Consider the following 144,179-nt stretch of genomic DNA (forward strand, 5'->3'; position numbering starts at 1 on the left):
CCCAAAGGAGCTGGTATTTTGGGTGCTCCTTATTGTTAAATTTCATAAACTGTTGGATTTCTGTTCTGATCTCTTCGATGACCCATTGGTGATTCAACAATGTGTTGTTCAATCTCCGTGAGTTACAGGGTTTTCGTTGTCTTCAAGAGACACATCTTACCTCAAAAAAACAAATATTTTTTTTGAAAGTGAGAGGTTGGAATAAACTCTATCAAGCTAACGGCCCTCATAAACAGGCTGGAGTTGCCATCCTCATATCAGATAAAATAGACTTCAAACTAAAATTAGTGAGAAAAGACAAAGAAAGTTACTACATACTACTAAAGGGATCTTTCCTCCAGGAGGACATAACCATCCTAAATATCTACACACCCAATCCCGGAGCTCCGAACTTCATCAAGCAAACTTTACTTACACTGAAACCATACATAGATCGAAATACAGTGATTGTCGGTGACTTTAACACACCACTCTCACCTATGGACAGATCAACAAGGCAAAAACTCAACAGAGAAACCTTAGAATTGAACAACTATATAGACCAACTAGATCTAACAGACATCTGCAGATTATTCCACCTAGCAACAACACAATATACGTTTTTTTCAGCAGCATATGGAACATTTTCCAAAATAGACCACATCTTAGGCCGTAAAATAAACCTGGACAGATTCAGAAACACTGAAATTATTCCCTGCATGCTCTCAGACCACAAAGGCATCAAATTGGAACTGAACACACATCTCCACCAATGAAAACCCCGTAACTTATATTGAGCAGTATTACAGATAAACTTTTAACAGGTATTTATTGGAATTGATATAGTGTACTTGGATCATGAGCCACAAAATCTCACCAAAGCTTTGATCCCGCTCTCTGTGTTGTGCCTTTTATGGGAGAATTTTTATTCTTTTTTAAAACATTTTACTGGTGGGTAATGTATGAGGGGTTACAGTTACATAACCCAGGTATTAAATGTTTTACTTCTCACCCAGTGATACCTTTTCTCCTGTTTGTGTCCCCATCTTCCTCTCCCACCCCTCCCAAGGAAGGCTTTTTTCCCTCTCCATATATAATTGTAGACTGATTCTACTATGTACCATTCATTGATAAACACTAAGGAGAGGTGAAGAATGTCTCCAAGACTTCCACTCTCACCTGTCCTGTTAGAAATCTCTTTCTCAGGACAAGGGATACAATCAAAGCAACAAGCAGGTCTTCCCTCTTGAGGCGATTTTCTGAATCCAGGACCACAACTCTCACTGCAGATGGACTGAGGAGTCTAAAATGTAGATTAGTGTTGATGACACACAGATTATAAATGATACAGTTACATTCCAGTAATATAATAATATAAAAATATGTTTTTTGTCATTTCTGATCCATGTTGATCATTTAGAATGAAATATTCTACATATATGCATGTATACATATCGACAAATATAAGTTGAGATATTGTAGACTTTTTGTAATATGAATAGGAAAGGTTTTAATAATCCATTCTCCCCACTGTATGTCTTTGTTGCTTTTTCATTTTTTCAATTTTTTTTTGTTGGTGATGGGGCTGGAACTCTGGGTCTGGATGCTGTCCCTGAGCAGTTGGGCTTAAAAGTGCTCTACCACCGTGAGCCTCAGCAACACTTTCCTTTTCTGGTGGTTAATTGAAGACTAGAGTCTCTTGGACTCTTTGGTGTCAGGCCTGGCTTTGACCCCCGATCCTCCGATCTCATCCTCTTGAGTAGCTAGGATTACAGTCATGAGCCACCCTGCTCCCAGCTCACACTTTATGTCTTAATGGAAAAAGTAGGTACTGTGAAGTAGGCATTCCTCTTAAAATTGGAAATTACCTAACAAGACTGATCATCTCGCCAGCCAACCACATATGGAAACAAACCTATGAGTTAAACTGAACATTCAACATTCTATACTGACTTTCAAAGGCAGTGCATAACAGTGATGTAAGTTGTATCGTTTTGATGATATTAATATTTGCAATACAAAATAGGTAAATTTTGGAAGTTTGTTGTCAGATAAACATGCTCTTTATCCACTGATTAGTCAAGTAACTTAAAAAAATGTTCCAAATTGGAAGTGGGTAACACACATAACTATACTAGAAATGAAGACAGGAGGAATACATTCCAGCAAGTCACTTGATTCATACTTCACAGCATTATTGTTTGATTCCACCAACCTCTGTAAATGCTATGGGCCATTCTATCATGTCTGTGGATAGTGATAATTGATGTCCATGGCATTCAGATGGAGAAAACGTCCCCGTCACTCAGGACAGGATCAAAACACCCAAATTTCAGCTAGAAGGAAAAGACAATCAGAAACAGAGGAATTGGACTGGCAAAAACCCCATCCTCAGTCATAAATTCTAACTATCACACACCAAGAATTTTAAAAAAGTATTGTTATCACAGTTTTAATGCATCTGTGTCTCCTGAAGGCCATCAAGACTGTGAAGCAAATCCTTCTGTGGTCTACTAATCTCTCCCTCTTCTTTATACTAAAATAAGCTCGTATGTACGTATTCTCAGAGGCAGCTTTTCTACTTTGAGATAATTCATGTGGATTTTTTCTTCAAATCATCATTATTTTAAAATCATTTAAACTTGAAAATAGTAAGAAATACAATGGAATTCCTACACAATATTACTCTAGCACTCACCTGTGGAAATCTGTAGAGGTCTATTAATGTTGCACATTCAGAAGAGATTGTGCCTGATGTCCAGTCAGTGCTACTGTAGTCTTACCATCTCTCTTACAATTATAATTAATGAGAATGTTCTCTCCAGAAAGGCTAAGGACAAGGTTCTTCAAAAGCGAATTGTTTCTTTTTCCCACTGCATAGTTAGAAAATCCCAGAGTGGTGCTGGGTAAAAGTTGAGGATTTTTGTTGATCTCTTCAACCCCAAAAGCCAAGGCTAAAACAAGCTGATAGTTGTTAAAGGTTGTAGCTGCATAGAAGATACAGGACACATGCTGAAACACATGCATTCACTTAAAGGAATAAATGTTTGTTTAGCAAAAGCATTAATACATTGAAGCCATAGCCCTAATAATTTTGGAGCAGTAGATGAATTTTATGTAGATAATTGACATTTAGTGTGATCAAGTCAGTGTTTCTCATGAATGCAAATCATATTCTTTTATGGGAACAACGAGGTCTTGCATTTTCTCTGCTAAATATGAACTAAACTATTGGTAGGGTTTCTGGAAACATGCAACTTTCCTTATGAACAGCAAACTCTTTCATATCTGTAATTGTGCTCTTGGAAACCCTACACGTAGGATGCAAATTCTATGATAATAATGAAGTTCTTTTTCTTTGGTTCTTTTTCAGGATAACATTATACAGTGAATGTCTTACTTAGTGGCAGAGAGAATAAAATAGAGATAGGTGACATATGATAATGATCCTCTTCTCAGACCAGGAAAATTAAGAAACAACATCAAATCACCAGAGAAAAAGTTTCAAGCAGCAGTATAAAATTCTCATTTACTAAAACAAAGGAAAATCAGCACAGTGACTCAGGCCTGTATTTGCAGCTACTCAGGAGACTGAGATCTGAGGATGAAAGTTCAAAGCCAGCCCCGATACAAAAGGATCTGACACTCTTATATCCATTTATCTCTAGAAAATGGTAGATGTGGCTTGGGTCAAGGATAGGTTGGTAGCCCTGAGCTGAAGAGCTCAGGCCAAGTTCAAGCCCCATGATGCATAAAAATATTGAATAAATAAAAATAAACCAAAGGAAAAGAAGATGAAATGACAAGTAGGAAAGAAACTAATTTTCCTCATTTTCTACTCCATATTTATGGGTCCCTCTATGACAGAGAAAGAAAATTAAAGTCTAGCTAAACTCAGTTTATAAATCTATCATTGAGTTTCCCATTGCTAGAAAATGCCCTATCATTCTGTCAGGCAAGTGCCAGTAGCCTTAATTTTGAAATTTCTGCTAGTCCAGTGGATTAGAAAGTGCCTCACTAAACAGCATTGTTTTATTCACTCATCTACCATTATTCTTTATTTTACAAACTACCCCTCATTTTTCAAGAAAGTTAATGAGTTGTAACACAATGTATAGCCTCTATGTCTTCTCATTGCCTGAGAATCCACTTCTTTTATTGCTTAATACAATTTCTGTATGAATATGTTATTTTTTATTATCCACAATCTGTCAAAAACTCCATGAAAACGTCTAGGATTTGGCTTTAATACAAGGCTTCTCTTAATATGTGTCATCTCTGTTTGCTCTTTCTTTTGTCAACATAAATTTACAATTACTTCAGGTAAATATTGAATGCAATTTCTGGTTGTGTGGAAAGAGGCAATTGAAGTTTGTATTAAACTGCAACTTGTGTAGTGAATTGCCTGTGCTTTTTCATTAACATCAGCAACATATGTCATTTCTTGATTGGTATAAGAGCTCAAGGAAAGCATGTTCAGGTATTAATTACTCTTGACATGTGCGGTAATGTCTTGCTGTTTTAAGTGAATATCCTGTGAAATCTGTATCGGCTTCTTCAATTTTTTTTCAGAGTTTCCTATTCTCAATTTATATTATTTCATTAATTTTGATTTTCAAATCCTTGTTTGATAAGCAGATGAGACATAGTCTAGAGAAAGTGACCAAGCAAATATGCACAAAATGATTCACGAAGCACTAGGAAAAATATGTCGACATATTTTATTGTCCTTAATTCATTATACAAAGGACTTGCAATTTGATGAACACAATACGTCCTGATCAATGTCACCCTTTTCCTAACAGATTAAATATTCTTCATAAGCAGAAGGAATCCCATCAGACAATCATTTTACATATTGGTAAAAATCAAAATTGGTTCACATATTGTCCTTATAATCAAAAAAGAATCCATATTTTCAAAACAGAATTTGAACAAACATGTGGTTATCAAGAACATGTGTGTGGTAACATACTCATTATATGTAGAACAATAAAGTATAAGTAAAATGTTCTTCCTGTACTGTTCAGGTCACTGTATTTGGTACAAGTGGAAATTCATAGGGAAAATTGATACCAATAGATTTGGTGTGAGGCGGTGGTGTTGTCAGCTGCAGCAGGAGCAGCACTGAAACATTTGGCTCTTAGTTAAATGTTAGATAAAGACTTAGTGAAAAGTAAATAAATGTTCTTTAGTTATAAAAAAATTAAAAGAGATTTAGCATCCTATTCACATGGGCATGCATCCAAAGGACATTCAGTCATCACAACATTCAGTCATCACACTGGAAAGATACCCACTCACCTGTTTCTTAGAGAATATCCCAAGAGCAAATACTTGTATTGTTTATGTTGTTGTACAAAGACAGGGTAATGGATAAAGCAAAGCATGGATGTAGATACAATATGAGTCATTCCAAAGTTCACAAATATCAACAATCAAAGCTACTGGAACCATCAAAATGTTGGACTTCAAATACAGAAGGTTAACTTTAATGATCCATTAAGTCAAAGAGAAATAAAAGGAGTTATATTGACTACGAATTCTGTAAAGACATGAGTGTAAAACATAACCTTATGCTTGTTACGTTCAGAAACTCATTTGAGACTTTACGAGGACAAGGGACAATAATCTACCCACATTTCATAGCTTTCTTTTTTTTCACATTTCTTATTTTGATTTTTTCCATATGTTTTTTATTGTAATTAATAGAAGGGTTACATTACATTCAGCAGATGGAAGGTGTATTACTTCACATACATTGATACCCTTTCTCATGTCTTGGTCCCCATTTCCCACCCCCCCACCCTCACCCTCATCTTGTTTTCCCCCCTTTCCTATCCAATTTCAAATAACCAAATACGCATATATCCAATATATCAGATAACAAAGTGAAATACTGTAACAATATGCGATAACCAAGGGACAGCAAAAGAGATGAGTACATTAGTACATTAAGGACAACAATCACTCATTATATAGCTTTTGTTTCTATATCCTGGAGGTCTTTCATTTAGCGTCATACTATATGGCCATATGTATCTGTGAATCCATCTGGCCCTGGGCTTTTCTTATGTGGAAGTTCTCTTATTGCCATTTCTATTTCAGTGCTTGAAATAGGCCTGTTTAGTTGGTTTATGTCTTCTTGGTTCAGTGTGGGTATGTTAATATTGGCTAAAAATTCATCCATTTCTGCTAGATTCTCAAATTTGTTGGCATAAAGGTTTGAAAAGTATTCCCTCATGATCCTCTGGATTTTGCTAATTTCTGTCATGATATTACCATTCTCATCTGTGATTTTGTTTATTTCGGTATGTTCCCTTCTTTTTTTGGTAAGATTTGCTAAGAACCTGTCAATTTTGTTAATTATGTCAAAGAACCAACTCCTTGTTTTGTTGATTCTTTCTATATTTTTTGGACTCCAATTCATTTAATTCTGCTTTGATTTTAATAATTTGCTTCCTTTACTGTGATTAGGGTTGGTTTGTTGCTCTTCTTCCAGGTGCTTAAGGTGACACGTGAAATTGTTGGTTTGTGATTTTTCCAATTTGTTATTGTAGGCACTCAGAGGTATAAATTTTCCTCTGAATACTGCTTTTGCCGTGTCCCAAAGGAGCTGGTATTTTGTGTGCTCCTTATTGTTGAATTTCATAAACTGTTGGATTTCTGTTCTGATCTCCTCGATGACCCATTGGTGATTCAACAGTGTGTTGTTCCATCTCCATGAGTTACAAGGTTTTCGTTGGTGGAGACTGGTGTTCAGTTCCAATTTGATGCCCTTGTGGTCTGAGAAAGTGCAGGGAATGATTTCAGTGTTTCTGAATCTGCCCAGGTTCGCTTTATGCCCCAAAATGTGTTCTATTTTGGAAAATGTTCCATGTGCTGCTGAAAAAAACGTATATTGTGTTGTTGCTGGGTGAAATAATCTGCAGATATCTGTTAGATCTAGTTGGTCTATACAGTTATTCAATTCTAGGGTTTCTCTGTTGAGTTTTTGCCTTGTTGATCTGTCCATAGGTGAGAGAGGTGTATTAAAGTCACACTTTTCATTAATGATGTTTATCAGTTGCATTTGTATAGCACTTGGAAGACTCTCCTCTAGGTTTGACAGTGACTGTTACATTGTCTGTTTATATTGGGGGGGGAATGTTATTCCTTGATTTGACATTTTTCTTGAGTTTCTTGTTCTGCCCATTTGAAAATGAGAGCAAGATTAATACTAAACAGGATTATAATTTTTCAGATATAACCAACCTAGACCTCTTTAGCTGGCAGACACTAGATGTTCACAATTTTTGATTGGTATTATCACTCTCTTTCTTTTTGTGCACTTACAGACCAGTCTAATACAACCACTGATAACCGATTTATGACCAAAACTATAAGCCTCTCAATCCAATCTGTATTGTATTAAAGTCCCTCTGAAAATCCAGAGACCAATCTGGCCAGAAAATGAATGCGTATAATATATTTAAAACTAAAAAGGCGTCATTAATGAATTATGTGTAGAAAACTGTCTGAGCAGGGTGAGAATTTACAGAACTTTCCCATTCTGATAGAGTTATAATGTTTAGTATCACCTTTAACGAAAATAGTAATGGTCCTATCAAATATTTTTGTCTCATCTTAAGTTTAACATTTATTTCCAGCTTGTGATGCTTGCGTTAGAAGATTCTCAAAGTACAAAAGATGACTAACCCTAAATACATTGCTTAACATTTATTATTGTCTCTATTAGCATTCATTTAAAGCTATTAGTCACATTTAATATTTTTCCTAGTTTGCTCTACATGCTAAAGCCTCCTTTCCTTTGCAGAAAGTATTGTTTAGAATGGCACAGAGCACCCCAGCATGCTTTAGTCTCCTTCAAATTAGAAAACAAAATGAAAATTTAGTTAAGAAGGAAAAGATCTCCTATGTCATTCTCATATACCATCAACTATATCTAGTGTTATGAAATAAAATACCTTGCTCCCCTCCATCTCCACCTCTTGCAACTCTGAGGATTGCAGCTCCTCAGTCTTCCTCCCCCACCAGGTTCCTCCTCCTGTATCTTTGGCTGCACCTGCCCCAGCCAGAGCATCCACAGCCATTCTCACTTGGAGCCCAGGCTCAGCTCAGTGCAGCCAGCTGTGGGCCCTCTTGGGGTTGCCAGCAAAATTGAAGCGCTCCTGCTCTAGCGGTGCCCAGGCCTATATCCTGCCCTCCGGGGTTCCTGGGCAACAGACTGTCTGCCGCGGGCAGGGACGCGGGCAGAGCCCCTGACAGGACCACGTTGGAGGTGCTGCCCTATGGCGACAAGAAGCTGAGCCCCATGGAGACAGCAGGGACATGGGCCACATCTCCTGCTGCTTGCAGAACACCAACGACTACTTGGGCCCCGGGCAGAGCCAGCGGCCACCCAAGCTGAGCATGATCAGCCAGAGCAAATGGGCTGTTATTGAAGATCATAGGATTAGGACATGCTGAAAAATAGGACCCACAAGGCACCTCCTGGAGTCCAACTCCTCCAGAGACACCGGGCTAGTGGGAAGAATTAACAGCAGCAGGCCATAAGGCAGGCAATAATGCTTATTGAGAGAAAGAAAGAAAAAAGAAATGAAAAGGAGAAAGCACTTTGAAATTTATTATTAGCTTGGTTCCACCATGAAATCAACAACCTGTATCTTGTGTGGCGGACCAGGAGACAGATGAGGCAGGAGGAGGAAGTGGAGGAGGACAAGAAGGAGGAGAAATTCTAGGATCCTCTGCAAAAATTTAAAAAATTAAAATTAAAAGTAGTGACTACATACACACACACAAAAGAAAAATTTAAAAGTCTCAGTTGTAGCTACTTGTCAAAATTGGTATTTACGTCTTTTTTATATATGGTGAATATGGCTCAACTCTAGATCTGGATTTTTGAACTACTCTCTGAAGTAGTAACACCAAGCTTGGAGATGTTTGCATTTCTTCCCTGACTCAGCTGTTCCTAAGGTTTACATTACTTAATCTTGCAAAAATGATTCTGTGCACTTGGATGTGAAATGCCTTCCTGTTTTACTTTAATTTTTTATGTTGTTATCCTTGGATGTACAAAAAAAATGGAAAATGAACTCTGTAGATACTGTTTTATTTTTGTCATCTTTTGAAGTTATCAGGAATGTGCTTAGAACAAGAAGATACTTTTGTTGTTGTTGTTGTTTTTAGGAAATGGCACTTGGAAAGGATCCTTGTTTTAGTTTAAGATGAATTGAAAAGCTTGTATTTCTTTGTTGCTACAAGCTATTTGCCCATGTGAATACAAATAGACACATTTTCTATGTCAGGAATAACAACAACAAAACACATAAAAAAGTGCATGAGCTTTTTCTAAACTCTCTCTATAGTCTCTTGTATGAGCTGCCCGGATTCCCCCCTTACCATTATTGTCAGTATATTCTCTTTAATGGATTTAAAAAAAATGTAATCACAAGAGTCTCAAATACCTTGAACTGCAGAAAGGCATTTTGGTTTCCTTTTTCCTCTGTGCTCTGAGTCCATGTACTGGAATGCTTAGAGTCCTTTGTTATTTATAGGGATTCTCTGAAGGCACAACAGCTGCCTGTGATGTATGATATTTGCAAACTGCCTCTTGTGTGAGGAATCTTTCACCAATCCTATTTTTTTTGCAACTTTAGACCTAAGAGGTTTCCCTTCCGTCTTGCATATTTTCTTAATTCAATATTCTGTACATTGCACCTTAAAGCTGCACACAGGGCTATTTTTCTGATGTACAATAAAGAATTATTCCTGTGTACAAAAAAGTACAAACTATTTATTCAGAATAAAAATGTATCTATAAAAGAAGGAACAAATACATAATGATTATACAATTAAGGGTTGTTGATAGAAACTTTCTAGTAATAATTGGAAAAAATTAAGGAGAAACAAAAGTGTGAACAATACAATCAGAAGTGTGAACAATACAATCACCCTGCACTAGAATTAACTCCAAATGAATCAAAGACCTCGAGGTAAAAGCCGACACAATGAAAATTTAACAAGAAGGAATAAGAGACACACTAGGCCTCCTTGGCACAGGTTGAAGCTTTCTCAATAAGGACTAAGAAATACAACAAATCAGAGAAAGGCTGGATAAGTGGGACTGCATTAAACTGCAGAGCTTCTGTATGGCAAAGGACATAGCTAGTAAATTAATTAGGAAGCCTACAGAATGGGAGATTTTCACCAACCATACAACCGACAAAAGCCCATATCTAAAATATGTCAACAGCTCAAAAAATTGAATCACTCCAAAACTAATCCCCAAAGAAACAACCATCCCATCAAAAGATGGGCCAAAGACTTAAAGAGAGTCTTCTCTGAAGAAGAAACAAAAGTGGCCTATAGACATGAAGGAATGCTCGACATCTCTGGTCATAAAAGAAATGCAAATCAAAACAACGCTAAGATTCCAACTCACTCCAGTTAGAATGGTCAGGATCAAGAACTCTAATAACAACAGATGCTGGAGGGGATGTGGCCAGGAGGGATCACTACTACACTGTTGGTGGGAGTGCAGACTTCAACCACTATGGAAAGCAGTATGACAGTTCCTCAAAAGACTAAACACAGAGCTCCCCTATGACCCAGCAATTCCACTACTTGGCATTTACCCAATCATCCAGAAACAAAGACATACTAAATCCACCAGCGCAACAATGTTCATTGCAGCACTATTTACCATAGCAAAGATATGGAACCAACCCAGATTCCCCTCAGTTGATGAGTGGATCAACAAGATGTGGTATTTATACACAATGGAATTCTATGCTGCTGTCAGAAAGAATGACATCGCCCCATTTGTAAGGAAATGGAAAGACTTAGAAAAAATAATATTAAGAGAAGTAAGCCAGACTCAAAGGAACATAGGCTCAATAGTATCCCTCATTTTTCCTAATTAGTAGAAACCTCGGGCTCTCCTATCAGAGATTTACAATGGAACAAAATCTAGAGACATTAGGCCAAATAGTATGACACTAAATGTAAGGACCTCCAGGATAAGGAAACAAAAGCCATATAAAGAGTGACTGTTGTCCTTAATGTACTATGTTATTGCTCATCTCTTTTGCCATCCCTTGGTTATCTCATATTGTTACAATATTTCACCTTGTTATCTGATATATTTTATATGTGCTTAATTGGTCATTTGAAATTGGATGAGGAAGGGGGGAAATCAAGATAAGCTCGGGGAGGGTGGTAGGGAAATGGGGACCATGTCATGAGAAAGGGTATCAATGTTTGTGAAGTTATGCACCTTCTTTCTGAATATAATGTAACCCTTCTATTAATCACAATAAAAATTATTTTTAGAAAGTAGTGGATGAAAAATGTTGAAAGGGTCCACAGGGATAAAAATTCATGAGTGGTATTGTAATGGTAACTCACTTGTACAATGTGATTTAAACATAATAAACCTATCCCAAGATGTAGATAAAAAACTAGGTCATTCATTGTAAGTACAGAACAAATTCAAATAATATTTAATCTTACCCCATACATTCAACTTGCAAAAATGTTTGCAAATCTATGAAAGTCAGTAATAATTTATTGCAGTTTGAAATGTTTCCCAAAGGTAAACTATGTTCTGATGAGAAGAGTTCTAGAGAGGTGCATAAGAGGCTCTAGGATTATAGAAAGACTCCCATAGACTATTGAGATGGCTTCTTTCTCCCAGAACGTGTCTGGCCCCGGATAGCAGGCAGAGAATTTCTGTGTGGCCTGAAGAGGATGATGTAGCACTTGGGGACAAAGATGCAGCCGAGCAGGCCTGCACTGGAGGCCAAGCTGGAGAAGACCTCCACGGCCACCATGGTCTTCCCCTGGGTGCTGTGGTAGACAGGCAGGAAGGTGAGCCAGACACTGCAGAACAGCAGCATGCTGAAGGTCAGGAACTTGGCCTCATTGAAGGTGTCAGGCAGGTTCCTGGCCAGGAAAGCCACCGTGAAGCTTGCCAGGGCCAGGGAGCCCAGGAATCCCAGGACACAGTAGAAGGCAGAGGCTGAGCCTTTGTTGCACAGGATGAGGATGTGGCCATGCTCAGAGTGTGCATCTGTGTCAAGGAAGGGAGGAGAAGTTCCCAGCCAGACTCCACAGACAATGAGCTGGATCAGTGTACACAGGGGAATGAGGAAGTTGGGCCTTCCTGACACCAGCCACGGCCGCATGCGAGTCCACGAAGAAGTGGCAGCAGAGAAGGCCAAAACCACAGTCAGCGTTTTGGCCAAAACACTGGAAACGGCCACCGTGAACACCACTGCAAATGTGGTCTGCTGCAGGATGCACGTGGCTGTGTTGGGATGCCCAATGGCCAGCAGGGAGCAAAGGAAAGAGCAGTTGAGGGAGATGAGCAAGATGTAGCTGAGAGCTCGGTTGTTGGCCTTCACAATGGGAGTGTGATGGTGCTTCACAAAAATCCCAGTAATAGCAGCTGTCAGTGTGGAGAGGCTGACAGCTGAGCATGCCAGAGCCATCCCCAGGGGGTCTTGGTAATCCAGGAAGCTCTCTGATTTTAGCAGGCATTGAGTTTTCTCCATGTTGGCATACTGATGATCTGGGCATCTCACACACTGCTCCATATCTGACAAGGAGTAGGAAATACTGTCAGTCGTATATTAGTTTCCCTGAATCTTATCCATTCCCCTAACTAGGTCATTGTATCTAGTTTTACCCGTTGTTCGTTACTTCTGCTTTATGGCAAGGGCACAAATTTTGTGCAGCAAACACTTCAACAGGAGTCCTGTTCCTGTGATCCCCATGGGTGTCTGGTTTGTTTTATTCTTTCACATCAAGTTGTGGAAAGGTGAAAGTCTGATACTATAATCTTTAAAGAAATGAGTATGACACAAAGGCATATTTGTTCTAAAAGCAGAGGGAATTGGAAATATATTGGGCATACACAATAGTGTATAAAATATTCAGGTAAATTTCCTGCATTCAAGATTATGTTCAAAATCAGAATATGATCTAAAATTGAAAATTTTTACTCTGAATCCGTATTAATCGATGAAAATATTTGCCACTTTTGGAAATTACCATTCTAAATGGATCGCAATCAACACTCAAACTTCTGTACACCACACATTTGTGAATCATAGAGTATACATTTTCTATATTCCTGTATGCATATATTCATTAAAATCTTAATAATAGTCAGAAATATCTTGTATTCTATATTTTCTTTCTTAAACAAATGACAATAACAAAAGGCAGAGAATTGAACCAATGAATAGAAGTTTTAAACCATATTATAAAGCAGAAATCGTTCTATTTCTCATCAAATCCAGATCTCATGGGTATTAGGTCTGGTCCAGAGCAATCCTGGTTTGCAGGAATTGACAAGTGGAGAAGATGCACTTGTCAAAGCCCGTCAAAGGAGTTTATATGACAGAAAACTTGTCCTCCACAATATATTGAGCAGTATTATAGAGAAAGTTTTAACAATTACTTGTTGGAATGGATATGGTGTACTTGGACCATGTGCCACAAAAGCTTACCAAAGCTTTTTGCCCTGTTCCTGTGTTGTGCCTTTTCTGTCAGAATTGTTATTCTTTTTAAAAATATTTTACTAGTGGGGTAATGTGTAGCGGGGTTACAGTTACATTTCCCAGGTAGTAGGTGGATTAATTCTTACCATTGAAACCCTTTCTCCTCTTTTTGTCCACATCTCCCTCTGTGACCCACTCCCAAGAGAATTATTATTCTTTATCACATATTACCTAATACAAGGAAGGCTTTTTTCCTTCTTTATATGTAATTGTAGACTGTTTCTACTATCTAACATTTACTGAGAGACCCTCTGGATTGGTGGAGAATGTCTCCAAGACTTCCACACTCACCTGTCCTATTAGAAATCTCTTTCTCAGGGCAAGGGAGACAATCAAAGCAACAGGCAGGACTTCCGTCCTGAGGGGATTTTCTGAATCCAGGACCACAACTCTCACTGCAGATAGACTGAGGATTCTAAAAGTAGATAATACACAAATCATAATGGATACACTTAAATTCCAGTAATATATAGGTTTTTTTTTATGTTTTCTGGAGGTTAATTGAAGACAAGGATCTCTTGGACTCTTCATTGTCTGGCCTGGCTTTGATCCCTGATCTCAGATCTCAGCCTCCTGAGTAATTACGATTACAGTCATGAGCTACCCTGTGCCCAGCTCCCACTCCATGTCTTAATGGAAAAAGTAGATACTGTTAAGTAATTATTCCTCTTAAAATCAGAAATCACCTGCCCTGTTCCCAGGGGCAGGGCCCAGCCAAAGGCCTGGGGTTTGGGAGTTTCTGAGAGTTCTCAGCTCACCCAGCCCGACTGGAGTTTGCCCTGTTCCCCTGGGGGGGCCCAGCCAAGGATGTGGGCTCCAAGGGAGGATCCGTGCCTTTCTGGCTCTCAGGGGTCAAGCTTGCCCCCTGCTGCTCTTCCTTCAGTTTCCTGCTGTGTTTCAGCCACTTTGGCAGAGAGTCTTTCTGTGACTCAGTGTGGGTCCCTTTGGTGTTGTCTTGCTGGAGACTCCAGCAGTAGGGTGCCTCATTTAGGTTTGGGTCAGTCAGATGCTGGCTCACAGACACCTGTGCATCCCCACCTGTGCCCCTCAGTCTCCAGTTTCAGTGGCCTGGGAGAGGAGGCTGTTGGGCAGGTGGGATTAGGGATACCTCTGCCTCCTTTGGTGGGGTTCTGGTCTTAGCACCCGCCCTCCTGTCAGTTTCCAGTCAGTGGCTTGGGGGAGGGGCCTGTTGGGGGAAGGGACAGTATTCTGAATTCCTTGCCCCCATGCACTAGCCATCTGCTGGGCTAGCTCAGACTGAAGGGCACAACTCCATTCTATGGCACACTGTGGGGCCACTGGTTGTGTTGATAGCTAGTCTAGCCATGCGGCGGCACACAGCCTCTGGGAACTGGCCAAACACCTGTAAAAGCTGCAAACTCTGACTTAGCGCCAGAACTAATTTGGCTGAGAATCACACATATACACAGATTCCCAGAACCACCAGTCACAAACCAAGTAAAGACTGCCACCTACTGACCATAGAGTGAACCTACAACAACAGTCCTAAATGCCTCGGAAAGCACAACGACGAATTACGACATATATAAATAATCAAAGTCCCACACAAAGCCCAAAAGGAAAGAAGAGTGAAGGGACGAGAGAGATGTCACCATCCCAAGAAATGACACCTGAAGAGACATGAAATCTGACTCTATACAAGGAGATGATTGTGGACATGACTAAAAAGATTAAAGCAGTCTTACAAAAACAATTCCTGGAATATAAGCAGGAAAATACCAAGGAGATCCTCAAATCAAAAGAGAAATGGAAGAAAAAATTAATACCCTCTCAGCAGACATGATTAGCTCAGTGTCCACAATTCAAGCAAAAATGGAAGCATTAAGCAACAGATTGACTGAGATGGAGAATAGGACATCAGGAACAGAGGATAAAACGTAAGAGCTGGAACAGAGAATCATCAGTCTGGAGAAATCAATCAGAATTCACCAAAGAGAACTCTAGGACCTGGCAGATGCAGACAAGAAATCTAATCTTTGTATACTAGGGATTGATGAAGGGGCGGAGTTCCAGGATAAAGGAATGCAACCCTCATTCATCAAAATCATAGCAGAGAACATCCCCAACATCAAAAGGGAAAATACTCACATTATTGAAGGTTTCAGAACTCCAAGCAGGCAGGATCCTAGAAGGAACTCGTCTAGACACATCATAGTAAACACTAAACCCAAATAACAAGAAGCTGATCTTAAATGCTGCAAAACCAAAGAAAGAGCTACACTACAATGAGAAAAAATTAGAATAACTGCAGACCTCTCCATGCAAATCCTAAATGCAACAAAAGCTTGCAAAAACATCATTCATGCCCTGAAGACCAACAACTACAAACACAGACTGATATATACAGCAAAACTAGCATTTACATTTGAGGGAGAAACAAGAATATTTCACTCCAAAGGGAAGCTCCATGAATACATGCACACTAAACCAGCATTACAAAAAATATTAAATAAGCAAGAACAAATTGTAGAACAGCAAGAACCCCCATCAAGAAGCAATTACCTATAAATCACTACACAAAAGGGGAAAAAAGAGAGTGAAAGAAACTCAGAATTAAAAATAAATAATGACAATGGAAACTGACCAGATCTCCATAATTTCCCTAAATGTGAATGGGCTGAACAATCCAATCAAAAGACAGAGCAGCAGACTGGATTAAGAAACAAGACCCATCCATGTTTTGCCTCCAAGAGACTCACCTCACTGCCAAAGACAGAAACAAATTTCAAGTGAAAGGATGGAAACAAATTTTCCACTCCAACGCACCGGGCAAAAAAGCAGGAGTAGCAATCTTAATCTTCGACAAAATTAACTGCTCAGTAAAATCAGTACATTAAGATAAAGATGGCCAAGATGCTGGAGGGGATGTGGCCAGGAGGGATCACTACTACACTGTTGGTGGAAAGCAGTATGGCAGTGCCTCAAAAGGCTAAACATAGAGCTTCCCTATGACCAAGCAATTCCACTACTTGGCATTTACCCAACCATCCAGAAACTAGGGCATACTAAATCCACTAGCATATCAATGTTCATTGCAGCATTATTCACCATAGCAAAGATATGGAACCAACCTAGATGTCCCTCAGTTGATGAGTGGATCAACAAGATGTGGTATTTGTACACAATGGAATTCGATGCTGCTGTCAGAAAGAATGACATTGCCCCATTTGTTAGGAAATGGAAAGACTTAGAAAAAATCATATTAAGTGAAGTAAGCCAGACTCAAAGGAACTTAGGCTCAATGGTTTCCCTCATTTGTCATAATCAGTAGAAACTTTGGGCTCTCCTAGCAGAGATTTGCAATAGAGCAAAACCTTGATACATAAGGCCATATAGTATGAAGCTAATTCAAAGGACCTCCAGGATATAAAAACAAAAGCCATATAATGAGTGATTGTTGTCCTTTATGTACTATGTTATCTCTCATCTCTTTTGCTGTCCCTTGGTTATCTCATATTATTATAGTATCTCACTTTGTTATCTGATATATTGGATACATTTGTATTTGGTTACTTGAAATTGGACAGGGAAGGGGGGAAAACCAAGATTAATCCAAAAAAAGGAGAGGGAGACTCAAATAAACAAGATTATAGACCCACGGGAACAATCAGAACAAATATCCAAGAATTTCAGTCCATTATGAATAAGTACTACCAGGACGTATATTCAAAGAAACAAGAAAATCTAGTAGAAATGGACAATTTCTTAAATAAATAAAGGCCACCCACGTTGAACAATGATGAGGTAAACAAATTGAACAATTTCATACAATGAAAAAAGCTATCAGGGAAATGCCAACCAAAAAGAGTCCAGGTCCAGGTGGTTTCAAGGTGGAATTCTACAAGACATTTAAACATGAATTAACACCTATAATCTTGAAACTCTTCAAAGAAATAGAAGCAGAAGGAGAAATATCAAACCCATTTTATGAAGCTAATATTACACTTATCCCTAAACCAAGGAAAGACTCAACAAAAAAAGAAAACTACAGACCTATCTCTCTAATGAACACAGACATAAATCTCCTCAATAAAATATTAGCCGACAGAATCCAGAAACAAATTAAAAAAATTATACACTACAGTCAAGTAGGCTTCATCCCACAGATGCAAGGATGGCTTAACATTCGCAAATCAATTAATGTAATACATTCCATTAATAGAGCTAAGGATAAGAAACATATGATAATTTTTCTGGATGCAGAGAAGGCATTTGACAAAATACAACATCCACACACATTGAAGGCAATAGAAAAAATAGGAATAAGAGATACATTCCTTAAAATAATTGAAGCCATATATGACAAACCTACAGCCAGTATTATACTAAATGGTGAAAGACTGGAATCATTTACCTTAAAATCAGGAACTAGACAGGGATGCCCACTCTCTCCACTTCTCTTCAATATAGTGCTGGAAACCTTAGCCAGAGCAATAAGGCAAGAAAAGGACATCAAAGGGATCCACATAGGGAAAGAAGAAATTAAAGTATCCCTATTCAGAGATGACATGATCCTGTACTTGAGTGACCCAATAAGCTCCAGTCCCAAACTCCTAGAATTAATAAACCACTTTAGCAAAATAGCAGGATACAAAATTAACCTTCAGAAGTCAATAGTCTTCTTGTACACCAACAATACAAAAACAGAAGGCCAAATCAAGAAAATGATCCCTTCTGCAATAGCCCAAAAAGAATAAAATACTTAGGAATTAACCAAAGATGTAAAGGAATTACTTAATGAAAACTATAGAAGGCTAACAGAAGAAATTAAAGAGGACACCAGGAAATGGAAAGGCATCCCATGCTTATGGCTAGGGAGAACTAACATAGTGAAAATGGCTATACTGCCAAAATTGATACACAAACTCAATGCAATCCCCATTAAAATCCAAAGACATTCCTTACTGAAACAGAAGATACAATATGGAACAAGAAAAGACCTAGAATAGCCAAAACAATTCTAGGCAAAAAGAGCAATGCAGATGGTATTACAATACCAGACTTCAAACTCTACTATAGAGCCATAATAAAAAAAAACTGCTTGGTACTGGCACAAAAACAGACCAGAAGAGTATAGAAGATCCAGAAACAGAACCACATGCCTATAGTCAACTTGTATTTGACAAAGGATCCAAAGATATACAGTGGAACAAACACAGCCTATTCAATTACTGGTGCTGGCAAAACTGGGCAGCCACATGTAGAAAACTAAAAATTGACCCTAGCCTTTCGCCCTTCACAAGCATTAACGCAAAGTGGATCAAAGACCTAAACGTCGGACAAGAAACCATGAACATGCTACATAATAGAGTAGGAGAGACACTGGAACTCATAGGCACAGGCAAAAGATTTCCAAACAAACAGAATCCCAGGGTCACAACAGATTGGAGAGATACTCGATAAATGGGACTACCTAAAAATAAGAAGTTTCTGCACAGATAAAAGCATAGCTACTATAGTAGAGAGATAGCCAACCATCTGAGAAAAGATATTTGCCAATAATACATCTGACAAATGCTTAATATTCAGTATCTACAGGGAACTCAAGAAACTAATCCCCCCCCAAACCCAACAAACCATTCACTAAATGGGCAAGGGAACTAAAGAGATACTTATCAAAAGAAGAGATTAAAATGGCAGAAAAGCATATAAGAAAATGTTCATCATCCATGGTCTTAAAGGAAATGCAAATAAAAACAACCTTAAGATACCACCTCACCCCAACAAGAATGGCCAAGATTTTGAACTCAGATAATGACAGTTGCTGGCGGGGTTGTGGAGAAAAAGGAACCCTACTGCACTGCTGGTGGGATTGTAAACTAGTTCAGCCACTCTGGAAAGCAGTGCAGAGGTTTCCTAAAGAACTGAAAATGGACCTTCCCTATGATCCCACCATAGCACATAAACATAACTGCATAGACATGAAACATCACTCTATAGAAAGAATTTTTTATTACATAGATAATCATGTATCTATGACATACAAACCCTCAGCCTACTTTTGATTATGTTCTAAAATCTAAGTGCCAGTGATTGTATATATAGTTTCCCTTCTTGAATACTTGTTTGTTAAACACGTCATTTGAAATATGCCATAAAAATCAATGTTAATACATACTTTAATGAAAAAATTTACTGTTAAAAAAACCCAGAAATTACCTAAAATGACAGACAGAAAACATTCTGACAAGCCAACCACACATTGGAACAAAACTTTGTGTTAAACTGAACATTCAAAATTCTATATAGACTTTCAAAGGCATTTCATAACAGTAATGTAGGTATATCATTTCAATGACATTCATGTTTAAAATACTTAATAGTTAAGTTTTGTACATTGGTCGGTAGATAAACACGCTCTTTATCCACTGATTAGTCAATTAACTTAATAAATATTCTAAATTGGAAGTGGGTAACACACATAACGATACTAGCAATGAAGACAGGAGGAATACATTTCACATCAAGTTATTTGATTCATATTCACAGCATTATTGTTTGATTCCACCAACCTCTGTAAATGCTATAGGCCATTCTATCATGTCTGTGGATAGTGATAATTGATGTCCATGGCATTCAGATGGAGAAAACGTTCCCACTTTCACCACTTGTCTAAGACCTTCTGGAAAATTCCAAAAGTTCACAATGTCATACTCTGCCACTGGTTTTTTTGGCCCATTCAAAATCACTTGGTCTCCAGCAGGATTGTTGAAATGGATGTTCTTCAGAAAGGGGTGGAGCTGAAAGAGATGAACCAACTCATGCTGAAGTTAGTGCAGGGTTTGCTCAGAAAACTGGAAGAAAGTAGAAGTATCTCCTTCACTTTCATCTCTGCCTCACTATTCATCTGTAACATACTAATTCAGCAGAAAATCATCTACAGAGAGCTAATATAAAACAATGTTTATAAGTACTGAGACACAACTCACTATTCAACTTAATTCTTCAAAACATATAGTTTATTTACCCAAATAATCACAAATTGTACAGAATCCACTGCCTGTTATAGAGGAAGAGACATTTCTCTAATGAATATTCCAGAATGCAAAGTGATATTGCTAACAGAGTGAACATAAGAAGGGGTATCAGTTTGTGAGAAGTAATGCACCAACTATCTGATGAATATATCTACAAACCCTGCATATATTATCTCTACAATAATAAAAAACATAAAATGAAAAGTTACACAAATAAAAAAATAATAGACTAAATAGGAATGAATTGTTTGCAGGGAAGATAAGTGTGACTTATTGGGCACAAAATATTTCATAAACAAATATTGAGTTATTCTTTTCTTATAACAAATTCCAATCAAAATGAATGAGGAAATTGCAAGCTTTAGCACTGAGGAGGTTATAAGCACCAGTAATAAAAGGAATTATTATAGAAGTAATAAAAATATATAAAATACATTGTTACCACTGGATTCATACCTAGTAAAGTTCTACAACATTGAAAAACATATCAAAAGAAGCAGGCTGACACTGGATCTAAACTGTAATCCAAAGTAAATAGGCATTGGAGATCTGAAGAAGACACTGTGAAGATCACACTGAGAGGTCAGCCCATGCCCAAAATTACATGAAATACTGATCTCAGGGTTTTTTCCATAAAAAACCCAGAAGTGGAATTGCTGCTCAAGTGGTAGATTGCTGGACTTGAGCAAAAAAGGCCAGCTCACGAATTCCAGAAGAAGAGATGGCACAGACACACACAGAAAACAAAAACAAAAATCATCCAGGAGAGTTAAATTTAGATCAGTTCTTCTATTTGTTTTAGAAAAATTCTCTCCTCCATATTTTTATTTGATTGAATGACTTTTACAATGTCACTTAGCTCATGGGATTTGCTTGTCCATGGAAATGCTTTACCTGTGAAGAAGAAAACACAAGTTTGCTTCCATTTCCCACGGCCTGTGCTTCTGCTTGGTCAATAAGCATCTCATGAAGAGCATGAGCCACAGCATACACAGCGTTATATATGTTGTAACTCTCCTCCAACATGTCCATTTCAAAAAGGAACCGAGGCAACCATTCCAAGGAGGCATTGGCTGGACAGTTCTTCCACGTTACACAGCTCGACTCAGAGAATGTGCAATTAAAATATTTAATCCACAGCACAGCAAGGTAATAGTCTTCTGGGTATTTGGCTGGGTTCACTGTTTTGACAAAATCGTTGAAACCAGAAATCTTTCCATGGTGGTGTGAGAAAATGAGAGGTGCATGGAATGGATGGAACAAAAAATATCTCTTGCGAAATATTAAGGTACTGGGGGTGTTTATGACCCAGACTTTTCCTAGAGTTAAATATGTGCCCATATGATTTATTGTAATTATCAAGAATTCATTGTTACCATAAATGACAATAACCTTTACGAATGAAATTCTAATTTCCTGATGAAGTGACATATGTTCAAAATCTTCAAGTGCTACCAAGTATTCAAAAGCTGTACAGATTCTGTGCTTGTTCATCTCTTCTCTCAACTGGGGCAGCATCCTCAAACCACTGTCCTCTTCTGAGATCACTAGACCCACCCAGTTCCAGCTGAAATGAACCATCAAGGCCACCATGGCCAAAGCTAGAGCTGTGTCCTTGGGAGCCACCTGATAGACAGCAGGAAACCTGTGATGGTCACTCAGGACAGGATCAAAACACCCAAAGTTCAGCTAGAAGGAAAACACCATCAGAAAGAGAGGAATCAGACTGGCAAAAACCCCATCCTCAGTCATGAATTCTCACTACCACACACCAAAAATTTTAGAAAAGGATTGTTTATCATGGTTTTAGTGCATCTTTGACTCCTGAAGGCCATCAAGACTGTGACACAAATCCTTCTGTGGTCTACTAATCCCTCCTTCTTCTTTATACTAACCTAAACTCATGTTTAGGTCATGTTTTCTACTTTGTTGTAATTCACGTGGCTCATTAGTCTAATCACCATTATTTCAATATCACCAAAACTTGAGAATAGCAAGAAATATCATGGATTCATTTCACAATATCACTCCTATACTCACCTGTGGAAATCTGTAGAGGTCAAACAAGGTTGCACATTCAGAAGAAATTGTGCCTGATGGTCCACTCAGTGCTACAATACTCTGATGGCCTCTCTTACAATTAAAATTAAAAATAAGATCTTTCCCAGTGAGGCTAAACAAAAGACTCCTAAAATTAAATGTGTTTCTTTCTCCAATTGAATAGGTAGAAAATCCCAGGGTCGTGTTGGGTAAAAGGTGAGAATTTTTGTTGATCTCTTCAATAGCAAAAGCCAAGGCTAAAACAAGCTGGTAGTTGTTGAAGTTATAGCTGCATAGGACATAGAAGAATTCTTTAATCCTATGCATTGACTTAAGAGAATACATGTTTCTTCAACAAAAGCATTAATACAATAAATCATATATCTAAAAATGTTGAATTAACCTGTGAGTTTTATGTAAATAATTTTTATTGAGTGAGATCTAGTAAGTGTTTTTCATGAATAACATTCATGTTCTTTTTTCTTTCTCTCTTTTTTTGCCATTCATGGGCTTTAACTCAGGTCCTGAGTACTTGTAAGGGAAATAATAGATTCTGCATTTCACTTTGTCAATTATGGCTGAAACAATAAGTGGATTTCTGTTTGAAGCTTGCTCTTGTAAACTGTATAAGCAACAAAGTAAATCGAATGATGAGAATAAATTGATTTTCTTTTGTTCCATTGCAGGATTATTTTGTACAAAAAATGTCTTATTCTGTGATAGAGGGAATGAAGCAGAGCTAGATGACATATAATCATGATCCTCTTCTCAGACAAGGCAAATTTAAAAAAAAAAAAGCAACAACAAAATAGCAAGAGCAAAAGTTTCAAGCAGCAGTATAAAAATGGCATTAACTAAAACTAAATGAGTCATACATGAAAACAAGGTAAGTTAAAAGAAAACTTTTTATTGTCTCACAATATATGTTTTTAAAAGATAGCATCAAATAATTTCTCTTATAATTTTAAGTTCTACTTCTAAGTGACTGAAATAGCCCACAGAACAGGGACATGGACATACATTTGTTTCTTGAGGGATCTAGGAAATCACATGCTCAATGGACCATGAAAATGGGAAAGGTTTTCAATGGTCTTCTAGAAAAAGAAACATTCTAAGTGTACAAGAAGCACTTTTCCAAATCCTGAAGGTGTTGATTTCAACCGATAATTTTTGGAATAAACTGGCAAATTTTGATGAGACCCTAACCTTGTTTGTCCAATAAAGAAATCAGCAATGGTAAGAAATTCTCAGGGAGTAAGCCATGTACTCTGTCAGGTCGTAATAGTATTTTCAAAGCCAGAATCTGGACAAGACCTGTGGAACGGCCATTCTCCCTGAATTGAGCAAATTGGATTCATAAATGATAATGCTTGACATCCTGCAGTCCTCACACTTTGCTGACATTAAATATTAATGTGTGCCTTAAATATGAACTCTATTAAATCATCTCAACCAATATGTGAGAGGCAAAATATTCCCTAGTAACTTCCCATGCATCTATTCATATCATGTGCTCTTAATACAAGACTCTTTGCCCATGCTACAGCAATGATTTACCACAAGATTGCTCAGTCATTGCTAAGCATCATAATTTTTCCAAATGATTTTTGGAAAGCCATCATAGAGAAAATGTGATGGATCATTTTTAGCCAGTCCTGGACAACAAGTTTTCCTGAACAATGTCTGATTGTCAGACCACACTACAGTGCCATCCCCACATAGAGCTTGTAGATTCAAATGTAGCTAAGAAGCACCCTTCAGCAGGAAATACAGCAGCAATGGCATTACACAAACACATCTGTTCAATACAAAAATGGGTAGAGGCAATGTTGTTTGAAAGAGCAAATAAGCAATGTTTTTATCAAACATGAGGAAGTTCAAACATGCTATACAGCAGAGAGGAGGCCATCTCTGCTCCCAAGTGCAAACAGATACCACAGGCAAAGTGGACTTAACACACATGGAAAGGTTTGCAAGCAATCAGTGTGCCAAATAATATTTTGCATTGTAACAGGACTGAAACTGGCCTGCCAGGTAGACTTAAATTCTGCCTTATGGATGTACAAGTTAATTCCCTGCTTATGAACTCACATAGATATAAAAGTATTGACACGGTATGTGTACAAGTGAAGCTTAATATGTTAGTTCTCTGCTTTAGAATGCACATTGATATAAAATAGTGACAATTTGTGCATACTAGTGATGTAGAATCAACAGGTGGGGGAGTTTCCCATAATGCCTTCCTTTTCCTAGGTTGCTCTCTGATACAGGAATCACCAATTCCATGCATTCCTGACACTGAATGTATTAGGAAGTATAATTGCATCTCTCCATGAAGAATTAGTTCTGATACAGATGATTTTCCATACCCTGGTTGATGGATAATAGAAATCAAATTTACTTAAGAAACTCTCTGCTCTTGGATTTGGGGATATATGTGTTCCTGTACCTTGTTAGTTCAAAACTCATGTCAATAGCTTTTTCAAGTAATATAGCATGATTCTTGCAATGACAATGTCAGAAGATATAGACCAATCACAGTCGGAGAACTTTCAGCCTTGGAAAGGAATACTACTGCATACGAAAGTACAGGTAATACTGTTCAAAAGGAAGTGCACTCATTATCTGACTTACATAATGGTAAGCCTTTTTTTTTACATCACGGATACAATAACATTTATTAAAACAGTAAAATTCAGGGCCAGGAGTTTAGCCTAGTGGTTGAGTACTTGCCTACCATACAGAAGGTCCTGGGCTCAATTCCTCGATACCATATACATAGAAAAAACACGGTAATGGTGGTAGAGCTCTAGCCTTGTGAAAGCCCAAGGACAGTGCACAGGGCATGTGTTCAAGGCCCAGGTGTGGCAAAAAAAAAAACAGAAAAATACAATTGTATCCTCTGCTTTGAATATAGAAAAGTTCTCATTTGAGGCATACAATCTACTATGATGTGATTTCTAAAGAATACCTAGGGCATTCATTAAAACAAATTCTACTCAGACTGAAAATCACATAGAATAAAATGTAATTAAAGAAGGCACTTACCTAATCTTCAAAGCTGTATTTGCTGGTGAGCCGAGACTGCTTTGTAATTCTATGTAGAAGAGAGGGAAAAACCCAGCAATCATCACATCCCCATTGATATGTGCAGTGTATTTCTTGTTGAGCAAGCATTCCTCTTCACTGAAGGAACTGACAAGAAAGGAAAATTGAAGGACCACGGATGTAAAAACCAAAGGAAACATCATAGAATGATCCCTAAGCACAATCGTGAACAATCGTGAAGCTCTGGGTATCCAGCAAAGAAGTAAGTACATGAATGGTATGTGAGTACATGAGTGTGATTTTATTGTGTGGGATTTCCACTTTGGCCCTATGTCTCTCAGCACAGTCTGCTCCATTTCCCTCGACAAATGCTGGCTTCTCTCATCCCTGGGGCTCTGCACCTGAGTTCCTATCTCCAAGTCAAAACATGAGATGAAAAATATTTTGATGGTTTCCTTCTCCACTCCCAGGGGCTTTGATGTCATGGAAGACCAAGGGTTTCAAGCTCCAGAGATGAACTCAGGTTTGTTAGATCTGACCCTAAAGTTGTGACAAGAAACTTTTGTGAATAAACCCTCATGAGATCATGTAAAAGTTCTACATCAAAATTATGATCATGTGAGGGGTAAGAAAAAATGGCCAGAAAGTGTTATTTTTTTTAAAAAAAAAAGCCTTACGAAAGTCACAGAGCTTCACCCCACCACCATCAGTGATGTGGAGAACTTCTCACACCCATGACTAAAGGCAGTGAGAGAACATTGCTGATATGAGCCATACTTGTGTCTATACCCTCTTTTAAGCTATTCTTTCTGTATACTTTATTGTAATTAATAGAAGGGTTACATTATATTCACCAGATAGAAGGTGCATTACTTCATATACATTGATACCCTTTACCATATCTTGGTCCCCATTTCCCTCCCCCCACCCTGGCCCCATCTTGTTTTCCCCATTCCTGTCTGATTTCAAATAAACAAATACGCATATGTACAATGCACAGATAACAAGGTGAAACACTGTAATAATATGAGATAGTGAAAGGACAGCAAAAGAGATGAGAGATAACATAGGACATTAAGGACAATAATCACTCATTACATGCCTTTTGTTTCTATATCCTGGAGGTCCTTCCATTTCGGATCATAGTATACGGCCTTATATATCTAGGTTTTGTTCTATTGTAAATCTCTGCTAGGAGAGACCAAGGTTTCTACTGTTTATGACAAATGGTAATATTCCATTTCATTACATATTTGCATGTAGAAATATTCACAAAAATAAGTGGAAATATTACTGTAGAGTTTATCTGATATGAATTGGAAAGGTTTTAAGATACATCATCCACACTGTATGTCTTTGTTGCTTTGTAATTATTTTTAGGTTGTTTTGTTAGTCATGACGCTAGAACTCTGGGCCTGGGCACTACCCCTGAGCAGATTGGCTTAAGGATCGTGCTCCATCACTATGAGCCACAGCAACACTTTTGTTTTCTGGAGGTTAATTGAAGACAAGTGCTTCTTGGACTCTCCAATGTCTAGCCTGGATTTGACCCCCGATCCTCAGATCTCAACCTCCTGAGTAGCGTCATACTATATGGCCTTATGTATCAAGGTTTTGCTCTATTGCAAACCTCAGGAGAGCCCAAGGTTTCTACTGATTATGACAAATGAGGGAAATCATTGAGTCTAAGTTCCGTAGAGTCTGGCTTACTTCACTTAATATGATTTTTTCTAAGTCTTACCATTTCCTAACAAATGGGGCGATGTCATTCTTTCTGACAGCAGCATAGAATGCCATTGTGTCCATATACCAAATCTTGTTGATCCATTCATCAACTGAGGGACATCTAGGTTGATTCCATATCTTTGCTATGGTAAATAGTGCTGCAATGAACATCGTTGTGCTGGTGGATTTAGTATGTCCTTGTTTCTGGACTATTGGGTAAATGCCAAGTAATGGAATTGCTGGGTCATAGGGGAGCTCTATGTTTAGTCTTTTGTGGAACTGCCATACTGCTTTCCATAGTGGTTGAACGAGTTTGCACTCCCACCAACAGTGTAGTAGTGATCCCTCCTGGCCACATCCCCTCCAGCATCTGTTGTTATTAGTTTTCCTGATCCTGGCCATTCTAACTGGAGTGAGGTGGAATCTTAGAGTTGTTTTGATTTGCATTTCTTTTATGACCAGAGATGTCGAGCATTTCTTCACGTGTCTATAGGCCCTTTTTGTTTCTTCTTCAGGGAAGACTCTCTTTAAGTCTTTGGCCCATTTTTTAATGGATGGTTGTTACTTTGGAGATTAGTTTTGGAGTGATTCAATTTTTTTGTGCTGTTGATATATCTTAGATATGAGGCCTTTGTCTGTTGTGTAGTTGGTGAAGATCTTTTCCCATTCTGTAGGCTTCTTAATTAATTTACAAGCTATGTCCTTTGCCATACAGAAGCTTTGCAGTTTAATGCAGTCCCACTTATCCAGCCTTTCTCTGATTTGTTGTGATTCTTGGTCTTAATTAAGAAAGTTTCGACCTGTGCCAAGGAGGCCTAGTGTATCTCCTATTCCTTCTTGTAATGTTTTCAGTGTGTCGGCTTTTACCTCGAGGTCTTTCATCCATTTGGAGTTAATTCTAGTGCAGAGTAACAAACAAGGTTCCAACTTTATTTAAAAAAAAAGCAAAACCCAACAAACCAGAAGTGGAATTGCAGCTGAAGTGGTAGATTACTGGACTTGAGCAAAAAAGTCCAGCTCTCACATTCCAGAAGAGGAGATGACCCAGACACACACACAAAAAAAACCAAAAGAAAACATCCAAAACAGTTAAATTCAGTTGGGTTCTTCTATTTCTTTTGAGAAAAATTCTCTCCTCCCTAGTTTTATTCGATTGATTGCCTTTTACAATGTCACTTAGCTCATGGGATTTGCTTGTCCATGGAAATGCTTTACCAGTGACAGAGAAAACACAAATTTTCTTCCGTTGCCCATGGTCTGTGCTTCTGGTTGGTCAATAAGCATCTCATGAAGAGCATGAGCCACAGCATTCACAGCGTTATATATGTTGTAACTCTCCTCCAACATGTCCATTTCAAAAAGGAACCGAGGCAACCATTCCAAGGAGGCATTGGCTGGACAGTTCTTCCACGTTACACAGCTCAACTCAGAGAATGTGCAATTAAAATATTTAATCCACAGCACAGCAAGGTAATAGTCTTCTGGGTATTTGACTGGGTTCACTGTATTGATAAAATTGTTGAAACCAGAAATCTTTCCATGGTGGTGTGAGAAAATGAGAGGTGCATGGAATGGATGGAACAAAAAATGTTACATCTGAAATATTAAGGTACTGGAGGCATTTATGACCCAGATTTTTCCTAAAGTTAAATATCTACCCATATATTATATTGTAATTATCAAGAATTCATCATTACCAAAAAATGAAAATATCCTTTACGATTGAATTTCTAATTTTCCGATGAAGTGACGCATGTTCTGGATCCTGAAGTGCTAGCAAGTGTTCAAAAGCTGCACAGATTCTGCGCTTGCTCATCTCTTCTCTCAACTGGGGCAGCATCCTCAAACCACTGTCCTCTTCTGAGATCACTAGACCCACCCAGTTCCAGCTGAAATGAACCATCAAGGCCACCATGGCCAAAGCTAGAGCTGTGTCCTTGGGTGACCACCTGATAGACAGCAGGAAACCTGTGATGGTCACTCAGGACAGGATCAAAACACCCAAAGTTCAGCTAGAAGGAAAAGACAATTAGGAAGGGAGGAATTGGACTGGCAAAAACCCCATCCTCAGTCATAAATTCTAACTATCACACACCAAGAATTTTAGAAAAGGATTGTTTATCACACTTTTAATGCATCTGTGTCTCCTCAACATAATCAGGACTGTGACACAATCCTTCTGTGGTCTACTAGTCTTTCCTTCTTCTTTATACTAAATTAAGCTCATATGGACATCTTATCAGAGGGCAGTTTTCTACTTTGTGGTTATTCACGTGGATCATTAGTCTAATCACCATTATTTCAAAATCATCAAAACTTGAGATAGCAAGAAATATCATGGAATCATTTTACAATATCACTCCTGTACTCACCTGTGGAAATCTGTAGAGGTCTAATAATGTTGCACATTCAGAAGAGATTGTGCCTGATGGTCCAGTCAGTGCTACTGTAGTCTTACCATCTCTCTTACAATTATAATTAATGAGAATGTTCTGTCCAGAAAGGCTAAGGACAAGGTTCTTCAAAAGCGAATTGTTTCTTTTTCCCACTGAATAGGTGGAAAATCCCAGAGTGGTGTTGGGTAAAAGTTGAGGATTTTTGTTGATCTCTTTAACCCCAAAAGCCAAGGCTAAAATAAGCTGATAGTTGTTGAAGTTGTAGCTGGATAGAAGATACAGGACACATGCTGAAACACATGCATTCACTTAAAGAAATAAATGTTTGTTTAACAAAAGCATTAATACATTGAAAGAATAGCCCTAATAATTTTGGAGCAGTAGATGAGTTTTATGTAGATAATTGACATTTAGTGAGATCAAGTAAATCTTTCTCATGAATGAGAATCATTTTCTTTTATGTGAACAACGAGGTCTTGAATTTCTCTCTCCCAAATAGGAACCAAACTATTGGTGGGTTTTCTGGAAACATGCAACTTTCCCTTATGAACACCAAACCCTTTCAGATCTGAAATTGTGCTCTTGGAAACCGTACAGGTAGGTTGTAAAATCTATGGTTATAATAAAGTTGTTTTTCTTTCGTTCTGTTGCAGGATAATCTTATACAGAGAATGTCTTACTTAGTGTCAGAGAGAATAAAATAGAGATAGATGACATATGATAATGACCTCTCCTCAGACCAGGAAAATTAAGAAGCAAGAACAACAAATCACCAGAGAAAAAAATTTCATGTATCAGAATTTATTAAAACAAAGCAAAGTCAGCACAGTGACTTAGGCCTGTATTTGCAGCTACTCAGGAGGCTGAGATCTGAGCATCAAAGTTCAAAGCCAGCAGTGTTAGAAAAGGATCTGAGATTTTTATCTCCATTTAACCTCTAGGAAACGATAAATGGGGCTTTGCTCAGGGATAGGTGGGTAGAGCAGGCCAAGTTCAAGCCCCATGACGCATGTAAAAAATTAATAAACAAAAATAGACCATGGAAAAATGGATGAATTGACACGTAGGAAAGAAACTAATTTCTCTCCTTTTCTCCTCCAAATTTATGGAGCCCTCTATGACCAAGAAAAAAATTAAAATCTGGCTAAACTCAGTTTATAAATCTATCATGAAGCTTCCCATGGTTGGAAAATGCCCTATCATTTGTTCTGTCAGGCAGGTAACAATAGAATGAATTTTGAAATTGCTGCTAGACCAGTGGGTTAAAAAGTGCCTCTCTAAACTCTTGGCCATGGTGAATAAAACAACACGTATTGAGTGCCTCTTTCTTAGGAAGGAACACATGCAAAGTAACTCACACACTGTTATCATAACTATCGGTCCAGGACCAGTTCATGGAGAAAAAGAATTCACAAAACTCGCAGGTGTTACAAAAGAGAAACAACTAAGCTTTAGAAAACATATCATTTCCACAATCATACTAAGTAGTACTCAGGAAATGAAAAGTATTTAAGGAAGATTTCAATTTTCTCATGAAACCTCTTACAACATTAGATGTCATCATGTATTTAACAATAAACATAAGAACAGGTGCTGTACTATGCTGTATTTCTTTGCTTGACAATTTGACAGCAGAGTTAGTAGATATATAACTAAGACATACTACTAAGTGAACAGAAAACCAGTTTTCATGTAAAAATTTTTTCCATCATATGATTATTTTTAAAATAGTAATGAAATAATGACCTATTCATTTTATAAATAACAAACTATACATTGGAAATGTGGCTAAAAACAGATAATGGACCCTGCGCTGCTGCCCCGGAGTCCCGGCCCCCAGGGCCCGAGCCTTGCAGAGTGCAGCCCCCCGCCCGTCCTGGTCCAGCTGCCCATGTCTACCCTGATGGATCCCAAGTAATGATGATCCCTTCCCAGATCTCCTACCCAGCCTCCCAGGGAGCCTACTATATCCGTGGACAGGGGCGTTCCACATATGTTGTCCCGACACAGCAGTTCCCTGGGCGGCCAGGAGCCCCAGGCTTCTATCCAGGTGCAAGCCCTACTGAGTTTGGGACCTACGCTGGTGTCTACTACCCAGCCCAAGGTGTGCAGCAGTTTCCCGCTGGCGTGGCCCCTGCCCCAGTTTTGATGAACCAGCCACCCCAGATTGCTCCTAAGAGGGAGCGTAAAACAATTCGAATTCGAGATCCAAACCAAGGAGGGAAGGATATCAAGGAGGAGATCATGTCTGGGGCTCGGACTGCCTCCACACCCACCCCTCCGCAGACGGGAGGCGGTCTGGAGCCTCAGCCTAATGGGGAGATGCCCCAGGTTGCTGTCATTGTCCGGCCAGAGGACCGGTCGCAGGGAACAGTCACTGGGGGCCGGCCAGGGCTGTCTGGCCCGGAGCACAGCCCTTCAGAATCCCAGCCTTCAGCACCTTCTCCAACCCCATCACCACCCCCAATCTTAGAACCGGGGTCTGAGCCTAATCTTGGAGTTCTCTCTATTCCTGGGGACACTATGACAATGGGGATGACACAGATGTCTGTAGAAGAATCAACCCCCATCTCTCGTGAAACTGGGGAGTCATATTGCCTCTCTCCAGAACCCACTCTTGCTGAGCCCATACTGGAAGTAGAAGTGACACTCAGCAAACCAATTCCAGAGTCTGAGTTCTCTTCCAGTCCTCTCCAGGTTCCGACCCCTCTGGCACCTCACAAGATGGAAATTCATGAGCCTAATGGCTTGGTCCCATCTGAGGACCTGGAACCAGAGGCGGAGTCAAGTCCAGAGCTTGTCCCTCCCCCTCCCCCTGCGTGTCCTTCTGAATCCCCTGTGCTTATTGCTCCAACTGCCCAGCCTGAGGAACTGCTCAATGGAGCCCCCTCACCACCAGCTGTGGATTTAAGCCCAGTCAGTGAGCCCGAGGAACAGACCAAGGAGGTCAGCGCATCAGTGGTTGCCCCCACCATCCTCTTTGGTACTCCAGTTCCTCCAGCTACTTCTCCTGCCCCGGAGGAGGAAATAGAGGAAGAAGAGGAGGAAGAAGAGGAGGAGGAAGGAGCTGAAGTGGAGAATGAAAAGGGAGAAGAGGAACTGCTCCCCTCGGAAAGTAACCCTGCCTCAGCCCACTTGTCCCAGAATTTAGAAGCAACTGCAGCCATCCAAGTGGCAGTATCTGTGCCAAAGAGGAGAAGGAAGATTAAGGAGCTAAATAAGAAGGAAACTGTGGGAGATCTTCTAGATGCCTTCAAAGAGGTAAATCCAGCAGTACCAGAGGTGGAGAATCAGCTTCCTGCAGGCAACAACCCGGCCCAGAGCCTGAGGGCAACAGTGTGCCTCTTCGGCCCGAAGAAGCAGATGAAACCTGGGACTCCAAGGAAGACAAGATTCATAATGCTGAGAATATCCAGCCAGGGGAACAGAAGTATGAATATAAGTCAGATCAGTGGAAGCCTCTAAACCTTGAGGAGAAGAAGCGTTATGACTGGGAGTTCCTGCTTGGCTTCCAGTTCATCTTGGCCAGTATGCAGAAGCCAGAGGGATTGCCTCATATCACTGATGTGGTGTTGGACAAGGCCAATAAAACACCGTTGAGGTCGCTGGATCCCTCCAGACCACCTGGCATAAATTGTGGCCCAGACTTCACTCCATCCTTTGCTAACCTTGGCCGACCAACCATTAGCAACCATGGGCCCTCAAGGGGTGGGCCAGGTGGGGAGCTTCCCCCAGGGCCGCAGGCTGGCCTGGGATCCAGGCGCTCTCAGCAGGGCCCCCGAAAAGAACCACGCAAGATCATTGCCACTGTGTTAATGACCGAAGATATAAAACTGAACAAAGCAGAGAAGACTTGGAAACCTAGCAGCAAACGGACCACAGCTGATAAAGACCGAGGGGAAGAAGATGCCGATGGCAGCAAAACCCAGGACCCGTTCCCCGCAGGGTGCGTTCCATCCTGAATAAGCTGACACCCCAGATGTTCCAGCAGCTAATGAAGCAGGTGACACAGCTAGCTATTGATACTGAGGAACGCCTCAAAGGAGTCATAGACCTCATCTTTGAGAAGGCCATTTCAGAGCCCAACCTCTCTGTGGCCTATGCCAATATGTGTCGATGTCTCATGGCGCTGAAAGTGCCCACTACAGAAAAGCCAACTGTGACTGTCAACTTCAGAAAACTCTTGTTGAATCGATGTCAGAAAGAGTTTGAAAAAGACAAAGATGATGATGAAGTTTTTGAAAAAAAGCAAAAGGAGATGGATGAAGCTGCTACGGCAGAGGAACGGGGACGCCTGAAGGAGGAGCTGGGAGAGGCACGAGACATAGCCCGACAACGTTCCTTAGGAAATATCAAGTTTATTGGAGAGTTATTCAAACTAAAGATGTTAACAGAGGCAATAATGCATGAGTGCGTGGTCAAACTACTTAAGAACCATGATGAAGAGTCCCTCGAGTGCCTCTGTCATCTGCTTACTACCATTGGCAAAGACCTGGACTTTGCAAAAGCCAAGCCCCGAATGGATCAGTATTTCAACCAGATGGAAAAATTCATAAAAGAAAAGAAGACTTCATTTCACATCCGTTTCATGCTTCAGGATGTGCTAGATCTGCAGCATAGCAATTGGGTGCCACGCCGAGGGGATCAGGGTCCCAAGACCATGGACCAGATCCACAAGGAAGCTGAGATGGAGGAGCATTGGGAACACATCAGAGTGCAGCAGCTCATGGCCAAGGGCAGTGATAAACGTCAGGGAGGTCCTCCAGGTCCACCCATCAGCCGAGGCCTTCCACTTGTGGATGATGGTGGCTGGCACACAGTCCCCATCAGCAAAGGCAGCCGCCCCATTGACACCTCACGACTCACCAGAATCACAAAGCCTGGCTCCATTGATTCTAACAACCAGCTTTTTGCACCTGGAGGACGATTGATGAGCTGGGGCAAAGGCAGCAGTGGGGGTTCAGGAGCTAAGCCCTCCGATGCAGCATCAGAATCTGCTCGTCCAGCTACTAGTACATTGAATCGCTTCTCAGCCCTTCCACAAGCAGTACCCACAGAAAGCACAGATAACAGACGGGTTGTACAGAGGAGTAGCTTGAGCAGAGAAAGAGGTGAGAAAACTGGGGACCAGGGAGATCGACTAGAGCGGAGTGAGCGGGGAGGTGACCGTGGGGACAGGCTCGACCATGCAAGAACACCTGCCACCAAGCATAGCTTCAGCAACGAGGTGGAGGAGCAGAGTAGAGAGCGTTCCTGGCAGCCTGAGGGACTGCGCAAGGCAGCTAGCCTCACAGAGGATCGTGGACAGGACACTGTGAAGCGAGAAGCTGCCCTGCCTCCAGTAAACCCCCCGAAGGCTGCACTCACTGAGGAGGAGCTAGGAAAGAAATCCAAGGCCATCATCGAGGAATACCTCCATCTCAATGACATGAAGGAAGCAGTACAGTGTGTGCAAGAGCTGGCTTCACCTTCCCTGCTCTTCATTTTTGTGCGGCATGGCATCGAGTCCACACTGGAGCGTAGCACCATCGCTCAAGAGCATATGGGGCGGCTGCTGCACCAGCTGCTCTGTGCTGGGCACCTCTCCACTGCCCAGTACTACCAAGGGCTGTATGAAACTCTGGAATTGGCTGAGGATATGGAAATTGACACCCTCCATGTATGGCTTTACCTGGAGGAACTGGTAACACCCATGCTACAGGAAGGTGGGGTTCCCATGGGAGAACTGTTCAGGGAGATTACAAAGTCACTCAGACCCATGGGCAAAGCTTCTTCCTTGTTGCTGGAGATTCTGGGTCTGCTGTGCAAAAGCATGGGGCCCAAAAAGGTGGGGATGCAGTGGCGAGAGGCTGGGCTCAGCTGGAAGGAATTTCTACCTGAAGGCCAGGGTGTTGGTGCATTCATTGCTGAACAGAAGGTAGAGTATACCCTGGGAGAAGAACCGGGCACTTGCAGAGGGCACTTGCTTTCCAGGAACTCAGAAGGCAGCTGGAAAAACTGCTGAAGGAGGAGGGCAACTGTAACCAGCGGGTGTTCGACTGGATAGAGACCAATCTGAATGAGCAGCAGATAGCATCCAATACATTAGTTTGAGCCCTCATGACAACTGTCTGTTATTCTGCAATTATCTTTGCGACTCCTCTCAGAGTGGATGTTGCAGTGCTGAAAGCACGAGCGAAACTGCTACAGAAATACCTGTGTGATGAACAGAAGGAGCTGCAAGCACTCTACGCCCTCCAGGCCCTTGTAGTGACCTTAGAACAGCCTGCCAACCTGCTTCGGACGTTCTTTGATGGGCTGTATGACGAGGACGTGGTGAAGGAGGATGCTTTCTACAGCTGGGAGAGCAGCAAGGACCCTGCTGAGCAGCTGGGCAAGGGTGTGGCCCTTAAGTCTGCCACAGCCTTCTTCAATTGGCTTCATGAGGCAGAGGAGGAAGAGTCTGACCACAACTGAGGGTGGGTGGGGGTGGGGACTTGGTGCCCCATGGACACAAGGATGGCCCGGCCAGCTGTCTGGACTGCAAGGGGGTAGCAGCGGCGGGGGCAGTGGCAGTGTGTGTCTGTAGTGCGATGTGTCTGAGCTAATAAAGTGGCTGATGAGGCAGGATGGCTTAGGGCTGCCTGGGGGCCAACCCCCTCCAGGATGCTGCCAGGTGTCCCTTTCCTCCCCCTGGGGCACAGAGATATATTATATATAAAGTCTTGAAATTTGGTGTGTCTTGGGGGGGGCACCACCACCTGCCCCTTTTTTATTTTCTGAAAATCGCTCTTGGGACTGCCATCCTCACTGCTGGGGGCAAATGCCCCAGCCCCTGCACCACTCCTGCTGCTGCCTGGGCAGGGGGAAGGTGGGCACGGTGCCTGTAATTATTAAACATGAATTCAATTAAAAAAAAAACAAAAAAGAAGGGGGGAAAACCAAGACGGGAGGGGGGTGTGGGGGGGGAAGGGAAATCGGTACCAAGACATGTGAAAGGGTATCAATGTATGTGAATTAATGCACCTTCTATCTGGCAAATATCATGTAACCCTTTTACTAATTACAATAAAAAAAATTAAAAAAAAACAGATAATGTTGGTTGGAAAAACAATAACATATGCCTTAACGATAACATAAAAGTAAAGCTCAGACATCCGGCGTAGCAGGGAAGAGCCCATCTCAATTCTGAAGTGTGTACAGATAACACAGGCAAAGTTGACTCACCACATTTGGAAAGGTATACAAGAAATCAATGTTCCAAATATTTACATTGTAATTGGGATGAAAATAGACTGCTCCATAGCCCTATATTCTGCCTAATGGATTTAACAATGCAATCCTCCTGTGTAGAAGTCGTCTGTTTACTGGACACAATAGTGAGAATAGGTGTATACAAGTACAGAAGAATCAAAGAGGAGGCTGAAAAATCTCCCACAATGCCTCTCTTCCACTAGGTCGGCAGAATGCTCTCTGAATCATGGAATACCACTGCCATGGATTTCTGAACCTAAATGTATTAGAAAGAAAAATTATATCTCTAACTAACAATTAGTTCTGATATAGATGGACATCAATGCACTTATCAATGGATTTTAGAAATCAAATTTTCTTAGGAAACCATCTGCCTCTTGAATAAAGAAAAAGGCATATACTTGTAACATGTTGGTTCAAATCTCAGGCCAAATGACTTTTTCAAGTAACATTGCTTGATTCTGGTAATGACACAATGACAGACAATGCAGTTACAATGAGGAGAATGTTCAGCATAGATAGGAAAGTAGACAAAACACTATTCACATGGAAATTTACTCATTACCCAACTTATGTAAGAACCAGTCCAACATCACTTTTACATAGAGCATTAGTCAACACAACGACTGCTCAGCCTGAAATTCAAACAATAAACATTTAATTCAGAAGTCACTCACCTTCTACTAAGCCAGTATAACCCTCATCCTCAAACCAGACAGAGATTCATCAAAGAAAGAGAACTATAGACCCATTTCTTTGATGAACATTGATGCAAAACTTCTCAACAAAATACTGGCCAACCATCTAAAACAACTCATCAAAAAAATTATACACTATGATCAAACTGGATTCATCACAGGGAGGCAAAGCTGGTTCAACATACGCAAATAAATTAATATAATTCAACACATCAACAGGAGCAAGGACAAAAATCACATGATTGTCTCAATAGATGCGGAAAAGACATTTGACAAAATCCAACACCGCTTTATGCTAAAAGCTCTAGAGAAACTAAGAATTCATGGAACATTCCTCAGTATAATAAAGGCAGTCTATGACAAACCCACAGCCAGTGTTATACTTAATGGTGAAAAGCTAAAGCCATTCGTCTAAAATCAGGAACGAGACAAGGATGCCCACTCTCTCCACTCCTCTTTAACACAGTATTAGAATTCCTAGCCAGAGCAATAAGGCAAGAAGCAAGCATAAAGGGGATCCAAATAGGGAAAGAGGAATTGAAACTCTCCCTCTTTGCAAATGACATGATTCTGTATTTAAAGAACCCTATAGACTCTACTCCCAAGCTCCTTGAGTTGATTCAAAACTTTGGCAAGGTAGCAGGGTATAAAATTAACCCTCAAAAATCAACTGCCTTCCTCTATGCCAACAGTGAGAGGAAGGAGGCAACAATCAGGAAAGCAAGTCCTTTTGCAATAGCCTCAAAGAAAATAAAGTACCTAGGAATTAACTTAACTAAGAATGTAAAGGATCTTTTTGATGAAAACATTAAAACCCAGAAAAAGGAAATTAAAGCAGAACTGAGAAAATGGAAAAACTTCCCATGCTCCTGGATTAGAAGAATCAACATTGTGAAAATGACAGACTTTCCAAAGGCTATCTACAAATTCAATGCAATATCCATCAATATCCCAATGTCATTCTTTAAAGAAATAGAAGAGGCAATCCAAAATTTCATATGGAATAATAAAAGACCCCGTATAGCAAAAACACTTCTTAGCAGAAAGAACAGCACGGGAGGAATTTCAATACCAAACTTTAGACTCTATTACAGAGCTGTATTCACCAAAACAGCTTGGTACTGGCACAAGAACAGGCCTGAAGACCAATGGAATGGAACTGAAAACCCAGATATTAAACCACAGACCTATGGCCACCTAATCTTTGATGAGAGAGCAAAAAAAATAGAATGGAAGAAAGATAGCCTCTTCAACAAGTGGTGCTGGCAGAACTGGTTAAGCACCTGCAGAAAACTAAAGTTGCATCCTTCTTTGTCACCTTGCACCAGGATTAACTCCAAATGGATCAAAGACCTGGAGGTAAAAGCCGATACACTGAAAACTTTACAAGAAGGAATAGGAGATAAACTAGGTCTCCTTGGCACAGGTTGAAACTTTCTTAATAAGAACCAAGAAACACAACAAATCAGAGAAAGGCTGGATAAGTGGGACTGCATTAAACTGCAGAGCCTCTGTATGGCAAAGGATATAGCTAGAAAATTAACTAGAAAGCCTACAAAGTGGGAGAAAATCTTCACTAACCATACAACAAACAAAGGCCTCATATCTTAAATATATCAACAGCTCAAAAAATTGAATCACTCCAAATCTAATCTCCAAAGAAACAACCATCCCATTAAAAGATGGGCCAAAGACTTAAAGAGAGTCTTCTCTGAAGAAGAAATAAAAATGGCCCATAGGCACATGAAGAAATGCTTGACATCTCTGGTCATAGAAGAAATGTAAATCAAAACAACTCTAAGATTCCACCTCATTCCTGTTAGAATGGCCAGGATGAAGAAAACTAATAACAACAGATGCTGGAGGGGATGTGGCCAGGAGGGATCACTACTACACTGGTGGTGGGAGTGCAAACTCTTCAACCACTATGGAAAGCAGTATTGCAGTTCTTCAAAAAGCTCCCCTATGACCCAGCAATTCCACTACTTGGCATTTACCCAATAGCCCAGAAACAAGGACATACTAAATCCACCAGCACAACGATGTTCATTGCAGCACTATTTACCATAGCAAAGATATGGAACCAACCCAGATGCCCCTCAGTTGATGGGTGGATCAACAAGATGTGGTATTTATACACAATGGAATTTGATGCTGCTGTCAGAAAGAACAATATTGCCCCATTTGCAAGGAAATGAGAAGACTTAGACAAAATCATATTAAGTGAAGTAAGCCAGACTCAAAGGAACATAGGCTCAATGGTTTTCCTCATTTGACCTAATCAGTGAAAACCTTGGGCCTGCCTAGCAGAGATTTGCAATAGAACAAAATCAAGATACATAAGGCCATGTAGTATGATGCTAAATGTAAGGACCTCCAGGATATAGAAACAAAAAGGCCATATAATGAGTACTTGTTGCCCTTAATGTACTATGTTATCTCTCATCTCTTTTATTTTTTTTGCCAATCCTGTGCCTTGAGCTCAGGGCCTGGGCACTGTCCTTGAGCTTTCTCAAGGCTAGACCTCTACCACTTGAGCCACAGCACCATTTCTGGCTTTTTGCTATGTATGTGTTACCGAGGAATCGAACCCAGGTCTTTGTGCATGCTAGGCAAGCACTCTACCACTAGGCTAAACTCCCAGCCTATCTCTCATCTCTTTCGCTGTCCCTTGTTTATCTAATATTGTTACAATATTTCACCTTGTTATCTGATATATTTTATATATGCTTAATTGGTTATTTGAAATAGGATAGGGAAGGGGGGAAATCAAGATGCCTGGGGTTGGGGGGAGGGAACTAGGGATCATGGCGTGAGAAAGGGTATCAACATTTGTGAGTAATGTACCTTCTATCTGGTGAATATAATGTAACCCTTCTATTGATTACAATAAAAATATATGAAGAGAAAGAAACAAGTATGTGGTAATATACTCATCATATGTAGAATAATAAAGTGTAAGTAAAATGTTCTTCATACACTGTTCATGTGACCGTATTTGGTAGAAGTGGAAATGCATGAGGAAAAATGAAACCTATAAAGAGATTTGGTGTGAGGCATTAGTGTTGGCGACAGCAGCAGCAGCAGCATTGAAACATTTGGCTCTGTGTCTAATAGTATTTTTGGTGCAGCCAGAAGGCAGAACTTATGAATCTGTGATTGAATGCATGGAAGGTGTTTGAAAAATGGATGAAGAACGTCTGAAGAGAATAAATCCTAACAGCCCCTTCAACACATATGATACCAGTCACATCAATGATGTGGCAGATCTCATCTATCTGTTCAGTGAGCTGACATCCAGGAATACCAGCCTTATCACAAAGTTTGGATGAAAGAGAAGATCTTCGTTCTCCTTCGGCAGGCCCAACCAGCTGGGAAATAATTGAGTTGGAAGCATTAAGGCACAGGGAGGGAGGAGGCTTGGAACACAGGTGTGTACATTGTGCTACAGTAGGAGTTGGTTACAGTGATGCTGTTTCCATTTTGTTGCACTGGTGCCAAGACCAAATGTAGTAGATGAAATATGAAGGACTTATCCATTGAAAGCCCTGATTGTATCTCTTTTCTTTCTTTCTTTTTTACTTGAACATTTTCATGATGATTTAGAGGAAAGTTGTTCCTTGTCAGTTAATGTTGGTTCCAGCCCATCAAACTGTTCCTATCTACTTTATAACACTCACATTCTAACCCTTAAGATCAGGTGTGGTGGCAGTAATTGAGATAAAGTCTTAATGAAAAGTAAATTCTTTAGTTATAAAAAAAAGAGATTTAGCATCCTACTCATGTGGGCATGCATCCAAAGAAAATTCAGTCATCATACTGAAAAGATACCCACTCATCTGTTTCTTAGAGCATAACCCAAGACAAATAAAAGTACTGTCTTTGTTGCTTTACCAACATAGGGGAATGAATAAAGCAAAACATGGATGTAGATCCAATATGAGTCATTCCAAAGCTCACAAATGTCAGGAATCAAAACCACTGGAACTGTCAAAATGCTGGAAATGTAATAGAGAAGATTAACTTAAATAATGATCCATTAAGTCAAAGAGAAATAACAGGAGTTATATTAACTAGGAATTCTGGTAAGGACATGTGTATAAGACCTAAACCTTATGTTTGGTACATTCAGATACTCATTTGACATTTTGAGAGGACAAGGGACTATAATCTAAACACATTCATAACTTTCTATAACAAGAAGAATGTAACTCCAACAGAGAAGAAATGGTCCCATTATGAGACCATATATCTCAAAAAGGAAAGAGAATTTTTGTTAGTAATATATGAAGTGAGCAAAAAAGTTTGATATGCAAAATTATATTTTCTAATCTAATATAAATTGACCATATTACAGAAAAATGTGGTGTTTATAAACTTTAAGACAATCCAGAGATAAATCTGGCCAGAAAATGAATGTGTATAATATATTCAAAATGAAAAAAGTGTAATTAATGAATTATGTGTGGAAAACTGTCAGAACAGGATGAGAATTTACAGAACTTTTCTATTCTGATAGGGTTGTACTAGTTAGAATCTCCTTTAATGGACAGCAGTAATGGTCCTATCACATATTTTTGTCTCATCTTAACTTCAACATTGATTTCCAGCATGCAATGCTTGCTTTAGGAGAGTGTCAAAGTACAAAAATGGATTAACCCAAATTACATTTCTTCACATTTATTATTGTCTGTATTTAGCACTCATTTAAAGTTATTAGACACATTTAATTCTTTTCCTAGTTTTCTCTACATGCTAAAGCCTCCTTTCCTTTGCAGAAAGTATTGTGTAGAATGGCACAGAACACCCCAACATGCTTTAGTTTCTTTCAAATTAGAAAACAAAAAGAAAATTTAGTTAAGAGGGAAAAGATCTCCTATGTCATTCTTATATACCATCAAGTATATGTATTGTTATGAAATAAAATAGATTGTCATAGAATTCTACTATTATTAGAAGTTGGTAAGCATGAATACAGGCTACAGTTTTAAAATATTAATACATTTCTGAATTAATGATAAATTTAAAAGAAAATAAATTTTTTAAATTTCCATTATTCTTGGGCTTGAATTGAGGACCTGAGTATTAGTCTTTGAGCTTGCTCCAGGCTACTACCCTAACTTTCAGGCACAGCACCACTTCCGGCTTTTCTAGGACTGTGGCACTGAGCTAGTATGGGACTAGAATAAAAAAAACTAGATATGAAATATAAAAAATATAATTAAAAAGTACAAACTATTTCTTCAGAATACAAATGTATCTATCACAGAAGAAACAAACACATAATGATTATACAATTAAGGGTTGTTGATAGAAAATTCTGAGTAATATTTGGAACAAATTAAGGAGAAACAAAAGTGTAAATACAACAAGCAGAAGTGGATAAGAAATGTTGAAAGGGGCTATACTGACCAAAATTCATGAGCTGTATTGTAACACAATGAAACTGTTTAAAAATACAGAGCAAAAAAACTAAGTCATTCATTGTAAGTACAAACCAAATTCAAACAATTTTTAATCTTACCCCAACACATTCAACTTGTAAAAAGGCTTGTAAATCTAGGAAAGTGAGTAATAATTTACTATATTTTGAAATCGTTTCCCAAAGGTAAACTATGTTCTGAAGAGAAGAGTTCTAGAGAGGTGCATAAGAGGCCCTAGGATTATAGAAAGATTTCCATAGACTATTGAGATGACTTCTTTCTCCCAGAACGTGTCTGGCCCCGGATAGCAGGCAGAGAATTTCTGTGTGGCCTGAAGAGGATGATGTAGCACTTGGGGACAAAGATGCAGCCGAGCAGGCCTGCACTGGAGGCCAAGCTGGAGAAGACCTCCACAGCCACCATGGTCTTCCCCTGGGTGCTGTGGTAGACAGGCAGGAAGGTGAGCCAGACACTGCAGAACAGCAGCATGCTGAAGGTCAGGAACTTGGCCTCATTGAAGGTGTCAGGCAGGTTCCTGGCCAGGAAAGCCACCGTGAAGCTTGCCAGGGCCAGGGAGCCCAGGAATCCCAGGACACAGTAGAAGGCAGAGGCTGAGCCTTTGTTGCACAGGATGAGGATGTGGCCATGCTCAGAGTGTGCATCTGTGTCAAGGAAGGGAGGAGAAGTTCCCAGCCAGACTCCACAGACAATGAGCTGGATCAGCGTACACAGGGGAATGAGGAAGTTGGGCCTTCCTGACACCAGCCACAGCCGCATGCGAGTCCACGAAAGAGTGGCAGCAGAGAAGGCCAAAACCACAGTCAGCGTTTTGGCCAAAACACTGGAAACGGCCACCGTGAACACCACTGCAAATGTGGTCTGCTGCAGGATGCACGTGGCTGTGTTGGGATGCCCAATGGCCAGCAGGGAGCAAAGGAAAGAGCAGTTGAGGGAGATGAGCAAGATGTAGCTGAGAGCTCGGTTGTTGGCCTTCACAATGGGAGTGTGATGGTGCTTCACAAAAATCCCAGTAATAGCAGCTGTCAGTGTGGAGAGGCTGACAGCTGAGCATGCCAGAGCCATCCCCAGGGGGTCTTGGTAATCCAGGAAGCTCTCTGATTTTAGCAGGCATTGAGTTTTCTCCATGTTGGCATACTGATGATCTGGGCATCTCACACACTGCTCCATATCTGACAAGGAGTAGGAAATACTGTCAGTCGTTTACTGGGATCCTAGAATCTCATCCCTTCCCCAAACCAGGTCAATTTGTCTACTTTTAACCCTTGTTCATTATTGCTTCTTGAAGGCCAAGTGCACAAATTCTGTACAGCATACAATTCAACGTACAGGTTATCCCCATGAGTTTTCTAGTTTTCCAGTATTTTCATGCAAGCATATTCAATTATCAAAGGTGGAAAGCTAAATCTACTTCACCTAATTAACACTCCAGAAGTAATAGTCTTGGCTTTTCCTTCCAAAACCACATACTTCGTGAACAGTGTGTGTTGGAAATAAATATGTAAATTCCAGAGAAACAGAAACAATCAATAATCTTTGCTCTCCTCTCTGTGTTTCTCTACCTTAATCATATATTGAATTTTCCTCTGTAAAGTTTATGGAGTATGATGAGTCTTACTGTGACTCACCACCCCAATTTTGGAAACAGTAATATGTGTCTTCTCATCCAATATAAGCTGTATGTATGCAATTATTTCTATCCTATTTGAATTTTATCACTTTCTACAATAACAAAAGTCTAGTACAACACTAATTTTTCTTACTAATATTGCGTGTATCACTGTGTAGTAAATATCATTTTCTTGAATACTTAGTAGCTGATGAATTCGATTTAGAAATGTAACATTTCTGAACATATAGTTCTTTGTGGAGAAACTGAAATATAAAATCAAATACTTCTAGAACGTTCTAATAACTCCAAAGATCAATTGACAATATTAGCATCTCTATCCATTTCTAATAAATATACCCTTTAATTTGCTTTGTCTTCAATACTGCATTCTCAAGGATTCTAGTCTGAAAGTTAGGTACAGCAGACCTCTTCAATATTAGTTTGTCATTCATGACTCAGTGTCGATCTACAGAATGTGATGCTTGCTTTGAGCAGGTATATTTCCAAAATTAATTTCTTTCCTTTCTTTTGTTTATTTTTCTTTGTGTTTAAGCTTACCAGTTCATTATGAATATATTATCTTTCCCACAATTTTCCTGAAGGATGGACTGTAAATAACATATAAAATAAGTGTTTACAATTCAGGAGAGATTTTTAATCCATCTGAAAAATTCTTCACATTGAAATTCAAATGAAAAATACTTCAGTGGGGCCGGGAGTTTAGCCAAGTGTTAGAGTGCTTGCCTAGCATGCAGGAAGACCCTGGTTTGATTCCTAAGTACCACATATATAGAAAAAGCCAGAAGTGATGCTATGGCTCAAGTGGTAGAGCTCTAACCTTGAGAAAGCCCAAGGATATTGCTCAGGCCTTGAACACAAGCCCAGGCCTGGCAAAAATATTCTTCAAGTGAAAATTAGGTGCGGGGAATGTAGACTGAGTACTTCTCTAGCATGCATGAGACCCCGGGTTTTATTCCTTGGTACCACATGAACATAAAATGAATGAAAAATATCAACCAACATTATTTTTTAAATACACAAACAGAATGGTGAAAATATCTGGCCCCTTCTTTAACATCAAGTTGTGAAAAGGTGAAATTCTGATGCTATATTCTTTAAAGTAATGACCATGATAAAAAGGCATGTTTCTTTGAAAGGCAGAGAGAATTACAAATATATTGGACATATGCTATTGTGTATAATGTAGTCAGGTAAATGGACTACATTCCATATTATGCTCAAAATCAGACTATGATGCAAAATTTAATGGCATACCACGGAAAAGTTTAAAGGAAAATCTGGATATACAATAAAGGAAACTAAAAGACCCCCATTAAATTATGATTCTATTAGTTCAACAATTGTTACTGAAAAAGAACCTATAGTAATCAAGTGTAAATTTTGTATTAGAAAACTGTTGAAAGTTTATTTGGAACCAATGAATAGAAGATTTAAATTGTATTATACAGCAGAAATCTTTCTATTTATCATCAAACAGATTTCGTGGGTATTAGGTCTGGACAACAGTCATCCTGGGTTGAAGGAATTGGCAAGTGTACAAGGCACATTTGTCAAAGCAGTAAATATGACAGAAAAATTGTCCTAGAAAATATACTGAACAGTATTACAGATCAAGTTTTAACAGGTACTTGTTGGAATGGATATGGTGTACTTGGATCATGAGCCATAAAAGCTCCCCAAAGCTTTGATCCCACTTCCTGTGTTGTGTCTTTTCTGGTAGAATTATTATTCTTTTAAAAAAAACATTTTACTGTTGGGGTAATGTCTAGAGGGGTTACAGCTACATTCCCCAGGTAGTAGGAGCATTACTTCTCACCCATTGATACCCCTTCTCCTGTTTTTGTCCCCATCTCCCTCTTCCCACCCTCTCCCAAGAGCATTATTTTCCTTTATCACATATAAACTCCTACTTAATGAAAGGAAGGCTCTTTTCTCTCTCTCTCTCTCTCTCTCTCTCTCTCTCTCTATATATATATATATATATAATTGTAGATTGTTCCTACTATATATTTATTAAGACACACTCAGGACAGGTGGAGAATGTCTCCAAGACTTCCACACTCACCTGTCCTGTTAGAAATCTCATTCTCAGAGCAAGGGATGCAATCAAAGCAACAGGCAGGTCTTCCCTCCTGAGGGGATTTTCTGAATCCAGGACCACAACTCTCACTGCAGATGGACTGAGGAGTCTAAAATGTAGATTAGTATTTATGACAAATACATTAAAATTTATATACTTAAATTCCAGTAAAATAGAGGGTTTTTTTAATGTTTTCTGTCATTTCTGATCATATCACTCAGAATAAAATGTTCTGCATACATGTATGTATATATACAGACAAGATAAGTGGATAATATTTTACCTAATATGCATAGTCATGTTTTTAAAACCCATCCTCCCCACTGTATGTTTTTATTGTTTTTTTAATTTTTAATTGTTTTATCAGTCATGGTGCTGGAACTCTGGGCCTGGGCGCTGCCTCTGAGCGTTTCGGCTGTAGGATAGTGCTCTACCACTGTGAGCCACAGTGACACTTTCTGTTTTCTGGTAGTTAATTGGAGACAAGAGTCTCTTGATTTCTTTGGTGTCTGGCCTGGCTTTGACCCCTGATCCTCAGATCTCAGCCTCCTGATTACACAGGTGAGCCACTCTCTCTGCCCAGCCCCCACTTAATGTCTTAATGGGAAAAGGAGGAACTATTAAGTAGCCATTCCTCTTACCACAGGAAATTACCTGACAGACAGAAAAGCAGCTGGTTAACCAAGCACACATTGTGAAAAAATTAGGAATTAAACTAAACATTTTACATTGATTTTCAAAGGCATTGGTAACAGTGATGTAGGCTGTATAATATTTTTATTTGAAATAATAATTAATAAAATTTGAAAGCTTTTTGGCAGGTAAACATGCTCTTTATCCACTGATTAGTCAATTCACTTACTAATAAGTGTTCTAAATTGGAAGTGGGTAACACACATAACTATACTAGCAATGAAGACAGGAGGAATGCATTCCAGCAAGTCATTTGATTCATACTTCACAGCATTATTGTTTGATTCCACCAACCTCTGTAAATTCTATGGGCCATTCTATCATGTCTTTGGATAGTGATAATTGATGTCTATTGGATTCATATGGAGAAAACGCTCCCACTTTCACCACTTGTCTAAGACCTTCTGGAAAATTCCAAAAGTTCACAATGTCATACTCTGCCACCAGTTTCTTTGGCTCATCCAAAATCACTTGGTCTCCAGCAGGATTGTTGAAATGGGTGTTCTTCAGAAAGGGGTGGAGCTGAAAGAGATGAACAACTCATGCTGAAGTTAGTGCAGGGTTTGCTCAGAAAACTGGGAGAAAGAAGAAGTATCTCCTTCACTTTCATCTCTGCCTCGCTATTCATCTGTAATAGAGTAATTCAGCAGAAAACTTCAGAGAGCTAATATAAAACAATGATTATAATCACCGAGACACAACTCACATTTCAAGTTAATGTTTCAAATAAAGATCTAGTATATTCACCCAAATAATCACAAATCTTATAGATTCCACTACCTTGTTAAAGAGGAAGAAACTTTTCTTTTATGAGATTCTCCAGAATGGAAAGTGCTTTTAATTGCAGACTGAACATAAGAAGGGGTGTCAATGGGTGAGAAAAAATGCAATAACTATCTGATGGATATAACTGTAACCTTCTACACATTATCCTGACAACAAAACTAAAAAAATTAAAATGAAAAAAATAAATGAAAAAAAATCACACAGAGAATTGGATTTTATTGATTCCATTTATGGTAAGTATGAATTATTGGGCACAAAGCATTTCAAGAATGATGTTTGAGTTTGTCATGCTTATAGCAAATTCAAACAAACATGAGAAAGAACAAAATTAAAAGCTTTAGAATTGACAATGTTGCAAGCATCAGTGATGATAAGAATTATTGGAGAAGAAGTAAAAATGCATTCTTACCACTGGATTTATATCTAGTAAAATTCTGGAGCTAGTTTTGACCAGTGGGCTGATGTTGGCTCTCAACACTAATCCAAAATAAGTTGGAGATCTGAAGATGACACTGTGAGGCCAGCTCATGCAAGAAATTCATTGGACAATACTCTGTGGTTACCTACCATAACAATCCAGAAGTGGAATTGCTGCTCAAGTGGTAGGTTACTGGACCTAAGCAAAAAAGGGCAGGTCCCGAGTTCCAGAACAAGGGATGGCACAGACACACATATGAAAAACAACAACAAAAATCATCCAAGACAGTTAAATTTAGATCAGTTCTTCTATTTGTTTTTAGAAAACTTCCCTCTCTAATTTCATTCGATTGAATGCCTTTTACAGTGTCAGTTAGCTCATGGGATGCTTGCCAGTGGAGATGCTTTACCTGTGAAGGAGAAAACACAAGTTTGCTTCCATTTCCCACAGCCTGTGCTTCTGCTTGGTCAATAAGCATCTCATGAAGAGCATGAGCCACAGCATACACAGCGTTATATATGTTGTAACTCTCCTCCAACATGTCCATTTCAAAAAGGAACCGAGGCAACCATTCCAAGGAGGCATTGGCTGGACAGTTCTTCCATGTTACACAGCTCGACTCAGAGAATGTGCAATTAAAGTATTTAATCCACAGCACAGCAAGGTAATAGTCTTCTGGGTATTTGGCTGGGTTCACTGTATTGATAAAATTGTTGAAACCAGAAATCTCTCCATGGTGGTGTGAGAAAATGAGAGGTGCATGGAATGGATGGAACAAAAAATATCTCTTGCGAAATATTAAGGTACTGGGGGTGTTTATGACCCAGACTTTTCCTAGAGTTAAATATGTGCCCATATGATTTATTGTAATTATCAAGAATTCATTGTTACCAAAAATGACAATAACCTTTACGAATGAATTTCTAATTTTCTGATGAAGTGACAAATGTTCAAATTCTTTAAGTGCTACCAGGTGTTCAAAAGCTGTACAGATTCTGTGCTTGCTCATCTCTTCTCTCAACTGGGGCAGCATCCTCAAACCACTCTCCCCTTCTGAGATCACTAGACCCACCCAGTTCCAGCTGAAATGAACCATCAAGGCCACCATGGCCAAAGCTATAGCTGTGTCCTTGGGGGCCACCTGATAGACAGCAGGAAACCTGCGATGGTCACTCAGGACAGGATCAAAACGCCCAAAGTTCACCTGAAAGAAAAGACCAGCAGAAAGGGATGAATTGGATTGACATAAACCAAAATATCTGTCATGATTTGCATTAACACACACCTAGGATATCCTTTTGTAAAGGCTGGTTTACCCTACTTTTTTTTTCCAGTTCTAGTACTTGAATGAAGGGCCTGGCCACTGTCCCTGTGATTTTTTTTTTCTTTTGCCAGTCTTGGGCTTTAGGCTCAAGGCTTAAACACTGTCCTTGGGTATTTTTTCTCAAGGCTAGAGCTCTACTAGTTGAGTGCCAGCACCAGTTCTGGCATATTTCTATATATGTGGCACTGAGGAATCACATCTGGTCTTTGTGCATGCTAATCAAGCGCATTGCCTCTAGACCATATGTCCCCGCTTGCCCTCTGCTTCTTTTGCACAAGAGTAGCACTCAACCAATTGAGCCACAGTGCCACTTCTGACTTTTTCGGTGTATGTGGTACTTTGGGATAAAACACAAGGCTTCAAGCATGCTATGCAAGCACCCTATCACTAGGCCCCACTCCTCTCCCTGTTCACATCACTTTTAATGACATTTTGTAATCCCTCAAGCCGATGAAGAATATGAATGAATCAGGACAGACACAAGTACTCCTGAGGTCTTCTGTGGCCTCTCCTATTTACTAAACTAAGTTCATATGGACATCTTACCAAAGGTTGCTATTCTAATTTGTGATAATTCACATGGAGTCTTTCTAATTTCAGTTCATTTTAAAGTCATCAAAATCTTGAGAATAGCATGAAAAATCATGAATTCATACATCGGCATCACTCCTGTTCTCACCTGTGGAAATCTGTAGAGATCAAACAAGGTTGCACATTCAGAAGAAATTGTGCATGAAGGCCCACTCAGTGCTACGATAGTCTGACTGCCTCTCTTACAATTATAGTTAAAAATATGATCCTTCCCAGAGAGGCTAAACATAAGATTCCTAAAATGAAATTTATCTCTTTCTCCTGTTGAATAGGTAGAAAATCCCAAGGTCATGTTGGGTAAAAGATGAGGATTTTTGTTGATCTCTTCGACTGTAAAAGCCAAGGCTAAAACAAGCTGGTAGTTGTTGAAGTTATAGCTGCATGGAAGATACAAGAAATCTTTTAAAATATGTATTGATTTAAGGGAATAAGTGGTTTTTTTTAGCAAAAGCATTACTATCTTGAAATCATACCCCAAATAATGTTAAATTTGTATGTGAGTTTTATGTAGATAATTTTTATTGACTTAGATTAAGTTAGTGTTTCTCATGAATAAAATTCTATAGTTGTTTGTTTGGTTTTTTTTTTTGCCAGTCCTGTGGCTTGAACTCAGGTCATGAATACTATCCTTGGGCTTTCTCAAGGCTAGGACTAATCCACTTGGGCCACAGCACCACTTTTAGTTTTTCTGTGTGTGGTACCAAGGAATTGATCTTGGGTCTTCATGCATGCGAGGCAAACACTCTACCAACAGGCCAAACTCTCGGCTCGATGACATATTTAGAAGGGAAAAAAAAGATCTTGCATTTCACTCTGTCAAACATGGCTGAAACAATAAATAATGTTTTGGGAAATGGGAAACTTTTCCTTATGAACACCAAACATTTCTTCTTTTGATGCTTGCTTTTCTAAACTGTACAAGAAGCAAAGTAAATCCCATGATGAGGAGAAAGCTGACTTTCTTTGGTTCTGTTGCAAGATAACCTTACACAAAGAATGTCTTATTTTCTAATAGAGGGAATGAAACAGAACAAGATAACATATAATAATGATCCTGTTCTCAAATATGGCAAATTAACCAAAAACAACAACAAAATAACAAGAGCAAACATTTCAAGCAGTAGTATAAAACTGTCATTTACTGAAACAAAGAAAAAGTAGATGCTTGACAAAAAGGAAAGAAACTAATTGTCCTCATTTTCTGCAATCAAATTTACATGTGATAGAGATAGAGAATTAAATTCAGTCTACATGCTGTATACAAGTCTACTCAAGGTCCATCCATTGTTAGAAAATGCCCTATCATTTCTTCTGTCAGGCAAGTATGAGTAGAATTAAGTTGCTGGTAAGCCAGTGGGTTAGAAAGTGCCTCCTCAATCCTTTGGCCATAATGAGGAAACTATCACTTTCTTGGGAAGGAAGGCATACAAACTAAATCACCCATAGTTATCATAACTGATTTTCCAGGACCACCTAATTTAGAAAAGGTAGTCATTAAAATTGTAGTTGTTACAAAAAAAACTCAAGAAATCCTCAGCATTGGAAAGTAGATCTTTTCCAGAATTATACTGAAGAAACTTCAGAAAATTAAAAAAATTAAGAAATATTTCAATCTTGTAATGTGATAATTTTTATGTAATCATTTGGTTTGTGGTAACTACATAAGCAGGCAATGTAGCATGCTGTCTTTATTTCTGTGGGTGGATATTTGACAGCAGAATTTGTAGATACAAAACTAAGACTTAATAATCATCAAATATTGTAGCAAGCTTTACAAAAACCAGTTTTTAAATGAGTCATACATGAATACCTAAGGCAAGTTAAAACAAAACTTTTTAATGTCTGCAAATATATATATATATATATTCTTAAAAGATAGCATCAAATAATTTCTCATAATAATTTTGAGTGCTACTTGTAAGGGACCAGAAAACTACATTAGTATCCTCTGCTTTGAAAATAGAAAAGTACTCATCTGAGGCACACAATCTACTATGGTGTGATTTCTGAAGAATACCTCGGGCATTCATTAACACAAGTTCTGCTCAGACACAAAATCAAACAGAATAAAATATAATTGCAGAAGGCACTTACCTAATCGGTAAAAGTTTACTCTCTGGAGTACCAAGACTGCGTTGTAATTCTATGTAGAAGAGAGGGAAAAACCCAGCAATCAGCACATCTCCACTGACATGCGCAGTGTATTTCTTGTTGAGCAAACATTCCTCCTCACTGAGGGAACTGACAAGAAAGGGAAACTGTAGGACAACTGAAATAAAAACCAAAGGAAACATCATAGAATTATCCCCAGGCACTATTTGAGAACAATTGTGAACCTTGGGGTATCCAGCCAAGAAGTAAACACATGAGGAGTATGTGAGTACATGAGTGTGATTTTATTGTGTGGGATTTCCACTCTGCCCCTGTTTCTCTCAGCACAGCCTGCTCATTTCCCTGGACAAATGCTGGCTTCTCTCATCCCTGGGGCTCTGCATCTGAGGTTCTCTCTCCAAGTCTAAACATGAGATGCAAAATATTTTGATGGGTTACTTCTCCACTCTCAGAGGCTCAGATGTCATCCAAGACCAAGGGGTGTCAAACTCCAGAGATGAACTCAACTTTGCTCCATCTGGCCCTAAAGTTGTGACAAGAAACTTTGTGAATAAACTCTCGTGAGATCATGTGAAAGTTCTGCACCAAAATTGTCATCATGTGAGGGGCAAGGAAAAATGGCCAGAAAATGTTACTAAAAAAAAAAAGCCTTACCAAAGTCATGGAGCTTCACCCCTCCACCATCAGTGATGTGGAGAACCTCTCACACCCATGACTAATGTCAGTGAGAGACAATTGTTGGTGTGAGCCATGCAGGTGTCTGTACCCCTTTTAAAGCTGTGTAATATTCCTTTTCATTGCCCCAAAACAAAGAATATATAGAGAAACTATAGCTCCTACCACTCTGAATAGTTTGCTTATGCAGTCCGTGAGAACAGGTTGGAAGGCATGGCTCACAAAGACTTTTCAAAGCAGAGAAAATACTTTTTGAAATGCTGTTTTTTGGGAACTTCCTGTTGTATTTTTGCCCATTTCCTTACCACCCACAAGGGTAAAGAGGAATCATGATACAAAAAGGGACTTTCCTGCATAATGACACTAAAGATGCAATGCACCATGAGAGGAATATAAGAAACAGATTAAGTTTTTCTTTTTTTTATTTTGTTGGTTGTGGGGCTTGGACTCTTGGTCTGGGCTCTGTCCCTGAGCTCTTTAGCTCAAGATCACCACCCTACCCCTTGAGTCACAGCAGCACATCTACTTTTCTAATGGTTAATTGGAGGTAAGAGTCTTACATTCACTGGGGTTATTTGAACCAAAATCCTTACTCTCAGCATTCTGAGTAGATAGGATTATAGTGGAGATCCACCACTCCTGGTCTGATGAAGTTTTGAGTGTGCTTTTTTTTTTCTTTGCCAGTCCTGGGATTGAACTCAGGGCCTGAGCACTGCCGTAGGGCTTTTCTCAAGGCTAGAGCTCTACCACATCAGCAATAGCATCTCTCCCAGCTCTTTTCTATATTTTTTTGTACTGAGAAATCAAATGCTGGTCATTGTACATGCTGGGAGAGCACTCTACCAGTAGGCCATGCTGCAGGTCCTCATGTTAGCTCTTTATTATGGCATAAAGATACACTCCATGGATAATGACACAAAAAACTGATGATGTTCTGGGTGTTTTTTTTCTAATTTGCATTTTGTGTTTTATTTATTTATTGAGCCAATCTTCAGGCTTGACATCAGGGCCTGAGCACTGTCCCTGAGCTTCCTTTGTTCATGGCACTCTACCACTTGATCCCCAGCCACACTTCTTCTTTTTCTCTTTATGTGGTACTAAGCAATCGAACATAGGGCTTCATGCATGCTAGGCAAGCACTCTGGCACTATGCCATTTCCTAACCTGTGAGGGTGTTTTACAAGTGAATTGTTCAGTTTTTGCTAGTTTTCTCTATAACTCACTTCAGGGTAAGAAGAGAAACTACTCGAATTGGGATAAACATTAATTCTGTTTGGTATTCTCTACCCTTTCAACATAATTGAGAATTTAAAAGGCACTGGGGTTGGAGAGAAGGTGAGATGTGAGAGAAGGAGGGCGGCTGTGACATAAAGTAGACACAGAGTATCCACGTGGATATCATGATCAATGTACATGCCCTTGCAACAGTCCTGTTCAGATGGGAAATCCCATGTTGGGACTTTCTTCACCTTCTGGTGCTGTGAGCCTTCTCTGATGCTTTCCTTGATGCCAAGCTCATGTCTATTCCAGAGTGGGGCTGAATGATCACCCATCTGAATACCCTTAAGATCAGATCAGCTTTGTGTCCTGTACATGTCACCTGCTTTACTTCAGTGAACTATAAATAATATTCCTTCTAGGAGCATCACCCCCCATTGTTTCTTTATATACAGATTTCACCTCATGAGTCCCTTGAGTATAGATATAACCCCCACACTGGGAGATTAGAAGTAAAATTCAGTTTCAACTATGTAGGATTTACACTCAACGGAGAAAGCAACACACAACTGGTATGAAAGATTTCTTAGGGAGTACTGCCAAAGGGATCTGTGGATTTCACCATCATAAGACTGTAAACACAAACCACAGGTTCAATTACAGAAGAAAGACTGCAAAACCCTTTTCATCTGTGTTCTCAGTGCCTGCTGTATCATTTAGCATAAAATGAAAGGAAGTACCACCATCATCATCATGATTCCAAGTGTCAATTCCCATTTTTCACAAGTAGGTCGTGGATGAGATGTGTATGGTCTTTCCTGAATATGTTTTGTAAATTGTAATTTGAGTGTGATGTGTATCTAAGGTATACACAAGTAAAGTCTATGTGTATCTAATGTGCAAAACTCATACAAGGCACCTTGTATAGTGTGCCCACCATATAACGAACCCCTCATATGAGTCATCCCAACAAGAGCCAGGTGCAGGGGCTCATGACTGTCATGAGCTACTCAGGAGGCTGAGATCCAAGGATCAAGGTTGAAATCCAGCCCAGGTACAAAGGACCAGGAAACTCTTATGTCCAGTTAACCTGGAGAAAATTGGAAGTGGGGCTGTGCTCAAGGATAGCATGGTAGCCTTGAGCTGAAGTGCTCACAGACAATGCCTAGACCCAGGAGTGGGCAATAAACTTGAACTAATGAGCTCAGGGGCTGCAACCAGGTCATGTTCATGCCCTATGACTCACAAAAAGGGAAGAAAAAAAGAGAATGTGGAAATTAGAGAGGTGTTAAAGGAGAGTAGAGTTGGATATTTGAACTTATTCAGTGTTCACCACTTTCATATCAGCAGATATCCTTATGGTACCCTATACAGTAAACCCCTGCTACTTCATAGTTATGATAATTATGTTAAGAATATAATTTATAAGGTGGACACAGTGACTCACGCCTGTAATCCTAGCTACTCAGGAGGGTGAGATGTGAGGATCAAGGTTCAAAGCGAGTCCAGGCACAAAAGGACTTGGACCTCTAAAACCCAAGAAAACCTCTAGATAATGGGAAGTGGGGCGTGTCCATAGGGTAGGGCGGTAGCTTTGATCTGAAGAGTTCGGGGACAACACCCAGGCCCAGAGTTCAAGCCCCATGACAAACAAAAAAGAAAAGCATAGAATTTATCGTTTTCTCTTATTTGTTATAGATCCAATTTATGTTTACAAATATCACAAGCTGTCTGTTCACCATTATGGTTTCCTAGACAGTACATTGACTTCCTTATCAATATGCTATGTTCTAATTTGAAATGTCTTTGTGCTTTTCTCCTTCAATTCAACTACCATTATTCTTAATTTTTCAAAGAGTCCCTCATTTGTCAAGAAACTCAGAGTTTTAATAGCAATATGTAGCCTTTTATTTTACACAACGATGCTTTATTTAAAATAGCTATAAGAAACACGGAACATCATTAGATTTCTCACCTAGAAAACATAGACTTTGAGCATTTGAAGTAAGCTTTGACTTCATTGCCAGAATTACAATCTTCTACAGCAGATTGGCTATTAACATTAGATGAACAGATTATAATTCTAAAGTTGTACAATCAATTAAAGAGGCCTCTAATTTTTCTTCCTTATCAAAAATTCTACACTGATAAATTGACAATGGAAAGTTAATAATATCAGGGAAAAAAGGCACATCCAGGCAAAAGAGTCAAGACAAGTAATAAAATGCAGTGTTATAATTCTACTGCATATAATCAATTGACGTGAAATAAATTACTCTCCACTCTCCAATATTCTATCTTTTTGTCCGGGCCTGGACTCTAGCTCAGGGCCTGAGCACTGTCCTTGGATTTTTCTCAGGTCCAGAGTTCTACTATTTGAGCCTCAGCACCACTTTGGGCTGGTTTCTATCCAGGAACCGAACCTGGATCTTCATGCATGCTAGGCAAGCACTCTACCTCTAGCCCAAACTTCCCCCTCTGCAATATTCTAAAATATGACAAGAGTATGCTATAAAAGCAGGCAAACACAGAGACACAGCCTCGGTGTCAGTATAACTGTCTCAGATGAGAAGTTGCCTGGCGAGATGAGGCTGGGTCAGGACTCACTCCTCTGGAGGCAGCTGTCACCCAGTCCTGTCACAAGCTTGACTGCCTCTCTGGTCTTGGCTCCCATCTCGGGGTTGCAGCTCTCCAGGGCACTGGAGGAACTAGGAGGCTAAGTGTGGTCACACTGAGGAGAAGGAGTTCACCTCCTGGGAGATGACCCCTGCTGTCCAGGCTGGGCTCCCCAGGTCCAAGGAGAACTCACTGACCAAGGCCAGCCCCGCACAGACAATCCACTTGATGTACTGACTGTTCTTTGGCAGGATAAGTGACAAGACCAGAGCTGCCAAAACAAATGCAGACCTGGACCCTGAATCTGATGCCATTGCTGCTCTCCTGGTCCCCAAAGCTCCTCCCCAGTGTCCTGTGACCTTGGAAGAGAAGCCTTGGCTCCCTGCAGCAGGACTCGAGGTGCTCAGGTAGCCAGATGCCTTACCAAACCTTGGCCTACCCAGTATATAGCCTGTCCACTTGGCTTCTCTCACTTAGGAATAAATACTGAACTCTTCCTCTATGAAATCTCATTGCTTCATTTACCACTTCTTTTATTGCTGAATACAATTTCTGAACAGATATGTTCTTGTTTGATTATCCATAATCTGTCAACAACTCTATGAAAACGTCTAGGATTTGGCTTAAGTACAAGGCTTCTCTTAATATATGTCATCTCTGTTTGATCTTCCTTTTGTCAACATAAGTTTAAAATACTTCAGGTAAATAATGAGTGCAATTTCTGCTCGTGTGGAAATTTGTATTAAACTGCAACTTGTGTTCTGAACTGTCTGTACTTTTTCATTTCCATCAGCAATACATGTCAGTTTTTGAATGGTGTAAGAGTTCAAGCAAAGCATTTTCAGTTATTAATTACTCTTCACATGTGAAGTAATGCCTTGCTGTTTTAAGAGAATGTCTTGCGAAAATTGAATAGGCTTTTTTGATTTTTATTTCAGAGATTTTCCTATTACTCTATTTGGGCTCTTTCATTACTTGTAGTATGCAAATCCTTGTTTGATAAACAGATGAGGTGTAGTCTAGAAAAACTGACATAGCAAATATCCACAAAATGTTTCATGTAACACAAGCAGAAAAATATGTTGACATATTTTATTGTCTTTAATTCATTATACAAAGGACTTGCAATTTAGGAAAGCTGAACACACTGTGACTTGATCAATGTACCCTTTTCATCAGAGATTAAATATTGTTCATAAGCAGAAAGAATGCCATCAGAAAATCACAGTGCATATTGGTAAAAGTGAAAATGATTCACATATTGAACTTGACAACTGTAGGGAGCCGGGACAAACGCCATTAGATGGCGCCCGTTTCCTGACTCCTTAGAGGTAAACGACTCCACATAAGGCAATGCGGTGCTCGACTACGTGTCCTAAGTTATGCGCATGCGTGAATTACATGATGATCCCTGGCCAATCCCGCGGCACCTCGTTGTGGCAGTAGGGCGGCAGCCAATGGTGGAGCGACCCGTGTTCCTGTTCCCTATATAAGCTGCTGCTTTTGATGCCTCGGCCCTTTTCGCTTCCTGCTCCCCCTTCAATCAAAAGGCTCTCCGATAAAGTATGATTTGAGAAGAATCCTCGAGTGGTGGTCGTTCTTCCTCGCTGGTCGAGGAGCTCACCGCAGACAACAACATAATAGAACCTATTTTTTTCAAAACAAAATTTGAACAAATATTTGGTTATCAAGAAACATGTGTATGATAATATACTCACCCTATGTAGAACATAAAAGCATAAGTAAAATGTTCTTCATCAACTGTTAAGGGGACTGGTAGTTGGTACAAGTGGAAATGCATGGGGAAAACTGAAACCTCCAAAGTGATTTAGAGTATAACTCACATGGGCATGCATCCAAATAAATTCAATCATCACACTGAAAAAATACTCAGTCATCTGTTTATTAGATCATACTGCAAGAGCAAATACATTTATTGTCTAAGTTGCTGTACAAATAGAGGGGAATGGATAAAGCAAATCATGGTATGTAGATACAAGATGAGTCATTCCAAAATTCATAAATTGCAACAATCAAACTACTGGAATGATCAAAATGCTGAATATGAAATGTAGACGATTAACTTAAATAATGATCTATCAAGTCAAAGAGAAATAAAAGAAGGAGTTATATCAATTCTGTTAAAGACATGAATGTGAAATGTAAACCTTATGCTTGGAACACTTAGAAACTCATTTGAAACTTTGAGAGAACAGGGGACAATAATCTACCCACATTTCATAGCTTTCTCTAAGAAGACAAATGTAATTCCTACAGAGAAGAAATGGTCAAATTGTGAAACCATATATCTCAAAAAGGAAAGAGAATCTTTGTTAGTAATATCTGAAGTGAGAAAAAAGATTTGATACATAAAATTATATTTTCTAATACAATATGAATTGACCATAACAGAGATAAAATGTTGCGAGTATAAATGTTAAGAAAATCCAGAGATAATTATGGCCTGAAAATAAATGCGTATAATATTTTCAAAAGAAATAAAGCATGATTACTGAACTGGATATAGAAGGAGAATTTTCAAAAATTTTCTGATAAGGTTTTACTATCTAGAAAATCCTTTAACGAGCAACAGTATTGGTCCTATCGAATATTTTTGTCTGATCCTAACTTCACCGTTGATTTCCAGCATGCGATGCTTATTTTAGAAAATTCTCAAAGTAAAAAAGTGGATTAACCCAAATTACATTGCTTAACATTGATTGTTTTCTGTATTACAATTCCTTTCCTAATTTCTTCTATGTTGTAATAGCCTCTCTTCCTTTGCAAAAATTACTGCATGTTTTATTCTCTTTCAAATTAGAAAGCAAAATGAAAATTTAGTTAAGAAGGAAAAAAATCTCCTGTCATGCTCAGATATCACCAACTTTATGTACTATTATGAAATAAATTAGACTGTCATTATATGCTATTATTGGAGGATATTGGTAAACATGAATACTATCTACATTCTTACAATGTTAATACATTTCTGAATTAATGATAAATTTAAAAGGAATTGTAACGTTTTAATTTCCCTCATCCTAGGGCTTGAATTGAAAACCTAGGGGCTGTCTTTGAGGCTCTCCTATGTACTACACTACCTTTGAGTCACAGTACGACTTCCAGCTTTTATTTGACTATGGTACTGAGCTAATATGGGAATAGATAAATTATAAGTAGATAAGAAATATAAAAATATAATTAAAAAGTACAAAATAGTTACTCAGAATAAAAATATATCACAGAAGAGATAAATACATAATGATTGTATAATTGAGGATTATTGATAGAAAATTCTGAGCAATAATTGAAAAAAATAAAGGAGAAACAAAGCTAAATGATATAATGAAAGGTCAGTAAAAATGTTGAAAGGGACTAAACTGATGAAAAGTCATGAGATGTATTTTACTGGTAAATCACTTGTACAACTATTTAAGCATAATGAACATGTTTCAAAATGTAGATAGGAAGAACGAAGTCGTTCATTGTAAGTAAAGAACAAACTCAAATCATTTTTAATCTTACTCCAACAAAATTATCTTGAAAAACTGTTTGTAAATCTAGGAAAGTGAGTAAAATTTACTACATTTTGAAATCATTTCCCAAAGGTAAACTATGTTCTGAAGAGAAGAGTTCTAGAGAGGTGCATAAGAGGCCCTAGGATTATAGAAAGACTTCCATAGACTATTGAGATGACTTCTTTCTCCCAGAACGTGTCTGGCCCCGGATAGCAGGCAGAGAATTTCTGTGTGGCCTGAAGAGGATGATATAGCATTTGGGGACAAAGATGCAGCCAAGCAGGCCTGCACTGGAGGCCAAGCTGGAGAAGACCTCCACGGCCACCATGGTCTTCCCCTGGGTGCTGTGGTAGACAGGCAGGAAGGTGAGCCAGACACTGCAGAACAGCAGCATGCTGAAGGTCAGGAACTTGGCCTCATTGAAGGTGTCAGGCAGGTTCCTGGCCAGGAAAGCCACCGTGAAGCTTGCCAGGGCCAGGGAGCCCAGGAATCCCAGGACACAGTAGAAGGCAGAGGCTGAGCCTTTGTTGCACAGGATGAGGATGTGGCCATGCTCAGAGTGAGCATCTGTGTCAAGGAAGGGAGGAGAAGTTCCCAGCCAGACTCCACAGACAATGAGCTGGATCAGCGTACACAGGGGAATGAGGAAGTTGGGCCTTCCTGACACCAGCCACGGCCGCATGCGAGTCCACGAAGAAGTGGCAGCAGAGAAGGCCAAAACCACAGTCAGCGTTTTGGCTAAAACACTGGAAACGGCCACCGTGAACACCACTGCAAATGTGGTCTGCTGCAGGATGCACGTGGCTGTGTTGGGATGCCCAATGGCCAGCAGGGAGCAAAGGAAAGAGCAGTTGAGGGAGATGAGCAAGATGTAGCTGAGAGCTCGGTTGTTGGCCTTCACAATGGGAGTGTGATGGTGCTTCACAAAAATCCCAGTAATAGCAGCTGTCAGTGTGGAGAGGCTGACAGCTGAGCATGCCAGAGCCATCCCCAGGGGGTCTTGGTAATCCAGGAAGCTCTCTGATTTTAGCAGGCATTGAGTTTTCTCCATGTTGGCATACTGATGATCTGGGCATCTCACACACTGCTCCATATCTGACAAGGAATGGGAAATATTGTCAGTTGTGTAGTAGCTTCCCTGAATCTCATCCCTTCCCCACACAGGTCAATTTGTTTACTTTTACACATTGTTCTTTATTGCTTATTGAAAGTCAAGGGCACAAATGTGCAGCTGGCATTTCACCAAGAGTCCTATTCATGTTCTCCCCATGAGTTTTCAATTTTTTCAGTATTTTCACACAAGTATATTCAATTATGAAAAGGTGGAAATCTAAATGTACTTCACCTAATTAACACTCCACAAGTAATTGTCTGGGCCTTTCCTTCAAAAACCAAACCATTTTTGAGCGGTGCACACACTGTGTGTTGGAAATAAGTATGTAAATTCCGGAGAAACAGAAGAAATCAATGATCTTTGTTATCCGGCTAGATTTCTCTGCCTCCACCGTACATTGAATTTTTCCCAGTAAAAGTTATGGAGTTTGATGAATATTGCAGTGACTCACCTCTCCAATTTAGGGAATAATGACATTTTTATTTTTTAATTTTATTTATTTACTTTTTGCCAGTCCTGGGTGAGGGCTCAAGGCTTGAGCACTATCCTTGGACTTTCTCAAGGCTAGATTTCTACCACATGAGCCACAGCACCTCCTCTGGCTTTTTTCCATGTATATGGTCATGAGGAATCGAACCCATTTGTTTGTGCATGCTAGGTAGCACTCTACCACTACAATCACTGGCACTTCGATTTTTTAAATATTTGTTGTCGGCGTAATGTACAGACGAGTTACAGTTATATTCCCCAGGTAGTAGGTGCATTACTACTTACGTATTGATAATCCTTCTCCTTTTTTTGTCCCATCTTCCTCCTCCCACTCTTCCCAATAGAATTATTTTTCTCACTCACGTATAAACTCCTACATTATCAAAGGAAGGCTCTTTTATCTCTCTATATAATTGTGGATTGTACCTACTAACATTTATTGAGACTCCTAAAGAGAAGTGGAGAATGTCTCTAAGACTTCCACACTCACCTGTCCTGTTAGAAATCTCTTTCTCAGGGCAAGGAATGCAATCAAAGCAACAGGCAGGTCTTCCCTCCTGAGGGGATTTTCTGAATCCAGGACCACAACTCTCACTACAGATGGCCTGAGGAGTCTAAAATATAGATTAGTGTTGATAGCAAACAGATTAAAATTGATACACTTAAATTCCAGTAAAGTAGAGGTTTTTTTAATGTTTTCTGTCATTTCTGATCACTGTTGATCATTCAGAATATAATATTGTGCATATATGCACAATGTCTATACTTATAGACAAACATAAGTGGATAATATTTTACCTAATATGTATATTAATGTTTTTAAAACCCATCCTTCCCCACTGTATGTTTTTGTTGTTTTTTTAATTTTTAATTGTTTTATCAGTCATGGTGCTGGAACTCTGGGCCTGGGCACTGCCCCAGAGCGTTTCGGCTGTAGGATAGTGCTCTACCACTGTGAGCCACAGTGACACTTTCTGTTTTCTGGTAGTTAATTGGAGACGAGAGTCTCTTGGTCTCTTTGGTGTCTGGCCTGGCTTTGACCCCTGATCCTCAGATCTCAGCCTCCTGAGTAGCTAGGATTACAGGCATGAGCCACCCTGTGCCCAGCTCCCACTTTATAACTTAATGGAAAATGTAGAAACCGTTAAGTATCCATTCCTCTTACCACAGGAAATTACCTGACAGACAGAAACCCATCTGGCTAACCAAGCACACATTGTGACAAAAACTAGGAATTAAACTAAACATTCTACATTTATTTTTCCAAGGCATTGTTAACAGTGATGTAGGCTGTATAATATTGTTAATATTTTTATTTGGAATAATTAATTGATAAAATTTGAAAGCTTTTTGGCAGGTAAACATGCTCTCTATCCACTGATTAGTCAATTCACTTACTAATAAGTGTTCTAAATTGGAAGTGGGTAACACACATAACTATACTAGCAATGAAGACAGGAGGAATGCATTCCAGCAAGTCATTTGATTCATACTTCACAGCATTATTGTTTGATTCCACCAACCTCTGTAAATGCTATGGGCCATTCTATCATGTCTGTGGATAGTGATAATTGATGTCTATTGGATTCATATGGAGAAAACGCTCCCACTTTCACCACTTGTCTTAGACCTTCTGGAAAATTCCAAAAGTTCACAATGTCATACTCTGCTACTGGTTTCTTTGGCTCATCCAAAACCACTTGGTCTCCAGCAGGATTGTTGAAATGGATGTTCTTCAGAAAGGGGTGGAGCTGAAAGAGATGAACAACTCATGATGAAGTTAGTGGAGAGTTTCTTCAGAAAACTAGAAGAAGAATTATCTCATTCACATTTATCTCTGACACACTATTCATCTGTAAAAGTATAATTCAGCAGATAACTATCTAAAGAGCTATACTATAAAGCAATGCTTATAATTTTCAAGACACCTCACTTCAAGGTTACATTTCAAAATTAATGATCTAGTCTATTCACCCAAATGATCACAAATCGCAGAGACCCCACTACCTAGTTGAAGAGGAAGAGACTTTTCATTTTTTCTTTTTTTTTTCCAGTCCTGGAGTTGGTCTCAGGCCCTGAGCCCTGTCATTGAACTTTCTCAAGGTTAGAACTCTACCACTTGTGCCTCAACAACACTTCTGGCTTTTTTTTTTCTATGTAGTGGTACCAAGGAATCTAACCCGTGTCTTCGTTCACGCTAGGCAAACACTCTACCACTAAGCCAAACTCCCGGTCCTGAGACATTTCCTTTTTGAGTATTTCCAGAAAGAAAAATGTTATTAATAACAGACTGAACATAAGAAAGAGATTCAAGAGATAGGAAATAATACACCTACTATTCGATGAATATAACTGTAATCCTTCTATACATTGTCCTGACAATTAAGCTAAAAAAATAACATAAAATGAAAAGATAACATACAGAATTAGAATTAATTAATTCCAGTTATGTAAGTATGAATTACTGTGCACAAAACATTGCATAAACTAATTTAGTTATTCTTCCTTATAACAAATTCAAATCAAAACTGTATAAGGACAAAAGTGAAAGGTTTAGCACTGACAGGTTGCAAGCATCAGTAATAAAAAGAATTATTGGAGAAGAAGTAAAAATACAATTTTACCAATGGATTGATATCTGGTAAAAATCCACAGCATTTAAAAACATATCAGAAGAAGCAAGCTGACGTTGGCTCTCAACTGTAATCCAAAGTAAATAGGAATGATTGATCTAGAAGATCACATTTTGACACCAGCCCATGCAAGAAATTCCATGAAATACTAATCTCCGGTTACCTAGCAAAAAAAACCCAGAAGTGGAATTGCTGCTCAAGTGGTACATTGCGGTACTTGAGCAAAAAAGGCCAGCTTCTGACTTCCAGAACAAAGAATGGCACAAACACAAAAAAACACCCAAAAATCTTCAAAGACAAAAAGAAAAATTTTTCCCAATCTAGTTTGATTTGAATGAATGCCTATTACAATGTCACTTAGCTCCTAGGATTTGCTTGTCAACGGAAACGCTTTACCTGTGAAGGATTATACACATGTTTTCTTCCGTTTCCCACAGCCTGTGCTTCTGCTTGGTCAATAAGCATCTCATGAAGAGCATGAGCCACAGCATACACAGCGTTATATATGTTGTAACTCTCCTCCAACATGTCCATTTCAAAAAGGAACCGAGGCAACCATTCCAAGGAGGCATTGGCTGGACAGTTCTTCCACGTTACACAGCTTGACTCAGAGAATGTGCATTTAAACGATCGGATCCAAATCAAAGCCAGGTAATAGTCTTCTGGGTATTTGGCTGGGTTCACTGTTTTGACAAAATCGTTGAAACCAGAAATCTCTCCATGGTGGTGTGAGAAAATGAGCAGTGCATGGAAGGGATGGAACAAAAAATATCTAATCGCACATATTAATGTACTGAGGGAGTTCATAAGCCAGATTTTCCCTAGAGTTAAATATTTGCCTAAAAGGTTTATTGAACTCATCAAGAATTCATTGTCACCATAAAGGAGAATCACATTTGTGAATAAATTTGTAACTTTCTGATGAAATGAAAAATGATCCACTGGATTTCGAAAGAAGTCCATTGTTAACACATGTTCAAAAGCTGTACAGATTCTGTGCTTGCTCATCTCTTCTCTCAACTGCTGCAGCATCCTCAAACCACTCTCCTCTTCTGAGATCACTAGACCCACCCAGTTCCAGCTGAAATGAACCATCAGGGCCACCATGGCCAAAGCTAGAGCTGTGTCCTTGGGGGCCACCTGATAGACAGCAGGAAATCTGCGATGGTCACTCAGGACAGGATCAAAGCGCCCAAAGTTCAGCTAAAAGGAAAACACCATCAGAAAAGGAGGAATTGGACTGGCAAAAACCAAATCTTCAGTTATGATTTGTACTATCACACATGTGGAATTTTAGAAACACATTCATTATCCCACTTTCAGTGCTATTTTCCTATTCTTCAAGCCAGTGAAAAATATGAATGAATCAGGACAGACACAAGTACTCATATGGTCTGCTATAGACTGTCCTTTATTCTAAACTTAGCTCCTATTAACTTTGTTGTAATTCATTTTGAGTTTTTCTAATTACACTTTATTTAAAAGCCATCAAAAACCTGACTACAGCAGAAAATTCATGATTTCACTTCACAGCATCCCACCTGTTCTCACCTGTGGAAATCTGTAGAGGTCTAATAATGTTGCACATTCAGAAGAGATTGTGCCTGATGGTCCAGTCAGAGCTATTATAGTCTGATTGCCTCTCTTACAATTGTAATTAATGATGAAGTCCTTCCCAGAGAGACTAAACACGAGATTTTTAAAATGCATTATGTTTCTATTTCCAGTTGAGTAGGTAGAAAACCCCACAGTCACGTTGGGTAAAAGATGTGGATTTTTGTTAATCTCTTCAACAGCAAAAGCCAAGGCTAAGACAAGCTGGTAGTTGTTGAAGTTGTAGCTACATAGGAGATACAGAATATATCTTGAAACATATGCACTGATTTAAGAAGTAAATTTTTGTTTAGAGAAAACATTAATATATTAAAACAATAGCCCTATAATGTCAAAATAGTATTTGAGTTTTATGCAGATAATTCTCATTGAGGTCAAGTAGGTATTTCTCATAAATGTGATTCATATTCTTACAAGGGAACAAAGATCTTGCATTTCCACTCTGTCAAATATGTCAAAAAATAGGTGGTTGCTTTTGAAACATGAAACATTTCCTTCTCTTAGAAGGCCTACAAGTAGCAAAGTAAACCCTTTCATTAGCTTAAAATTGGTTTTCCTTAGTTCTATTGTCAGATAACCTTACACAGAGAATGTCTTACTTTGTGTTAGAGAGACTGAAACAGAGCAAGATGATTGAGAATGATTCTCTTCTGAGACACAGCACATTAAGACGAAACAACAACAAAAGAACAGGAGTAAAAATTTCAAGCAGCAGTATAAAATTCTCATTTACTGAAGACAAGGGAAAATTACATGCATTGACAAATGGAGAAGGAACTAATTTTCCCCTTTTTTTGGCTTCCACATTTAAGTACCCTTATATGACAGTGAAAGAGAATTAAATCTATAGGTTAAATGTAGTGTTGGAATCTCCCATATCTCCCCATCATTGGAAAACGTCTTATCATCACTTCTGTAAGGCAAGTCCCATTGGTCTGAATTTTTAAATTGCTGCTAGGCAAGTGCATAAGGATGTACCTCCTTAACTCTTGGTCATGATAAATAGAACACCAAGCATTAGGATTCACTTTTTTGGGAAGGAAGGCATGCAAAGTAACTCATGGAATATTAGCATAACTCTTTTTCCAAGACCACCTAATTGAGAAAAAGTCTTCATTAAAAATGAAGGTGTTACAAACAACTAAAACAACTCAGCATTGGAAAATATATTATTTCCAAAATCATATTAAGAACAATTCAGAAAATGAAATCAATTCAACGAATATTTCAATTTTGAGTGTAGCATCCTACAGCATTCCATGTTATTATTTGGTTTATGATAATCCTTACGTAGGCATTATATGGTGCTGTGTTTCTTTCTTTGATTGGATATTTGACAGCAAAAGTGATAGATACATAACACAAAAATGAACAAATAACCTCAGTTTGGATCTGAAAGTTTCATCCATCAGATAATTATTTGTAAAAGTACCACTGAAATAATGAATTATTCAGTATATAAATCAGAGTGAAGAATATAATATATTTTATAATATATGGCCCTATTTTATTTTTATTTGGTGGAGAAAATGCAATCTGAACCATTTTGTGAGACAAATAAAGATCAGCAGTCTATTTCAGATATGGACAGGAGCTTGAAAAAGCATTTTAAATAGTTTTAGAGGTAAATATAAGGCCATTTAAAATAAGAATTATAAAAGTGTCTAAAATATACATTCAGAAAAGATAGTATCAAACAATTTCCCTTAAAATAAAGTTCTACTACTAAGTGACTAAAACAGGCCCAGGATAGGAACACTGATATTACATGTGTGTACTGAGGTATATATGAATTTACATGCTCAATGGACCATTGACATGGGAAAGATTTCAAAAGGTTTTCTAGAAAGATTTACAAAGTAAGGGTGTGCAGTAGAACATTTCCAAGTACTATAGTTGTTGGTTTTGACTGCCGATTTTATTAGTGAACTGAAAAAGTTTGATGAGACCCTGACATGCTTTTGTCTACTGGATGATTCAGCAAAGATGACAAAATCTCAGGGAATAAAGAATATATTTTGTCAAGCAGAAATAGGATTTCCAGAGCAAGGACCTGGTCAAGCCCCTTCTGAGACACTGTTCTCCCTGAATAGAGCAATTTGGAAAAGACAGCCGGTCAATGCCAACAGCCTCCCCTTGCTTCTCCTAAGCTCTCAGCATACAGGATCTCCTAGGCTTCTGTCACATACCAATGGTCTTTAGTGCCCTGGCTGGCTTTGAACTGCAAGCCTCAGAACTCAGCCTCTGGAGTAACTAGGATTACAGGTGTGAGCTATCGTGCCCAGCATGTTTGTATCTCTTCTATGAGTACTTTTCTATTTTCAAAGAGTAGGATACAATTGTCATTTTCTATTTTAAAAAGTACATAAGTTCAGGTAATGAGTACATTTTCTTTTGTCCGTGTTACCTCTACTTTTCACTGTGTTAGCTTTCCTTTCCAGGCTGAGAATTTTCTCCTTACTGTAATTGCTCTACATTGTCTGTCACTGTGTCATTGCAAGAGTTAAGCATGGTTTCTTGAAAAAGTTATTGGTATGAGTTTTGAACCAACAATTAATCACTAGAAAGAGGGAAGTGGGGCTGTAGCTCAAGGTGTAGGGTGGTAGCCTGGAGCTGAAGAGCTCAGGGTCAATGCCCTGCCCAGAGTTCAAGAACCATGACCAAGGAGAGAGAGAGAGAGAGGGAGGGAGGGAGGGAGGGAGGGAGGGAGGGAGGGAGGGAGAGAGAGAGAGAGAGAAAGGAGAGAGACAGACAGACAGACACAGAGAGAGAGAGAGAGAGAGAGAGAGACAGACAGACAGACAGACAGACAGACAGACAGACAGACACAGAGAGAGAGACAGAGAGAGAGACAGAGAGAGAGAGAGAGAGAGACAGAGAGAGAGAGAGAGAGAGAGATTAATAAAGGGCCAACTCTACACAAAAGGTGCATAGTAGCAAAAAGTAGAGCATACAGAGAGAATTAAACCGAGTTCTGCTCAGACTGAAAATCAGACAAAACAAAATTTCAGTTCAGAAGTCACTTACCTTATCCCAAAGATATGCCCAGGTTTGCGGAGAGTACGCTGTATTTCCATGATCTTGAGTGGGAAAGTGCCAGCAATCAGCACATCTCCGCTGACATGCGCAGTGTATTTCTTGTTGAGCAAGCATTCTTCCTCACTGAGGGAAATGACAAGAAAGGGAAACTGTAGGACAAGTGATATGAAAATCAAAGGAAACATCATACAATGATCTCTAAGCCTTATTTGTGAACAAACATGAAGCTTGTGGTATCCAGCAAAGAAGTAAATACATCAGTAAATACATATATGAGTACATGAGGGTGATTTTATTGTGTGGGATTTCCACTATGCTCCCTGTTTCTCTCAGCACAGCCTGGTCTATTTCCCTGGACAAATGCTAGCTTCTCTCATCCCTGGGGCTCTGCATCTGAGGTCCTATCTCCAAGTCTACACATGAGATGAAAAATATTTTGATGGTTTCCTTCTACACCCCCAGAGGCTATGATTTCATGGAATACAGAGGGTGTCAAACTCCAGAGATGAACTCAACTTTGTTAGTCTGGCTCTAAAGTTGTGACAAGAAACTTGGTGAATAAACCCTCATGAGAACATGTAAAAGTTCTGCATCAAAATTATCATCATGTGAGAGGCAAGGAAAAATGGCCAGAAAGTGTTACTAAGAGAAAGCCTTACCAAAGTCATGGAGCTTCACCCTCCCCCATCCGTGATATGGAAAACCTCTCGCATCCATGGTAAAGGCAGTGAGAGAACATTGCTGGTGTGAGCCACGCAGGTACTCATGCCATTATTGAGGCTGTGTAGTTTTGACTCCAAAACAAAGAAAATAGTATAAAAGAAACTCCATCTCCCACCACTCTAAATAATTTGCGCACACAATTCATGAGAAGACCTTCATGCACACAGAACATAGAGACTTTTCAAAGCAGTCAAACAACGTACACGAAACGTTAGTTCATCGTTATTATGATTAGGTTAAGAATATAATTTCATTGTCCTCTTCTCTTTTTTGTTGTAGATCCTAGCTATATTTATAAATATAATCAGTTGCCTGTCCATTCACCATTATGTTTTCCTATAGAGTAGATTCACTTTCCTGTAGGTATGCCACGTTCTAATTTTACGTATTTTTTCCTTCTCTCTTACAACTCAACTATTCTTTAGTTTACAGCTATTCCTTCATTTCTCATAAAGTCACATAGTAGTAACAGAAATATACAGCCTTCACAGTTCCTCAAAAGAGTAAACATAGAACTCCCCTATGACCCAGTAATTCTACTACTTGGCATTTACCCAATAGCCCAGAAACAAGGACACACTAAATCCACTAGCACAATGATGTTCATTGCAACACTATTTACCTTAGCAAAGATATGGAACCAACCCAGATGTCCCTCAGTTGATGAGTGGATCAACAAGATGTGGTATTTATACACAATGGAATTCTATGCTGCTGTCACAAAGAATGACATCGCCCCATTTGTAAGGAATTGGAAAGACTTAGAAAAAAATCATATTAAATAAGCCAAACTCAAAGGAACATATGCCCAATAGTCTCCCTCATTTGCCATAATCTCTCCTAGCCGAGATTTACAATAGAACAAAATCTAGAGATATTAGGCCAAATAGAATGACACTAAATGTAAGGACCTCCAGGATAAGGAAACAAAAGCTGTATAATGAGTGACTGTTGTCCTTAATGTACTATTTTATCGCTCATCTCTTTTGCCATCCGTTGGTTATCTCATATTGTTACAATTTTCACCTTGTTATCTGATATATTTTATATGTGCTTAATTTGTTATTTGAAATTGGATAGGGAAGGGGGGAAATCAAGATAAACAGGGGGAGAGTGGGAGGGAAATGGGGACCATGTCATGAGAAAGGGTATCAATGTTTGTGAAGTTATGCACCTTCTATCTGGCGAATATAATGTAACCATTCTATTGATCACAATAAAAATTATTAAAAAAGAAATATATAGCCTTCAGTTATGGGTTCTCTCACTTAGGAATGTACACTTTTTCTCTGTCTCTCCATAGCTTGAGATACCACTTCTTTTATTGCTGGATACAATTCCTATAAGATATGTTGCTCTGTGATTATCCACAATCTGTCAAAAACTGCATGATCAGGTCTTTGATTTGACTTGAGGATAAAGCATCCCTCTCTCTCTCTTTCTCCTTCCTTTCTCTCTCTCTCTTTCTCCCTCCTCTCTCTCTCTCTCTTTCTCTCTCTCCCTATCTCTCTCTCTTTCCCCCCCTCTCTTCCACCCCCTCTCTCTCTTTCTCTAGTTCCTGGGACTTGAACTCAGGGCCTAGACACTGTCCTTGGGCTTTCTCAAGGCTACCATTCTACCACTTGAGGTGCAGCTCTACTTCCAGCTTTTTCTGTATATGTGTTACCAAGGAATTCAACCCAGGGATTCATGCAAACTAGGCAAGCACTCTACCACTACAACATGCTCCTGGCCCATAAATCAGACCCTTCAATTCACACTCCTGGGCAATCACTCTTCTTTATTTTACAAACAGTCCTTCATTTGTCAAGAAATCCATACGGTTGTAATTGCAATATGTAGCCTTCAGATTTGGCTTCTCTCAGGAATGTATATGTAACATTTCCTCTATGTCTTCTCATGGTTTACAAAACCACTTCTTTTATTGCTGGATACAATTCTTGTACAGCTATAGCGCTCTGTGATTATCCACAATCTGTCAAAAACTACATGATCAGGTCCAAGGTTTGGCTTAAGAATAAAGCTTCTCTTAATATGTGTCATGTCTGCTTGCTCTTTTGTCACCACCAGATTACAAGTCAGTCATGTAATTAATGCATGCATGAAAAAAATGAAAGAGAAGATTCAATTTTGTATGCAATTGCAGACTTGTGTTCCGTCCTATGTGTACCTGGTCATTCCCATCAGCAGTCCATGTGAGTACCTACTGGTGCAAGCATTCAAGCAAAGTATGTTCAAATACTGATTATTCTCATATGTGAATTAATGCCTTCTTGTTTTATGTGAATGTCACATAAAATTATACAAGACTTTTCTTTTTTATTGTATTTTATCATCAGGGTAACGTATAGAGGGGGTACAGTTACATTTGTCAGGTAGTAGATGCATTACCTCTTGATCCTTGATGTACCTTCTCATGTTTTTGCCCCTCTTTCCCTTCCCCCATCCTCTCCTAATCATCTGGTTTTCCCCCTTTCCTTGCATATGATTTTTCCAGTTTTACTTCAGATATTTCCGTATTACTCAATTTGGGTTTTTACATTACTTGTAATTTTCTAAACCTTGTTTGATAAAGAGATGAGCTATATTCTAGAAAAAATAGCATAGCAAATATCCACAAAATAATTCACATAACTTCAGCTGAAACATGTTAATATGTTTTATTATCCATAATTCATTGGACAAAGGACTTGTAATTTAACAAAGCAATTTATGAATACAGTGCATTTTGATTAATATCATCCCTTTCATCATGGGGTACATATTGTTCACATCTGTAGAAGGATGACTTAAAGTATATCATACAACATATTGGCAAAAATCTCAAAATAGATGGACATATTGTCCTTCATCACAGTGTAATAGAACCCGTCTTTATAAAACAGAATTTGAAAAAAATATTTGGTTTTCAAGCAACATGTGTGTTAATACACCCATCATATGTAGAAAATAAAAGTAGAAGATGTTCTTCATACACTGTTGAGGTGGAAAAGTGGAAGTGCATGGAGTAAATTGAAACCTAAAAAGAGATTTAGCATCCTACCCATATTTGGATACATCAAAAGGAAATTCAATCAGCACACACTGAAAAGACACCCACTCAACTGTTTAGCAGAACATTTCTCAAGAACTACTATAGGTAATTTGTCTAAGTTGCTATGCAGATATGGTGAATAGATAAAGCAAAACATGGTATGTAGATACAATAAGACTCATTCCAATATTCAAAAATGTCAACTCTCAAAACTACCAAAATGGTCAAAATATTGGGCACATAATAAGAAGATTAATTTGAATAATGGTCCATCAAATCAAAGAGAAATAAAATAAGGAACTCTATGGAGTAGAAATACCATCAGTTATATAGTAGTTTCCTTTCTCTTCATCTTTTCTCCACAGTGGTTCTTTTGCTCATTTTAGTCAATTGTTTCATAATGTTGATTGATACACCAAAGAGCAAATCCTATGCAGAAGCAATTCAAAGGGAATCCTGCCCATGTTCTTCTTGTCTGGCTGCCTCCTTGTTTTCTATCATATTAATTTGTCTGCGTGAGATATTTGTGATTCCCATGAATCACAAATGAATTCTTATACTGTTTCCATAATTTAGCTTATGAGCTGTAGCAAAATGACCATATATGTAAAGGTATCCTAAAAATAAACTGCTTTTGGTAAGATGCTGGCTCGCAGACTCACACACACACACACACACACACACACACACACACACACACACACACACACACACACACACACTGTTGGAAGGCAGGGTCTTTGTGCTCCTCAGTCTCCAGTTTCAGTGGCCTGGGAGAGGAGGCTGTTGGGCAGGTGGGAGCAGGGACACCTCCACCCCTTTTGGTGGGGTGCTGGGTCTTAGTGCCCACCCACCTGTCAGTCAATGGCCTGGGGGAAGGGGCTGTTGGGGAAAGGGACAGGATTCTGATTTCCTTGCCTCCCCCCTGCACTTGCCAGTCTTTCTTGGGCAGGGTGGGAGGGGTCACAGGCACAGGCAAAAGATTCCTGAACAGAATTCCAGGGTCACAACAGACTGAAGAGAGACTCGATAAATGGGACTACCTAAAAATAAAAAGTTTCTGCACAGATAAAAGCATAGTCGCAAAAGTGGAGAGACAGCCAACCAACTGGGAAAGATATGTACCAACAATACATCTGACAAATGCTTACTATCCAGTATCTACAGGGAACTCAAGAAACTAATCCCCCCAAACCCAACAAACCATTCATTAAATGGGCAAGGGAACTAAAGAGAGACTTATCAAAAGAAGAGATTAAAATGGCAGAAAAGCAAATGAGAAAATGTTCATCATCCATGGTCATAAAGGAAATGCAAATGAAAACAACCCTAAGATATGACCTCACCCCAACAAGAATGGCCAAGATTTTGAACTCAGACAATGACAGTTGCTGGCGGGGTTGTAGAGAAAAAGGAACCCTACTGCACTGCTGGTGGGATTGTAAACTAGTTCAGCCACTCTGGAAAGCAGTGTGGAGGTTTCTTAAAGAACTGAAAATAGACCTTCCCTATGATCCTGCCATACCACTTCTGGGCATCTACCCTGAACATCATGACCCAAGATATTATAAGGACACCTGCTCAGCTATGTTCATCTCTGCACTATTCACAATAGCCAGGAGATGGAAACAATCCAGATGCCCCACTGCAGATGAATGGATATAAAAAAATGTGGTATATATATATACAATGGAATTCTACATAGCCAACAAACAAAGATAAAATAATGGCATTTGCAGGGAAGTGGATGAATCTAGAGCAAATCATGTTGAGTGAGACAAGTCAAGACCAAAGGAACAAAAGGTTCATTGTATCCTTAATATGTGGCTATTAGATACAAACAGTACAAGAGTGAGGACTCAATATTTGCATACCCAATGCTATGGACATGGTACTGGAAATATAAACACAACTATATAGACATAAAACTTTATGACTCTATAGACATAATGATTTATTACATAGATTAATATATATATGTCATACAAACCCTCAGCCTAATTTTAGTTATGTTCTAAAATCTAAGTGCCAGTGATTGTATTTAGAGATTCCCTTCATGAATACTTGTTTTTTAAACATGTCACTTGACATGTCTTTTCTTTTTTCTTTTGTGGATCATGGGGATTGAAATCTGGGCCAGGATGCTGTCTCTGAGCCCTTCAGCTCACGGCTAGTGCTCTACTACTTGAGCCACAGCACACCACTTCCTATTTTCTGGTGGTTAATTGGAGATAACAGTTTCATGGACTTTTTGCCCCAGGGATGGTTTGAATCATGATCTGCAGATCTCAGCCTCCTATATAGCAAGGATTAAAGGTGTCAAGCACTGGTACCTGGCCTAATCTGTTTCTTATATTGTTAACATCACAGAGTGGGTGGTAATAGAGTATATGGCATAATAGCCAGCTTCAGTGCCTCATTACGCAGGAAAACTCCTTATTTATATGAGGATTCTCATTTTCCTCTTGCTCCTGGTAAGATTATGGGCAAGAATACAATAGCAGGTTTGTAAAAGAACACCATTACACAAAATTTTTTAGTAATTTGAAAAGTCTAACTTCCTCGTACTCAAAGTCCTTCTTGTCGATTTTTTTTATGTGTCTTGGGGCTTGAACTCTGGACCTGGGTGATGTCCCTGAGCTGTTCAACTCAAGGCTACTACCCTCTCCCTTGAACCATAGCCCCACTTCTCCTTTTCTAGTGATTAATTAAAGATAAGAGTCTCAGGTTATTTAGTGCTTAGGCTGCCTTTGAACCTTTATGTTCACATCTCAGCCTCCTGAGTAGCTAAGATTACAAGTGTGTGCCACTGCACCCAGCCTTCTCACTGATTTTTGTGTGCAAATTATTTATAGGGGTAGGAGCTAAAGTTATTTTTATATTATTATCTTTGTTTGGAGGGCAAAGTAAAGGACTATTACACAGCCTCAATAAGGGCATGAGTACCTGAATAGCTCACACCAGCCATGTTTTTTCAATGCCTTTATCCATGAGTGTGAGAGGTTCTCCACCATCACTGATTATGGGGGGGTGAAGCACAATGAGTTGGTAAGGTACAGTTTATTAGCATTTCTTGGCCAATTTTCCTTGCATGTCACATGATGACAATTTTGATTCAGAGCTTTTATATGATCTCAAGAGGGGTTATTCACAAAGTTTCTCAACATTACTTTAGGATTAATCAAATAAAATTAACAATCTCTTGAACCTTACACAATTAGGTCTTAGATGAAATCATAGCCCCTGGGAGTGGAGAAAGAAACCATCAAAATACTTTTCATCTCATGTTTAGGACCTCAGATGCAGAGCCCCAGGGATGAGAGAAGGAGCATTTGTCCAGGGAAATGGAGCAGGCTGTGCTGAGAGAAACAGGGCCAGAGTGCAAATCCCAGACAATAAAATCACACTCATGTAGTCACATAGTCCTCATGTATTTACTTCTTTGCTGGATACTACAAGCACCATATTTGTTCATAAATAGGGCTTAGAGATCATCCTGTGATGTTTCTTTTGGTTTTTATGTCAGTTTTCCTACAGTTTCCCTTTTTTTGTCAGTTCCCTCAGTGAAGAGGAATGCTTGCTCAACAAGAAATACACTGCAAATATCAATAAGGACATGTGATGATTGCTGGATTTTTCCCCCTCATATACATGAAACTAAAATGTCTTCACAAAAAAAGACAAGAATTATTCTTTTGGGCTAAGATGAGTGACTTCTGAATTAAATGTTTATTGTCTGTTTGAATTTCAGACTGACTAGACATTGTGTTAACTAATGCTCTATGTAAATGTGTTCTACAGACTGGTTCTTACATAAGTTGGGTAATGAGTACATTTCCATGTGAATAGTGTTGTCTCTACTTCCCTATATATGCTGAAAATTCTCCTCACTGTAACCACCCTACACTGTCTGTTATTGTGTCATTGCAAGAATCAAGCAACGTTACTTGAAAAAAGCGTTTGTCATGAGTTTTGAACCAACAAGTTACAAGTATATACCTTTCCCTTTATTCAAGAGGTAGATGGTTTCCTAAAGAAATTTGATTTCTAAAATCCATCAATCGGTGCATTGATGCCCATCTGTATCACAACTAATTGTTAGTTAGAGACATAATTTTTCTTTCTAATACACTTAGGTTCAGAAATCCATGGCAGTGGTGTTCCATGAATCAGACAGCATTCTGCCAACCTAGAGGAGGGGAGGCATTGTGGGAGATTCTTCACCCACCTCTTTGATTCTTCTGTACTTGTATACACCCATTCTCACTATTGTGTCCAGTGAACACATGACTTCTACACCAGAGCATTGCACTGTAAAATCTATAAGACAGAATTTAGGCCCATTTTGAGTTAATGGCTAGTGCATGGTGATAGGCTGAAATCAATTTTTAGTTTTCTACACCAATAATTAAAGAGGCTGTTTGTTCTACTGTATATCTGCTTTGTCGAATATAAGTTAACTGGGTTTTCTGTTCTGTTCCATTGATCTTCTGGTCTATTTTTGTGCCAGTATCATGCTGTTTTTGTTATTATGGCTCTATAGTAGAGTTTGAAGTCTGCTATTGTAATACCACCTGCATTGCTCTTTTTGCCTAGAATTGCTTTGGCTATTCTCGTTTTTTTGTTATTCCATAGGAACCTTTGTATTACACCTTCTATTTTAGTAAAAAATGTCTTTGGGATTTTGATGGGGATTGCATTGAAATTGTATTTCAATTTTGGCAGTATGGTCATTTTCACTATGTTGGTTCTCCCTATCCATGAGTATGGGATGTATTTCCATTTCCTGGTATCCTCTTTGATTTCTTTCTTTAGGCTTTTATTGTTTTCATTAAATAATTCCTTTACACCTTTGGTTAAGTTAATTCCTAAATATTTTATTCTTTTAGGGGCTATTGCAAATCATTTTCTTGATTTCTCCTCCTGTTTGTGTATTGTTGGAATACAGAAAAGCTACTTTTTTTCCTTTTCCTTTTCTTCTTTTTTATATTTTTTATTGTTGGGGTAATTTATAGAGGGGTTACAGTTACATTTGCCAGGTAGATGCCTTACTTCTGACACATTGATTCCCCTTATGGTTTTTGTCCCCATTTCCCTTCCCCTCACCCATTCATATTCATCTTCTTTTCCCCCCTTCCCTAAGAAAAGCTACTGCCTTTAGGAGGTTGATTTTGTATCCGGCCACTTTGGTAAAGAGATTTATTAGTTCTAGGAGTTTGGGTGTGGAGTTTATTGAGTCGTTCAGGTATAGGATCATGTCATCTGAGAATAGGGATAGTTTAATTTCCCTTTGATCCCTTTAAAGTCCTTCTCTGGCCTTATTGCTCTGGATAAGGGTTCCAGCACTATATTGAAGAAAAGTGGAGAGAGTGGGCATTCCTGTCTTTTTCCTAATTTTAAGGTAAATGGTTCTAGTCTTTCTCCATTTAGTATGATACTGGCTGTAGGTCTGTCATAGTGGCTTTAATTATTTTAAGGAATGTACCTCCTATTCCTATTTTCCTATTTGCTGTCAACATGAATGGTGCTATATTTTGCCAAATGCATTCTCAGCATCCAGAGAATTGATATGATGTATTACATTAATTGATTTGTGAATGTTAAACCAGCTTTTCATCTGTGGAATGAAGCCTACTTCATTAAGTAGGATTCTGGATTTCTGGATTCTGTTGACTATTATTTTATTGAGGAGCTTTGTGTCTGTATTCAACAGAGAGATTTGTCTGTAGTTCTCTTTTTTGTTAGGTCTTTCTCTGGTTTGGGGAAGAGTGTGATATTAACTTCATAAAATGAGTCTGGCTCAAAGGAACTTAGGCTCAATGGTTTCCCTCATTCATCATAATCAGTAGAAACCTTGGGCTCTACTAGCAGAGATCTGCAATAGAGCAAAATCTTGATACATAAGGCCACATAGTATGAAGCTAATTGAAAGGACCTCCAGGATATTGAAACAAAAGCCATATAACGAATGATGTCTTTAATGTACTATGTTGTCTCTCATCTCCTTTCCTGTCCCTTGGTTATCTCATATTGTTATAGTATCTCACTTTGTTATCTGATATATTGAATTTATTTGTATTTGGTTATTTGAAATTTGATAGGGAAGGGAGGAAAACCAAACAGGTGGAGGGTGTAGGGGGGGAGGGTAAAGGGTACCAAGACATGTGAAAGGGTATCAATGTATGTGAATTAATGCACCTTCTATCTGGCAAATATCATGTAACCCTTTTACTAATTACAACAAAAAAATAAAATGAGTCTGGCATTGCTCCTTCTGCTTCTGTTTCTCAGAAGAGTTTCAAGAATATAGGTATTAATTCATCTTTAAAAGTCTTGTAAAATTCCATAGTGAAACTGTCCTGACCTGGGCTATTTTTGGTTGGCATGTCTCTGATTGCTTCCACTACCTCATTGTAGGAAATCGGTTTGTTCAGGTGATTGTCTCTTCTTAGTTCAATGTGGGTAGCCTATGTTTATTTAAAATAACCATCCATTTCTATGAAATTTTCCTTTTATTTTAAATATAGGCCCTGGAAAGACTTATTCATAATAGACTGCATTTTTTGAATGTCAGTCATGGTTGCTCCTGTAGGATCTTTAATCTTGTTTATTTGAGTCTACACTCTCTTTTTCTATGATTAATCTTGCCAGGGGGCTGTGAATTTTGTTGATTCTTTCAAAGAACCACTTTTTTTGCCAGTCCTGGGCTTGGGCTCTGGGCCTGAGCACTGCCTTTGGACTTGTCTCAAGGCTAGAGCTCTCCCACTTGAGCCTCAGCAAGACTTCCGGCCTTTTCCTATTACCAAGGAATCGAACCCAGGTCTTTGTGCATGCAAGGCAAGTACTTTACCACTAGGCTAAACTCCCAGCTCAAAGAACCACTTTGATTTATTAATTTTATAGATCTTATTTCCAATTTTATATTTGTTTTTTTCTGTCCTAGTTTTTTTAGAGTTAACATTTTCTTGCTCCTCTAGATGCCTCAATTGCTTCATTAGGTTGTTTTTTTTCTTTTTTAATTTAATTTTATTTTTTATTGTCAAGGCAGTGTATAGAGGGGTTACAGTTACATTAGCCAGATTGTAGGTACATTTCTTCTCACACATTGATAACACTTCTCATGTTTTTGTCCCCATATCCCTCCCCCTCATACCCTCCCACTCATCTTGTTTTTCCTCATCCCTTTCCTATTATGAATAAACAAATACTATATATATCTAATATACTAGGTAACAAAGTCAGATACAGTAACAATATGAGATTAAACAAAGGCAAAAAAGGAGAAGAGAAATAACATAGTACATTAAGAACAACAATCACACAAGATAAAACTCTCATTTCCACATCCTAGAGATGCTTTCATTTAGTCTCATCCTACATGACCTTATGTATTTGCTGTATTTTAGTCCTTTTATACAAGAATCCTAGATGTGTATTTTTTGTGGGTCATGGGGCTTTAACTCTGGGCCTGGACCCTGTTCCTGAGCGCTTTATCTCAAGGCAACCACCCTACTCTTGGGTCAAGCCCCACTTCCCGTTTTCCAGAGGTTAATTGGAGAGAAGTGTCTCAGGTCTTTTTGTGCCCAGGCTGGTTTTGAACCTTGATGCTCAGATCTCAGTATCCAGAGTAGCTAGGATTATAAGCATGAGCCACCATAGCCAGCTTACATGAGCTTCTTCTGTATTTTAGTATGGGCTTCTGGTGCAATGAATTTGCCCTTTAAGATTGCTTTTGCTGTGTCCCATAACTTTTCCCTTCTACTTTTAAAAGAAATCATTTGATGGAGAAAACTTTCAGATACAAACTAGTTATCTGTTGATTTTGTAGTATGTCTTAGTTATGTATCTACTAATCCTGCTGTCAAATAGCCATGAAAACAAAGAAACATATCATCCTACAGTATCTGCTTACAGGATTACTGAAAACCACATGATGACATCAAATGCTGTATGACTCTACATTAGAAAATTGAAACCTTCCTTAATTGCTTTCCATTTTCTGGAAAATTCCATATTACTTATGCTTTCCATATTACTTAGTATGATTTTGGAAATAGGTTTTCCAATGCATAGTTGTTTCGTTTGTGTAACACCTTCAGGTTTTATGGACGCTTTTTCTCAATGAGGTGGTCCTGGACCAATAGTTATAACAGAGTGAATTACTTTGCATGCCTTCCTAAGAAAGTGACAACCAATACCTGACGTTTTCTTCACCATGGCCAAGATGTTTGGTAGTCACTTTCTAACCCACTGGTCTACCAGCAATTTCAAAATTCATTCTATTGTTATTTGCCTGACAGAAAAAATGATAGGGCCTTTTCCAACAATGGGAAGCTCAATGGTAGATTTATAAACTGTGTTTAGCCAGGCTTTAATTATCTTTCTCTGTCATATGTCATATAGGGGAACATAAATTTGGATGTAGAAAATGAGGAAAATTAGGGTTTATTTCCTGTTTGCCAATGCACCTATTTTTCCTTTGTTTTAGTAAATGAGAATTTTATACTGCTGCTTGAAACTTTTCTCTTGTGATTTGTTGTTGTTGTTTCTTAATTTCCTGGTCTGAGAAGAGGATCATCAGCATATGTCATCTAGCTCCATTTCATTCCTCTGACACTAAATAACACAATCTCTAAGTAAGGTTATCCTGCAACAGAAACAAAGAAAAACAATAGCATTAACTTTGCTATTTGGAGGATTTAGAAGAGCAAGGATTCAGACATGAAAGAGTTTGGTGTCCATAAGGGAAAGTTTCCAAAAAAGCCCACCAATTGTTTCATCCATATTTGGCAAAGGGAAATGCAAGACCTTGTTGTTCCCACATAAGAATATGATTCTCATTCATGAGAAACACTTACTTGATCTCACTCAGTGTCAATTAGTTACATAAAACTCATCTACTACTCCAACATTATTAGGTCTACAGTTTCAATGTATTAATGCTTTTGTTAAACAAACATTCATTCCTTTAAGTGAATAATGCATGTGTTTCAACGTATTTCCTGTATTATCTATGCAGCTATAATTTCAACAACTATCCATTTGTTTTTAGCCTTGGCATTTGGAGTTGAAGAGATCAACAAAATTCCTCAACTTTTACCCAACACCACTCTGGGATTTTCTACCTATGCAATGGGAAAAAAAATAATTTGCTTTTAAAGAAACTTGTCATTAGTCTTTCAGGGTAGAACATTCTTATTAATTATAATTGTAAGAGAGACAGTAAACTATAGTAGCACTGACTAGACCTTCAGGCACAATCTCTTCTGAATGTGCAACATTATTAGACCTCTACAGATTTCCACAGGTGAGTACAGGAGTGATATTGTGAAATGATTCCAGGATATTTCTTGCTAAAGCTTTGCTGATTTTGAAATAGTGGCATTTAGACTAAAAATCCACATGAATTTCCACAAAGTAGAAAAGCTGTCTCTAAGAAGATGTCCATATGAGCTTAGTTTAGTGTAAAGAAGGAGAGATTAGTAGACCACAGAAGGATTTGTATCACAGTCTTGATGGCCTTCAGGAGTCAAAGATGCATTAAAATTGTCCTCTTCTAAAATTCTTGGTGTGTGTTAATTAGAATTCATGACTGAGGATGGGGCTTTTTCCATTCCAGTTCCTCCCTTTCTGATTATCTTTTCCTTCTAGCTGAACTTTGGGCGTTTTGATCCTGTCCTGAGTGACCATCGCAGGTTTCCTGCTGTCTATCAGGTGGCCCCCAAGGACACAGCTCTAGCTTTGGCCATGGTGGCCTTGATGGTTCATTTCAGCTGGAACTGGGTGGGTCTAGTGATCTCAGAAGAGGAGAGTGGTTTGAGGATGTTGCCCCAGTTGAGAGAAGAGATGAGCAAGCACAGAATCCTACACTGGATGAAAGACTCACATATAAAATGTCACTATTTCCAAAATTGGGATGTGAGGAAAAATGCAATAGCCATCAAACTCCATGATTCCTGAGAAAAGATCAATGTATGATTGAACTGGAGAAATCTAGAGAGGAAAACAAAGCTTATTGATAGTTTCTGTTTTTCCGGTATTTACATATTTATGTGAAACTTAGGGCAAGTGAATTGTTTAAGAAGTGTGTGGTTGTTGAAGGAATTGTAGAGACTATGACACATGGAGTATTAATTAGGTGAGGAAGGTTTTTTATCCACCTTTCGAAAAAGGAAAATGCTTTCATAAAAATTCTGAAAAACAGGGAGGAGTTTGACCTAGTGGTAGAGTGCTTGCCTAGCATTCACAAAAACCCAGGTTCTATTCCTCGGTACCACATACATAGAAAAAGCCAAAAGTGGCACTGTGGCTCAAGTGGTAGAGCTCTAGCCTTGAGAAAGCACAAGGACAGTGCTCAGGCCCTGAGTTCAAGCCCCTAGCAAAAAAAATACTGAAAAACAGCCAGGTACTGGTGGCTCACAACTGTAATAGTAGTTACTCAGGAGGAAGAGATCTGAGGATCGATGTTCAAAGTCAAGGCAGGCAGGCACAAAAGCCTGTGAGACCCTTATCCCCAATTAACCACCAAAAAACCTGAAGTGGTGCTGTGTCCCACGGTGTAGGGAGCTAGCCTTTACATGAAGAAGTTGGCGTTGGCATCCAGACCCAGAATTCAAGCCCAACAACATGAATGGCATGAACAGGACTCCCGTTCAGTTGTATGCTTCACGGAATATATAGCATGGACTTGAAAGCAGCAATAAAGAACAATTGGTAAAAGTAGACAAAATGACCTAGTAAGCCTAATGACTGAGATTCAGCGAAAGCAGAATAAACTGATGGCATTTCCCAGTCCTTGTCAGATATGGAGCAGTGTGTGAGATCATCAGTATGCCAACATGGAGAACTCAATGCCTGCTAAAATCAGAGAGCTTCCTGGATTATCAAGACCCCGTGGGGATGGCTCTGGCATGCTTAGCCAACTGGTGGAATTGCTGGGTCATAGGGGAGCTCCATGTTTAGTCTTTTGAAGAACTGCCATACTGCTTTACATAGTGGATGAATGAGTTTGCACTCACATCAACATTGTAGTAGTAGTGATCCCTCCTGGCCACAACCCCGCCAGCATCTGTTGTTATTAGATTTCTTGATCCTGGCCATTCTAACTGGAGTGAGGTGGAATCTTAGAGTTTTTCTTTTACTAACACTTTCTGACCATTTTTCCTTGTGTCTCACAGTTTTGATACAGAACTTTTACATGATCTCATGAAGGATTATTCAAGTTTCTTCTCACACCTTTAGGGCCAGATCGAACAAAGTTGAGTTCATCTCTAGAGCATGAGACCCCTTGGTCTTGTGTGGAATCATATCCCCTGGGAGTGGAGAAGGAAACCATGAAAACATTTTTTATCTCATGTTTAGAAGTGGAGAGTGGACCTCAGATGCAGAGCCCCAGGGATGAGAGAAGGAGCATTTGTCCAGGGAAATAGAGCAGGCTGTGCTGAGAGAAACAGGGAGCAGAGTGGAAATCCCAGACAATAAAATCACACTCATGTACTCACATACTCCTCATGTGTTTACTTCTTGGCTGGATACCCCAAGGTTCACAATTGTTCTCAAATAGTGCCTGGGGATAATTCTATGATGTTTCCTTTGGTTTTTATTTCAGTTGTCCTATGGTTTCCCTTTCTTGTCAGTTCCCTTAGTGAAGAGGAATGCTTGCTCAACAAGAAATACACTGCGCATGTCAGTGGAGATGTGCTGATTGCTGGGTTTTTCCCTCTCTCACACATAAAATTTCAACCACCTCTCCTCACACCAAAAAGTATAAATTTACGGAGAAGGTAAGTGACTTCTGCAATTATATTTCATTCTGTTTGATTTTGAGTCTGAGTAGAATTTCTGTTAATGAATGCCGTAGGTGTTCTCTAGAAATGGCACTACAGTAGCTGATATGTCTCAGAGGAGTATTTTCCTATTTTCAAAGCAGAGGATTCAATTGTGTTTTTCTGTTTTAATAAATGTTATTGTAAAGGTGATGTACAAGAGGCTTCCCATTATGTATGTCAGGTAATGAGTGCATTTCCTAATGAACAGTGTTACCTGTGCGTATGTTTGCATTAGTATTCCTTTCCAAGGTTGAAATTCTTCTCACTGTGGCTGATCTATTTTCTCTGTCAATGTCATTGCACGAATCACCCTATATTACTTGAAAAAGTTATTGACATGAGTTTTGAAGTAACAAGGTACAGGAACATATATTTCCCAATATTCCAGAGGCAGAGAGTTTCTTAAGTAAATTTGATTTCTGTTATCCATTAACCAGGGTATGGACACCAATCTATATCAGAACTAACTCTTCTTCGAGAGGTGCAATTATACTCCTGACATTCAGGGTCAGGAGTGCAGGGAATTGGTGATTCCTGTATCAGAGACAACCCAGAAAAGTGAGGCATTGTGGGAAATTCCCCCCTCTTGATTCTACTTCACTTGCACACACATAGTGTCACTACTTTTATGTCAATGTCAGTTCTAAAGCAGGGAATTAACTTGTAAATACATAAGGCAGAATTTAAGTCTACCTGGAAGGCGAATTTCAGTCCTGTTACAATACGAAGTATCATGTGGTACACTGATTGCTTGCAAACCTTTCCATGTGTGTTAAGTCCACTTTGGCTTTGGTATCTGTTTACACTTGGGAGCAGAGATGGCCTCTTCTCTGCTGTACAGCATGCCTGAACTTACTTCATGTGTGATATTAACAGCATTGCTTATTTGTTCTTTCAAACAACATTGCCTCTGTTTACCCATTTTTTTCATGTATTTATAGTAAACATTTATTTTGGGTGTTGAACTGATGTATTTGTGTAATACCAGTGCTGCTTGTGTTTCCTGCTGACGGGTGATTCATAGCTACAGTGGAATCTACAAGCTCTGTGTGGGGATGGCACTGGAGTCTGGTCTGATAATCAGACATCATTCAGTAAAATTTGTTGTCCAGAAGTGGCTAAAAATTATCCATCACAAATTCTCCATGATGGCTTTCCCCAAATCATTTGGACCAAATGATGACACTTAGCAATGACTGAGCAACATTGTAGTAAATCTGTGCTGTAGCATGGCCAAAGAGTCTTGTATTAAGAGCACATGATATGAATGGATGGATGGGAAGTTCCTGGAAGAATATTTTGCCTCTCAGATATTGGTTGAAAGGATTTAATAGAGTTAATATTCAAGGCACACACTAACATTTATTTTTTTTAATTTTTTTATTGTAATTAGTAAAAGGGTTACATGATATTTGCCAGATAGAAGGTGCATTAATTCACATACATTGATACCCTTTCACATGTCTTGGTACCCATTTCCCTCCCCCCCACACCCCCCACCCCTCTTGGTTTTCCCCCCTTCCCTATCAAATTTCAAATATCCAAATACAAATAAATTCAATATATCAGATTACAAAGTGAGATACTATACCAATATGAGATAACCAAGGGACAGCAAAGAAGATGAGAGACAACATAGTACATTAAGGACAACAATCATTCATTATATGGCTTTTGACACACTAACATTTAATGTCAGCAAAGAATGAGGACTGCAGGATGTCAAGCAATATCATGTATGGAACTTATTTCAACAAATTCATGATATGGTCTTGGCAAAGACTACCTGAGAGATGCAGATCTGGCAGGGATCTTTCAGGGGAATCAGGTTATTAGGTCAGCGTTCTTTGCTCTCATTAATAGGTGACAGAAGCCTAGGAGATGGGGTGTTCTGAGGGATTATGGAGGCAAAGGGAGGCCATGGCATTGACTTTGTGCTGTGTTTTCAAATTGCTCTATTCAGGGAGAATGGTGATTATATAGGGTCTTACCAGAACCTGGCTCTGGAAATCCTATTTCTACCTGACAGAATAAACGATTCATTCCCTGAGAATTTCTTCCCATTGCTGATTTCTTTATTGGAAAAACAATGTGAGAGTCTTATCAAAATTTCCCAGTTCATTCTTAAAATTTGCAGCTGAAATCAACACCTTCAGGATTTGGAAAAGTGCTACTGTACACTTAGAATGTTTCTTTTTCTAGAGGACCATTGTGAACCTTTCCCATTTTTATGGTCTATTGAGCATGTGACTTCCTAGATCCCTCAAGAAACAAATGTATGTCCATGTCCCTGTTCTGTGGGCTATTTCAGTCACTTAGTAGTAGAACTTAAAATTACAAGCGAAATTATTTGATGTCATTTAAAAAAATATATTTTCAGACAAAAATTTGTTTTAACTTGGCTTGTTTTCATGTATGGCTCATTTAAAAACAGGATTTTATAAAGCTCGCTCTAATATCTGATAATTATTGTTCGTCAGCTCTGTATCTACAAATTCTACTGTCAAATATCCACCCATGGAAATAAACACAGCATACTAGCTTGCCTGCTTACAGAGTTACTGCAAACCAAATGATCCCATGAAAAATTGTTGCATTAGAACACTGAAATTTTTAATTTTTAATTTTTGTGATCTTTGTAGTATAATTTTGGAAAAGGTCTATTTTCCAGGGCTGAGGTTTTCTTGTTTTTTTTTTTTTAACAACTTCAGTTTTAATGAATAGTTTTTCTCAATGAGGTGGTCCTGGACAAACAGTTATGATAATAATGGGTGAGTTAACTTTGCATGCATTCCTTTCCAAGAAAGTGATATTCTCTTCATCAGGGCAAGGGTTTAAGGAGGCACTTTCTAACCCACTGACTTACCAGCAACTTAAGTCTACTCATACTTACCTGAGAGAAAAATTTATAGGGCATTTTCTAACAATGGATAGATTCACAGTAGACTTGTACATAACATGTAGACTGGATTTAATTATCTTTCTTACATAAAGACCTATGTAAATTTGAATGCAGAAAATGAGGAAAATTTGTTTCATTCCTATTTGTCAAGCATCTATTTTTTAAGTTATTTTAGGAAATAAAAATTTTACATACTGCTTGAAATGTTGCTCTTGTTATTTTGTGGTTACTTTTTTAAATTTGCATTGTCTGAGAAGAGAATCATGATCATATTCATCTAGCTCTGCTTCATTCCCTCTATCACAGAATAAGACATTTTTCTGTAAAGTTATCCTGCAACAGAACCAAAGAAAATCAACTTTATCCTCATCATTGCATTTACTTTGTGACTTATACAGTTTAGAAGAGCAAGCTTCAAACAGAAAAGGGGTTGTTGTTCATAAGGAAAATTTCCATGTTTGCCCCAAATCCACTTATTGTTTCAGCTATAATTGACAGAGGGAAATTCAGGATTTCATTTTGCCCTTAAAATTACTCAGGACCTGAGTACAAGCCCAGAATGGCAAAAAAGGAAGAAAGAAAGAAAGAAAGAAAGAAAGAAAGAAAGAAAGAAAGAAAGAAAGAAAGAAAGAAAGAAAGAAAGAGAGAGAGAGAGAGAAAGAAGGAAAGAAAGAAAGAAAGAAAGAAAGACATGAACCTTACCCATAAAAATCACTTACTTGATCTCACTCAATAAAAGTTAGTTACATAAAACTCACATGTTAATTTAATATTATTAGGGGTATGATTTAATACATTAAGGATGTGATAAGGAAACATTTAGTCTCTTGAGTCAATGCATAGGTTTAAAGAATTCTTCTATGTTCTATACAGCTATAACTTCAACAACTACCAGCTTGTTATAGCCTTGGCTTTTGCTGTTGAAGAGATCAACAAAAATCCTCATCTTTTACCCAACACGACCCTGGGATTTTCTACCTATTCAACTGGAGAAAAAGATAAATTTGATTTTAGGAATCTTGTGTTTAGCCTCTCTGGGGAGGATCTTATTTTTAATTATAATTGTAAGAGAGGCATTCAGACTCTCGTAGCACTGAGTGGACCATCAGGCACAATTTCTTCTGAATGTGCAACCTTGTTTGACCTCTACAGATTTCCACAGGTGAGAACAGGAGTGATGCTGAGGTATGAATTCATGATATTTCATGCTATTCTCAAGATTTTGAGGATTTTCAAATAAACTGAAATTAGAAAGACTGATCATGAATTACGACAAAGTAGAATAGCTACCTTTGGTAAGATGTCCATAAGAGCTTCATTTAGTAAATAGAATGAGAGGCTACAGAAGACCTCAGGAGCACTTGTGTTTGTCCTGATGCATTCATATTCTTCATCAGCTTGAGGGATTAGGAAATGTCATTGAAAGATATGAACAGGGCCAGGAGTGGGGCCTAGTGGTAGAGTGCTGGAACAGTATCCATGAAGCCCTGAGTTTGTTTCCTCAGTACCACAAACACAGAAAAAGCCAGAAGTGGCATTGTGGCTCAATGTAGATTGCTAGCATTGTGCAAAAAAACGCCAAGGCAATACAGGGACTTTGGCCTAGAGGTAGAGTGTTTGATTAGCATGCACAATGACCCGGGTTCAATTCCTCAGTACCATATATATAGAAAAAAGCCAGAAGTAGTGCTGTGGCAGAGATCTAGCCTAGAGAAAAAGTATCCAAAGACAGTGCTCAAGCGTTGAGCCCAAAGCCCAAGACTAGAAAAGAAAAAATCACAGGGACAGTGACCAGGCCTTTCATTCAAGTACCAGAAGTGGAAGTCAAAAAGTAGGATAAATTAGGCTTTAGAAAAGGATATTCTAGGTGTGCGTTAATGCAAATATTGACTGAAGTTTTGGGTTCTGTCAATCCATTTCCTCCTTTCTGATTGTCTTTTCCTTCTAGCTGAACTTTGGGCGTTTTGATCCTGTCCTGAGTGACCATTGCAGGTTTCCTGCTGTCTATCAGGTGGCCCCCAAGGACACAGCTCTAGCTTTGGCCATGGTGGCCCTGATGGTTCATTTCAGCTGGAACTGGGTGGGTCTAGTGATCTCAGAAGAGGAGAGTGGTTTGAGGATGCTGCCCCAGTTGAGAGAAGAGATGAGCAAGCGCAGAATCTGCACAGCTTTTGAACACTTGGTAGCACTTCAGGATCCAGAACATGCGTCACTTCATCGGAAAATTAGAAATTCAGTCGTAAACATTATTGTCATTTATGGTAACATTGAGTTCTTGATAATTACAATAAATTATATGGGCACATATTTAACTCTAGGAAAAGTCTGGGTCATAAATGCACCCAGTACCTTAATATTTTTCAAGAGATATTTTCTGTTCCATCCATTCCATGCACCTCTCATTTTCTCACACCACCATGGACAGATACCTGGTTTCAACGATTTTGTCAAAACAGTGAGCCCAGCCAAATACCCAGAAGACTATTACCTTGCTTTGCTGTGGATTAAATATTTTAATTGCACATTCTCTGAGTCGAGCTGTGTAACGTGGAAGAACTGTCCAGCCAATGCCTCCTTGGAATGGTTGCCTCGGTTCCTTTTTGAAATGGACATGTTGGAGGAGAGTTACAACATATATAACGCTGTGTATGCTGTGGCTCATGCTCTTCATGAGATGCTTATTGACCAAGCAGAAGCACAGGCCATGGGAAATGGAAGCAAACTTGTGTTTTCTCCTTCACAGGTAAAGTATTACCTACTGGCAAGAAAATCCCATGACCTAAGTGACATTGTAAAAGGCATTCATTCAAATCAAACTAGGGAGGGAAGGAAGTTTTCTAAAAAAACGAATAGAAGAACTGAACTGAATTTAACTATCTTGCTGTTTTTTGCTCAATTCCAGCAATCTACTAGTTGAACAGCATTTCCACTTCTTGGGGGTTTTGTTGTTGTTGGAAAATACCCTAACATCTTGTCTTGTGGAATTTCTTGCATGGGCTGGCCACACAGTGTAATCTTCAGACCTCCAGTGCCTATTTACTTTGGATTACAGTTGAGAGCTAACATCAGCCTACTTCTTTTCATAGGTTTTTAAATACTTTAAAATTTTCGTATGTGTGAATCCAGTGGTAAGAACGTATTTTCATTACTTCTCCAATAACTACTTTTATTACTGATGCTTGTAACCTCCGCAGAGCTAAAGCTTTCAATTTTGTCCTCACTCATTTTTTATTTGAATTTGTTATAAGGAAGGAATAACTCAAATTTTGTTTATGAAATGTTTTGTGCCCATTCACACTTTTTCTTCACTGAAATAAATTAATTCTAATTCAATCTGTAATTTATTTCATTTACTTTTCCATTTTATGTTTCTTTTATTATTATCAGGATAATGTATGCAGGGGTTACATTTACATTCATCAGATAGTTGATGCATTACTTCTCACAAACTGATACCCCTTATGTTCATTCTGCTAATAATAGCACTTTCTATTCTGGGAATACTCATAAACAAATGTCTCTTCCTCTTTAACAGCCAGTGAAATCTATATTATACCTTGAATAGTGAGTTGTGTCTCGATAATTATAAACATTGTTTTATATTAGCTCTCTGTAGTTGGTTTTCTGCTGAATTACTCTATTACGGATGAATAGCAAGGCAGCCATGAATGTTAATGAGATACTCCTTCTTTCTTCCAGTTTTCCGAGCAAAATCTCCACTAACTTCAGCATGACTTGGTTCATCTCTTTCAGCTCCACCCCTTTCTGAAGAACACCCATTTCAACAATCCTGCTGGAGACCAAGTGATTTTGGATGAGCCAAAGAGACTGGTGGCAGAGTATGACATTGTGAACTTTTGGAATTTTCCAGAAGGTCTTAGGCAAGTGGTGAAAGTGGGAACGTTTTCTCCATATGAATTTAATGGACATCAATTATCACTATCCACAGACATGATAGAATGGCCCATAGCATTTACAGAGGTTGGTGGAATCAAACAATAATGCTGTGAAGTATGAATCAAGTGACTCGCTGGAATGCATTCCTCCTGTCTTCATTGCTAGTATAGTTATGTGTTATGTGTGTTACACTTCCAATTTAGAATATTTATTATTAAGTTAATTGACTAATCAATGGATAAAGAGCATGTTTATCTGCCAACCAGTTTCCAAAACTTAACTATTAATTATTCCAAATGTTAATGTCATCGATATTATACAATCTATATAACTTTTATGCACTGCCTTAGAAAGTCAAAATAGAATGTTGAATGTTCAGTTTAACTCAGAGTTTTGTTTTAATGTGTGGTTGGTTGGCCAGATGCTTTTCTGTCTGTCCTGTTAGGTAATTTCCAGTTTTAAGAGAAATGGCTATTTAACAGAACCTACTTTTTCCATTAAAATAAATTGAGAGCTATGCACTAAATGGCTCATGCCTGTAATCCTAGCTACTCAAGAGGCTGAGATCTGAGGATCAGGGTTCAAAGACAGGCCAGACACTGAAGAGTCCAAGAAACTAAGGTCTACAATTAATCTCCAAAAAGGAAAGTTTTGCTGTGGCTCACAGTGGCAGAGCACTATTCTTAAGCCAAAATGCTCAGGGGCAGTACCCAGGCCCAGATTACCAGGCCCATGACTAACAAAAGAATTAAAAAAATTAAAAACAACAAAGACATACAGTGGGGAAATGGATTTTAGAAACTTTCATGTGCATATTAGGTAAAGTCTACAATAATATTATCCATTTACATTTGTGGCTATGTATGCATGCATATATGCAGAACATTTTTTTCTGAGTGATCAACATTGATCAGAAAGGACAAAAAACATCAAAAAAACATCTATTTTACTGGAATGTATGTGTATCACTTATAATCTATGTGTCATCAACACTAATCTACTTTCTAGACTCCTCAGTCCATTTGCAGTGACAGTTGTGGCCCTGGATTCAGAAAATCACCTCAGGAGGGAAGTCCTGCCTGTTGCTTTGATTGTATCCCTTGCCCTGAGAATGAGATTTCTAACAGGACAGGTGAGTGTGGAAGTCTTAAAGACATTCTTGATCTCTCCTTTATGTTTCTCAACAAATGCTAGGTACAGAAACAGTATATCATTATATATAGAGAGGGGGAACTTCCTTCCTTTTATTAGGTAATATATGATAAAGAATAATAGTTATCTTGGGAGGGGGTGGGAGGAGAGAAATGGGGACAAAAACAGAAGAAGGGGTATCAATGGGTGAGAAGTAATGGACCTACTACCTGGGTTATGTAACTGTAACCCCTCTATACATTACCCACCAGTAAAATGTTTTAAAAATAATAATTCTGCCAGAAAAAGCACAGCACAGGAAGAGAGAGAAAAACTTCTATTCATAGGATCCACTCTCTGCCTCTTTTTATTCTCATTTGTTTAAGAAAGAAAGCATAGATACAAGATATTTCAGACAATGATTTACATTTTAATTAATATATGGATAGAGGAATATGTAGAAACTGCACTGTATGATTCACAAATATGTGGTGCCCAGAAGTTTGAGTGATATTGGAATCCACTAAAATGGAAATTTACTAAAATGGCAAGTTTTTTCAAAGATAAATACTTATGGATTTAAAGTATAAAAATTTCAGACACAAAACTATGCCATATGAGAATCAATTTGATCTTATTGTAAGGCACAAAATAAAACTTCAACAATTCTCTATTTCATAATTTTCAGTTGGTTACTATCACTTCTTTCTCAGTAATAATTATTGTACTCTATAATCATAATTTAGTGTGGTCTTTTACCATCTCTTACCATGTATCAAGATTCATTTTAATCTTTCCACACCTAATGTTAAAGAAGAAATCAAACCAAATATTCCCAACATTCTATGTTTGAGTAATTAAAAAGTAATGTTGGTATTTTTCATTAATTTTATGTTTATGTGGTACCAAGGATTAAAACCCAGGGCTTCATGGATGCTAGAGAAGTACTCTACCACGAAGCCACATTCCCTGCACCTAACTTTTTTAGCTTATTTTTCTGTTTGTTTTTTTTTTTGTGACTAATGGAAGGATTAAAGTTATATTCACCAGATAGAAGGTGCATTACTTCACATACATTGATACACCTTCTCATGGTTTTGCCCCCATTTCCCTCACACATCCCCTCCCCTCATCTTGTTTTCCCCCTTCACTTTCCTATTTCAAGTAAACAAATAAACGTATATGCAATATACCAGATAACAAGGTAAGATACTCTAACAATATGAGAATAATCAAGGGACAACAAACTACAATGCCTCTTTTCTGAATAACGCCTTGAAATAAACCTACATCTAATTTTTAATTGAAGAAATTTTAATTTTAATTTCAATATGAAGAATTTTTAGATGGATTTAACTATCTCCATAATTGGAAAGTTTCATTTTATATGTATTCATGTTGTTTACTGTATATTATTCAGTAAATTCTGTAGGAAAGTTTACATATGCACAATCAACTGGAAAATATAATGAAAGAAAATGAAACAGAAGAAATTAATTCTGGAAATTTACATACTCAAAGCAAGCAACCCATTCTGTAGATCTACATTGAGTTATGAATGACAAAACTAATATTCAAGAGGGCTGCTTTACAAAAACTACAGGCTAGAATCCTTGACAATATAGTATTGAAAACAAAGCATATTAAAGGGTATATTCATTAGAAATTAATAGAGACACTAATGTCATCAATTAATCTTGACGGTTATTAGAACATTTGAGAAGTTTCTACACAAGGAATATGATATTCAGAAGTGCGACATTTTTATACCCAATTCATCAGCTACTTAGTGTTTTAGAAAATGATACCACATGGTAAAATATGCAATATTAGGAAGAAAAAATATTGTTGTAATAGACTTTTGTTATTATAGAAAGTGATAAAAAGTAAAATAGGATAGGAATAATTGCATATATACAGCTTATTCTAGATGAGAAGACAAGATTTTAAAATGTCATGATTTCTGGGCCGGGAGTTTGGTCTAGTGGTAGAGTGCTAGCCTAGCATGCGCAAAGACCTGGGTTCGATTCCTTGGTACCACAAACATAGAAAAAAGTCAGAAGTGGTGCAATGGCTCTAGGTGGTAGAGCTCTAGCCTTGAGAAAGTCCAAGGACAGTGCTCACGCCCTGAGCCCAAGCCAAGGACTGGCAAAATAAATAAATAAATAAAAAAGTAAAATGTCCTTACATCCAAATTGGAGTAGTAGGTCACAGCAATATTCATCAAACTCCACAACATTTACTGGGAAAAAAAGCAATGTATGATTGTGGCAGAGAAATGTAGCAGGATAACAAATATCATTAATTGTTTCCTTTTCTCTGAAATTTACGTATTTATTTCCAATATACAATGTATGCACTGCTCACGAAGTGTGTGGATTTTGAAGGAAAAGCTGAGATTAATACTTCTGGAGTACTAATTAGGTGACGCATATTTAGATTTTCACCTTTTCAAAATTGAAGATGCTTGTGGGAATATACTGAAAAAATAGAAAACTCATGGGTATAACATGAGCAACACTCTGGTTGAATTGTATGTTGCACAGAATTTGTGCCATTGGCTTTAAAGCAGCAATAAAGAACAGGTAAAACTAGATATAATGACCTACTTAGGGAAACTACTACACAACTGACAATATTTCCCATTCCTTGTCAGATATGGAGCAGTGTGTGAGATCCTAGCAGTATGTGTAATCCTAGCTACTCAAGAGGCTAAGATCCAGGTTCAAAGTCAAGCCAGGCATAAAAGCCCGTGAGACTCTTATCACCAATTAACCACCAAATAACCCAAAGTGGTGCTATGGCTCAGGGGTAGAGTTCTAGCCTTTACTGGAAGAGCTGGGGAATGGCATCCAGGCCCAGAATTCAAGCCACACAATGGGAATAGCATGAACAAGACTGCCTTTGAGTTGTGTGGAGCACAAAAATTGTACCCTTGCCCTAAAGCAGATATAAAGAACAATGCATAAAAGTAGACATATTGACCTTGTGAGGGGAAGGGCTGAGATTCACGGAAACTATGACACAACTGATGTTATTTCCCACTCCTTGTCAGATATGGAGCAGTGTGTGAGATGCCCAGATCATCAGTATGCCAACATGGAGAAAACTCAATGCCTGCTAAAATCAGAGAGCTTCCTGGATTATCAAGACCCCCTGGGGATGGCTCTGGCATGCTCAGCTGTCAGCCTCTCCACACTGACAGCTGCTATTACTGGGATTTTTGTGAAGCACCATCACACTCCCATTGTGAAGGCCAACAACCGAGCTCTCAGCTACATCTTGCTCATCTCCCTCAACTGCTCTTTCCTTTGCTCCCTGCTGGCCATTGGGCATCCCAACACAGCCACGTGCATCCTGCAGCAGACCACATTTGCAGTGGTGTTCACGGTGGCCGTTTCCAGTGTTTTGGCCAAAACGCTGACTGTGGTTTTGGCCTTCTCTGCTGCCACTTCTTCGTGGACTCGCATGCGGCCGTGGCTGGTGTCAGGAAGGCCCAACTTCCTCATTCCCCTGTGTACGCTGATCCAGCTCATTGTCTGTGGAGTCTGGCTGGGAACTTCTCCTCCCTTCCTTGACACAGATGCACACTCTGAGCATGGCCACATCCTCATCCTGTGCAACAAAGGCTCAACCTCTGCCTTCTACTGTGTCCTGGGATTCCTGGGCTCCCTGGCCCTGGCAAGCTTCACGGTGGCTTTCCTGGCCAGGAACCTGCCTGACACCTTCAATGAGGCCAAGTTCCTGACCTTCAGCATGCTGCTGTTCTGCAGTGTCTGGCTCACCTTCCTGCCTGTCTACCACAGCACCCAGGGGAAGACCATGGTGGCTGTGGAGGTCTTCTCCAGCTTGGCCTCCAGTGCAGGCCTGCTAGGCTGCATCTTTGTCCCCAAGTGCTACATCATCCTCTTCAGGCCACACAGAAATTCTCTGCCTGCTATCCGGGGCCAGACACGTTCTGGGAGAAAGAAGTCATCTCAATAGTCTATGGAAGTCTTTCTATAATCCTAGAGCCTCTTATGCACCTCTCTAGAACTCTTCTCTTCAGAACATACTTCACCTTTGGGAAACAATTTCATACTATAGTAAATTATTACTCACTTTCCTAGATTTACAAACATTTTTGCAAGTCCAATGTGTTGGTGTAAGATTAAAAATGATTTGAGTTTGTTCTTTACTTACAGTGAATTACTCCATTTTTTTCTATCTACATTTTTAAACATGTTTATTATGTTTAAATAGTTGGACAAGTACGTTACCAGTACAATATGGCTCATGAATTTTGATCAGTTTAGCCACTTTCAACATTTTTTACTGACCTTGCATTGTATCATTTACACCGATTATTGCTCATAATTTTCTATCAGCAAACCTTAATTGTATTATCATTATATATTTGTTTCTTGTGTGATAGATATAGTTTTATTCTGAATAACTGGTTTGTACTTTAAAATTATATTTTTTTAAATCTTATCTAGTTGTATTTTTTTCTATTCCCATAGTAGCTTAGTACCACAGACCCAAAAGCCAGAAATGGTGCTGTGACTCAAAGGTAAGGTACAGCCTGGAAAAACCTCACAGACTTCACCCAAGTCCTCACTTCAAGGCCTTGGATGGAGGAAATTTTAAAAGTTTTCATTTCTTTTTAATTTAACATTAATTCAGAAATATAACATTTTAAGGATGTAGACAGTATTCATTTTTACCAACTTCTTGATTATTTAATATTTTTTGTTATGCTGGTTTAGTGTGCCCCTATTCGTATAGCTTCTCTTTGGAGTGAAATATTCTTGATTTTCCCTCAAGTGTAAATGCTGGTTTTGTGGGATATATCAGTCTGGCTTAGCAATTGTTGGTCTTCAGGACATGCATGATGTTTTTCCAGGTTTTTCTTGCGTTTAGGATTTGTGTGGAGCGGTCTGCAGTTATTCTATTTTTTCCCTGTTGTAGTATAGCTCTTTCTTTGTTTTTGCAGCATTTAAGATCAGCTCCTTGGTTATTTGGGTCTAGTGTTTTTACTATGATATGTCTAGATGTGCTCCTGGTAGGATCTTGTCTGTTTGGAGTCCTGAAACCTTCAGTAATGTGAGTATTTTCCCTTTGAAGGTTGGAGAAGTTGTCTGCTATGATTTTGGTGAATAAGGGCTGCATTCCTTTATCCTGATACTCTACCCCCTCATCAATCCCTATTATACAAAGATTAGATTTCATGCCTGTGTCTGCCAGGTCCTGGAGTTCTCCTTGGTGAACTCTGATTGCTTTCTCCAGATGATTGTTCCAGCACTTGTCCCATTCTCCATCTCAGTCAATCTGTGCTTAATGCATCCAACTTCTCCCAATAATAGCATACAATGACAGTCTAATTTATTTCATAACAGTAGATAAAGTTGGTGTTATTTCATAACAATAGATAGTGTTGGTGACATATAAGCATTGCATAGGAGATTTTTCCTTCTTAACTATATTTTCATTTTGCTTTCTAATTTTAAGAGAACTAAAACATACAGTACTTTCTGCAAAGAAAGAGAGGCTATTACCACAAAGAGTAAATGAGGACAAGAATTAAATGTGACTAATTACTTAGAGTAAATACTTATACAGACAATAATAAATGTTAAGCAAGTAACTTATGTTATTCTATTTGCTAAATTTGTTAAAGCAATCATCGCATGCTGGAAATCAATGCTAAAGTTAGGATGAGAAAAAATATTTAATAGGACCATTACTGCTGCTCATTAAAGGATTTTCTAGAAAGGACAATCTTATCAGAAAAGAAAAGTATTTTTTTAGTTCTCAGTGTGCTCTAACAGTTTTCTACACTCAGTTCATTAATCACACTTTACGAGTATTGAATATATTATAGATATTTATTTTCAGTCCAGATTTATCTCTATATTTTCTTAAAATTTATAAACACAACAATTGATCTCTAATATGGTCAATTTATATTTCACTAGAAAATGTAATATTGTGTATCTAACCCTTTTGCTCGCTTCAGATATTACTAACCAAGATTCTCTTTCCCTTTTGAGATATATGGTCTCATGCTGGGGCCCTTTCTTCTCTCTTGGTGTTTCATTCCTGTTGTAGGAAGCTATGAAATGTGGGTAGATTAATGTCCCTTGTCTTCTCAAAGTCACAAATGAGTTTCAGAATGTTCCAAGCATAAGGTTTACATTTTATATTCATGTAAAATGTACATTCATGTACATTCTTAGTCAATATAACTCCTTTATTTCTCTTTGAATTGAAGAATCATTATTTAAGTTAAATGTTTGTATTATGTGTCCAGCATTTTGACGTTTTCATTAGTTTGATTTCATTAGTTGACATTTATGAAATTTGGAATGACTCATATTGTATCTACATACCATGTTTTGCTTTATTCATTCCCATTTATTTGTACAGCAACTCAGACAATAAATGTATTTCCTCTTGGGACATGCTTAAGAAACTGTTGTGTGGGTCTCTTTTCCTTATGATGATAGAATTTCATTTGGATGTATGCACACATATGTAAGACACTAAATCTCTTCTTAGGTTTCAATTTTCCCCAAGCATTTCCACTTATACCGACTAACAGCCACCTTAACAGTTTATGAACATTTAATTCATAATTTATGTTCTACATATGATATGTATATTGTCTCAGGGATGTTTATTTAAAATGAAATATTTTTTCAAATTTTTTGAAAGAAGGGTTCTGTTACATTGTAGTCAAGGTCAATATGTCAGTCAATTTTGATTTTTACTAATATGCACTGTGATTTACTGATGGTATTCCTTCTGCTTATAAAGTGTATCTAATCTGTGATGAAAAGGGTAAAATTGTCCAAGACATGTTGTATTCATCATGTGCTTTTGTGAATGGCAAGTCCTTTATGAAATGAATTTAGGACAATAAAATATGTGATTTTGAGTGGAAACACTCAAAACACTGCAGCATTCAAAAAAAGGGCCTCTCCATGCTTGATGAAATTCTGGGAGATGTGAGGAAGGCAGCTGATCACTTAGAGGAAGAAATAGAACAGCATGCTTTCTATAACAACACGTCAGTGAAAGGGGTCAATTCTGAGGCAGTTCCCAGGGTGGAGGAGGAAGAGCCCAATTCCAAGAAGAATAAGGCACAGTGAGAAGTGGAGAAAGGTCTGAGTCTCAGCATGCTGATTTATTCCCAGAATAACCAGAACATCCTGACCAAGCTTGGAGACTCCACCATAAGTAAAACAAAACAAAACAAAACAAAACAAAAAACAGAAAGAAAACTCTCAAAATGCATCAGATTCTTGTATTCGTAACCATGCCATGCATCTTCATGGGATACTAAAGAGCTAACATCAGGGCCTGGAGAGTGGCCTAGTGGTAGAGTGCTCGCCTATCATGCACGAAAATCAGGAATTGTTTTCCCCAGACAATATACATACAAAAAAATCTGGAAGTGGTGTTGAGGCTGAATTGGAGGAGCTCTAGCCTTGAGAAAGCCCAACACAGCCATCAGGGCCTAAATTCAAGCCATAGGACTGGCAAAAAAAAAATAGATCACATCAGTGCCTAATTCTACAGGAAAGTCCTTTCTTTGTATGATTCCTCTTTACCCTGGCATGTGGTAAGATAATGGGCAAACATACACCAGGAAGTTCCCAAAACACAACATTACACAAAATAGTTTCCCTACATTGAAAACTCTCTATGTGCCACACCTTCTAACGTGTTCTCATGGATTGTATAAGAAACTATTTACAGTGGTAGGGGCTAGAGTTCCTTTATACTATTGTGTTTGTTTGGGGGATATGAACCAGAATATTACACAGCTTAAGAAAGGGTACAGACACCTCATGGCTCATACAGCAACGTTCTCTCACTGCCTTTAGTCATGGGTGAGAGGCTCTCCACATCACTAATGATGGAAGGGTGAAGCTCCATGACTTTGGTAAGGCCTTTCTCTTAGTAACACTTTCTGGCCATTTGTCCTTGCCCCTCACATAATGACAACTTTGATGCAGAACTTTTACATGATCTCATGAGGGTTTACATACAAAGTTTCTTGTCACAACTTTAGGGCCAGATTGAACAAAGTTGAGTTCATCTCTGGAGCTTGACACCCCTTGGTCTTGTGTGAAATCATAGCCCCTGGGAGTAGGGAAGGACACCATCAAAATATTTTTCATCTCATGTATAGACTTGGAGAGAGGACCTCAGATGCAGAGCCCCAGGGATGAGAGAAGCCAGCATTTGTCCAGGGAAATTAGCAGGCTGTGCTGAGAAAATCAAGGAGCAGAGTGGAAATCCCAGACAATAAAATCACACTCATGTACTCACATACTTCTCATGTATTTACTTCTTTGCTGGACATCACGAGCTCCATATTTGTTCAAAAATAAGGCATAGAGATCATCCTGTGATGTTTCCTTTGGTTTTTACATCCATTGTCTTTCAATTTCCCTTTCTTGTCAGTTCCCTCAGTGAAGAGGAATGCTTGCTCAACAAGAAATACACTGCACATATCAATGGGGATGTGATGATTGCTGGGTTTTTCCCTCTCATATACATGGAACTGAACCATACTGACTCAAAATCCAAAGAGAAAATTTTTAGGCAAAGGTGAGTGACTTCTGAATTAAATGTTTATTGTTTGAATTTCAGATGAGCACGCATTGTGTTAACTAATGCTGTATGTATAGACTCTATGTATGATGTATAGACTGGTTCTTACATAAGTTGGGTAATGAGTACATTTCCATGTGAATAGTGTTATCTCTACTTTCCTATCCATGCTGAAAGTTCTCCTCATTGTAAATACCCTACAATGTCATTGTGTCATTGTGTCATTGCCAGAATCAAGCAATGATATTTGAAAAAGCCATTTGGCTTTTTTGGGGAGGGAAATGGGGACCAAGACATGAGAAAGGGTATCAATGTATGTGAAGTAAGGCACCTTCTTTTTTTTTTTTTTTGGCCAGTCCTGGGCTTGGGCTCAGGGCCTGAGCACTGTCCCTGGATTTTCTCAAGGCTAGGGCTCTACCACTTGAGCCACAGCACCACTTCTGGCTTTTTGCTATGTATGTGGTACCGAGGAATCAAACCCAGGTCTTCGTGCATGCTAGGCAAGCACTCTACCACTAGGCCACACTCCCAGCCCCATAAGGCACCTTCTATCTGGTGAGTATAATGTAACCCTTCTATTAATTACAATAAAAAATATATGGAAAAAAGCCATTTGGATTTTTCAACCAACCAATTACAAGTATATACCTTTCCTTTTACCCAAGAGGCAGATGGCTTCCTAAGGCAATTTGATTTCCAAAATCCACCAATAAGTGCATTGATGACGATCTGTATCAAAACTCATTGTTATTTAGAGATATACTCTTTCTAATACAGTTAGATTCAGAACTCCATGGCAGTAATGTTCCTTAATCCGACAACATTCTTCCAACTTAGAGGAAGGGAGGCATTGTGGGAGATTCTTCACCCACCTCTTTGATTCTTCTATACTTGTATACACCCATTCTCACTATTGTGTCCAGTAAACACATGACTTCTACACCAGAGCATTGCACTGTAAAATCCATAAGGCAGAATTTAGGGCCATGCAGCAGTGTAATTTCAGTACTATTACAATGTAAATATTGTTTGGAACAATGATGGCATGCATGCCTTTCCAAATGTGGTAAGTCAACTTTGCCTGTGTTATCTTTTCGCACATGAGAACAGAGATAGTTTCTAGTCTGCTATGTCAGATCTCTGAGCTTTATTTTTATGTGATCATCAAGGCATATATTATTGTTGTTACAACAAACATTATCTATGTTTACCCACTTTCCCAATGTATAATCTGTTATTTATAAATTGAATAGGTCATTGTCTCACTACTATTTGAAAGGTAATCATCAGATGGAGAAAACTTTCAGATACAAACTGTGGTTTTCCGTTCATTTAGTAGTGTCTTAGTTATGTATCTACTAACTCTGCTGTAAAGTTGTCAAGCGAAGAAACATATAGCATAGTGCAATGCCTGCTTATAGGTTTACAGTTAAACACATGATGACAACCAATGTTGTAAGAGGTTTCATGAGAATATTGAAATCTTCCTTAAATACTTTTCATTTTCTTTGTATTACTTAGTATGATTTTGGAAATGATATATTTTCCAAAGCTTAGTTGTTTCTCTATTTGTAACACTTTCAAGTTTTTTGAATATTTTCTCCATGAACTGGTTCTAGACCAATAGTTACAAAAACAGTGTGTGAATTACATTGCATGCCTTCCTTCCTAAGGAAGTGACACCCAATACCTGATGTTTTATTCACCAAGGCCAAGACTTCGGAGAGGAAGTTTCTAATCCACTGGTCAAGCAGCAGTATCAAAATTCAGTCTACTGTCACTTGGCTGACAGAATAATGATAGGGCATTCTCCAACAATGGCAAGCTCAATGATAGATTAATAAACTGTGATTGGCCAGAATTTAATTTTTTTCTCTGTCATAGAGGGGAGCATAAATTTGGAGCAGAAAATGAGGAAATTAGTTTCATTCCTACTTACCATTTCATCTATATTTCCTTTGGTTTATTTTTATTTATTCATTTTTTTTCATGTGTCATGGGGCTTGAACTTGGCCTGGTCACTGTCCCAGAAATCTTCAGCTCAGGACTATGACCTATTCCTGAGCCAAGCCCCACTTACCGTTTTCTAGAGATTAAATGGAGGTAAGAGTCTCAGATCCTTTTGTACCAGGCCTGGCTTTGAACTTTGATCCTCAGATCTCAGCCTCCTGAGTAGCTATAACTACAGGCCTGAGCCATTATGCTGACTTTCCTTTGTTTTATAAATGAGAATTTTATATCGCTGCTTGAAACTTTTCCTCTGGTGATTTGTTGTTGTTATTGTTTCTTAATTTTCCTGGTCCGAGAAGACAATCATTATCATATGTCAACTAGCTCTATTTTATTCTCTCTGACACTAAGACATTCTCTTTATAAGGTTATCCTGCAACAGAACAAAAGAAAAACAACTTTATTATCATCATAGAATTTACATCTTACTTGTAGGGTTTCCAAGAGCACAATTTCAGATATGAAAGAGTTTGGTGTTCATAAGGGAAAGTTGTATGCTTCCAGAAAACCCACCGATACTTTGGTTCATATTTGACCGAACAAAATGCAAGACCTCATTATTCTCATAAAAGAATATGAATCTCATTCATGAGAAACACTTACTTGATCTCACTAAATGTCAATTATCTACATAAAACTCATCTACTGCTCCAAAATTATTAGGCCTATGATTTCAATGATTAATGCTTTTGCTGAACAAACATTTATTCCTTTAATGAATGCATGGATTTCAACATTTTTCCTGTATCTTCTATGCAGCTACAACTTCAACAACTATCAGCTTGTTTTAGCCTTGGCTTTTGGGGTTGAAGAGATCAACAAAAATCCTCAACTTTTACCCAACACCACTCTGGGATTTTCTACCTATGCAATGGGAAAAAGAGACAATGTGCTTTTAAAGAACCTTGTCGTTAGCCTTTCTGGGAAGAACATTCTCGTTAATTATAATTGTAAGAGAGATGGTAAGACTACAGTAGCACTGACTGGACCATCAGGCACAATCTCTTCTGAATGTGCAACATTATTAGACCTCTACAGATTTCCACAGGTGAGTACAAGAGTGATATTATGAAATGAATCCATATTTATTTCTATTCTCAATATTTGATGATTTTCAAATAATAGTGATTAGACCAATGATCCATGTGAATTACCACAAAATAGAAAAGCTACTTCTGAGAAGATTTGCATATGAACTTATTTTAATATAAAGAAGAAGGAGAGTTTAGTAGACTACTGAAGGATTTGTTTCACAGACTTGACCCTCAGGAGTCAATGATGCATTAAAACAGTGATAAACAATCCTTTTCTAAAATTCGTGGTGTGTGCTAGTTAGAATTCATGACTGAGGATGGGGTTTTTACCAGTCCATTTCCTCCCTTTCTGATTGTCTTTTCCTTCTAGCTGAACTTTGGGCGTTTTGATCCTGTCCTGAGTGACCATCGCAGGTTTCCTGCTGTCTATCAGGTGGCCCCCAAGGACACAGCTCTAACTTTGGCCATGGTGGCCTTGATGGTTCATTTCAGCTGGAACTGGGTGGGTCTAGTGATCTCAGAAGAGGAGAGTGGTTTGAGGATGCTGCCGCAGTTGAGAGAAGAAATGAGCAAGCACAGAATCTGTACAGCTTTTGAACACTTGCTACCACTTCAGGATTCAGAACATGCGTCACTTCATCGGAAAATTAGAAATTCATTTGTAAAGGTTATTGTCATTTTTGGTAACAATGAATTCTTGATAATTACAATATACTATATGGGCAAATATTTAACTCTAGGAAAAGTCTGGGTCATAAATGCACCCAGTGCCTTAATATCTCAGATGTTACGTTTTCTGTTCCATCCATTCCATGCACCTCTCATTTTCTCACACCACCATGGACAGATTTCTGGTTTCAACAATTTTGTCAAAACAGTGAGCCCAGCCAAATACCCAGAAGACTATTACCTTGCTGTGCTGTGGATTAAATATTTTAAATGCACATTCTCTGAGTCGAGCTGTGTAACGTGGAAGAACTGTCCAGCCAATGCCTCCTTGGAATGGTTGCCTCGGTTCCTTTTTGAAATGGACATGTTGGAGGAGAGTTACAACATATATAACGCTGTGTATGCTGTGGCTCATGCTCTTCATGAGATGCTTATTGACCAAGCAGAAGCACAGGCCGTGGGAAATGGAAGAAAACTTGTGTTTTCTTCTTCACAGGTAAAGCATTTCCATGGACAAGAAAATCCCATGAGCTAACTGACATTGTAAAAGGCACTCAATCAAATAAAACTAGGGAGGAGAGAATTTTTCGCAAAACAAATAGAAGAACTCAACTGAATTTGACTGTCTTGGGTTTTTTTTGTTTTTGTTTTTGTGTCAGTGTGTGTGCCATCTCTTGTACTGGAACTCGTGAGCTGGCCTTTTCTGCTCAAGTCCAGAAATCTACCACCTCAGCAGCAATTCCACTTATGGTTGTTGTTGTTGTTGTTGTTGTTTTAAATATCCTGCCATTTGTGTCTCATGGAATTTCTTGCATAGGCTGGCGTCACAGTGTGATCTTCAGATCTTCAATGCCTATTTACTTTGGATTACAGTTGGGAGCAAATGTCAGCCTGCTTCTTTTCATATGTTTTTAAATGTTGTAGAATTTTACTAGGTATGAATCCAGTGGTAAGAATGTATTTTTTACTTCTCTAATAATTCCTTTTATTACTGGTGCTTGTAACTCCTTAGTGCAAAAGCTTTCAATTTTGCCCTCACTCATTTTTACTTGAATTTGTTATAAGCAAGAAGTAACTAAAAATTGGTTTATGAAATGTTTAAGTCCAGTAATTCATATTTTTCATAACTGAAATTAATTTATTCCAATTCAATCTATTATTTTTTCATTTATTTAATTTTTCATTTTTTATTTTTTATTATTGTCTGGATAATGTATGCAGGGGTTTCAGTTAAATTCCTCAGATAGTTGGTACATTACTTCTCACACACTGATATCCCTTCTTATGTTCACTCTGTTAATAATAGCACTTTGCATTCTGGGAGTACTCATAAGAGAAATGTCTCTTCCTCTTTACCAGGCAGCGAATTCTGTACAATTTGTGATTATTTGGCTGAATTTACTAGATCTTTATTTGAAACATTAACTTGAAAAGTGAGTTTTATCTCTGCAATTATAAACATTGTTTTATATTAGCTCTCTGTAGATGGTTTTCTGCTGAATTAGTATGTTACAGATGAATAGTGAGACAGAGATGAAAGTGAAGGAGATATTCCTCCTTCCTTCCAGTTTTCTGAGCAAACTCTCCACTATCTTCACCATCTCTTCCAGCTCCACCCCTTTCTGAAGAACACCCATTTCAACAATCCTGCTGGAGACCAAGTGATTTTGGATGAGCCAAAGAAACTGGTGGCAGAGTATGACATTGTGAACTTTTGGAATTTTCCAGAAGGTCTTAGGCAAGTGGTGAAAGTGGGAACGTTTTCTCCATCTGAATGCCATGGACATCAATTATCACTATCCACCGACATGATAGAATGGCCTATAGCATTTACAGAGGTTGGTGGAATCAAACAATAATGCTGTGAAGTATGAATCAAGTGACTTGCTGGAATGCATTCCTCCTAGTATAGTTATGTGTGTAATCCATTTCCAATTCAGAACAATTGCTATTAAATTAATTGACTAATCAGTGGATGAAGACCATCTTCACCTGCCAACCAGCTTCCAAAATTTAACTATTAAGTATTCCAAATATTAATGTCATCGCTATTATACAATGTACAGGACAGTTACACAAGGCCTTTGAAACTCAATACCGAATGTTGAATGTTCAGTTTAACTCCTAGTTTTGTTTCAGTATGTGTTTGTTTGGCCTGATCGTTTTCTGTCTCTCTTGTTAGGTAATTTCCAGTTTTAAGAGGAATGGTTACGTAACAGTTCCAACATTTTCCATAAGAGATAAAGTGTGAGCTGGGTACAGGGTGGCTCATGACTGTAATCCCAGCTACTCAGGAGGTTGAGATCTGAGGATCGGGGTCAAAGCCAGGCTAGACATTGGAGAGTCCAAGAAGCATTTGTCTTCAATTAACCTCCAGAAAACAAAAGTGTTGCTGTGGCTCACAGTGGTGGAGCACTATCCTTACGCCGATCTGCTCAGGGGCAGTGCCCAGGCCCAGAGTTCTAGCGTCATGACTAACAAAACAACCTAAAAAGCATTACAAAGCAACAAAGACATGCAGTGTGGAAGATACATTTTAAAAACTTTCCTATTCATATTAGATAAAGTCTACAATATTATTTCCACTTATTTTTGTGAATATTTACACATGCATATATGCTGAATATTTTATTCTGCGTGATCAACATTGATCAGAAGTATGGGGCCGGGAGTTTGGCCTAGTGGTTAAAGTGCTTGCCTAGCATGCATGAAGACCCGGGTTCGAATCCTTGGTACCACATACATAGAAAAAAGCTGGAAGTGGTGCTGAGGCTCAAGTGGTAGAGCTCTAGCCTTGAGAAAACCCAAGGACAGTGCTCAGGCCCTGAGCTCAAGCCCAGGACTGGCAAAAAAACAAAACAAAACAAAACAAAAAACATTGATCAGAAGTGACAAAAACATCAAAATAACTCTATTTTTACAGGAATGTAAGTTTATCCATTATAATCTGTGTGCTATCAACACTAATCTACTTTCTAGACTCCTCAGTCCATCTGCAGTGAGAGTTGTGGCCCTGGATTCAGAAAATCCCCTCAGGAGGGAAGTCCTGCCTGTTGCTTTGATTGCATCCCTTGTCCTGAGAAAGAGATTTCTAACAGGACAGGTGAGTGTGGAAGTCTTGAAGACATTCTCTGCCTCTCCATAGTGTTTCTCAATAAATGCTAGTTAAAAGAAACAGTCTTCCATTATATATTGAGAGGAAAAAGACTTTCCTTTGATTAGGGAATATGTGATAAAGAAAAATAGTTATCTTGGGAGGGGGTAGGACAGGGAGATGGGGACAAAAACAGGAGAAGGGGTATCAATGGGTGAGAAGTAATGCAGCTGCTATCTGGGAATGTAACTGCAACCACTCTATTACCCCACCAGTAAAATATTTTTTAAAAGAATACCAATTCTGCCAAACAATGCAGAACAGTGGAGGAGGGATAAAAGCTTTGGTGAGCTTTTGTGGCTCATGATCCAAGTACACCATATCCATTCCAACAAGTACCTATTAAAACATTAGTTGTAATACTGCACAATATATTGTGGAGGATAAGTTTTCTGTCATATTAACTGCTTTGATGGGCTTTGATCAGTGCATCTTCTCCACTTGTCAATTCCTGCAAACCAGGATTGCTGTGGACCAGACCTAATACCCATGACATCTGTGTTTGATGAGAAATAGAATGACTTCTGCTGTATAATACGATTTTAAACATCTATTCATAGGTTCCATTCCCTCCTTTTGTTATCCTCATGTGTTTAAAAAAGAAAACATAGAATATAAGATATTAGAGACTATGATTTATATTTTAATGAATATATGATTAAAGGTATATGGAGAACCTGCACTGTTTGATACACAAATGTGTGGAGCCCAGAAGTTTGAGTGTTTATTTGAATCAATTAAAATGGAAATTAAATAAATTGGAAAATTGCTTCAAAGAAAAGTCCCTATGGATTTAAAGTGTAAAAATTGCAGATACAAACCTATGCCATCATACAATAAATGTGTCAGTGTAAGGCACCAAATAAACCATCAACATTTCTCTAGTTCATAATTTTCTGTTGGGTACTATAAGGCCTTTCTCAGTAATAATTGTTGAACTACTATAATCATAATTTAGTGGGGACTTTTACTATCTTTTACCATGTATCAAGATTCACTTTAATCTGTTACTTGGTATGCCAAAAATTTTTGCATCATATTCTGATTTTGAGCATAATGTGGAATGCAGTTCATTTACCTGAGTATAGTACATACACTAGCATATGCGCAATATATTTCCAATTGTCTCTGCTTTTAGAACAAACATGCCTTTCTGTCTTGCTCATTACTTTAAGGTTATAGTATTAGAATTTCAACTTTCCACAACCTGATGTTAAAGAAGAAAACAAACCAGATATTGCCAACATTCTGTTTGAGTATTTAAAAATCAATATTAGTAGATATTTTTTCTTTAATTTTATGTTCATGTGGTACCAGGGAATAAAACCTAGTGACTCTTATGTGTTAGGGGAATACTCTACCACAAAGCCACACCTAAATTTTAATTGAATAACTTTTAATTTGAATTTCAATATGAAGAATTTTTAGATGGATTGAACTCGCTCCTTAAGTGTAAAGACTTATTTTATGTGTATTCTTATTATTTACTGTCCATCATTCAGTAAAGTCTGTGGGAAAGTTTACATGTGCATTATCAGACAGGAAGTTTAAATGAAAAGAAAATGAAACAGAAGAAAGGAAAGAAATTAATTCTGGAATTATATCTGCTAAAAGCAAGCATCACATTCTGTGGATCGACTTTAAGTCATGAATGACAAAACTAATATTCAAGCGGTGTGCTTTACTGAAATTTCAGACTTAGAATCCTTGACAATGCAGTATTGAATACAAAGCAAATTCAAGGGTACTATAAATGAATAGAAACGCTAATGTTTTCAATTAATCCTTGTAGTCATTAGAACATTCTAGAAGTATTTGAATATATATTTCAGTTTTTCCACAAAGAATACTATGATGTTCAAGAATGTGACATTTCTGAATCTAATTCATCAGCTACTAGGTGTTCATTTAGTACATGGTAAAATATGAACTATTAGGAAGAAAAATGATTGTTGCAATTGACTTTAGTTATTGTAAAAAGTGATAAAACATAAAATAGTATGGAAATAATTGTATATATACAGTCTATATTAGGCGAGAAGACAAATTTTTAAATGTCATTATTTCTGAAACGGGAGTTTGGCCTAGTGGTAGAGTACTAGCATGGCATGCACAAAGACCTGGGTTCGATTGCTTGGTACCACATACATGGAAAAAAGCCAGAAATTGTGCTGTGGCTCTAGCGATAGAGCTCTAGCCTTGAGAAAGTCCAAGACAGTGCTCAGGCCCAGAGCCCAAGTCCATGACTGGTAAAAACAATTAAATAAATAAAATAAAAATGTAAAATGCTATTTCTCCCAAAATTGGAGTAGTGAGTCACTGCAATACTCATCAAAATCCGCAACATTTACTGCGGCAGAGGAATATAGCAGGATAACAAAGATCATTGATTATTTCTGTTTCTCTGGAATTTACATATTTATTTGCAAGATACAACGTGTGCACTGCTCAAGAAGTGAGTAATTTTTGAAGGAAAAACAAAGACAATTACTTGTGGAGTGTTAATTACGTGAGGTAGATTTAGATTGCCCCCTGTACATAATTGAATATACTTGTGTGAATACACTGAAAAAATAGAAAACTCATGGGGATCACAGGAATCGGACACAGTTGAAGCGTTTGCTGTACAGAATTTGTGCCCTTGGTCTTAAAGCAGCAGTAAAGAACAATGGGAAAACTAGATACAATAACCTAGTTAGGGGAAGGGCTGAGATTCACGGAAACTACTACACAACTGATGTTATTTCCCACTCCTTGTCAGATATGGAGCAGTGTGTGAGATGCCCAGATCATCAGTATGCCAACATGGAGAAAACTCAATGCCTGCTAAAGTCAGAGAGCTTCCTGGATTACCAAGACCCCCTGGGGATGGCTCTGGCATGCTTAGCTGTCAGCCTCTCCACACTGACAGCTGCTATTACTGGGATTTTTGTGAAGCACCATCACACTCCCATTGTGAAGGCCAACAACCGAGCTCTCAGCTACATCTTGCTCATCTCCCTCAACTGCTCTTTCCTTTGCTCCCTGCTGGCCATTGGGCATCCCAACACAGCCACGTGCATCCTGCAGCAGACCACATTTGCAGTGGTGTTCACGGTGGCCGTTTCCAGTGTTTTGGCCAAAACGCTGACTGTGGTTTTGGCCTTCTCTGCTGCCACTTCTTCGTGGACTCGCATGCGGCCATGGCTGGTGTCAGGAAGGCCCAACTTCCTCATTCCCCTGTGTACGCTGATCCAGCTCATTGTCTGTGGAGTCTGGCTGGGAACTTCTCCTCCCTTCCTTGACACAGATGCACACTCTGAGCATGGCCACATCCTCATCCTGTGCAACAAAGGCTCAGCCTCTGCCTTCTACTGTGTCCTGGGATTCCTGGGCTCCCTGGCCCTGGCAAGCTTCACGGTGGCTTTCCTGGCCAGGAACCTGCCTGACACCTTCAATGAGGCCAAGCTCCTGACCTTCAGCATGCTGCTGTTCTGCAGTGTCTGGCTCACCTTCCTGCCTGTCTACCACAGCACCCAGGGGAAGACCATGGTGGCCGTGGAGGTCTTCTCCAGCTTGGCCTCCAGTGCAGGCCTGCTCGGCTGCATCTTTGTCCCCAAGTGCTACATCATCCTCTTCAGGCCACACAGAAATTCTCTGCCTGCTATCCGGGGCCAGACACGTTCTGGGAGAAAGAAGTCATCTCAATAGTCTATGGAAGTCTTTCTATAATCCTAGCCTCTTAAGCACCTCTCTAGAATTCTTCTCCTCAGAACATAGTTTACCTCTGGGAAACAATTTCAAAGTACAGTAAATCATTACTCACTTTCCTAGATTCACAAACATTTTTGCAAGTCAAATGTGTTTGGGTAAGATTAAAAAATATTTGAGTTTGGCCTGTGCTTTTAATTAATGACTGAATTTTTGCTATCTACATTTTGAAACATGTTTAAATAGTTGTACAAATGAGTTAGCATTGCAATACAGATCATGAATTTTGATCTGTGTGGGCCCTCTGTTTTTTCCATATATTTTTATTGTAATGAATAGAAGGGTTACATTATATTCACCAGATAAAAGGTGCATTACTTCACATACATTGGTGCCCTTTCTCATGTCTTGGTCCCATTTCCCTCCCCCACCCCGCCCCTCATCTTGTTTTCCTCCCTTCCCTATCCGACTTCAAGTAACCAAATATGCAGATATACAATAAAACAGAAAACCAGGTGAAATACTGTAACAATATGAGATAAGCAAGGGACAGGAAAAGAGATGAGAGATAACATAGTACATTGAGGACAACAATCACTCATTATATGGCTTTTGTTTCTATATCCAGGCAGTCCATTCATTTCGGATCATACTATATGGCCTTGAGCTCTAGCCTTGAAAAAAACCCCAAGGACAGTGCTCAGTCCATGAGCTGAAGGCCAGCCCTGGAATTAAAAATAGAATCTTGTAGAGTAATTTATTTCCTGTCAATTGATAATATGCAGTAGAATTGTAACACTGCATTTTACAAATCCCTTTGTCTTTTTGCCTGGATGTGCCTTTTTTCCTGAAATTATTAACTTTCTACTGTTAATTTATCAGTGTAGAATTTTTGATAAGGAAGAAAAATTAGAGGCCTCTTTAATTGATTGTACAACTTTAGAATTATAATCTGTTCGTCCAATATTTGTTAATAACCCATCTGCTATAGAAGATTGAAATTCTGGCAATGAGTTCAAAGCTTACTTCAGATGCTCAAAGTCTGTTTTCTAGGTGAGAAAATTAATGCTCTTCCGTGTTTCTTATAGCTATTTTAAACAAAGCACCTTAGTGTAAAAAAAACACTACATATTGCTATTAAAACTCTTTGAGTTTCTTGACAAAGGCCTCTTTGAAAAATAAACAATAATGGCAGTTGAGTTGTAGGAGAAAAGTACAAAGACATTTCAAATTAGAACATAGGGTATCGATATGGAAGTCAATGTACTGTCTAGGAAACCATAATGATGAACAGACAGCTTGTGATATTTGCAAACATAAATGAGACCTATAACAAATAAGAGAAAAAGATAAATTTTATTCTTTTCTTTTTTGTTTGTCATGGGGCTTGAACTCTGGGCCTGGGCATTGTAGCTGAGCTCTTTAGATCAAAGGTACCACCCTACCCTTTAGACATGCCCCACTTCCCATTTTCTAAAGGTTTTGGGGGTTTTAGAGTTTCAAGTCCTTTTGTGCCTGGGCTGGCTTTGAACCTTGATCCTCACATCTCAGCCTCCTGAGTGACTGGGATTACAAGCGTGAGCCACTGCACCTGGCTCTTGTTCCACTATCTGAACAGTATTTGATGGGATGCCTCATATATGGGGTACTGTATATGGTGGGTACCTTATATAAGGTAGCTTGTATGAGTTTTGCACATTAGATACATATAGACTTTACTTGTGTATACCTTAGATACACATCACACTCCAATTACAATTTACAAAACATATTCAGGAAAGACCATACACATCTCATCCACGCCCTACTTGTGAAAAATGGGAATTGATACTTGGAATCACGTTTTTCATCATGATGATGATGGCGGTACTTCCTTTTCATTCTACACTAAGTGATACAGCAGGCACTGAGAACACAGATGAAAAGGGTTTTGCAGTCTTTCCTCTGTAATTGAACCTGTGGTTTGTGTTTACAGTCTTATGATGGTGAAATCCACAGATCCCTTTGGCAGTACTCCCTAAGAAATCTTTCATGCCAGTACTGTGTTGTTTTCTCCATTGAGTGTAAATCATACATAGTTGAAACTGAATTTTACTTCTAATCTCCCAGTGTGGGGGTTATATCTATACTCAAGGTACTCACGAGGTGAAATCTGTATATAAAGAAACAATGGGGAGGTGATGCTCCTAGAAGGAATATTGTTTATAGTTCACTGAAGTAAAACAGGTGACATGTACAGGACACAAAGCTGATCTGATCTTAAGGGTATTCAGATGGGTGATCATTCAGCCCCACTCTGGAATAGACATGAGCTTGGCATCAAGGAAAGCATCAGAGAAGGCCCACAGCACCAGAAGGTGAAGAAAGTCCCAACATGGGATTTCCCATCTGAACAGGACTGTTGCAAGGGCATGTACATTGATCATGATATCCACGTGGATACTCTGTGTCTACTTTATGTCACAGCCACCCTCCTTCTTCTCTCACATCTCGTCTTCCCCCCAACCCCAGTGCCTTTTAAATTCTCAAACATGTTGAAAGGGCAGAGAATACCAAACAGAATTAATGTTTATCTCAATTTGAGTAGTTTCTCTTCTTACCCTGAAGTGAGTTATAGAGAAAACTACCAAAAACTGATCAATTCACTTGTAAAACACCCACTCAAGGATTAGGAATATTGCTTAGTGGTAGAGTGCTTGCCTAGCATGCATGAAGCCCTATGTTCGATTGCTTAGTTCCACATAAAGAGAAAAAGAAGTGTAGCTGGGGATCAAGTGGTAGAGTGCTAGCCACAAGGAAAGGAAACTCAGGGACGGAGCTCAGGCCTTGATGTCAAGCCCAAAGATTAGCTAAATAAATAAAACCCAAAATACAAAACAGAAAAAAACACTCAGAACATCATCAGTTTCTTGTATTATTAACCTTGGGGTGTATCTTTATGGCATAATAAAGAGCTAACATTAGGGCCTGGAGCAAGGCCTAGTGGTAGAGTGCTTGCCTAGCATGTACAAAGAACAGCATTTGATTTCTCAGTACCACATACATAGAAAAGAGCTGGGAGAGATGCTGTGGCTGATGGGATAGAGCTCTAGCCTTGAGAAAAGCCCTGCGACAGTGCTCAGGCCCTAAGTTCAACCCCAGGACTGGCAAATAAAAAAAGCACACTCAAAACTTCATCAGACCAGGAGTGGTGGATCTCCACTATAATCCTATCTACTCAGAATGCTGAGAGTGAGGATTGCAGTTCATAGACAACCCCAGTGAATGTAAGACTCTTATCTCCAATTAGCCATTAGAAAAGTAGAAGTGCTGCTGTGACTCAAGGGGTAGGGTGGTGATCTTGAGCTAAAGAGCTCAGGGACAGAGCCCAGACCAACAGTCCAAGCCCCACAACCAACGATATTTAAAAAAAAGAAAAATTTAATCTGTTTCTTATATTCCTCTCATGGTGCACTGCATCTTTAGTCTCTTTATGCAGGAAAGTAACTTTTTGTATCATGATTCCTCTTTACCCTTGTGGGTGGTAAGGAAATGGGCAAACATACATCAGGAAGTTCCCAAAAAACAGCATTTCAAAAAATAGTTTCCCTGCTTTGAAAAGTCTCTGTGAGCCATGCCTTCCAACCTGTTCTCACGGACTGCATAAGCAAACTATTTAGAGTGGTAGGAGCTATAGTTCCTTTGTACTATTGTCTTTGTTTTGGTGCAATGAAAAGGAATATTACCATTTGTCATAATCAGTAGAAACCTTGGGCTCTCCTAGCAGAGATTTACAATAGAACAAAACCTAGACACATAAGGCCATATAGTATGATCCGAAAAGAAAGGACCTCCAGGATATAGAAAAAAAAAGGCATGTAATGAATGATTGTTATCCTTAATGTCCTATGTTTTCTCTTATCTCTTTGGCTATCCTTTCACTATCTCATATTGTTACAGTATTTAACCTTGTTATATGTATTAGTTTATTTGAAATCAGATAGGGACTGGGGGAAAACAAGATGAGGAGTGGGGGGGAGGGAAATGAGGACCAAGACATGGGAAAGGGTATCAAAACCTATGAAGCAATGCACCTACTATCTGGTGAATATAATGTAACCCTTCTATTAATTACAATAAAAATATATGGAAAAAAGAAAAGGAATATTACATAGCTTGAAAAAGGGTACAACACCTGTATAGCTCATACCAGAAATGTTCTCTGACTGCTTTTAGGCATGGGTGTGAGAAGTTCTCCACATCACTGATGGTGGTGGGGTTAAGCTCTGTGACTTTGGTAAGGCTTTTTTTTTTTAAGTAACCATTTCTGGCCATTTTTCCTTGCCCCTCACATGATGACAATTTTGATGCAGAACTTTTACATGATCTCATGAGAGTTTATTCATAGTTTCTTGTCACAACTTTAGGGCCAGTTATTACAAACTTGAGTTCATCTCTGGAGCTTAACACCCTTGGTCTTCCTTGAAATCATACCCCTGGGAGTGGAGAAGGAAACCATCAAAATATTTTCCATCTCATGTTTTGACTTGCAGATAGGACCCCAGATGCAGAGCCCCAGGGATGAGAGAAGCCAGCATTTGTCCAGGGAAATGGAGCAGGCTGTGCTGAGAGAATCAGGGCCAGAGTGGAAATCCCACACAATAAAATCACACTCATTCATGTACTCACATACCATTCATGTACTTACTTCTTTGCTGGATACCCGGAGCTTCACGATTGTTCACGATTGTGCTTAGGGATCATTCTATGATGTTTCCTTTGGTTTTAACATCAGTTGTCCTACAGTTTCCCTTTCTTGTCAGTTCCCTCAATGAGGAGGAATGCTTGCTTAACAAGAAATTCACTGCACATATCAGTGGAGATGTGCTGATTGCCGGGTTTTTCCCTCTCTTCTACATAGAATTACAAAGCAGTCTCGGCCCACAAGCGAATACAGCTTTAAAGATTAGGTAAGTGCCTTCTGCAATTATATTTTATTCTATGTGATTTTGAGTCTGAGTAGAATTTGTGTTAATGAATTCCTTAGGTAGTCTTTAGAAATCACATCATAGTAGATTGTATGCCTCAGATGAGTACTTTTCTATTTTCAAGCAGAGGATACAATTGTATTTTTCTGGGTTTTTTTTGCCAAACCTGGGCCTTGAACACATACCCTGTGCACTGTCCTTGGGCTTTCTCAAGGCTAGAGCTCTACCACTTGTGCCACAGCACCGTTACCATGTTTTTTCTATGTATATGGTATTGAGGAATTGAGCCCAGGATCTTCTGCACAGTAGGCAAGCATTCAACCACTAGGCTAAACTCCTGGCCCTGAATTTTACTGTTTTAATAAATGTTATTGTATCCGTGATATAAAAGAAAAATCCTTACCATTATGTAAGTCAGGTAATGAGTGCATTTCCTTTTGAACAGTATTACCTGTACATACATTTGCAGTAGTATTCCTCTCCAAGGCTGAAAGATCTCCCTACTGTAACTGCTCTATATCTTCTGACATTGTCATTGCAAGAATCATGCCATATTACTTGAAAAAGCTATTGACATGAGTTTTGAACTAACAAGGTACAGGAACACATATATCCCAAAATCCAAGAGGCAGGGAGTTTCTTAAGTAAATTTGATTTCTATTATCCATCAACCAGGGTATGGAAACACATCTGTATCAGAACTAATTCTTCATGGAGAGATGCAATTATACTTCCTAATACATTCAGTGTCAGGAGTGCATGGAATTGGTAATTCCTGTATCAGAGAGCAACCTAGGAAAAGGAAGGCATTATGGGAAACTCCCCCACCTGTTGATTCTACATCACTAGTATGCACAAATTGTCACTATTTTATATCAATGTGCGTTCTAAAGCAGGGAACTAACATATTAAGCTTCACTTGTACACATACCGTGTCAATACTTTTATATCTATGTGAGTTCATAAGCAGGGAATTAACTTGTACATCCATAAGGCAGAATTTAAGTCTACCTGGCAGGCCAGTTTCAGTCCTGTTACAATGCAAAATATTATTTGGCACACTGATTGCTTGCAAAGCTCTCCAAGTATGTTAAATCCATTTTGCCTGTGGTATCTGTTTACAGTTGGGAGCAAAGATGTCCTCCTCTCTGCTGTACAGCATGTTTGAACTTTCCTCATGTCTGATAACAACATTGCTTATTTGCTCTTTCCAACAACATTGCCTCTGTTTACCCACTTTTGTCATGTATTTATAGTAAACATTTATTTTGGGTGTTTCACAGATGTGTTTGTGTAATGCCATTGCTGCTTGTGTTTCCTGCTGAAGGGTACCTCTTAGCTACATTGGAATCTACAAGCTCTATGTGGGGATGGCACTGGAGTCTGGTCCGACAATCAGACATTGCTCAGGAAAACTTGTTGTCCAGGACTGGCTAAAAATGATCCATCACATTTTCTCCATGAGGGCTTTCCCAAAATCATTTGACTGAGCAATCTTGTGGTAAATCTTTGCTGTAGCATGGCCAAAGAGTCTTGTATTAAGAGCACATGATATGAGTGGATGCATGGGAAGTTACTGGAAGAATATTTTGCCTCTCAGATATTGGTTGAGATGATTTAATAGAGTTCAAATTTAAGGCACACATTAATAATGAATATCAACAAAGAGTGAGGACTGCAGGATGTCAAGCATTATCATTTATGAATCCAATTTGCTCAATTCAGGGAGAATGGTGGTTCCACAGGGCTTATCCAGATCCTGGCTCTAGAAATACTATTACGACCTGACAGAATACATGACTTACTCCCTGAGAATTTCTTTCCATTGCTGATTTCTTTATTGGACAAACAAGGTTAGGGTCTCATCAAAATTTGCCAGTTTATTCCAAAAATTAGCAGCTGAAATCAACACCTTCAGGATTTGGAGAAGTGCTTCTGTACACTTAGAAAGTTTCTTTTTCTGGAAGACCATTAAAAACCTTTCCCATTTTCATGCTCCATTGAGCATGTGATTTCCTAGATCCCTCAAGAAACAAATGTATGTCCATGTCCCTGTTCTGTGGGCTATTTCAGTCACTTAGAAATAGAACTTAAAATTATAAGAGAAATAATTTGATGCTATCTTTTAAAAACATATATTTTCAGACAATAAAAAGTTTTCTTTTAACTTACCTTGTTTTCATGTATGACTCATTTAAAAACAGGGTTTTAGAAAGCTCACTACAATATCTAATGATTATTATGCCTCAGTTATGTATCTACAAATTCTGCTGTAAAATCTCTACCCATAGGAATAAACACAGCATACTAGATTACCTGCTTACGAGGTTACCACAAAACAAACAATCACAAAACATTACCACATTAGAACATTGAAATTTTTCTTGATTTTTTAAAAAAATTTTCAGTACTTTCTTCAGGATAATTTTGCAAAAAAATCTATTTCCTATGCTGAGGTATTCTTGTTTTGGGTTTTTTTTAACAACTTCTGTTTTAATGAATAGTTTTTCTCAATGAGGTTGTCCTGGACAAATGGTTATGATAATAATGGGTGAGTTAACTTTGCATACTTTCCTTTCCAAGAAAGTGATATTCTCTTTATCAGGACCAAGTATTTGAGGATGCACTTTCTAACCCACTGACTTACCAGCAACTTAAGTCTACTCATACTTGCCTGAGAGAAAAAATGATGGGGCGTTTTCTAACAAAGGATAGATTCATCATAGACTTGTGTACAACATGTAGACTGAATTTAATTCTCTTTGTGTCATATAGAGCTACATAAATTTGAATGCAGCATCTTATTGTCTACAACATGTAGACTGAATTTAATTCTCTTTGTGTCATATAGAGCTACATAAATTTGAATGCAAGCATCTTATTTTTTCTTTCTTTTAGTTAATGCAAATTTTATACTGCTGTTTGAAACTTTTGCTCTTGTTATTTTGTGGTTGCTTTTTTAAATTTGCCTTGTCTGAGAAGAGGATCATGATCATATGTCATCTAACTCTGCTTCATTCCCTCTATCCTGCAACAGAACTAAAGAAAATCAATTTTATCCTCATCATTGGATTTACTTTGTTACTTATACAGTTTAGAATAGCAAGCTTCAAACAGAAATCCACTTATTTTTTTAGCCATAATTGACAGGGTGAAATGCAGAATCTATATTTCCCTTATAAGTACTCAGGACCTGAGTTAACGACCATGAATGGCAAAAAAAAAAAAGAAAAAAGAACGTGAACGTTATTCATGAAAAACATTAGATCTCACTCAATAAAAATTATTTACATAAAACTCACAGGTTAATTCAACATTTTAGGTGTATGATTTAATATTTTAATGCTTTTACTAAAGAAACATTTATTCTCTTAAGTCAATACATAGGATTAAAGAATTCTTCTATGTCCTATACAGCTATAACTTCAATAATTACCAGCTTGTTTTAGCCTTGGCTTTTGCTGTTGAAGAGATCAACAAAAATCCTCATCTTTTACCCAACACGACCCTGGGATTTTCTACCTATTCAACTGGAGAAAAAGATAAATTTGATTTTAGGAATCTTGTGTTTAGCCTCTCTGGGGAGGATCTTATTTTTAATTATAATTGTAAGAGAGGCATTCACACTCTCGTAGCACTGAGTGGACCATCAGGCACAATTTCTTCTGAATGTGCAACCTTGTTTGACCTCTACAGATTTCCACAGGTGAGAACAGGAGTGATGCCGATGTATGAATTCATGATATTTCATGCTATTCTCAAGATTTTGATGACTTTCAAATGAAGTGAAATTAGAAAAACTTCACATGATTTATCAGAAAGTAGAATAGCTACCTTTGGTAAGATGTCCATATGAGCTCAGTTTAGTAAATAGAATGAGAGGCTACAGAAGACCTCAGGAGCACTTGTGTTTGTCATGATTCATTCAGATTCTTCATCGACTTGAAGGATTAGGAAATGTCATTGAAACATATTAATGGGGACAGGAGTGGGGCCTAGTGATAGAGTGCTGGCATAGCATGTATGAAGCCCTGAGTTTGTTTCCTCAGTACCACATACACAGAAAAAGCCAGAAGTGGCACTGTGGCTCAAGTGGTAGAGTGCTAGCATTGTGCAAAAAAAAAAAAAAAAAAAGCAGAGTGAGGGCAGGGATTTGGCCTAGAGGTAAAGTACTTGATTAGCAGCCACAATGACCCGGGTTTGATTCCACAGTACCACATATATAGAAAAAAGGCAGAAGTGCTGTGGCTCAAATAGTAGAGCTCTAGCCTTGAGAAAAATACCCAAGGACAGTGCTCAGGCCTAGGACCTAAAGCCCAAGATTAGAAAAGAAAAATCACAGGGACAGTAGCCAGAAACTTCATTCAAGTACCAGAACTGGGGGGGAAAAAAGCTACTATGAACCAGCCTTTAGAAAAGGATATTCTAGGTGTTATTGACTGAAATTTTGGGTTCTGTCAATCCAATTCCTCCCTTTCTGATTTTGTTTCCTAGCTGAACTTTGGGCATTTTGATCCTGTCCTGAGTGACCATCGCAGGTTTCCTGCTGTCTATCAGGTGGCCCCCAAGGACTCAGCTCTAGCTTTGGCCATGGTGGCCTTGATGGTTCATTTCAGCTGGAACTGGGTGGGTCTAATGATCTCAGAAGAGGAGAGTGGTTTGAGGATGCTGCCTCAGTTGAGAGAAGAGATGAGCAAGCACAGAATCTGCACAGCTTTTGAACACTTGCTACCACTTCAAGAAATAGAAATTATGTCATTTCATCAGAAAATTAGAATTTCCTTTGTAAAGGTTATTGTCATTTTTGGTAACATTGAGTTCTTGATAATTACAATAAATTATATGGGCACATATTTAACTCTAGGAAAAGTCTGGGTCATAAACGCTCCCAGTACCTTAATATTTCACATGTTATATTTTTTGATCCATCCATTCCATGCACCTCTCATTTTCTCACACCACCATGGAAAGATTTCTGGTTTCAACAATTTTATCAATACAGTGAACCCAGCCAAATACCCAGAAGACTATTACCTTGCTTTGCTGTGGATTAAATATTTTAATTGCACATTCTCTGAGTCGAGCTGTGTAACGTGGAAGAACTGTCCAGCCAATGCCTCCTTGGAATGGTTGCCTCGGTTCCTTTTTGAAATGGACATGTTGGAGGAGAGTTACAACATATATAACGCTGTGTATGCTGTGGCTCATGCTCTTCATGAGATGCTTATTGACCAAGCAGAAGCACAGGCCGTGGGAAATGGAAGAAAACTTGTGTTTTCTCCTTCACAGGTAAAGCATTTCCATGGACAAGTAAATCCCATTAGCTAATTGACATTGTTAACGTTATTCATTGAAATAAGCTAGATTGGGAAGAAATTTTTCTTTTTGTCTTTGATGATTTTTGGTTTTTGTTAGTGTGCCATCCCTTGTTCTGGAACTTGGGAACTGGCCTTTTTTGCTCAAGTCCAGCAATCCACCACTTAAGCAGCAAATCTCTTTCTGGGTTTTTTGGTAGGTAACCTGAGATTAGTATGTCATGGAATTTCCTGCATGGGGTGGTGTCAAACTGTGATCTTCAGATCTCTAAGTCCTATTTATTTGCATTACAGTTGAGAGCCAACGTCAGCCAACTTCTTTTGATATTTTTTCCTTTTTTAATAATTTATTAATATTGTTTTTTATTAAAGAATTTGTTAAGATTTATTTCAAATGACATATTTAACCAACAAGTATTCAAAAAGGGAATCTGTATATACTATCAATGGCAATTAGATGTTAGAACATAATTCAAATTATGCTGAGGGCTTGTATGTCATAGATACACATTAATCTATATAATAAAACATTATGTCTATAGTCACAGATTTTTACGTCTATATAAATGTATTTATATTCCCAACACCATATCCATGGCATTGGGCATGCAAATGTTGAGTCCTGCTTCTTTTGATATGTTTTTAAATGCTGTAGAATTTTACTACGTATCAATGATTTGGTAAAAATATATTTTTATTTCTCATAATTCTTTTTATTTTTGATGCTTGCTACCTGTCAGTGCTAAAGTTATCAATTTTGTCCTTACTCATTTTTGAACTGAATTTGTTATAAACAAGAATAACTCAAACTTTGTTTGTGAAATGGTTTTTGCCCAATAACTCAAACTTAACATAACTGGAATCAATTTATTCTAATTTTGTGTTATTTTCTTCATTTATTTCATTTTATTTTTTAGTTTTATTGTCAGAATAATGTGTAAAGTGACTACAGTTACATTTATCGGATAGTTGGTGCATTAATTCACACATAGGGGTAAGGCTTTTTATGTTCTCTGTGGTAGTAATAGCAGTTTTCCATTTTGGAAATACTCATAAAACAAAAGTCTCTTTCCCTTTAAATAGGTAGTGGAATCTGTAAGACTTTTTATTTTGGGGGTGAATACACTAGAACTTTAATTTTGAAACATAACCTTAAATAGTGAATTGTGTCTTGATAATTATAAGCATTGCTATATATCATACCCCTATAGATAGTTATCTGCTAAATTACTCTCTTACAGAGGAATAGTGAGGAGACATGAAAGTGAATAAGATACTTCTTCTTCTTCCAGTTTTCTGCACAAACTCTCCACTAACTTCAGCATGAGTTGGTTCGTCTCTTTCAGCTCCACCCCTTTCTGAAGAACACCCATTTCAACAATCCCGCTGGAGACCAAGTGATTTTGGATGAGCCAAAGAAACTGGTGGCAGAGTATGACATTGTGAACTTTTGGAATTTTCCAGAAGGTCTTAGACAAGTGGTGAACGTGGGAACATTTTCTCCATCTGAATGCCATGGACATCAATTATCACTATCCACAGACATGATAGAATGGCCCATAGAATTTACAGAGGTTGGTGGAATCAAACAATAATGCTATGAAGTATGAATCAATGACTTTCTGGAATGTATTCCTCCTGTCTTCATTGCTAGTATGGTTATGTGTGTTACCCACTTCCAATTTAGAATATTTAATATTAAGTTGATTGTGTAAGCAGTGGATAAAGAACATGTTTATCTGCCAACCAGCTTCCAAAATTTAACTATTAAGTATTCCAAATATTAACATCATCAATATTATACAACCTATATCACCATTATGCTCTGCCTTTGAAAGTCAATATAGAATGTTGATTGTTCAGTTTAATTTATAGTTTTGTTTCAATATGTGGTTGGTTGACCAGATACTTTTATGTCTGTTTTGGTAAATAATTTCCTGTTTTAAGAGGAATGGTTACTTAACAACTCCTATTTTTCCAATAAGACATAAAGTGGGAGCTGGGCACAGGGTGGCTCATGCCTGTAATCCTAACTATTCAGGAGGCTGAGATCTGAGGATCAGGAATCAAAGCCAGGCCACACACTGAAGAGTCCAAGAGACTCTGTTCTTCAATTAACAACTAGAAATGAAAGTGTTGCTGTGGCTCCCAGTGGTAGAGCACTATCCTTAAGCCCAACTGCTCAGGGACAGTGCCCAGGACCAGAGTTCCAGCCCCATGACTGGCAAAAAAAAAAGGAAAAACTTAAAAAGCAACAAAGACATATACTAGGGAGGATGGATTTGAAAAATTTTCCTATGCCTATTAGGTAAAGTCTACAATATTATCCACTTATATTTGTGGATATGTACACATGCCTATATGCAGAATATTTTATTCGGAGTGATCAACATTGATCAGAAAGGACAAAAGACATTAAAAAAAAAACCTCTAGGGGATGGGAGTTTGGCCTAGTAGTAGAGTGCTTGCCTAGCATGCATGAAGACCCGGGTTCGATTCCTTGGTACCACATAGAAAAAAAAAAGCTGGAAATGGTGCTGAGGCTCAAGTGGTAGAGCTCTAGCCTTGAGAAAAGTCCAAGGACAGTGCTCAAGCCCTGAGCTCAAAACCAGGACTGGCAAAAAAAAAAACCCTCTACACTTCTGTATTACTAGAATTTAAGTGTATCCATTATGATCTGTGTGTCACCAACACTAATCTACTTTTAAGACTCCTAAGTCCATCTGCAGTGAGAATTGTGGTCCTGGATTCAGAAAATCCCCTCAGGAGGGAAGACCTGCCTGTTGCTTTGATTGTATCCCTTGCCCTGAGAATGAGATTTCTAACAAGACAGGTGAGTGTGGAAGTCTTGGAGACATTCTCCACCTCTCCTTAGTGTCTCTCAATAAATGCTAGATAGTAGAAACAGTCTACAATTATATATAGAGAGGGAGAAAGGCCTTCTTTTTATTAGGAAATATGTGACAAAGAATAATAATTCTCTTGGGAGGGGGTGGAAGAGGGAGATGGAGACAAAACAGGAGAAGGGGTATTAATGGATGAGAAGCAATGCACCCACTACCTGGGGAATGTAACTGTAACCCTGCTATACATTACCCCAACAGTAAATTACTTTTAAAAGAATAACAATTCTGCCAGAAAAGGCACAAAACATGAAGAGGGATGAGATATTTGGTGAGCTTTTGTGGCTCATGATCCAAGTACAGCATATCCATTCCAACAAGTACCTGTTAAAACTTTATCTGTAACACTGCTCAACATACTGTGGAGAACAAGTTTCCTGTCACATGAACTCCTTTGATGGGCTTTGACAAGGGCATCTTCTCCACTTGTCAATTCCTGCAAACCAGGATTGTTGTGCACCAAACCTAATACCCATGAGATCTGGGTTTGATGAGAAATAGAATGACTTCTGCTGTATAATACGATTTGAAATTTGTATTCATAAGTTCCATTCTCTGCCTTTTGTTATTCTCATGTGTTTAAGAAAAAACATTGAATACAAGATATTTGAGACTATGATATAGGTTTTAATGACTATTTGGGTAGAGGAATATGGAGAAACTGCACTGTATGATTCACAAATGTGAGTTGCACAGAAGTTTGAGTGTTGATTGGAATCCATTAAAATGAAAATTTACAAAAGTAACAAATTGTTTCAAAGATAAATGCCTATAAATTTAAAGTTTAAAAATTTCAGACACAAACCTATGCCATCTGAGTATAAATGTGATGTTATGGTAACACACAAAATATACCTTCAGCAATTCTCTAATTCTCAATTTTTAGTTGCTTACTATCAGTTCTCTTTCAGTAACCATTGTTGAACTACTATAATCCTAATTTGGTGGGGACTTTTACCATCTTTTTACCAAGTATCAAGATTCACTTTAAACTGTTACTTGGTATGCCATCAAATTTTGCATATATTATGATTTTGAGCATAATATGGAATGCAGTCCATATATATTATACTATATATAATAGCATATGTCCAATATTGGTCTAATTGTCCCTGCTTTTAGAACAAACATGCCTTTGTATCATGGTCATTACTTTAAAGATTATAGCATCAAAATTTCACCTTTCCACACCTGATGTCAAAGAAGAAAACAAACCAGTTATTGCCACCATTATAAGTTTGAGTACTTAAAAAGTAAGGTTACTAGATATTTTTTCACTAATTTTATATTTATGTATTGCCAAGGAATAAAACTCAGAGCCTCATGCATGCTAGAGAAGTACTTTACCACAAAGCCACATTCCTTGCACCTAATTTTTTTTTATTATTAAGGGGTATAGTATATTACCCACCCTGTATTTTTATTAAAGAATTTACATCATATTTTTACATCACATTTCAAATGACATGTTTAACAAACAAGTATTCAAGAAGGGAATCTCTATATACAATCACTGGCACATAGATTTTAGAACATAATCAAAATTAGGTTGAGAGTTGCTTGCACCTAATTTTTAATTGAAGAATTTTTATTTGAATTTCAATGTGAAGAATTTTTCAGATGGATTTAACTCTCTCCTGAATTATAGAAATTTATTTTATATATATTTATGTTATTTGCTGTCCATTATTCTGTAAAGTTTGTGGGAAAGTTACATATGCAGAAACAAATGGTATGTTGAAATGGTAAGAAAAACAAACAAAAAAAGGAAAGAAATTAATTGTAGCAATGTTTCTGCCGAAATGAAGAATCACATTCTATGATTCTACATCGAGTCATGAATGACAAAACTGATATTTAAGAGGCCTGCTTTACTGAAATTTCAGGCTAGAATCCTTGACAATGCAGTATTAAAGAAGAAGCAAATTAAAGAGTTATATAAATTAATGGAGATGCTAATGTTGCCAATTAAAATTGGTAGTTATTAGAACATCCTAGAAGTATTTGAATATATATTTCAGTATTTCCCAAAAAAATATGATGTTCAGGAATGTGACATTTCTGAACCCAATGCATCAGCTACTAAGTGTTCAAGAAAATGACATTTAGTACATGGTAAAATATAGAATATTAGGAAGAAAAATGATCGTTGCAGTAGACTACAGATACTTTAAAAGTGATAAAAATAGGAGAGAAATAATTATATATATATATACAGTTTATATTAGATCAGAAGACAAGCTTTTAAAATGTTATTACTTCCAGGCCTGGAGTTTGGCCTAGTGGCTACTTGCCTAGCATGCACAAAGACCTAGGCTCGATTCCTCGGTACCACATACATGGAAAAAAGCCACAAGTTGTGCTATGGCTCAAGTGGTAGAATTCTTGCTTTGAGAAAGTCCAAGAACATTGCTCAGCCCCTGAGTCCAGGCCTAGGACTGGCAAAAAATAAAAAAATAAAATAAAAAAGTAAAATGTCATTACTCCCATAATGGGAGTAGTGAACCCCACCAATATTCATCAAATTCCATAACATTTACTGGGAAAAATTCAAGGTATGACTGAGGAAAAGAAATCTAGCAGGATGACAAAGATCATTGATTGTTTCTGTTTCTCTGAAGTTTACATATTTCCAACATACAATCTGTAGATTGCACAGGAAGTGTGTGGGTTTTGAAGGAATTGCTGAGACTGTTATTTATGGAGTGTTAATTAGGTGAAGTAGATTTAGCTTTCCACCTTTTCATAATTGAATATGCTTGCCTGGATATACTGAACAACAAGAAATCTCATGGGGATAACATGAATAGGATTGCTGTGGTATTGTATGTTGCACACAGTTTGTGCCATGGGCTTTCAAGAAGCAATAAACAATGGCAATTGTAAACAAATTGACCTGTTTGGGGAAGGGATGAGATACAGGGAAGCTACTACACAACTGACAATATTTCCCATTCCTTTTCAGATATGGAGCAGTGTGTGAGATGCCCAGATCATCAGTATGCCAACATGGAGAAAACTCAATGCCTGCTAAAATCAGAGAGCTTCCTGGATTACCAAGACCCCCTGGGGATGGCTCTGGCATGCTCAGCTGTCAGCCTCTCCACACTGACAGCTGCTATTACTGGGATTTTTGTGAAGCACCATCACACTCCCATTGTGAAGGCCAACAACCGAGCTCTCAGCTACATCTTGCTCATCTCCCTCAACTGCTCTTTCCTTTGCTCCCTGCTGGCCATTGGGCATCCCAACACAGCCACGTGCATCCTGCAGCAGACCACATTTGCAGTGGTGTTCACGGTGGCCGTTTCCAGTGTTTTGGCCAAAACGCTGACTGTGGTTTTGGCCTTCTCTGCTGCCACTTCTTCATGGACTCGCATGCGGCCGTGGCTGGTGTCAGGAAGGCCCAACTTCCTCATTCCCCTGTGTACGCTGATCCAGCTCATTGTCTGTGGAGTCTGGCTGGGAACTTCTCCTCCCTTCCTTGACACAGATGCTCACTCTGAGCATGGCCACATCCTCATCCTGTGCAACAAAGGCTCAGCCTCTGCCTTCTACTGTGTCCTGGGATTCCTGGGCTCCCTGGCCCTGGCAAGCTTCACGGTGGCTTTCCTGGCCAGGAACCTGCCTGACACCTTCAATGAGGCCAAGTTCCTGACCTTCAGCATGCTGCTGTTCTGCAGTGTCTGGCTCACCTTCCTGCCTGTCTACCACAGCACCCAGGGGAAGACCATGGTGGCCGTGGAGGTCTTCTCCAGCTTGGCCTCCAGTGCAGGCCTGCTTGGCTGCATCTTTGTCCCCAAGTGCTACATCATCCTCTTCAGGCCACACAGAAATTCTCTGCCTGCTATCCGGGGCCAGACACGTTCTGGGAGAAAGAAGTCAACTCAATAGTCTATGGGAGTCTTTTTATAATCCTAGCCTCTTAAGCACCTCTCTAGAACTCTTCTCTAAAGAACATAGTTTAGCTTTGGAAAACAATTTCAAACTGCAGTAAATTATTACTCACTTTCCTAGAGTTACAAACATTTTTTGCAAGTTGAATGTGGTATAGGTTTAAATATTATTTGAATTCGTTCTGTACTTATAAGGAATGACATTTTTCCTATCTATATTTAGAAACAGATTTATTATGTTTGAATAATTGTACAAGTGAGTAACATGACAATACAGCTCATGAACTTTGATCACTGTTTCACCTTTCAACATTTCTTATCCACTTCTGCTTGTTATATTTACACTTTTATTTCTATTTATTTTCTCCAATGACCATTCATAATTTTCTATCAACAATCCTTAATTGTATAATCATTATGTATTTGTTTCTACTGGGATAGATACAATTTTCTGAATAGTTTATACTTTTTTCATATGTTTTATTGTAATTAATACAATGGTTACATTATATTCACCAGACAGGTTATCCTTTTATTTATTTATTTATTTTTTGCCAGCATGCTCTCTGCATGTGCAGGCTTTTTTTTTTTTTTGCCAGTCCTGGGCTTGAGCTCAGGGCCTGAGCACTGTCCTTGGACTTTCTCAAGGCTAGAGCTCTACCACTTGAGCCTCAGCACCACTTCCAGCTTTCTTCTATGTATGTGGGACTGAGGAATTGAACCCGGGTCTTCCTGCATGCTAGGCAAGCACTTTAACCACTAGGCCAAACTCCCGGCCCCAGGTTATCCTTTTAAATCATATTTTTTATGTTTCTTATATATTTGTATTTTTTTCTATTCCCATACTAGCTCAGTATCACAGTCTTAGAAAGCCGGAAGTGGTGCTGTGCCTCAAAGGTAGGGTAGTAGCTCAGGTCCTCAATTCAAGCCCAAGGATGGGAGATATTAATAAGTTTCATTTTCTTTTCAATTTATCATTAATTCTGAAATGTACTAATATTTTAAATCTGTAGCCTATATTCACGCTTACCAACTTCTAATAATAGTAGAATTCTATGACAAGCTATTTTATTTCATAACACTAGATAATACTGATGGTATATGAGAATGACATAGGAGATCTTTTCCTTCTTAAACTAAATTTCCTTTTTGTTTTCTAATTTGAAGGAGAGTAAAGCATGCTGGGGTGTTCTGTCCCATTCTACACAATACTTTCTCCCAAGGAATGGAGGCTTTAACATGTAGAGTAAACTAGGAAAAGAATTAAATGTGACTAATTACTCAAAATGAATGCTAATACAGACAATAATAAATGTTAAGCAATGTAATTTGTGTTAGTCCATCTTTTATACTTTGAGAATTTACTAAAGCAAGCATTGAAAGCTGGAAACCAATGTTAAACTTAGGAAGAAGGGGAGTCAGTAGCCTTCTTGTACACCAACAATACACAAACAGAAGGCCAAATCAAGAAAATGATCCCATTTGCAATAGCCCCCAAAAGAATAAAATACTGAGGAATTAACTTAACCAAAGATGTAAAGGAATTACTTAATGAAAACTATAGAAGGCTAACAAAAGAAATTAAAGAGGACACTAGGAAATGGAAAGACATCCCATGCTCATGGCTAGGGAGCACCAATATAAGGAACATGGCCATACTGCCAAAATTGATCTACAAATTCAATGCAATCCCCATCAAAATCCCAAAGACATTCTTTACTGAAATATATACAATCCAAAGGTTCATATGGAACAAGAAAAGACCTAGAATAGCCAAAACAATTCTAGGCAAAAAGAGCAATGCAGGTGGTATTACAATACCAGACTTCAAACTCTACTACAGAGCCATAATAAAAAAAAAACTGCATGGTATTAGCACAAAAATAGACCAGAAGATCAATGGAAGAGAATAGAAGATCCAGAAATAGAATCACATGACTATAGTCAAGTTGTATTTGACAAAGGAGCCAAAGATTTACAGTGAAACAGTCTATTCAATTATTGGTGCTGGCAAAACTGGGCAGCCACATGCAGAAAACTAAAAATTGACCCTAGCCTTTCGCCATGCACAAGCATTAACTCAAAGTGAATCAAAGACCTCAGTGTCAGACCAGAAACCATGAAACTGCTACATGATAGAGTAGGAGAGACACTGGAACTCATAGGCACAGGCAAAAACTTCCTGAACAGAATCCCAGGGTCACAACAGATTGGAGAGAGACTCGATAAATGGGACTACCTAAAAATAAAAAGTTTCTGCACAGATAAAAGCAGAGCCATTAAGTAGAGAGACAGCCAACAAACTGGGAAAAGATATTCACCAACAATACATTTGACAAATGCTTACTATCCAGTATCTACAGGGAACTCAAGAAACTAATCCCCCCAAACCCAACAAACCATTCACTAAATGGGCAAGGGAACTAAAGAGAGACTTATCAATAGAAGAGGTTCAAATGGCAGAAAAGCATATGAGAAAATGTTCATTATCCATGGTCATAAAGGAAATGCAAATAAAAACAACCCTAAGATACCACCTTACCCCAACAAGAATGGCCAAGTTTTTTAACTCAATGACAGATGTTGATGGGGTTGGGGAGCAAAAGGAACGCTACTGCACTGCTGGTGGGGTTGTAAGCTAGTTCAGCCACTCTGGAAAGCAGTGTGGAGGTTTCTTAATGAACTGAAAATTGACCTTCCCTACGATCCCTCCATACCACTTTTGGGCATCTATCCTGAACATCATAACCCAAGATATGATAAGGATCCCTGCTCAGCTATGTTCATCTCTGTACTATTCACAATAGCCAGGCAATGGAAACAATCCAGATGCCCTACTGCAGATGAATGGGTACAGAAAATGTGGTATATATACACAATGGAATTCTACAAAGCCAACAGACAAGATAAAATAATGGCATTTGCAGGGAAGTGGATGAATCTAGAGCAAATCATGTTGAGTGAGACAAGTCAAGACCTAAGGAACAAAAGGCGCATGGTATCCTTAATATGTGGCTATTAGATCCAAACAGTACAAGAGTGAGGACTCAATATTTACATACCCAATGCTATGGACATGATACTGGAAATATAAACATAACTACATAGACATAAAAACCGATGACTCTATTGCCATACTATTTTATTTCATAAATTAATATGTATCTATGATATACAAACCCTTAGCTTAATTTTGATTATGTTTGAAAAACTAAGTGCCCGTGATTGTATATAGAGATTCCCTTCATGAAGACTTGTTTGGTAAACATGTCATTTGAAATATGATGTAAAAATCAATGTTAATAAATTCTTTAATAAAAAAAATTTAGGATAAGACAAAAATATTTGATAGGACCTTTACTGCTGTTTGTTAAAGGAGATTCTAAATAGTACAACCCTATCAGAATAGAAAAAATTTCTGTAAATTCTCATTCTGTTCTGACAGTTTTCTACACATAATTCATTAATCACGCTTTTTTCGTTCTGAATATATTTTACACATTTATTTTATGGCCAGATTTATCTCTGCATTTTCTTAAAAGTTACAAACGCCACATTTTTCTCTATTGTGGTCAATTTATATTGGATTAGAAAATAGAATTTTGTGTTTTGAAATTTTCTTCTCACTTCGTATATTACTAACAAAGATTCTCCTTCCTTTTTGAGATATATGGTCTCATAAGGGGACCATTTCTTCTCTGTTGGAGTTGCATACTTCTTATAGAAAGCTATGAAATGTGAGTAGATTATTATCTCTTGTCCTCTCAAAGTCACTAATGGGTTTCTGAATGTACCAAACATAAGGTTTATGTCTTACACGCATGTCTTTAACAGAATTCCTAGTCAATATAATTCCTCCTTTTACTTCTCTTGACTTGATGGATCATTATTTAAGTTAATCTTCTGTATTACATGTCCAGCATCTTGACAGTTCCAGTAGTTTTGATTGTTAACATTTATGAATTTTGGAATGACTCATATTGTAACTAAATACCATGCTTTGCTTTATCCATTCCCCTGTCTTTGTACAACAACATAGACAATACATGTATTTGCTCTTGGGATATGCGATAAGAAACAGGTGAGCGGGTATCTTTCCAGTGTGATGATTGAATTTCCTTTGGATGCATGCCTACAGGAGTAGGATGCTAATTCACTTTTTATTTTTTTATAACTAAAGAACATTTATTTACTTTTCACTAATACTTTATCTGAGTACATAACTAAATTGTTGCCACCATATTCCATCTTAAGGGTTAGTCTGTTAATGTTATAAAGTAGATAGGAACAGTTTCATGGGCTGGAACCAACATTAACTGACAAGGAACAACTTTCATCTAAATCATCATAAAAATGTTCAAGCAAAAAAAGAAAGAAAGAAAAGAGACACAATCAGGGCTTTCAATGGATAAGTCCTTCATATTTCATCTACTACATTTGGTCTTGGCACAGGTGCAACAAAAAGGAAACAGCATCATTGTAACCAACTCCTACGGTAGCACAATGTACACACCTGTGTTCCAAGCCTCCTCCCTCCCTGTGCCCTAATGCTTTCAACTCAGTTATTTCCCAGCCTGTTGGGCCTGCTGAAGAAGGAAAACAAAGATCTTCTCTTTCATCCAATCTTTATGATAAGGTTGGTATACCTGGGTGTCAGCTCGCTGAACAGACAGCTGAGATCTGCCAGATCATTGATGAAATCACACAAGTGACTGGTATCATATGTGATCAAGGAGCTGTTGGGATTCATTCTCTTCAGATGTTCTTCATCCTTTTTACAAACACTTTCCCTGTATTCAATCACAGATTCATAGTCAGCATAAGCTCCACCTTCTGGCCTCTTGGTAGGCCGCACCAGCAAAATGGTGCGAGACACAGAGCCAAATGTTTCAATGCTGCTCCTGTTGCTGTCGCCCACATCAGTGCCTCACACCAAATCTCTTTATAAGTTTCAATTTTCCTCATGCATTTCCGCTTGTACCAAATAGCGGTCACCTGAACAGTGTAGGAAGAACATTTTACTTATACTTCATTGCTGTACATATGATGAGTATATTACCACACACATGTTTCTTAATAACTAAATGTTTGTTCAAATTCTGTTTTGAAAAGATGGATTTTGTTGCTAACAAAATTGATTTTTACCAATATGCACGGTGATTTTCTGATGGCATTCCTTCTGCTTATGAAGAATATTTAATCTGTGAGGAAAAGGGTGACACTCATCAAGACATCAAGACACATTGTGTTCATCAAATTGCAAGTCCTTTGTATAATGAATTAAGGACAATAAAATAGGTCAACATATGTTTCTGCTGGTGTTTTGTGAATCAGTTGTGGATATTTTCTCTGTCATTTTCTCTCGACTATATCTCATCTGTTTATCAAACAAGAATTTGAAAATTAAAAGTAATGAAAGAACATAAATTCAGTAAGAGGAAACTCTCTGAAAAAAATTGAAAAAAGCCTATACAATTTTCACAGGATATTCACTTAAAAAAGCAAGACATTATACCACACTATCAAGAGTAATTAATATCTGAGCATGTTTTGCTTGAAATCTTATACCAATCAAGAACTGCTTTGCATCGTACAAATAATGAAAGAGCCCAAATTGAGAAACAGGGAAATCTCTGAAATAAAAAATGAAAAAAGCCTATTCAATTTTCACAAGACATTCTCTTATAACAGGAAGGCATTACTGCACATGGGAAGAGTAATTAATATTTGAACATGTTTTGCTTGAACTCTTACACCAATCAAAAACTGACACGTATTGCTGATGGGAATGACAGGTACAAGCAGTTCAGAACACAAGCTCCAGTTTAATACAAATTTCAATCACCTCCTTCCACACAACCAGAAATTGCTTTCAATATTTATATGAAAAAATTGTAAATTTATGTTGACAAAAGAAAGAGCAAATAGTGATGACACATATTAAGAAAAGCCTTGAACTAAAGCCAAATCCTAGAGGTTCTCTTAGAGTTTTTTGACAGATTGTGGATAATCAAACAATAACATATCTGTACAGAAATTGTATTCAGCAATAAAAGAAGTGGTATCTCAAGCAATGAGAAGACATAGAGGCAAAGTTTAGTATACATTCCTAAGTGAGAGAAGCCAAATTTAAAGGCTATATATTATGTTAAAACTCATTAACTTGCTTGAGAAATGAGGGGTTGCTTGTAAAATAAAGAATAATGGTAGATGAGTTGTAGGAGAAAAACACAAACACAAGTCAAATTAAGACACAGAATACCAATAGGGAAGTCAATATACTGTGTATGAAACCATAATTGTGAATGGACAACTTTGGTTATTTTTAAATGCAAATGGGATCTATAACAAAAATGAGAAAATATAATTTATACTCTTTTCCTTTTTGTAGATCATGGGGCTTGGACTCAGATCCTGGGCGCTGTCCCTGAGCTCTTCAGCTCAAGGCTACTGCCCTACTATTGAGCCAAGCCACACTTCCCATTTTCTCTCTAGAAATTGGAGAAAAACATCTCAGACCCTTTGGTACCTGGGCTAGCTTTGAACCTTGATCCTCATATCTCAGCTTCCTGATTACCTAAAATTACAGGTGTGAACCACCAAATCTGGCCTATAAATTATATTCTTTACATAATTATAATAATTAGGAAGTAGAATATGTATACCATAACGATATCTGCTGACATGAATGTGGGGAGAACTGAACCTATTCAAACCTCTCCAGCTTTTGTCTCCTTTACCATCTCTCTGGTTCCACTTTCAGAACACTATTTCTTGGGGTGCCTCATATGTGGGGTACCTTGTATGTGTTTTACACTTTAGATACTCATAGACATTATTGGAATATACCTTTCATACACATCACACTCCAAATACAATTTACAAAATATATACAGAAAAGATCATACACTCCTCATGCTCGACCTCCTTGTGCTAAAATGGGAATTAATACTTGTAATGATGAGTTTTCACATGATGATGGTGGTGATATTTCAATTTCATTCTATGCTATGTCATACAGCAGGCTCTGAGAACACTGTTGAAAAGGGATTTGCATTCTTACATCTATAATTGAACCTATGGTTCCCAGTTTAAAGCCAGCCCGGGCACTTAAGAATGAAAGACTCTTATTTCCAATTAACCATTAGAAAACCAGAAGTGGTGCTCAAGGAGTAGGGCAGTAAACTTGAGTTGAAGCGCTCAGAGACAGCCCAGACCCAGAATCCATGCCCAACAATCGATAAGAAAAAGAAAAATGGGTCCGGGAGTTTGGCCTAGTGGTTAAAGTGCTTGCCTAGCATGCATGAAGACCCGGGTTCAATTCCTCGGTACCACATACATAGATAAAAGCCAGAAGTGGTGCTGAGGCTCAAGTGGTAGAGCTCTAGCCTTGAGAAAGTCCAAGGACAGTGCTCAGGCCCTAAGCTCAAGCCCAGGACTGGCAAAAAAAAAAAAAGAAAAAGAAAAATATATACATTCACGGCACTTAGATTTTAGAACATAATCAAAATTAGGCTGAGGGTTTGTATGTCATAATACTTGTTTGTTAAAAACATCATTTGAAATATGATGTAAAAATCAATGTTAATAAATTTTAATAAAAAGTGACCAATAAAAAGATAAAGAAAAAGAAAAAAACTTAATCAGTTTCTTATATTCTTGAAAACATAGAGTGCATCTTTATACTCATCATGCAGGAAAGTCCCTTTTTATATCATGATTCCTCAGTATACCCACATATGTTAAGATAATGGACAAATATACAAAAGTACCCAAAAGATCACATCAAACAAAAGTGTTTCCCGGCTTTTAAAAGTCTATGTATGCCATACCTTCCAAGCTGTTCTCATGAATACGATAAGAAACTATTTAGAATGGTAGGAGCTAGAGTTTCTTTATACTATTGTCCTGTTTTGGGGCAATGAAAAGGAATATCACACAGCTTGAAAAAGGGTACAGATACCTGCATGGCTCATGCCAGCAATGTTCTCTCACTGCCTTTAGTCATGGGTGAGAGGTTCTCCACATCACTAATGGTGGAGGAGTGAGCTCCATGACTTTGGTAAGGCCTTTCTCTTAGTAACACTTTCTGGCCATTTTTCCTTGCCCCTCACATGATGACATTTTTGATGCAGAACTTTTACATGATCTCATGAGAGATTATTCACGAAGTTTTTTGTCACAATTTTAGGGCCAGATCTAACAAAGTTGAGTTCATCTCTGGAGCTTGACATCCCTTGGTCTTGTGTGAAATCATAGCCCCTGGGAGTGGAGAAGGAAACCATCAAAATATTTTGCATATCCTGTTTAGACTTGGAGAGAAGACCTCAGCTGCACAGCCCTAGGGATGAGAGAAGACAGCATTTGTCCAGGGAAATGAAGCAGACTGTGCTGAGAGAAACAGGGTGTAGAGTGGAAATCCCACACAATAAAATCACACTCATGTACTCACATACTCCTCATGTATTTACTTCTTTACTGGATACCCTGAGCTTCATGTTTGTTCACAAATAGGGCTTAGAAATAATCCTGTGATGTTTCCTTTGGTTTTAACATCAGTTGTCCTTCAATTTCCCTTTCTTGTCAGTTCCCTCAGTGAAGAGGAATGCTTGCTCAACAAGAAATACACTGTGCATGTCAGTGGAGATGTGCTGATTGCTGGGTTTTTCCCTCTCTTACACATAGAATTTCATCACCCAGACTGCACACCAAAAGGTATAATGTTTCAGAAAAGGTAAGTGACTTCTGCAATTATATTTCATTCTGTTTGATTTTGAGTCTTAGCAGAACTTATGTTAATGATGTCCTAGGTATTCTCTAGAAATCGCACTATAGTAGCTTGTGTGTCTCAGGTGAGTATTGTTCTATTTTCAAAGCAGAGGATATAATTGTTTTTCTGTTTTAATAAATGTTATTGTAAATGTGATGTTCAAATCTTACCATTATGTAAGTCAGATAATGAGTGCATTTCCTATTGAAGAATGTTACCTGTGCTTATTTTTGAATTCGTATTCCTTTCCAAGGCTGAAATTCTCCTCACTGTGACTGCTCTATATTGTCTGGCATTGTCATTGCAAGAATCACATTATATCACTTGAAAAACTATTGACATGTTTTTAACAAGTTACAGAAACATATATTTCCCAATATTCAAGAGGCAGAGAGTTTCTTAAGTAAATTTGATTTCTGTTATCCATCAACCAGGGTATGGAGATATGCAATTACACTTCCTAATACATTCAAAATCAGGAGTGCATGAAATTGGTGATTCCTGTATCAGAGAGTAAACCTAGAAGAAGGGAGGCATTATGGGAGACTGCACCACACCCCCCCCCCACCAATGTCACTACTTTTATATCACTTTGATTTCTAAAGCCGGGAACTAACTTGTTAAGTTCTACTTGTACACACAGTGTCACTACTTTTATATCTATGTGAGTTTATTTTGCTACCTGTTCAGTATAGAAGAGCAAGCATCAAAGAAATGTTTGGTGTTCATAGGAAAAGTTTCCTGTTTCCCAAAAACCCACTTATTGTTTCAGCCATATCTGACAGAGTGAAATACAAGATCTCATTTTTCGCTTCTAAATATATCAATGTTTTGCCGAGAGTTTGGCCTGTTGTTACAGTGCTTGCCTAGAATGCACGAAGATCCAAGATTGATTTCTCCGTACCACATACACAGAAAAAGCTAAAAGTGGTGCTGTGGCTCAAGTAGTATAGTGCTAGCCTTGAGGAAGCACAAGGACAATGCTCAGGCCACAAGAATAGCGAAAAAGAAAACTACATGAATCTTATTCATGAGAAACAATCTCGGTCAATGAAAATTATCTACACAAAACTCACATACTAATTCAACATTATTAGGGGAATGATTTCAATATAGTAATATATTTGCTAAAGAAACATTTATTCACTTAAATCAATACATATATTTAAAGATTTCTTGCATCTTCTATGCAGCTATAACTTCAACAACTACCAGCTTGTTTTAGCCTTGGCTTTTGCTGTTGAAGAGATCAACAAAAATCCTCACCTTTTACCCAACACGACCCTGGGATTTTCTACCTATTCAACTGGAGAAAGAGATAAATTTGATTTTAGGAATCTTGTGTTTAGCCTCTCTGGGAAGGATCTTATTTTTAACTATAATTGTAAGAGAGGCAGCCAGACTATCGTAGCACTGAGTGGGCCTTCATGCACAATTTCTTCTGAATGTGCAACCTTGTTTGACCTCTACAGATTTCCACAGGTGAGAACAGGAGTGATGCTGAGGTATGAATTCGTGATATTTCATGTTATTCTCAAGATTTTGATAACTTTCAAATGAAGTGAAATTAGAAAGACTCCACATGAATTACCATAAAGTAGAATAGCTACTTTTGGTAAGATGTCCATAAGAGCTTCAATTAGAAAAAGAAAGAGAGGCTATAGAAGACCTCAGCAGTATTTTAGTCTGTCCTGATTCATTCATATTCTTCATTGTCTTGAGGAATTAGGAAATGTCTTTGAAAGATATGAACAGGGCCAGGAGTGGGGCCTAGTGGTAGAGTGCTTGAATAGCATGTATGAAGCCCTGAGTTTGATACGTCAGTACTACATACACAGAAAAAGCCACAAGTGGAGCTCTGGCTCAATTGGTAGAGTGCTAGCGTTGTGCAAAAACACTGCCAAAGGAGGACAGTGATTCGGCCCAGAGGTGGAGCATACCATATATATAGAAAAAAGGCAGAAGTGGTTCAAGTAGTAGAGCCCTAGCCTTGTGAAAAAGTACCCAAGGACAGTACTCAGACCTTGAGCCTAAGGTCAAAGACTGGAAAAAAATAAAAACCTCATATGGACAGTTGCCAGGCCCTTCATTCAAGTATCAGAACTAAAAAAAAAAGTAGGATAAACCAGCCTTTAGAAAAGGATATTCTAGGTGTGTGTTAATGCAAATATTGACTGAAGTTTTGGGTTCTGTCAATCCAATGCCTCCCTTTCTGATTGTCTTTTCCTTCTAGCTGAACTTTGGGCGTTTTGATCCAGTCCTGAGTGACCATCGCAGGTTTCCTGCTGTCTATCAGGTGGCCTCCAAGGACACAGCTCTAGCTTTGGCCATGGTGGCCTTGATGGTTCATTTCAGCTGGAACTGGGTGGGTCTAGTGATCTCAGAAGAGGACAGTGGTTTGATGATGCTGCCCCAGTTGAAAGAAGAGATGAGCAAGCACAGAATCTGCACAGCTTTTGAATACTTGCTACCACTTGAAGATTCAGTGCAACATATGAAACTTCTTCAGAAAATTAGAAATTCAGTCATAAAGGTAATTGTCATTTATGGTAACAATGAATTTTTGATAACTGTAATAAATTCTATGGGCATATATTTAACTTTAGGAAAAGTCTGGGTCATAAATGCACCCAATACCTTAATATTTCGTGAGAGATATTTTTTGTTCCATCCCTTCCATGCACCTCTCATTTTCTCACACCATCATGGACAGATTTCTTGTTTCAACAATTTTGTCAAAACAGTGAGCCCAGCCAAATACCCAGAAGACTATTACCTTGCTGTGCTGTGGATTAAATATTTTAATTGCACATTCTCTGAGTCGAGCTGTGTAACATGGAAGAACTGTCCACCCAATGCCTCCTTGGAATGGTTGCCTCGCTTCCTTTTTGAAATGGACATGTTGGAGGAGAGTTACAACATATATAACGCTGTGTATGCTGTGGCTCATGCTCTTCATGAGATGCTTATTGACCAAGCAGAAGCACAGGCCATGGAAAATGGAAGAAAACTTGTGTTTTCTCCTTCACAGGTAAAGCATTTCCACTGACAAGTAAATCCCATGAGCTAAGTGACATTGTAAAAGGCATTCAAACAAATAAAACTAGGGAGGAGAGAATTTTTCAAAAACAATTAGAAGAACTGAACTAAATGTAACTGTTAGGATGATTTTTGTTTTTGTTTGTTTGTGTGTATCTGTGCCATCTCTTCTTCTGGAACTCAGGAGCTACCCTTTTGGGCTCAAGTCCAGCATTCTACCACTTGAGCAGCAATTTCAGATTTTTTTTTTGGAAAAAAACCTGAGATTAGTATCTCATGGAATTTTGTGCATGAGCTGACCTTACCACGTGATGTTCAGATCTCCAATGCCTATCTTTTGAATTACAGTTGAGAGCCAATATCAGCCTGCTTCTTTTGATGTGTTTTTCAATGCTATAGAATTTTAGTAGGTATGAATCCAGTGGTAAGAATGTGTTTTTATTACTTCTCCAATAATTCCTTTTATTACTGATGCTTGTAACCTCTTCAGTGCTAAAGCTTCCAATTTTGTCCTCACTCACTTTTTATTTGGTATTTTTTACAAGCCAGGAATAGCTCAAAATTTGTTTATGAAATGTTTCATGCCCAATAATTTATACTTTTATTAATTGAAATCAATTAATTCCCATTCAGTACATAATTTTTTTCATTTATTTAATTTTTCATTTTATCTTTTTATGATTGTCGGGATAATATATGCAAAGGTTAGAGTTACATTCATCAGATAGTTGATGCATTACTCCTTACACAATGATATCCCTTCTTATGTTCAATCTGTTAATAATAGAACTTTGCACTCTGGAACAAGGTCAGACTAACTCCACTAGCACAACCATGTTCGTTGCAGCACTATTTACCATAGCAAAGATATGGAACCAACCCAGATGTCCCTCAGTTGATAAGTGGATCAACAAGATGTGGTATTTGTACACAATGGAATTCTATACTGCTGTCAGAAAGAATGACATCACCCCATTTGTTAGGAAATGGAAAGACTTAGAAAAAATCATATTAAGTGAAGTAAGCCAGACTCAAAGGAAGATAGGCTCAAAGATTTCCCTCATTTGTCATAATCAGTAGAAACCTTCATCTCTCCTAGCAGAGATTTGCAATAGAGCAAAACCTAGATACATAAGGCCATATAATATGACGCTAAATGAAAGGACCTCTAGGATATAGAAACAAAAGCCATTTAATGAGTGATTGTTGTCCTTAATGTACTATGTTATCTCTCATCTCTTTTGCTATCCCTTGATTATCTCATATTGTTACAGTATCTTACTTTGTTATCTGATATATTGGATATATTTGTATTTGGTTATTTGAAATTGGATAGGGAAGAGGGGAAAACAAGATGAGGGGTAGGGGTTGGGGGGAGGGAAATGGGGACCAAGACATGAGAAAAGATATCAATGTAAGTGAATTAATGTACCTTCTATCTGGCAAATATAATGTAACCCTTCTATTAATTACAATAAAAATATATGAAAAAAGAACTTTGCATACTGGGATTACTCAAAAGAGAAATGTCTCTTCCTCTTTAACAGGCAGTGAAAACTTTCTGATTTGTGATTATTTGGGTGAATATACTAGATCTTTTTGAAGCATTAACTTGAAATGTGAGTTATGTCTAGGTAGTTATAAACATTGTTTTATATTAGCTCTCTGTAGATGGTTTTCTGCTGAATTACTCTGTTACAGATGAATAGCGAGGCAGAGATGAAAGTGAATGAGATACTTCTTCTGTCAGTTTTCTGAGCAAACTCTCTACTAACTTCAGTATGAGTTGGTTCGTCTCTTTCAGCTCCACCCCTTTCTGAAGAACACCCATTTCAACAATCCTGCTGGAGACCAAGTGATTTTGGATGAGCCAAAGAAATTGGTGGCAGAGTATGACATTGTGAACTTTTGGAATTTTCCAGAAGGTCTTAGGCAAGTGGTGAAAGTGGGAACTTTTTCTCCATCTGAATGCCATGGACATCAATTATCACTATCCACAGACATGATAGAATGGCCCATAGAATTTACAGAGGTTGGTGGAAACAAACAATAATGCTGTGAAGTATGAATCAAATGACTTGGTGAAATATATTTCTTCTGTCTTCATTGCTAGTATAGTTATGTGTGTTACCCACTTCCAATTTAGAATATTTAATATTAAGTTGATTGTGTGAGCAGTAGATAAAGAACTTGTTTATCTGCCAACCAGCTTCCAAAATTTACCTATTAAGTATTGCAAATATTAATATTATCAAAATGATACAACCTACATCACTGTTATGCACTGCCTGTGAAAGTCAATATAGAATGTTGAATGTTCAGTTTAACTCATAGTTTTGTTTCAATATGTGGTTGGCTGGCCAGATGGTTTTCTGTCCGTCTTGTTAGGTTATTTCCGGTTTTAAGAGGAATGGTTACTTCAAAGTACCTACTTTTTCCATTAAGACACAAAGTGGGAGCTGGGCACAGGGTGGGTCATGACAGTAGTCGCAGCTACTCAAGAGGATGAGATCTGAGGATCGGGGTCAAAGCCAGGTCAGACACTAAAGAGTCCAAGACACTCTGGTTTTCAATTAACCACCTGAAAATGAAAATGTTGCTGTGGCTCCCAGTGGTAGAGCAACATCCTTAACCAGATCTGCTCAGGGGCAGCCTCCAGACCCAGAGTTCCAGCCCCATCATTGACAAAAAAAATTTGAAAAAATGAAAAAGCAACAAAGACATACAATTGGGAGGATGGATTTTAAAAACTCTCCTATTCATATTAGGAAAAGTCGACAATAATATTTCAACTTCTATTTGTGGATATGTATACATGCATATATGCAGAATATTTCATTCAGTATGATCAACATTGATCAGAAATGGCAAAAAACCATATTTTATATTATTATATTACTGGAATGTAAGTGTATCAATTATAATGTATGTGTC

The 144,179-nt window shown here is 38.3% G+C and overlaps 7 protein-coding genes and 2 pseudogenes across 7 annotated transcripts in view; 5 read left to right on the forward strand and 4 right to left on the reverse strand.

Moving 5' to 3' along the window:
• Nucleotides 1-11,651: 11,651 nt before the first annotated feature.
• LOC150065133 (vomeronasal type-2 receptor 116-like) lies at nt 11,652-29,273 on the reverse strand. The gene is made up of 7 exons (XM_090329299.1): nt 29,056-29,273; nt 25,634-25,780; nt 22,586-22,595; nt 21,440-22,234; nt 20,081-20,308; nt 13,839-13,962; nt 11,652-12,580 (listed from the first exon to the last, which is right to left on the reverse strand). Exons 1-7 carry the CDS (start codon nt 29,271-29,273, stop codon nt 11,652-11,654), a joined length of 2,451 nt encoding a protein of 816 aa, XP_090185425.1.
• Nucleotides 29,274-31,656: 2,383 nt separating this feature from the next.
• Nucleotides 31,657-36,233, forward strand: LOC150065134 (eukaryotic translation initiation factor 4 gamma 1 pseudogene; annotated as a pseudogene).
• A 7,136-nt stretch (nt 36,234-43,369) lies between these two features.
• Nucleotides 43,370-57,330, reverse strand: LOC150065135 (vomeronasal type-2 receptor 116-like). Its single transcript, XM_090329300.1, has 7 exons — nt 57,264-57,330; nt 52,746-52,920; nt 50,740-51,028; nt 49,146-49,940; nt 47,827-48,054; nt 46,825-46,948; nt 43,370-44,298 (listed from the first exon to the last, which is right to left on the reverse strand). The coding sequence occupies exons 1-7, from the start codon at nt 57,328-57,330 to the stop codon at nt 43,370-43,372; spliced, it is 2,607 nt and encodes an 868-aa protein (XP_090185426.1).
• Nucleotides 57,331-60,956: 3,626 nt separating this feature from the next.
• Nucleotides 60,957-70,347, reverse strand: LOC150065136 (vomeronasal type-2 receptor 116-like). The gene is made up of 7 exons (XM_090329301.1): nt 70,339-70,347; nt 69,668-69,828; nt 66,578-66,866; nt 65,423-66,229; nt 63,917-64,144; nt 62,884-63,007; nt 60,957-61,885 (listed from the first exon to the last, which is right to left on the reverse strand). The coding sequence occupies exons 1-7, from the start codon at nt 70,345-70,347 to the stop codon at nt 60,957-60,959; spliced, it is 2,547 nt and encodes an 848-aa protein (XP_090185427.1).
• Nucleotides 70,348-70,394: 47 nt separating this feature from the next.
• On the forward strand, nt 70,395-97,178 carry LOC150065137 (vomeronasal type-2 receptor 116-like). Its single transcript, XM_090329302.1, has 9 exons — nt 70,395-70,438; nt 72,549-72,630; nt 83,088-83,250; nt 85,045-85,219; nt 89,040-89,328; nt 90,115-90,909; nt 91,920-92,147; nt 93,072-93,195; nt 96,250-97,178. The coding sequence occupies exons 1-9, from the start codon at nt 70,395-70,397 to the stop codon at nt 97,176-97,178; spliced, it is 2,829 nt and encodes a 942-aa protein (XP_090185428.1).
• Nucleotides 97,179-100,159: 2,981 nt separating this feature from the next.
• Nucleotides 100,160-112,355, forward strand: LOC150065138 (vomeronasal type-2 receptor 116-like). The gene is made up of 7 exons (XM_090329303.1): nt 100,160-100,323; nt 101,649-101,795; nt 104,568-104,856; nt 105,213-106,007; nt 107,122-107,349; nt 108,491-108,614; nt 111,427-112,355. Exons 1-7 carry the CDS (start codon nt 100,160-100,162, stop codon nt 112,353-112,355), a joined length of 2,676 nt encoding a protein of 891 aa, XP_090185429.1.
• A 2,307-nt stretch (nt 112,356-114,662) lies between these two features.
• Nucleotides 114,663-129,434, forward strand: LOC150065139 (vomeronasal type-2 receptor 116-like). Its single transcript, XM_090329304.1, has 8 exons — nt 114,663-114,712; nt 117,158-117,304; nt 120,740-121,028; nt 121,817-122,611; nt 123,436-123,462; nt 123,984-124,211; nt 125,347-125,470; nt 128,506-129,434. Exons 1-8 carry the CDS (start codon nt 114,663-114,665, stop codon nt 129,432-129,434), a joined length of 2,589 nt encoding a protein of 862 aa, XP_090185430.1.
• A 4,564-nt stretch (nt 129,435-133,998) lies between these two features.
• Nucleotides 133,999-137,286, reverse strand: LOC150065140 (enhancer of rudimentary homolog pseudogene; annotated as a pseudogene).
• A 71-nt stretch (nt 137,287-137,357) lies between these two features.
• LOC150065141 (vomeronasal type-2 receptor 116-like) overlaps nt 137,358-144,179 on the forward strand; it is a 10,710-nt gene continuing 3,888 nt past the window's right edge. Inside the window, exons 1-5 of the mRNA XM_090329306.1 lie at nt 137,358-137,446; nt 138,024-138,170; nt 139,400-139,688; nt 140,440-141,237; nt 143,050-143,277. Of these exons, the coding sequence (XP_090185432.1) occupies nt 137,358-137,446; nt 138,024-138,170; nt 139,400-139,688; nt 140,440-141,237; nt 143,050-143,277 (1,551 nt within the window). The remainder of the gene's footprint in view (nt 137,447-138,023; nt 138,171-139,399; nt 139,689-140,439; nt 141,238-143,049; nt 143,278-144,179) is intronic.

The sequence above is a fragment of the Megascapheus bottae genome, chromosome 3, assembly GCF_031878675.1.
Source record: "Megascapheus bottae isolate mThoBot1 chromosome 3, mThoBot2.hap1, whole genome shotgun sequence".
In the NCBI taxonomy this organism is placed as follows: Eukaryota; Metazoa; Chordata; class Mammalia; order Rodentia; family Geomyidae; genus Megascapheus; species Megascapheus bottae.

What these genes read in the sequence shown, in the direction of transcription:
- LOC150065133 (XM_090329299.1), bottom strand. Translation starts at nt 29,273, where the DNA reads ATGGTGGCCTTGATGGTTCATTTCAGCTGGAACTGGGTGGGTCTAGTG. An exon ending in AAGGATATTTTCATTTTTTG is followed by an intron (nt 25,781 to 29,055) that starts GTAATGATGAAT and finishes CTTTCTTGTCAG; the next exon opens with TTCCTTCAGTGAAGAGGAAT. An exon ending in GGCCTATAGCATTTACAGAG is followed by an intron (nt 13,963 to 20,080) that starts GTTGGTGGAATC and finishes ATCTACTTTTAG; the next exon opens with AATCCTCAGTCTATCTGCAG.
- LOC150065135 (XM_090329300.1), bottom strand. Translation starts at nt 57,330, where the DNA reads ATGGGAGCCAAGACCAGAGAGGCAGTCAAGCTTGTGACAGGACTGGGT. An exon ending in ATCTCTACAGATTTCCACAG is followed by an intron (nt 49,941 to 50,739) that starts GTGAGAACAGGA and finishes CTTTTCTTTCAG; the next exon opens with GTGAACTTTGGGCGTTTTGA. An exon ending in TGAGATTTCTAACAGGACAG is followed by an intron (nt 44,299 to 46,824) that starts GTGAGTGTGGAA and finishes ACTCCTTGTCAG; the next exon opens with ATATGGAGCAGTGTGTGAGA.
- LOC150065136 (XM_090329301.1), bottom strand. An exon ending in ATGTGTATAATCCTTCACAG is followed by an intron (nt 64,145 to 65,422) that starts GTAAAGCGTTTC and finishes CATCTCTTTCAG; the next exon opens with CTCCACCCCTTTCTGAAGAA. An exon ending in GGCCCATAGCATTTACAGAG is followed by an intron (nt 63,008 to 63,916) that starts GTTGGTGGAATC and finishes TCTATATTTTAG; the next exon opens with ACTCCTCAGGCCATCTGTAG.
- LOC150065137 (XM_090329302.1), top strand. Translation starts at nt 70,395, where the DNA reads ATGGTAAAGGCAGTGAGAGAACATTGCTGGTGTGAGCCACGCAG. An exon ending in AGTATAAATTTACGGAGAAG is followed by an intron (nt 85,220 to 89,039) that starts GTAAGTGACTTC and finishes TGTTCTATACAG; the next exon opens with CTATAACTTCAACAACTACC. An exon ending in GGCCCATAGCATTTACAGAG is followed by an intron (nt 92,148 to 93,071) that starts GTTGGTGGAATC and finishes TCTACTTTCTAG; the next exon opens with ACTCCTCAGTCCATTTGCAG.
- LOC150065138 (XM_090329303.1), top strand. Translation starts at nt 100,160, where the DNA reads ATGCTTGATGAAATTCTGGGAGATGTGAGGAAGGCAGCTGATCACTTA. An exon ending in GAGAAAATTTTTAGGCAAAG is followed by an intron (nt 101,796 to 104,567) that starts GTGAGTGACTTC and finishes TCTTCTATGCAG; the next exon opens with CTACAACTTCAACAACTATC. An exon ending in TTGTGTTTTCTTCTTCACAG is followed by an intron (nt 106,008 to 107,121) that starts GTAAAGCATTTC and finishes CATCTCTTCCAG; the next exon opens with CTCCACCCCTTTCTGAAGAA.
- LOC150065139 (XM_090329304.1), top strand. Translation starts at nt 114,663, where the DNA reads ATGAGCTTGGCATCAAGGAAAGCATCAGAGAAGGCCCACAGCACCAGA. An exon ending in AAGGCCCACAGCACCAGAAG is followed by an intron (nt 114,713 to 117,157) that starts GTGAAGAAAGTC and finishes CTTTCTTGTCAG; the next exon opens with TTCCCTCAATGAGGAGGAAT. An exon ending in AATACAGCTTTAAAGATTAG is followed by an intron (nt 117,305 to 120,739) that starts GTAAGTGCCTTC and finishes TGTCCTATACAG; the next exon opens with CTATAACTTCAATAATTACC.